The sequence below is a fragment of the Puntigrus tetrazona genome, chromosome 3 (assembly GCF_018831695.1).
Source record: "Puntigrus tetrazona isolate hp1 chromosome 3, ASM1883169v1, whole genome shotgun sequence".
Lineage (NCBI taxonomy): Eukaryota > Metazoa > Chordata > Actinopteri > Cypriniformes > Cyprinidae > Puntigrus > Puntigrus tetrazona.
In genome coordinates, this window is record NC_056701.1 from 17,091,089 (window position 1) to 17,235,267 (window position 144,179).

The following is a 144,179-nucleotide window of genomic DNA, read 5'->3' on the forward strand; positions in this document are numbered from 1 at the left end:
ATATATATATATATATATTAGTTTTAAGTTTCAATAAATGTCATTAAAGACATTCAGTGAAGTTTTTCCAGTTAGACTATCTGAAAACAGTCTATTGTTGAGGTAAATCTGGGTCAGGCGCATCTCGTGTTTTTAATTTTCTCCATCAGTCAATGAATTATCCTGCATGACTAATGGGAGAAACAAATTCAAATGTCATGGTGGACTCATGTTAACCTCACGGTCACCCCACACAAAACTCAATTTAACCACATAAGGATGGCTTCTCATAAGATCTTAAATAAGGTTCATCTATGTGTCTAAAGATTCGGTGCAATATTAACCGTCTTATTAAGAGTGACATAGTAGTTCACATATGAACTTTATTTCTGTATGTGCAGCAAGTATCTATTATAATAGTTTTACTTTCTAAAAACATGAATTTTTATGAATGTACATTTACTACTTCAGGTATTTCTTAAAGTGTTTTACCTTTATTTGTCAAGCTAAAGGGCTACTTAGGTCAACAGCAAAAAAGTTTGCTTATTTCTTTCTTTCTTTTCAGCAAACAGTGGTGAAAAGCTTGAACAGCACTAACTTCACCGGAAGTGGGTATCACAGGTAAGATATAATAAGATGTCATTGTGAAAGAATGTGACCGTATGCACCAGTTTAATGGTTTAATTAGTTTAATTAGTTCACAGTGCAATATGAATAAGAGAAATCGAGGCTAAAAAGTGATATCACATTATTTAATGCCAGAAATCGAAGGTGCTGCAATATAAATTGTAGGTGTAGATATGAAATCGAATATAGTTTTTTTTTTCTTTTCACAGCCTTGGAATAATATATGGAGTTTTTTCATTCTTCAATGTGTTAGCTCCCACTATCGTTGCAATAATTGGACCACAGCTTACGATGTTCCTGAGCGGAGTTCTTTACAGGCAAGTATCCCAGATGTCTTTGTGACTGCTCATCTTGTAGTCATCACGTTGTCTGTATTGTTCACCTCTGTGTGTTTTTCAGTGGTTATATAGCTGTATTCATCATTCCATCGACATGGTCCTTTTATTTCACATCAGTAATAATTGGCATTGGAGCGGCCAGTAAGTAGATACTTAAAACACACAAACGCATTCATAGTGGGTTTAAGTTCATGGAATATTTCATCACCTGCAAGCTAATAATTGAGCGAGCAAGCTATTATTTTAACCACATAATTAAGTATATGTTTTTTCTGCAACATTTTCTCTGTCAGTGCGGTTAGTCTTTTGTGTAAAGTACACACTTCTACAGAAGTAGGTGTTTCACATTCTCAAATTCCTTCACCCACTTCAAAGATAGGCTAGAGGCAGGTTCTAGTTGCACTGTAGTGTAGTTACATTGTTTGGTTACACAGAGGAAACTGTCATAGTCAGTAAATATGAATTGCAGGCAATAATTCGAATAACAGTTAAAGGTTATTTATAGTTATAAATACACTGAGAAATACAAATCAATTAACAACTATTAGTGCATTAATAAATAAATAAATGCACTCTATTTCCTTTTTTTTCTCTTCACAGTGCTCTGGACAGCTCAAGGGCACTTTTTAGTGGAGAACTCCGATGCTTCCACCATCAACAGGAACACAGGGTTGTTTTGGGCTTTACTGCAGTGCAGGTCAGGAAGAGACAGCAGCAGACATTTACAAAGACTATAAGAATTATAATCTGTCAATCACTTTAATATATTAACCTTAATCATCTGTGACAATCAACGGTAAACTAATATGGAATGTAGGAGTTAAAGCAATAGATTATCAGCAGCATCCAGATGAATAACGCCTTTTCTCAAAGCCATAGTTCATCTAAACATATTAGATATCGTTTCAAACAATGGTATGTGCTTTATTCTGTGAACACACACACACACACACGAGATATTAAACAGAATGTCTAATGTCTCGTCCATTGAAAATGAAATTTAAACGGCCAAAATTTACTCTATATTTCCATGTATGTTTCAGTGTCATTTATTTAGTCATTATTAATATTTATAATTTATTTAAAATTTTAATTTTAGTTATAGTAATCTTTTGTGTGTATTTGGTAGTTTTTTAAATATAAGTCTATAATTTCTTTTTGTATTTTAGTCTTCAGGAGTTATGCAAACTTACTAACCAAATCATTACATTTCTCATCAACGGCTATGTTTTAAACACCTAAAGCTGTCCATGATTCCTGTATGAAAAGTTGTATTTGTGTTTTCTTTCCAGTATGTTGTTTGGAAATCTATACGTTTATTTTGATTGGAAAGGCAAAACTGAATTTTCAGGTAACATGATAGTTTGAAAATCGTTTTTGATGAAAGCTTGATTGTGTTTGGTCTTTTATTTAACTTAAGTTAATCAGCACTTATTTAATCACCTACCCTAATCTATACTAACTCTCAAATGACAAATATTGCAAAATGTAAGCATACATTTAGATTTTTGTTTTTCGTTCACTTTTTTTTTTTTTTTCCCTCTACAGATAGAGACAGAAAGATTATGTTTATTGCGCTGCTGGTCATCTCAGTGCTCGGGACGCTGAGTTTTCTTGCCCTGAGGAAGGTCTGTCAGGAGGAAGATGTTCTCTCTGAAGAGGAGGGCCGCTCACTTTTATCCACGAGACTGAAGTAAATCCACTCATTCTTTTAGTGAATCGTGATGGAGAATGAGAGTTTCCACAAAAAAGTTTTACATTTTCCTTCACAGATTCAACAACAAGGTTGTTCTTCTCAATCTGGCCAAAGATTCAGATTAATACAAGTCCCACCGATATTTTTAATGTACCAGCACAGAAAACAAATTTCGTGTGTGATTATATGTTCTTCATTTTAACATTAAAAACAAGAAAATATAAATATAACAAATCATTTTAATAATGTCCAATAATTACTTCAAATGATAACCCCAAGTATAAATTGGGGGGGTTGGAAATCAATGGTGATTGCTACTTAATGTTTTCCTTTCTCATCGGCAGCTAATGTGATTTGTTGTGTAATGCTATTTTAGATATAAACAGAGAGCAACATCTGCTGTGATGGAAGCTAAAACAGAGTTTAGTAAGTTCACATGGCTCGTTTTCCTTTTCTTTCTTTTTTTAAATCAAACTATTTAATCAAGGATGTAATAAAATAATTATTATAGAAAATGCCAAGTTGGACATCAATCCCAGCGCTTTTTTAGTTATTTTTTTTACTCAACTTTTTTTTTTTTTTTACTTTTTTTCCATTTAGAGACGATGTTGGAAATCTTCAAAACAAAAACCATATTGTTATTAAGTTTCTGCATGGCATACAGCGGTAAGGTCCACACTAAAGGAAACCTGAGCATTTGCGCGTGATGAGCGTGTTTTGATGGCTGCTGTCTCATTGGAAGGTTTGGAGCTGTCATTTTACAGTGGCGTTTATGGAACCTGTATTGGAGCTACGACGCATTTTGGCGATGCAGCGAGAGGCTTAATCGGCATCTCGGGCATTGTGCTGGGAATCGGAGAAATAGTTGGTCAGTGCACTTTCAGGGCGCAGAAGCATCTGCCTTGATTACTCTTGGTATACTCTTGAATAGGATCAGAGTGTAATTAGACATTGTCTCTTGTTTGCAGGGGGAGGATTGTTTGGCATTGTACTGAAGAATAACCGTTTCAGGCGCACATCAGTTGTCTTTTTAGGGATGGTTGTGCACTTTGTGGCCTTCTACTTGATATTCCTCAACATACCAGATGATGCACCTGTGGTTTTCCAAACAAGCTCACAGCATAAGCCGTATCTGATACCAAGGTAATGAAACGAATTTAAAACGAAACACAAAAACGGGCAGGTAGTGCTTTAACTGATAAATACGAATCCAGTATAAGCTGTTTCCTAAAGAGTGCAGTGTTGAGTTGTTGATATTTCTGTGCTCATGTATTAACTCTTGCAGCGTGTCCATCGCCCTGCTGTGCAGCTTCCTGCTGGGTCTTGGGGACAGCTGTTTCAACACTCAACTCTACAGCATTCTGGGCCGGGCGTTTGCTGAGCAGAGCGCACCAGCCTTCGCTATATTCAAATTCATACAGGTAACCTCAGTCAGAACTGTATTTTACTTGAGATCAACTGCTGTGCTATAGAATCAAAGAAGACATAATACATAATAATGTGTCGTAAAATATTTGGGCTAAAGACACTGTGTCAGAAAGATAAATTTTTATTATTATTTAATATTTTTATTTGATCAAGGCTTTGATTAAAAGTGACAGTAAAGGCAGTTTTAATGTAACAAAAGAGTTCTGTTTCAAATCAGTTTTGTTTATTTGTTCATTCATCATAGATCCCTGAAGACCCATAAAATATTACACATCATAGCTTTATTCAGCACTGATAATAATAAGAAACTGAGCAGCAAATCAGCATATTAGAATGATTTCTGAAGGATCATGTGACACTGAAGACGAAAATTGATGCTGAAAATTCAGCTTTGACATCCAAGGAATAAATTACATTTTAAAATCTACTGCAATAAAAATAGTTACTTTAATTGTGATAATATTCATATATTCATCCATTTTTGTAAGTAGTGTAAGTAGAGGTACATAATACTTAATAAGAAAAAATTATGACAATTCGATGACGTCTCAGTAACATATATATATGTATTAAAATGTGCCATTTTTGATGTGTGATGCTGCTTTAGTGAGCACAAGAAACTTCACGTTCATGTTTTAGTGTTATATAATAAATAAATGACACAAATGAATAATCATTAAAAAAACAAGATGTGTGTGCATTTGTGTATCTCTGCGGATCTAATCAGTAGACTAATGCATAGCCGACGTTCTTACACCACAGACTACTTGCATGAATGTTGGTATTTTGAGAATCTGAAAACTGCTGCTTTACGTCAGTAGAACATATGACCATTATCTATAGATTAAGAAAGTAAAAAAAAAAAATTCTGTGCTTCCTTAAAAGCTGTTTGTTTGTTTTTTTCTTAAGTCTGGCAGACACATATACCCATAAGCTTAATGAATAAAATGCATTTAAAGTTCCAGTGGCCTATAGATGAGGTGACGTGTAATCGATATGAATTCGATTCAGTGTGCCAATAAAAAGCCCCCTCTCTCAGTCTATTTTTGCAGCTGTGGCGTTCTTCTACAGCGGTTATATTTTGCTGAGCTGGCAGCTCCTCGTGATGGTCATCATGGGATTTACGGGAACGCTGTGCTTTTTCATGGTGGAGAGGATGCAGAACATGTCAGCTGACACGCAGGAGTATTAGGTCGGAGTCTTTCTCAGGACACGTTTCAGTAAGTGTACGACTTGCACTATTTGATGTAGGATGACGTTGTTCGTATAAAACACTACACGTGACTTTCGTGAAAGTGCCTTTGTTTTTGTTGTCTTATACAGATGGGATTACAATGATTATTTTTTATTTACATTCTAAGATAGAAAACCGTTAGTTGGAGCTGCATTATAATTTTCCATCTTTAATGGAATTGTATTACATTTAATTTGATATATCAAATATAGATATATCTCACATATATTACTTGGTTTGGTTATGTTATGCTGTGCTGACTGACGTGGCAGTTGTCTTATACTGACACCTCGTGGCGTACTTACAGCATCATGCAAAAGCCAAAGTGGAATTTCCCTCCACTTATTTATTCCATGAGCTAAAGATGAATCTCTTGATTATCTGGTCATGTGATTTCATGATTGCACCTGCTCCATGTAAAATATAACAGCTTTTATTATGCCGCTGATATGACTGGAGCATTATTCTCGTGTGAGACTTCAACCTCTTCCTGTGTATTATGTGCTATGCAAATACTTAATAAGTAAAAATACTGAGCGGAACGATGTTAGTGACAATCAGAGGACGTCTCTAATTAACACCTAAACTAAATTATATGTACCCCACTATACACCATACGACTTACACTCAAAGTTTGGAATCATTTAGATGTTTTATATTTTGCAAATATACATATACGGCATATACTAAAACGCAGCGGAGCTGTAACATTTCAGTCAAGAAAGCATTTCTCTCAGGGCATAGTTGTATGATTTTTATAGGATGGTTAACTCACAAAGGCTAATGACATGCCAATTCACTTTCTTATGTCTTTTCTAAAAGGATACTTCATATACACTCGGTGTTCTTTATTATGAACCATTTTAAAGTTGTTAAAACCGTACCAGTTGAACTGGTTCAGATACTGAAAGTATTAGATAGCCAGACAGTAATGTCATGAGAACTTTGTCACGAGACCGGTTTAAATAACGTGTACACAAAGGTCGTCTTCACGACAAATGTCTTGAAGTCACAAGCCTTCTTGGCTAAAGTGCTGTTTATCGTAAACCAATGTGTGTCTGAAGCAACAGCTCTTTAAGTATGAAGTTACATGAGATTATTTGTTCAGGAACCAGTTTAGTAATTCTGACTTTTTTATAATTCAGTTGCCTATAATAAAGAAGCAAAAAAATAATTGAGGTTTTTACATTACATTTTACGCTGCATAAAATGTGCATTACACATAAACCTTGTGATACATAGTAGTTGGATCTGCATTTTGTATGTTTTAATGTGTAATTTAAATGCATTGTGTCTTTTTACATTTGTACTACACGCTATGTTATCATTTATGTGTCATATTGTAAATATTTGTGTTTAGATTTAAGCCTCTTTGGGACAAAATTATTTTCATTTTTAATTGACAATCAGTATGAAATGTTCTAACCTTCTGGGTTTGATTTGATGTTTTAATGCATTTCAATATTCAAGGACTATTGTTATTGTTGTTATTATTATTATTATTATTATAATGTGTACATGTCTGCCTGTAAATTAAATGAAATTGTTCATGTCAGGTTGAAAAATTAATATTTGTCCACATTAAATTTCAATTTCAAAAACTTTATTGTCTGTCCCCAGTGGGGTAGAAAATGATCATCCGCAAAAAATTCTCAATGCACAAACAGCATAAATAGTCCTCATAACGACAAACTACATTACACCACAAAAACACTCATTTTAACTCAACACACAAAAAGTTCATTTTAGGATATATAAAATACCAGTAACACTTTACAACAATTTAACTGATTAACATTAGTTAGCAACATTAGTTAACATGAACTAAGAATGAGCAATACTTCTACGGAAGTTATTCATCTTATTTAATGCTAATTTACTAACGCATTATTTAAGTCCCAAGTTGTTTTTGTGAACATTAGTTAATGCCCTGTGAACTAAAATGAACAAACAATGCTAGTATTTTTATTAACTAATGTTAACAAAGATGAATAAATTCTATAATAAATGTACTGTTCATTGCGCAGCTAATACATTAACAAATGACTCTTTATTGTAAAGTGTTACTAAAATTATAATTGCAGTAGGAATAAACGTCTTCCGCTAGGCACTTTATACCCACCGCTGGATGGAAGTGTGTGGTATAGAAGAATAATGCAGAGGATGAGAAGAGTCTCCCACAATAATAGAGGCTTTCCTTTTTACTGTCAGAGTGAAGAGATCAGTGAGAGGTGTTTGTCTCTCACCAATTATTTTACTTGAACAAGGACACAATATTAGAGCTTTATATACAACAATCAGAATATCATTTTCAGTGTTAAAAGCAGTTTTATTGCTTGGCTTAGTGTGAAAAGGAAGACCTTTATAAAGAAAATCAATCAAGACTATCAGTAAAATCATGGGATTTCCAGTATTTTCTTTTCTTTTGCTGACTTACATGAATGTTTACTATTGTTTATCAGGAATATTGCAGCTATCAATTTTTTTTATCATAGCAATTAAATGACACTGAGGCTTTTCTAGAAAAACTTATATATCAAATAATGCCATCCAAATGCTTAATATATATTGTATTTTTATTTATTTATTTTTTTGTAGAAAATAAAACGGTGGAAAAGCACAAGACTGACACAAAAATAATAGTAATATTAATTTTACACTAACTCTTAATGTGCATCAGACAATAAAAGTATAAAGGCTCTTGTCAAAGTAGTAAAATATGATCTCTTTAAAGGCTTACACCACACCAAAATGAAAATGTTGTCATTAATGAAAGGTAATAAAAAAACATAAAAGCTTTGATCATTATTGGATCATGATTAATAATAAATGACACTGTCAAGGCCCACAAAAAGTATGAAAGACTTAGGATGAAAGAATATTCCACCTGACATCAATGGTTCGACCATATCAGTACGAAGCTGCAAGAATACTTTTTGTACAGAAAGAAAACTAAAATAATGACTTTATTCAACATTTCAGCACCACAACGTCACTGTAGCGCTATTTTGGACTGTATCCGCTGGACGCAAATAGCTTATGCAGTTCTGTGGCAGCTGTGCTACATGGATATTAAAAATGAAAAGGTATTTCCCGGTCATAAAGTTCAGGCTGAATCATTGATAGCAGATGGACTGGACTTTCATACTTTTCTGGACCATGACAGTGTTCATTGCTTGGCAGTCAACGGGACAGCATCAAGCCACCTGGTTGTCATCAAACAATATCTTAAATTACGGGAACTCTTTAAGCATAAGATCCCATACAACCTCTCACTGTGCAAAGTGTAATTTTTGGAGCTTAAGAAAGTATCAGCATTTAAAAGATGGCTCTAAAACATTTAACTTGAAATGGAACAGCTGTAGATTGCCAAAAAATATGTGTATTTGTATTTAGAGGTAACCGCATTTGTATTTGGTTAAACGCAGTGATATGAACTGTCCATTTGAATAACGGGTGAGAAATGCAAAGAAGTGGCCCGAGAACTTTGCTGCACAGATGTGGGATCTTGGCCCGTGCTCTGGAGGAATTTCAAAGTTCCATACTGACGCTCTTGCTCCACTGTTCTTCTGTTCTCATTGTTAAGTCTTGAAAAACCTGATCACTGCATTAAAGGAAAGAGTGGATTTGTGCAGGTGATAAGATTCTTCATGACACACTTCTCCTCAGCACCAGCATCACCTCTCTTTCTCGAAGCGATGCTGAAGCACTGATATAACTTCTTATCCTCTTCAAAGTCTAGTGTTGGGATCTCTACATGTATTGGAGAGAACGTCATAAAAGATGGGGGTAAAATATAACCCTGTTAAACATAAAAGAAAAATAAGGGATGCATTTTGAGCCACACGGTGAATTCTTAATATTATTGATGGTTATTGCAGGATCTCTCTCACACTTTCTCTTGTCCAAGATTGGCACATACATGGAACTTTCAAGATTTAAAGACATTTCTGTGGAAGGCATACACCTGAGGAATGCATATGATTAGTTTCTCCATACAGGAGGCGTCTTGAATATATCATTACCAACAAAGGCTTTTGTACAAAGTATTAAATACATTTAGTAAGCGTGTTCAATACTTTTTACTTGTGTCATTCCATTTTATTACACATTACACGTATTACAATTTTTTAAACTCGTTTTGCTTTCTTTGTATTGTGATGAGTCAGCTGCCCCTCCCCATATTATCACCATCACCCCGTCCTATATTTTGCGCCCTTCACCAGGCTCCTGATGGGAGTGGGTGTGTGTGAGAGGAGGGGAGCGGGATTGGACAGCTCTGGTGGTGTGTGACGAGACACACCTGAAGTGTCGAGCCTCGTCACCGCTGCTGTTAAATGCCGAGCATGTCTCTCCTCGACAGACTGGTCTCTTCCCCTGTGCATGCATGCTGGTGTCCTCGTGTTATTTTTCTTCCCCTTGGACACTCCCGTCACAGTATGTATGGATTATTTGAGTTTCATGAAAATTTCATGTCAGCATCAACTTTAAAAATATATATATACTAAGAAAAAGTAATGTTTTCGATACTTATTTTACCTGCTGTATATCAATCATGCAATATTGATATATACAAACAAATATGGATAGTGAGGCCCAGCCAACCACCTCCCGATTTTCTGCAAGGGTCACACCATTTATAATTAACTACCCATTTAGTAAGCCTTTGCTTTGTAACTAGAAGTCTTCTGACGCAGATACAGCACATAAAAAGCTGTTCCGACTGTCTGAAGTTGGTGAAGAGCTCTGCATAGGCTTTCAGTGCCCTGACTGGGCAGAGAGGGTTCAGTCCCTGGTCTCCATCTGTGGGGGGTTGTGCAGCTAAAAACACCACCTGCACTCTGAATGGCGTAGAGGGCACCTTAGGCACATAGGCATGCCTTGGTTTAAGTCATTAGGCCCAATTCCAGGCAAGCTGGGCTCACAGAGGGCATTTGCAGATCTCCTATGCATTTTACTGATGCTAGCAGCAGAGCAGTTTTAAGGACAGGGATTTCAAGCTGCCTGCCCGCAGATGTTTGAAATGAGAGCTCTTCATGGCTCTTAAGACAGGTAGGTCCCACGTAGGGATGGTAAGGGGGCCTGGAGGTTTCAACTACCTAGTTCCCCTCATGAAACGGAGAACAAGACTGTCTTTTCCTACTGACTGTCCTGCAATAGGATCATGTGAGGCTGCTATGGTCATCACATAGATCTTGAGCGTGGATGGGGGGAAAATCCCTTATTCAGCAGCTCTTGCAGGAAGGACAGTATCAGACTTTCACCTTGGTTTAGAGTGAAAAATACTGACAATTTAAGGCATAGATGTATCTTGTCGACGGGGCTATAACCTGAGAAATTGATTTTTAGGACTCGCTCGGGGAGGCGAATAGGCCCCCGTCGAGTGGCCATATGTGTTGGCGTCACAGCTTTGGCTGGGGGTGCCATATCGTGCCCTTGGCCTGCGATTAGAGGTCTCAAGGTGCCCGGAACGTGTGTTGCTTTTATCAAACGCAGACTGATCTGGGCCCATTTTTAAGAGGCGCATTGCCAACCAAAAAAGAACCTGAGCCTTTACCAAATTGGGGACCACTCCGCTGAACTCTGGGAGTTGAAGGGAGTAACCATACTTTATTATCCCCATGACCAATCTGATACCTCGGGGATGGCCTCCCAGGCTTCGGCCCATGTGACAAAATGTTGGATTGGTTGAGGGGGCAGTTCAACCTTGTCACTTGCAAGAAATAAAAGAATGTTTTGTTTTTCTTGCTATAAAAGCAATCAGTTGTGTGGGAAGTTTTGAATGGTCCAATATTCACAACAGTTCACAAATACATTGCCGTTGGCACCTGAAACTGAATAGGATGCTTTGAGGCATAACAGCGGTTGTTTGGGGGCAGTACACTAAATGCTCTCATGTCCAGAATCCAAAGCTGTCAAGGATTAAAATTAAGGACAGCGCTTCCTATTAATTTGCATAAACTCATTAGAAGAGGGGTACTGATGATCATTGCGTTTAAACCCACCGGCTGATCAAAAACGCTGAGCACTTTCTTGCAGGGTTGTGTGTCGGCGTAAAATGCAAATTCACACTTTCTACCTCCAAGAAACTGGGCGGTGGAGAAACATGATTGTGTGAGAGGGCCTGTGAGCAAAGCATGAACAGACTGGGGCTTTTCAAATTAAAGCAGCCTGTCTGAGCTTCAGACAGCTTCAGCACCATACACCCAATGTGAAGCTGAAGCTGAAGGAGGCTAAAGCCGCTCGATGTAACGAGGGGCACTGACCCTCGTGTAAAACACTTGCGGATCAAAGAGCAGTGGGGAAGGCGGGAATGCTGGCTCTATGCCGGTGTGCTACTTCTCAAACCTGGTTGCTCAGCCCTATGGCTCTGCTGATTCAATCTCCGACTTTTACTGAGAGAGGAACAAGAAAGCAGGGCTGCCTTTACATGTAACGAATCTACAATATATGCGTTTCAATTGTTTTTAAAAATTAAATCTTTTTCACAACATTTCTAATTTGAGATTGTATATTTGGCCCTGGTATACAAAACCATAAGTGAAAAGTTGCACTGCTATATTTGTAATAGCCAACACTACACTGTATGGGTCAAAATGACTGACTGAAAAATCATAAACATTTACATTTCTTAAAAAGCTAATTTTAGAAATAAAAAGTATGTGAATTCTACTAATGCCATTAAAAAGGTTCAACAATAACTTGCAGACAATATTTATACCCACTGAAGTCTTGAATTTTTGTTTAATAAAACATTTGTTCCTTCCAGAAGTGTGGTATTGAAGATCTCATTTACAACAAACCTTTGCACTTTGGCACTCAGTACAGTTGTTACTGTACTGACTTATATCGAAGATGCATGTATACTTTTAACCTGCAATTTAAGAGAGATTCGTGTCAACTGATTGCTAAATAAACAGCAAACACATTTAGTTAGAGAGGAACTACAGGCCTGTACAAACACTCACTGAATACTGTAGGAGTGATGTTAAGCTTGTATATGCAGAGCAGCTTTGAGATGGTCGGTAGAGAGACTGCATTTCATTTCTGTCTCATAGTCATTAAAACTGGGCTCTACAGAGAATGGCAAATAAAAGACCGGTGAGATCAATCACAAACGACCACAAGCAGAAGTTGCTTTGCAAAAGTAAAAAATGATTTAATAATAAAAAAAAAAGTCTTTAAAAAGCACATAGCATTAATTTAAGGAGAGCAAGTAACAATTTATGCGATTTATGCTATATCGATGATATGCTATCTCAATCGTCTGTTTTTCTTGTTTAATTTATTATAAAACATTTCACAACATTTGGTTCCACAAACATGAGGCTACACGTAACGGCATACAAAGTTCCATCAGGCACAACTGTGAGATGCATACATACACATGATATGTTTTAGTTTAGTTTAGACACTGTTTTATCCTATGTAATGTTATTTGTTCTACACAAAAGTGTGAAGCGTCCCAAAACAAAATGGCTAGCAGAAGAACAATGGAAAACATTGTGGCTGAGCTTTTTCGAAGAAATGTCCGTCATACTCCCCGTAGGCCTATCTGACAGTTTGTTGCTCCGTGAACCGTTTACAACTAAAAGGATTTTCAAATGAAGCGTATGGTTTCACTCACGAGAATCCATAAATTGCCCAATTAAACCCTACTGACGAGAGTCTACAGTCGACTACCTTAACTCCAGAGGCATCATTAAATTTGGAATTCAGCGTTATGTCTGGACAAACTTCGGTGTTGCAATAATGACGAATGACATGTTGGCGCTTCTTCCCACATTTAGTTTTAGGCTATATAAGGAATAACTTTTAAAGGCAATTATGGGACGTACTCAACTACGATGAGTCATATTGGGTTCACTTATGCTGCATTCTAGGCAACCTGTAACCCGTGAAAGTGCACTGGAAAACCGGTGACTTCCCACCCGAGAACTTGTACTAGATGGGCAGTTGTGGCCTAATGGCTAGGGAGTCTAACCTGTAATCTGAAGGTCGCGGGTTCAAGTCTCAGGTCCAGCAGGGATTGTAGTTGGGGGGAGTGAATAACCTTCAATTCCCTGACTGTTGAGCTGCTGTACGCTGCTCCAGGTCTGTGTTCACGGTGTGTGTTGGCGTTTGCAGCAGGGCAGTGGTGCCCCAGCTTGCAATGCAGTGTGACATAGATTCACATTTTATATTGCACGCGATGTAAATAGCATTGAACAATAGCTCTGATGTAATTATCATGAATAAATGAAAATAATTCTTTTTTTTTTTTTTTTTTTATCCATACCACAGCTAGCAGTATGTGTCCATTAACTGATGTTAATACAAATATTTTAGCATCTCTGATAATCCCGGGTTGCTATGGTCACGCAGGTTTGTTTACGCAGAAATGGATGTTGTTTCCTCAACATAGCATCTCGAGGCCACGATATAAGGATGTCGTTGCCTCGAAAAAACATTATCGCGTTCCCCTGAGTTAATATGTCGTCTCCATGACAAAATGAAGTGAACTGAAGACGACCCCTCCCTCGGTCACCGTACAAAACAGACATTGTGACCTAGACGTGTTACATGTCTAGTTTGTGGTGAAAAAAACAACAACTACATTTTCTACATGAATGTGTACAGTATAATTGTGATGCTGAAAAACAGTAGAAATATTTGATGAAAGAGCGTGTTTTTAAATTTCACGTAAATGCCCTGCAGATGGCGCTGCTATCATCCAGATGACTATCGATTTGAACATTTTATGCCAAAATTGTGTTTTCTATAATTACATATGAGCTTTCACAGCCTGTTGTTATATAGCTAGTCTTCATACTGTTGAAAGTACCACTTTCTAGAGAACAACTGTGTACCTTGCACAGAAATATTTATGTAAAGTGTCAACATGCGCTTCAGTTTATATGTGCCTTCCATGGAATTATTTTGTTTCCTGGTTCAAAGCAGGCAGAACAAAAGCCCTCTGAAAACCTGCTCAAATTCCCCTGAAAGGCTCAAACTCTATTTCAACATTCTGATGTTTTATTTTAGAAAAGCAGGAACAAAGGCATGTATTTTACATCGCTCTTATAGAGAAGTGCTGTCGTTTTTGTTTCAATGCCACTGTGTAGGTGGAACAGTTAGAGATTACATACAAAAATAATTGTTTCACACACATACCAATCATCTGTTTGACGGTAAAGTAACGGACACAAACTGTCTATGAACTGACTAAGATGTGAGAGTTTTTGAAGCCATTGTCTTGTTGATGATAAAAACAAGCATTACAATGTCATCTTCATCAAAATGCATTGCATATACAAATATGTATTTTGTTGAAACATTCTACAGAAAAAAATACAAGTTTAATTTACAGACTGAGACAGCAAGTACAGAACCTGTAATGAAGCCATAGACCTCTTAATAATGCCATTAGCAAATGCTGTATAATAAAAATATGAATGCCAAGAAATAATACATGACTAGTAATAATGCATAATACATCCTAGAATATTTAAGTTGCTGTATAACCTGTACTGTAGGATAAGCGAATCTTCCATTGTTTCTTATAACTGTTCACTGCAGCTGTAGAGATCAAAATGTAAACAGCTATTATTTGTTTTTACAGCATAGTTGAACAGAATAAGAACTGTCTTGTTATCATGCCTTTAAAATTTGCATTTGCAAATGATCAGTTTAACATTTGACATTATATGTAATATAATAAGAGTAATAAAGAAGTATGACTAACGAGCAGTTGCCGTACGTGATCCCTTTTAAAATGAAATTTATTCTCTCATCAGTCACTAAGATAAACTTATATAAACTCACTGAGATGGATTATTCCTGTAAAATGCTTTGTGTTTTACAGTAAAAAAAATAAAGATACTTTTAATGGGTGGCGTATCCTTTTAAGTCACTTTTCAACATCTTACTGTAGAAATTCAAGGCTTTGGCTCCGAGTCCAAACAAATAATGGACAAAGTTTGAATCATTACTGGTCATGCTATCAAACGAATGATTCCTTGTAACTGTTGACATTACATACAAAAAATGAATTCGGGCATGCACTTATCAGTTGTATTTAGAGCACAGTTAAACGCAGTGATATGAACTGTCCATTTGAATAACTGGTGAGAAATGCAAAGAAGTGGCTTGAGAACTGTGCTGCACAGATGTGGGATCTTGGCCCGTGCTCTGGAGGAATTTCAAAGCTCCACATGCATTAAGCGCTTGTTCAGTACTGACGCCTTTGCTCCACTGTCCTTCTGTTCTCACTGTTAAGCCTCGAAAAGCCTGATGTCCTTCATCGCTTGCATCATGCAGAATCAGAGGATAGAGTGGATTTGGGCTGGTGATGAGATTTTTCATGCACTTCGCATCCGCACCAAAATCATCTGAAAGATTCACACAAACATCTGCATCGTTTCCCTTTCCCGAAACACTGTTGAAGCACTGATATCCATCTTCCAAAGTAACATTAGCGGGAGAGTTAAACTGGCTATCTCCTGCATCCGAGTCTGCAACTTCCCTCCTGCCAGACTGACGTTCATGATTACTGCTCAGCCGCTCCAGGAACGAAGAATCACCCGTGGATGATCCAGAATATGACATGTTGCTGAAAACCGATGAGCCAGAGCAATTGCCTGAATCGCGGTTTGCACGGATGTGTTCTCTTGAGGAACCGATACCGTTAACACTCTTGTCTGACCTGCTCATAGTAACTTGGCTGTGGGAGGATGGCGGCGATGGGTTACTTGTGAATGCAGGAAAATTTAACGATTCTTTCAAGGCCTGTTGGACAAGGGGTGTGATGTTATCGGAGCTGGTTTTCTTTTCGGAGCTACTAGAGTGAGCCTGGCCATAATCCACCGAGGACGACTCAACGCTGTGGAAACCTTTCTCATCATTTGTATCTATTGATGATGCTGAGATCCTGTAAAGAGACAAACAAGTTGAGGCATTATTGTTCAGAATTAGAATGATGAACAAACAAACAAAGGAACTTACAAATTCTTATCCTCCTGAAGGTCCATTGTTGGGATCTCTACATGGATCGGAAAGAACGTTATGACAGATGGAGGCAAAATATGACCCTGTTAAACATGAGAGAAAACATAAGATATGCAATTTGATCACCATTAAGTAACATGATTGTTGGATTTATTGTTTGTTTTTTTGGTTTTTTTCCCACCTTCTCATGTCCAAGATTGGCAGCTATTTTTGGCTTTGAGATTTTGTCCCACCAATTAATCTTCATTCTGTAAGGACCGAGTAAAGTGCAAATTGAATTAGTCAAGGATGAGTTAAGGAATATCAAAAATCTAAAAAGTTTTGTTTTCGAATGATGGAAAAACACGAAACAGAACTCACCTCAAAATGCAGAAGAAGACAGTAAAAATGATGATGATTAAACCAATACAGAGAGGTGGAATCACCATTTTGGCTATTTCAGTTGGGGATGAGGCTGTAAATCATATATACATTTAGTCATTTACTAAAATCTTTATCCGAGGTGAGTTACAAACGAGGACAATAGAAGCTATACATAGTTGTTTGATCAGGATCATAAGACTATTAAGACAGATGTAGTAATGTCTTTAAGACAAACATAGGTAGACTTACATGTGGTGAACTCAACTGGTGCGCTCTGGTCACTAGATATATTATGACCATTATAGGCTGTGCTCATTGTTGCTGTCAAAATGTAGATGGTATTTGACTGGAGATTTTTTCCCGCAATTTCTGAGAATCCCAAAGTGTTCTCTAACGTCTTGGATATCTGTATGAAGAATTTTGTTTTTAGTTCTTTATTTTAAATATATACGTGAATATATGATCTATTTATCATATATTATCTGTCTCACATTTTTAAGATCTCCTTTGATGCCGTAGGTCAGATGTATACTCAAGTCTTCCAAAAAACCCTTCGTTATTAATACACTTTTTTCATACTGGCTATGCCAAGTTACATTAAAGTTTCCATTTTCATTCTTCTGCACTGATAAGATTGGAGATTTCGGTTTGACTACAGAAAATGACAAACGTGTGAGATAAGGACAGATCAATCAAACATATTTTTACATGTCTTAAAATTTGAATTTTAGAATTAAAAAGCATGCAAATTCTACAAAAAGTTCAACAATAACTTGTAGACAGTATTTATACTCACTGAAGTCTTTAGTCATGATTGTTTTGCTTAATAAAACACGTGTTCCTTCCAGAAGGGTAGTATTGAAGATCTCGGTTACAACAAACCCTTGTATTTTAATTTTGCACTCACAGTTATCACTGAGATGACTTCTCTCAAAGACACATGGATACATTTGTTTCCTGCAATTTAAGAGATATTCATGTCAACTGATTGCGAAATAAACAGCAACACATTTAGTTAGAGGAACTACAGGCCTGTACAAACACTCACGTATTAAGTGCATTATGTGTGATGTTAAGCTTGTATCCAGAGCAGCTTTTGAGATGGTCAGTAGAGAGACTGCATTTAATTTCTGTCTCATAGTCATTAAAACACTCCAAGTCCTTCTCTGTGGGCTCTATAGTGATTTAAAAGATTTAAAATAAAAAGTGAAAATATTACTACACAGGAACAAAGTAAACAGTTGTTTTGTAAAAAAAAAAAATATATAAAGTAGTTCCGTACACCATGAATGTCAAAAGTAAAAGTTATATATATATATATATTACTTTTACTTTCATGTCTTTTTTTGTGTTTTTATATAAATCAGTTTATATATATATATATATATATATATATATATATATATATATATATATATATATATATATATATAAATCAGCTTTTTTATCAACATGTTTTAAACAAAAAAAGGAATGAATGAAAAAAATTATAAATAACATAGTTAATAAAGTTTGTAACACTTTTCACGGTAAGCTTCTTCTACTGCAGCTACAAAAAACATTGCACAGAGCTACATCTGACAAGGAGGCAATATAAATATGGAGATTTTATATCTAAGTGTACATAGAGGGGGAAAACAGCATTGAAACAAACACTTACCGTAACAAAATGCATAGCAGATGATTGTGAGGATGATCTGGCACTTGAGGAATTTGGAAAACATCCTGTACGTCCTAATAAAACACAAATATCCCCTCATACAACTTACAACAATTACACGTTACAAACGTAAACATATACATAAACATATTATATATGTATATATATATATAAACGATTATTCACAAAATACGACCTAAATGTTACGTCTTCCTACCTTTTGACCGTTTTTGCAAGTAAAAATAAAAGAAACCGAGTTTACGAACCACTCAGCGGGCAAATTAAACCCGGTTAAATACGGTTTCAGACAAACAAATACAGGTAGGCTCCCGCTACCAAACGCTTCCCTGTTCGCTATATGGAAGTAGATAAAAGGGCGTATCGAAGTTTCCTGGAACACACGCCACGGTTCTACTCGCCCCCTCCCCGGGCAGAGGCGCCGCGCGCAGGCTCGAGTCCTGCTCGAACACAGCGGAATTCCACGGAAACACACGTCAGAGATAAACGTGCAAGATCACTGCCTGTACGAGACGCTCGGGCTCATTTTGCAAGGACCACAGAAGGAAGCGCAGCAATTAGATGATGTACTTTCTCATGCAGTTTCAGTTCCTCCACAGATTCATTTCGACACCTACAAAAGCCAGCCTTTCACCGACTTTGAGCGAAAACTGTTGCAATTTTATGTTATTTATTTTTACGTTTCTCCGGCACGTTTTCAGTGGGGCAGACAGACAGGTTTGTTTAAAAAAAAATGTTATACGCGTATGGGCTGTTTGTGTGTGTGTAAAAAAAAAACTACGTTAAAGGTAACTTCAAACTTCCATTTCGCTCGGGTTCCGCTTGGCGACGCCTTGTGGTTAAAAACTGGATGGCTTTATTGATCGCTATAGGTCTACTAAAAATAGCTACGTGTCATAACGTATAAAGTCGCATAACTAGTTTCGCAGTACAGCGCGGCTTCCAGGCAATATCCCAGCAAACACAAAATAACTGACAAGCAATGAGAGAAAAACAGCTGACGAAAACAACAGTCCATCTTGTGAAGTTAAAAGAAAAACAAAACAAACGAAAACAAATACATGCATACATCAAGAAATGTTTAACTTTAAATTGCTGCTTTAAGCTATATAGCCTATAAGTGATTTTTCTATAATTTTGCATAATAAATTGCTCAAAATCTGGTCCAAGTAACAAACAAAATAATCTACAACATAGACAACTTGGGTGATTAAAGTTTCAGCAAACGTTCATTTTTGGGTGGGCTATTCATTTTCTGAAATGTGTGCTTCGCTTTCTGTTTGTTTCTGTTTTAGATTTTAGGCCTACTACAGTACCTATAATTACTGGTCTACTGGTGCTTTTTGAAATGTTGTGACATTTTTTGAATAAAATGAAAATTAAAAGACGTTCAAATCATGAGCCAATATTTTATTCACAATAAAACAGAGTACGTACATGTTTAAATGGATAAATGTTACACTTTTATCCACTAATTGAGCTCATTTCAAATTTGCACAGGGGCTGATATAAAGATTCAGCTGGGACAACATATACTGTAGTAACTAGTTAGGTTAATTGGCATCAGGTCTGTGACATGATTAGCTATAAAAGGGATGTATTAGAGAGGCATAGTCCCTCTAAATACGGGTCTCTTCAATATATGAAAAAGGTTTTAATACTTCAAAAACAAGGTTTCTTGACATCAAACCGCAACGGCTTTGCAAATTTTATAATCTACTGTGCATAACATCATCAAATGATTCAGAAAATCTGGAGAAATATATCTGTGCATAAGGGACAAGGCCGAAGACCTTTGTTGAATGCCTACGGTCTTCGGGTCCTCAGACGGCGATAAACCTCTCATCGGAATGATATTATAATTGATAGTGATAAATGATCCCATAGAAACCACTGTGAGAGTCCACCTACACATGTGAGTCACATACACAAGAAAAGTGTGGACCTGTTTCTGATACTGCACACTGCACTATTACACCAGCGTGACAGTCCAGATCTTTCACCTATTGTCACACCCCTGGACTGTTTTTGTGTGTGTTTTCGTTCCCCGTGTGCTCTATGCGACCTAGTTTCTGTCCTTTGTTAATCAGTTCATTATGTTCAGGTGTGTATCGTCATTTAATGTCATTGCCTTCCCTTTGTTTGACTCTGTTCGGCATAAGTTTGTCCAGTCTGTCGATGTGTACGTGTGGTTGCTACTCTTCTGTCGGAAATTGCCTTGTGGATTTATTAAAAGTCTGTGACTTGTTATCTGACATTTCGTGCTCTCCTTCCCACACCACACTACAACACCTATAGAGAACCTTTGGCGCATCATTAAACAAAAAATACATTAAAGACAACCACAAACTCATCAGCAGCTGAAAGACGCACATAACCTCGATTCCCAGATGTTGAGACTTGTTGTGTTCAAATTTGAAATGAGCTCATTTTGTGCATATTTAAAATTTAAACATTTTAAAAAACATTATGTCATGCTTAGTTTTTTTTTTAAATTCATATAATCATGTAATAAATGAATTGTTTAAATAACTGTTGCAGTGCTGCAAAACTATTAACTTTTTACTACAGCAATCATTGCAATGCACAGTGAAAGAATTTCATGATATATTAGTCATTATCTACTTTCAGAAATTAATGCAATCTTGTTTTAAAAATATTTTGATGAAATTTTTTTAATCTTTTAGTCTGCATTTCTTGAACATCTGTTTTTAAAAATGTTTTCACCCATTTGAATGTTTCCCCATGAGGGATATGTCACACCCAATACTGTGCTGCTTGAAGGCTATGACTGTTAATAGCACAAATATATATATATATATATATATATATATATATATATATATATATATATATATATTTGAATTATTAACATATTATACTAGGCACAGAAAGTGTGCAAATAGCCCTTAGTTCACAAACACTAAAAGGTGTTACTTTCGTTCATTGTAATCTCACAAAGTTCCTTTATAATCAAGAAATTTCTTACATCATGTTACAGTGAGAGGATTTGCAAAGGTGCAAGAAAAATATCAGGTGAGTGAATGCAATTGCCAATTAGCAAAGGTGTTTAAGAAATAAACACCTATGTCTTTGATTGGCTAAGCTGCGCAGCGCTACAAAAACAGAGTGCAAACACAAATACGCTACAAACCGGAGTCTTAAATCTCTTCTGACAATTTACAGATTTAACTGAAGGTGCTTTTGACTGCGTGTGAAAATGGATGTGTGGCGTGAGAAAAGTGTCAATTGCATCTGTGTTTTGAAGCAGGCAGTGAAAACTCTGTTTGTGAAACCGGGCCTAGATGGCTAGTTTATGTTGTATTTTAATTGAACTAAATATGTCCTTCTGTTGTCACACATACAATAAGGTTCTTTACACTAAACGATAATGTATTTTATATTTCATGAAGGAAACATTGAAAATATCAATTGTGATTAAGCAGCCTAATATGTTTATTTACATAATCCATTTTATATACATTAATAGCATATATTCTGGATATATAGCCTAGAAATAGAGTAAAAATACAGTAAAAACATAACTACACAGATAAGTGTTATCTGTCGTATTTTTATCAAATCTTGTGAACGAGTTTTATTAAGCGAAGTCAGATTTCGAGATATCCTGCTTCTGAATGGACCAGACCACGTGACCGGAAGTGCTGTTTCAAGAGGGAAGTGACAGCTCGGCGCTATATTGAAAGCAGGTATGTAAGAAGCAGCACTTTGCAACAATTTGTGTTTAATACAAACCTATTTCTACCAGGCTACGATGTCGGACTTTGACTGCTCGGACAAACGCACGTTATTTTGATGTAATGTGTCGCATTGAGGATGTTGTGCAAGCTCGCGGCTTGCAGTATTTTTTGTACATTTGTCCGGTAATACAAGCGCAAGATTGAACGTACGCTGCAAAACATCGAGGGTGATTTACTTGAAAGAAGCCGGGAAACAGTTTTCGCCCAGAAGAGTTCTAGTGAAGTTCACAAAAGGTCAAAAAGAAGCAGCAAAGTGACACCGAATTAAACGTGAAACGTTGAAATAGAAAAGCCAAACGTAAAACCTAATCCAATAATTGTTTATTTACAACTACGATATTTTGCAGTTTATATGATCTTATCCCAATCATAAACGAATTCAACCAACTTAAACACCGGTTAAAGTCAACCAGATCTTAAAAAGCAACTACCTGTGCTTCATTCTGGTGGAAACATCGTCCCTTGATAAACACCCCATTAGTGGAGGATAGCACTTGATGCTACTAAAACCGTTGTTTAAGCTGAACTTATATCGTATTGGTAATGCATCGGGGTTCTCGTACGGTTATTTTCAGTCATGTCACCGTTTGCCTGCTTGGTATCGGCAAATTTTGAGAAGGCTTTGTTATGAAATGTCTTCTCCAGCTCGAAAGGACTCTAAGCAGCATGTCCAGACCAATGGGGGACAGTCACAAGCGCTTCTTGCAGACCATAATGAGCAACGGCATCATCAGTGCATCTCAGGCTGTAGCATTACACAAACACTGCTGTGAGACCCATGGAGGTATGAAAGAAAATCCACTGACTGCAATTTAGCCATATTATGTTGAATCGTGTGTTTATGTAGTTATTTTGCATTCAAGGCCAAATGTGAGGCCAAACCATTCTTTATTCTTTCTTTAGATTTGTTGCTTGTATATCAGTTGTATATAGGTGTCTTATTTGAATTCTGCATCTATCTTGCCTTTCTAGCACATTATACAGACAGGTTGGATGATTTCATTAATGTCATCAACACCCAACTTCAGCCCCTTTTCATGCACATCAGGAAAGGCATGTCTGAAGAGGATGGTCTTGAGTATTACGCCTTGGTTAGTTGGAGTCTGTTTTTATATATTATTATTACTATTTGTTGATAGTAATGTTTGTATTATGTTTACATGCGTGGTGTGATATTTTTTTAATCCAAAAAAGAAATGACAAATGCATCTGTTATTCAGGTAAATGTGACAGAGACGGACATAACAAGAATGACATCTGATTACGCAGATAATGAACTGGAGTTATTCAGAAAAACGGTAAAATAATAATGTCAGAATACATTTTATTGTGTTATAAATCGGTAACAAATTTTACTAACAACTGGGCAAAACCTAGGATAGTGGTGAATTTAAAAATTAAAAAAATTAGAAATGTAAAACTAGAACTAATTAGTGTTTGTGGTTAAAGTTCTTCATCTTTTAATGTGTAATAAATTGACTTTTATTGCAAATATGCCTGACAAGATAGTTACGCAAAATTATATTTTAGAGGGTAAATGTAGAAAAATGGGGGAAAAAAAGGAAAATGTATATTTGTTTTTGACTCACAAAAACAAAATTGCATGTAATTTAAACAGAAAACTTTTTAATTTTGTGGAGGTGGATGGGTTATTGTGTATGGAGAACAACTTCAATTTAAAGCTGTATTACACTAATTGTTTTTATGGATAAAGCCTTTTTTGTCTTTGACAAAATATACGTATTATATATAATGTATATGTGTATGTGTGTGAATATATATATATGTGTGTGTGTGTGTGTGTGTGTGTGTGTGTGTATATTGTATGTTTTTTATGCCTTTATTGAACACCGCACATTAAACATTCATAGTAGTAGAAAATTTGAAAATGAACATATCTCTGGTTTGTCCTGAGCATATGAGTATTAAAATGGGAATCTAAAAAAATTTTTTATAGGCAAACCATGTTTTGTTTTCATAATATCTCTGAACATTTTGTCTCTATGTTCAGATGGATCTGATTGTAGACTCTGAGAGCGGCACTGCCTCCTCCACCGATATATTAAATTCTGCCGACAGCCTACGGACAAAGAAGCTGAAGAAAAAAGAAACGGAGCTTGTCTTGAACAAATTTGTCCAGGACAAATGGTTAAAGGAGGTAGGCTATTCATTTTAAAATTGGTCTTTTTCCGTATATTGGACAAAGTTATTTCCAACTTGCTCACTAGTTGCTACCGCCAAAAGCAATTATACAGTATATAATTTCTTCTTTATAGAAAGATGGTGAATACACTCTAAGCGTGCGTTGCATTGTGGAGATGGAGCAGTATATGCGCACAATCTACCAAGACCTCATCAAAGTGTGTCATGTGTGCCGCAACATTGCCCTGCAGGTAAAGACATGAGCACAGTTTTATTTATTGAAGAAATCCAGACTTTAGATCTCCGTCATTTAACTTGAACTGCAAGAAGCAATTTTAAAGGAATTTAGTTTGCCACTTTTGTTACATAGTGTTTTTTTTTATCTATGGGGATTGACTTGGCGTTAACGGCATTTTCAAACAAGAGCTTTTCTTTTACATTCAGTGCCAGATGTGTGAAACCCCAGCCTGTGGAATCAAGATGCACCTCCCGTGTGTCGCTCGATATTTTCGAGCACGCAGTGATCCTCGCTGTCCGGCATGCAGTGATTTCTGGCCTCACGAGATTCCAGGTGAGCTGCTTTTCCTTAAAATCCCTCCACTGATTCATGATTTTAATTTGAACTGTGTACTTCTAAAGGTTTTAGATTATTTAGATTTTTTTTTATTTGCAGAAATGCCGCATACCCAGTCACAGAGTTCACAAAATCTGCCTTCATCATCCAAAGAGAACACCGCTCCCACGCAGTCACGCCGCTCAAGAAGGCTGTGATCTCAAAGCCTGCTGATTCATCGCTGCAGCTGACCTTTTGACCATTAATGAGTTGGTTTTTTTAGTTCATTCTCTTAGAAGTTTAAAAGTTTTTTTACATATATTTTCTTAAAAAATAACTGTTGTTTCTCAAATGCGCATTATGTTTGTTGGAATTCTGATTTATGATCCAAAAATGAACATTTTGTAGTTGCTCAGATAAAAATACAAAATAAAAATTGAGACGCACACTGTTTAAATATCCTTTCAAAGAAAATCTTTAAAAAAAAAGTATATTTCCTCAAGTTATTAGCAATGGTCAAAGTGTTGCAACTGAATGTGGCTAACTATGTAGTCTCCTACATACTACATAGATGAGCAGATAGAAAATGAACAAAGACCACAAATTCAGATTGTATAAAGAAATACATACCGTTCAATATATTTTAAAATGTATAGCGTGAATACATTGCTGCTTCAGAAAAATATCTAAACAGACATTAAAAAAGGTTAATACTTTTTGCCATGTTAAGATTTACATATTACTTTAGCAGACGTATTTAGTTGAATTGACTTCTAACTTACAATTTAATGTAATAAAACTAATTATTTAAATACAAGAAAAAGGGTATGATGTTAAGAAATTGTATTTACATTTCAATTGTAACAAAAGAAAAGATGTCAAATGCACATTTAATATGAATACTGAATAATAATGCCATCATCCTACAGTAAGCAATACATTTATAAATATGTGCTTAAGAGTCTAATAAATTTGTGCAAATAAAGATAATACAAGACTTGACAACACAAGTTTTATTCTGTACAAATCAGGACCACCAAAAACTGACAGAGAAGCTGAGCTCTAGAGAGCGCACATAATGCCAGTGCTGTCGAGGGATGAAGAGGACATCTCTGGGACGGAGAACACACTCCTGATATGAGGCTTTGGAGAAGTCTGGGAACGTCACAAGATCTGGATTCTCCACCTCCACCTGGTGGTGGTCAAACAATTGTGTGCGTGTTTTTTTGTTTACTTCCATAAGACATAAAACAGATTGTGTGATTATTTCCAAACGCTTTCAGAGCAAGAAACGGTCATCACTGAGGGGTTTACCTGACTGGTGTTGTGCAGTAGCTGTGACCCATGTGGATAGAGATATTTGGTTTCATCTGGGCTGTAGAGCCTGATGTATTTCCTTCCAACCACCTGATGTCCAAAAACAAAACCAGAATGCCATGAAATGGGGAAAACAAAAGCCTTGCCTTTCAAATGCCAAATGAACCATTTGTCTCTTGTTTACTTGTGCCAAAAAATTCTGTTGAGGATCCTGGTGGAGAGGAGACACGGTCCCTCCAGGCCCAAACCAGGCATTAATTGTAATGTCATCCTCATCTCCCTCTCCAAGACAACAATAGTCTGGGATGCGAATATCTTCTTTCAGCTCTGGAACCTATCAGGATGAATAACAGCTAGAGTGACTGCTTTTGGTTTTGCATGATGCCACCTTCATGAGTGTTATTTCAAATCTAAGAAGACCGCTGTAGCAAATTACTGAGCGCACTTTTAACAGGACAGTGAAAAAATGAAAACAATAGTGCAGCCGTAAATGAAAACTTGTGGAAGGCTGATTTCGTTTGATTCTTCTATGGATGTTTCCATCACTTGCTCACTGCTGGATCCTCTGCAGTGAATGGGTGCCGTCAGAATGAGAGTGTAAACAGCTGGTAAAAACAATCACAATAACACACAAGCAATGCAATCAAAGGGTTCACTTAAAACGGTCACCTCTGGCTAAAATTGACCAATCCATAATATTGATTGATTGATGATAATGATTTCTTCAGTGAAACGTGGTTTTGTCTGAATGAGGTGTGAAATATGCAAAGAATAAGTGGTGTTACAACAAGTGAAAAACAATCTAAAACAGTGCTTAAAAATATGTTGGTGAATTTTGACGTGAAAGGACAGCAGTGGGCGGACTATTTCACTAGTGTTATTAGCAGTGTTATAATTATTCAAAAACAATGGTGAAAAAGTAAAACTAAATGTGATTTTGAAAAAACAAACATTGATTTGTTTCTTACAAACGCAGCTTTTGACTTCATGAGGTTTTAACTGATATGCTGGAGTCGGACTCTCATTGTGACGGCACCCATTTGTGGCAGAGGTCCCACGGGTGAGCAAGTGATGTTATGCTAAATTGAACAAAAATACATTTCAATGAAGTAACAAACTCATCGACACCTTGGATGACCTTTGGATGAGTACATTTCAATCAGTACATTTTAATTTCATGGAGAACTATTCCTTTAAAAGGTAAAGTATGCACATTCTGATCCTCTAGTAGCACCAAAAAAAAAATGCACCTGACCTGATCAAACAACTGATGCTGAGCCAGATATCCCACTCCATTCTCTGCCTATAAGAAAATACCCCCAAATAACATAGAAAATGTCATTATAATTTCATTTCCATTATACAAAATCCTAAAAATCTAAAAATACCATATCTTACAACGAAATAAAAATGATTCTTACTGTTCCTATAATGTAGCGATCTACGAAGTCATCAACTGTGATGAGTTTTTGTGACCACTCTTCATCGGTGTACTTGGATCCCACTTCAATAGGTACCGTCCGGCAGCCAGCGGTAGTTCGCAAGTACTCTATGCTTAAAGAGAGTGTACAGTATGGGAGTGTACAGATGTTTCAGAAGGTAAAATTTAATAATGCATGTTTTTCAGTACCTCCATGGATGCTGTGTAAAGGCCGGCCAGTGGTCAGTTATTCCCTCTATAATCACAGGTTTCTTAGGATCCAGGAAATCTGACCTAAAGCGCTCCAGGGATGGACAATGAATCCTAGGCACTGCTTGTGCAGGGTTTATTACTGGCTCAGACACACAGTCCAGTTTCATTTTCTGCTTCAGAGAAGCTTTATAAGTGAATAATGTACAACCAAATGTTTTCAAATCAACAATTAATATTAAACAAGCACAGGCCAAACCTCATCCATAAATAAATAAATTAAAATTAAAATCACATTTTTACTTTCCCTGCAAACATTGCCATTGCCACTGCTCCCAAACATAAAAAAATTGTTTCAGAATTGGAAATAATAACTCAATATAAATATACATTTGTAAATGCATACTTTTTATATTAAGAATTAATCTTTTTAATTAAATAAATTCACACACAATTTGACAAATGATCTTAATTGCAACAATATATATAACAATAATTATGCTGAAGTATTAAAATAAAAAATTGAAAAAATAGAAATTAGCAAATAGAAAAAACTATAGGCAGACCTTAAATGAAATTCACAAAAAATAAAATACAAAAAGTAAAAATAAAAGCTACTTTGAAAAATGTATCTATAAATCATTCATGCTCTTGCCTTTATAAGAGATGACTTCACCTTTGAACAGGGTTCTCCGCTCCTTCCTGTTTTGTTTGGACTCTCCATTTTCAATTTATTTCTTAAGACACCAACAAGCCTTTGCAGAATGTTGTCCATGATGCCTGCTCCCATCAACAAACCCATGTCACATGTTTTAATGGCCTCTTGGGTGTCGCATTGAGAGGGGTTTCCATGACATAAACTTAAGACTTTGAATAAGCAGCCATAAGAGTAAACTCTCCTCCACTCCTTGTCCACATCTCTCCATGTCCCAGTGTTGAGCTTCTCCCAGGAATAATCGATAATAACCTGAGCTCTCTGAGCAGAAGCCGGGCAATCTGCTTCACTGTACAGCTGATCTCTAGCCAGCTCAAGAAGCTTCAGCACACTCAATTCAATCTTCTCGCTGAAGTGAAGGGGGAATTCAGACACCGTCGAGGGCAAAACAGCTCGAACATCAGCACAGACTGAGGCCATGAGCAGAAGAAACTTTTGCAGATCACCTGCAATTGATTTCTGATGGATGGTCTAGTGAGAAGTGAGCACAGAGATGATCTAAAGTTACTTGCTTGCGGAGAAACACAGCTGCTGCTCATGGTATTGAGATACCGAACTGGTGAGCAATAAAAGTTATATTTGTTACAATGTATAATAAACACCGTTTAATGCAAAGGCAAACAGCTGGCGACATTTAAGAAATAAGCAACTAAAGTAAAAACAAAAGTAATAAAAAAAGAAAACCAGCGGTACGAACAGTTGAATATAGCACCCGATTTTAATGTCCGGCTGGAAACACCGAATATAAACAACGTTCCGCTTCGGAACGCATTCATTTGTTGTTAGATTTCAAACAATATGAAATAATGTCTTCTGAAAATATTTTATGCCGAAATAGAAAAATATGTTTTATTTGTGTATATGTGTTTTACGGATTATGTTAAACGTCATTTTAAAAGGTGATTTATATATTAAAGGAATAGTTCATTCAAAAAATGTAAATTACCACATATTTTACTCACTCCGAAGCCATCCTAGGTGTATATGACTTTCTTCTTTCCGATGAACACAGTCTGAGATTTTTAAAAATGCATTCTGGCTCCTCCAGGCTTGCAAATGCTGGTGGATAGCGGCTATTATTTTGAAGCTCCGTAAATCGGACATATCCTCAGGTTCTCCGACGTTAAACTAACCTATACGCCTTCTGGGGTTATCACATGTCCCCTAAAGCAGATGGGGTTTTTGTAACAGAAATATTTTGAACATTTTAACACAGTGTTCACGATTTTACATCACCGATGGCTTATACAAAAGTTCCTAAAATCATCAGCAAGACTGAGGAAACAAGACCTAAAAACGACTCGACAGGTAAAAACAGTATGGTTTGAGAAAGACATACAAAGACTGGCCTTTCAACAGATACAGTTCTGTAGGCCTAACTTTCATATCTTTACATTTTATACATTCTGTACATTCTGAACAGTTTATCAGTTGATCAGTTTCTGTTTGGAAGCACCAGTGAATAAACTGATCCCAATGTGCCCCAAATTAGAAGGAAACCTCTGGGCTTTATTGTTTACTTCCTAGGCCTCCAGCCTCCAGACAGTAACTTTGTCTCATGAATATTAATGATTGATAGATAAAAGTAATTATATTGTCCATTTTAGTCCCGATTGCAATTCCTTACAGCCAAGGTTGTTTAAAGTACGTCGTCTTCAGCACATGTAATGGGGCATTTTTGCCACCGATATTTTCTGTAAGAGCTATTGTTTATTTATCTGAGGCCTATTTTCCATATGTATCACAGGTGTGACCTTTTGTCAACCCTGTGATGTATTATGTAAAAGACAAAAAAGCTACTAAATAATTCATCCCTAGTTACAGATTCTTTCATGAGGAGCGCAGTGAAGGGCTAAACAATGATCTGAAACCATAAGCCTCAAGAAATATTTAAATTTCCCAAGAAAAAACGATGCAGCCCGATATAATGAAAACAGTGATTATCTCTGTGTTCCGCTGATGTGTTCATAACCCTCTGCTGCTGAGTCAACAAACCTGTTTACAAACTAGGCCACTTGATTGGATGCTGCACATGTAACGAAGCTGTGTCTTTTAGGGCAGCGTCCCGGCAGAAGTGTTAGAGGAGATAATATGAAGCAAATATTGACCGCTGGAATTGGGAAGGACACTCTTTGATGCGTTAATCTGTTGTGTGTGTTACCTAAATGACAGCGTTTGTTTGGTTTTTAATTTACCCTTGATTTCTCCCATGGCCATTGAGCAGACTGCTCGGTGGAAAAGAGCCAGCTGTTGAAGAATCAGATGTTTGTGCAGCTAGATGATCTGTGAAGGAGTGTGTTTAGGGGGGGCACGGTGAGGTTTTTACATGAGATTTTAATGGCGGTGAACGCTGCAGTTATTACCTTGTGTTTGTGTGTGCGTGAGTTGTGTGTACACTGATTAAATTAATATATTTCTGCCAACAAAACTAAACTTTAATGACATGCCAGTATTGGATAAAAATGGCAAATGGTGCGTTTAAGGATAATGATATCAATATTTCAGATATTTCGTATGAGAAATGCAAGTAAATAACCTTTAGATTTTATGTGACCAGAACACTTTACATTTATATATATGTTTATTAATTTAGCAAAAATTTTGTGACTTAAAATGAGGAATACAACAGGCTTTGTTGTCGTAAATGGGCAATAAATACAAAGCTTTGTTCAGAAAAGTACAAGCTAGAACAGGAGTTAAGAAAAAGTGAAAGCACGGAGGAACTGTTTTTCAGCTGGCATTTCAGATAAGGGTGGGAAGAATGTTCTACCAGCTAGGAACAGTGAGTGAAAACGTTCTGGAATGTGATTTTGTGCATTTCTGGGATTGTATCACGAGGCGTTGCTCACGTTCCGCACTCCGACTTCTGGAGGTAATGTAAACTAGTTAGACAGTGAAAGTAGTAGAGATGAGCATGTGATTCTTTTGTGCATCAGAGTCTTGAACTTTATGTGATCCTCGGCCTAGTTTCAGCCTCAGATGTCACGCATATGGACTGTTGGCTGAAAGTCTGATACACATAGCTCACTAATCTGGAAACACTTCAGGACTTTCTAAGTCATTGTCGGTGACTGTATTTGCAGTCTGGTCTTTGAAGGTCAGCCGGTTTTCAAAGATTACTCCAAGATTTCTGAGCAAACTTGATGGGATTATTGTTTATGAATTCAGCTGGATGGTGAAATTGTGTTGCGCAGTCAGTCAGAGTGGTGTGGAAGATGGGAAGCTCTGTTTTGGTTTATGTAGAATTATTATTATTATTGTTATTTTTTGGTTATAGTCACTGACGCTGCTTATTTTGCTGATGCCACCATTGATTTTTAAATATACAATTTAGATTTCTAATAATTAATTTTTTCTGATAATTTTTAAACATTCTGTTCTTATGCAAATTTTCAGTTGCTTAAATATACTAATACTGCTTCGCTTATAAATGGGCCTGGTTATATTAACTTGGTAAAGTGGCAATTCTGTTCACCAAGGTAGCACTTAGTTAAGCAAAACTATACCCATTAAAAATTGTCATAATAAAGTATGAATTATTCAGAATTATTATTACTATTTGGAATAACTTTTATTTATGCAATTCTGTTCATGTATTTTAAAATTCTAATTTTGACTGTGATAGCAAAACCCCGTCATCTTCGGCATCCATTACTCCAGGTTACTAAAAAACCTTTTCACTCTAATCATTCTAATATGCTAATTTGTTCTGGAGAAACCTTTTTTTTTTATTATTAGCACAGTCGAAAATGTGGCTTAATGAAGCATGCAAATTGCAGTACAATGCATTTTTTCAGCTGCTGAAGTATTGAGTTTCTTGCGAGTCACTTGCAAGTCACATTTTGGTTTTAAAATGACTAGAAGCACATTTCTTTAGAAACTCATCAGTGTGTTGTTCTGCTGAGAGATGAAGGCTGTTCCGTACAAAAGAGGAACGCAATCTTGATCTAACCGGCACAGAAATAAATATGGTCGGCCTGGATGCACAACAAGAGAACGAGTATATAAGAATGTGTAGTTTGAAAGACGGACCGCTCACTGGGGCTCAGCTGGAAGCTGCATTGAACAGCACACACTAAACACCAGCTCCATCCGCATCAGAGAAGGCTCTCGCAACACTGGCCCTTTAGACGGAGTTTCAAAGAAAAAGCCACATCTGACTCTCAAAGATGAAAAGAAAGGGGAAGATGGAAAAATTACTAACTTAAAAAGAGTGTTATGGATGGAAGAATCCATATTTAAGGTGTCGTTAGGAAAATCGATTGTAGAGTCAGGCTGGTGAAAGTGCTGCTGTGTCAAAATATTATGTTTTATGTAAAAAAAAAAATTACCCTTCTACTTCTTTCGAAAACAATAGCTTTTTTTTGAATGGCAGCACATGTTCTAACACATGCTGTCAACCTGGTATCGCGTAATCGGCTAACTTGCATAATTAATAATAAATGTAGGCTGCGTATTTCCGTGGCTGCAGTTTCTTGCGACAAAAGTACCGACCCAAAGCACCGCATGTGGAAGAAGGTCCCATTGCACACGTAAGCCACTGTTTGCTTTTTGAAACGCTTCAAAAATGTAAAATAGCAGGGAGGAGGCCTTAGGCCAGGCTGCAGAAGTGCTTTTGTGGTCATTGTGTCCTTTTGTAAGACAGAAAGCCTTTGCTTCTGTGTAAGAGCTACACAGCTTGAGCTCAGTCCTAGCACTTATGAAGTTCAAATACTGGATATAAGGTGAGCTTCGGAGAAAGTGACTGAGTCATCGCATCACATGATCATGGCTTTCTCTTCTTAGCTATTTTGGTGACCTTGTGTGCACTTTTGTGTTGAAATAATTTCAGTTCAAATATATAGGCTTATGGATTGTTTTTCATCTTATGCGCTAATTAAGTGCTTGTCTAAACCTGAACAATTCATGCAGCATTAATAGAGCTCAAACAGCCTTGATAAGGTTTGTTTCTTGAAGATCGATTCTGTGATTATAAACAAGGTCAGCATGTGGCGTGAATTACGTGTGATAATATATACTAAAATGTAAAAGAGAATAAATTATTGATCGTTGGTTTAATGCTGCTGTGTAATACATAATATTTGGTTTGAGGCGTGGTGATTTATGGATGATGTTTTTATGCTTTGTTCAAAGGCATTTGTTACACTCAAGATAAAGTGTACAATGCATGTCAGACTTCTCATCTTCTTAGAGACGCTTTTTATAAATACTGAAAGCTATTTGATGCTTTTGTAGCATTTCGTTGCATTTTATTACTTCTCCTTTTAGAGGAATTTTATTTACATGCTTACATTTAATATTTATTGAAAAAAACCTTTTTTTTTGTATCAAGGTTGCATATATGGTATTTTAAATATACAGAAAACAGAGTGACTTTCAGCAAAAAAATAAAATCGAAAAAACCCTGTTTCTGTTCTTTTTTTTTCTCCCTGTAATTTGCAAAGTGCATTCTAAGATCACACGGCCTTTCCAGACCTGTTTTGCAGGTTTTGTGTAGCATAGTCAATGCTTTACGTGTCTGCCTTTTTGTTCTAGTCATTCTTAACGTTAGTGTCAACCACTTGTGCAACTAGTTTTTATTTCTATTGTATGTATGAGTATGTACGATTGCAAAAATAATTTTACCATATTCGGTCTGTAAAAGGAAGTGTGCAGCATTTGGCAATGGCAAGTGATGAAATCCTCATGGTCGACATTACTGAGAAAGATGCATTTGCTGACACGCGTGAACTCGTTTGTGCTTGGTGTTGGGGTCTGTAGTAAACATGAATGGTACCGTGGAGCAGGCACCGTACTTGTTTAGCCCTGGTTAGGAGGAGGTTGGATTGTCGCTGCTGGAGAGGAGGATGTATTATTCAAATGCGCTGCACACTGTGGGGAGGAAGGGGAACGGGGAACGGGGTGTTGTGTTGAAGGTCGAGGGCCTGATGATGATGATGATGCCCGTCCGTAGGCTGTCAACGCTCATATCACCTGCTGGCTGTTTTCCCGAGCACACTTCAGCACTTCACCTTCCTCTGCTTCAGCCTCATCCAGCAGGGCAGGCCAGAGTTCGGCCTCCTGGAGTGGTGAGGTTGGCACCACGTTTTTGCTGAAGATGAACATCTTTCATAAAAATAGATTTTTTGCAATGAGTTTGAAGAGGTTATTAATGGAATGGGTGCCGCAGACATTATTAACCAATTGCCGCTTCATATGCAGCATGCGGTGCAATGTGTGCTGTTATAAATTCAAGGCTTTTGTTATGTTGTAATTCATCATTTGTATATATGAAATATTGCTGCAATGAATTTTGGAGATATGCATGTATGAGGTACACAAGCAATCAAAAGCATACGGGGATTGCATCTTATAATGTATTTGTATTGCACCTAATCTTAACCTCAGTCATAACGGCATCAAAAATGTATTATTCTTTGAGGGGAAAAATACTTGCTAGCTGGCGAATGTTGGGTATTGCATTGGGGGTAGTTGCAGGGAACAAAGGAAGACTAAAAGAAGAACTGAAAAGAGGAAAATAGTCCTATGTATAAAAAGATATTGAATTTTCTGTGTTGTAGCTAAGGGCTTATATGGATCAGGGTTGGGTGATGTATCATAATATTTGTGATATTACTATAAAACAGCATTGTGAGCATGCAGTTTTTTTTTATTTGACCTCCTGAAAACTGCATCATTAAAGATTTTTTAGTTTCTATTCAAACTTTTTAATAACAAATCACCAGGAAATACGCAGGGATAAAAAAAATGGTATGGAATTTACTCTGAAAAATATTAACTAAACTGAAATATTATTTTCTTGTAAAACATACATCGGTAATATTTGTTTTATTTGCAACCTTTTTAATAAATTAGCGCATATAAGTGAGAGTTATTCATTATTTACTTGTGTGACCTGTTTAGTAAAAATCATACTTTTTTTTCGCTTACATTAGTTTATTTCTTGTTTTAAACATTACCAATCAAATCGGGTCTTTTTAATCACTTACCCCTCATCCTTGAATAATAATAGCGTGCATTGACCATAAATGGGTGTAGATGTGTTAAACGATTAAAGGAAGAATTGTTGAAAAACCTTACCCTGATTTTTCTAAGAGATTTGACTCATGGGTTGTGAAATGAACTGTGTCCTAAGCATGTCAGTCAGCCAGCAGATGATCTTTGTGCTGGTAATCAATTTAAGGTTAATCCCAGCATGACACCTAGTTGGCCTCGGCAGTGCCAATGCAGCAGCCGACAGCATTAGCAGCATTAGCACTGCTGTCAGGCTCTTTTCCAGGGCATCAGGGCAATGTGAAGTGTGACCATAAACAGCACCTTCCCAGGGGCTCACAATACCAAGTCACCAAACCACCAGAGGGGGGGAAGTAATCACCTCCATTATGCTCTAGGTGCTCTGGAAAAAAGCAAAAAGGGGAAAAAAAAGGCAAAGAGCCCTGCAGTTGTGTTGCCGCGGATCAGAATCCAATTAAACACTGTTTAGTTCTACATAAGCCGCCAGTCATAGCCTGTTGACTCATGAAATTAATGCATTATTGTGGCACAAAAGAAACCAGTGCACTAGAATGCACAGCATTTCCTCAGGCTGCGTTTCAGACAAATTGACATAGCGTACATACCTGGCAGATGTTAACACCAAAGTGCATACTCAATGACAAAACAACACCAGGGCATCGATAATCCTAATCACGTGCTAGAATCGACTTTTTTATTTTTTTGTGTAGTCCTCTACAAAAGAAGGTCAATATGCTTACAGGGTGTTTTTTTTGAGATGTTTGATGGAATCCATTCCACTATGTTGGGATGCATCCTGGTGCTTCTTCCACGCTGCGGCCTGTCAATGTAAATAATGACCACTGCAGTGCCCCTGTGCATCTTGAAGGCAATTTATGAATGCGTAAAAACTATTAAAGGTTAAGGGTTGCAAACTTCTAGCGTAGTTTCTAATGGACATGGGAGATGCCCTGCGGAGGTGACAAATGAAGGTCCTAAAGTTAAACGCACTGTGAAATCACAAAAAGGAAAGCTTTAAATGAGTAAATAGTAGCATTCATGAACCTAGTACTCTACTTAACACTAGCAGATAAACCTGCAATCTAATGCCTATATTTTAGGAAAATCACAGATGCTACAAAACCAAAATGAAAACAGTATTTATAGAGCATTACATTTTTTTTTTTTTACTCTGAAGATATTTTTTTGTTATCCATTCTATCTGTCATGTAAACACCTCAGTGAATCCAAATGACATTATAACACTGACATTCACTGTTCTTTAATGTGGTTTTATTTGGAATGAAAGTAATGCATGTAAAGGAAAAGTTTAATTTACTACTCTTAAGGCAAGCTGCTCCAAACATTTATGAACATTTATTATGCTAAATGCAAAAGATGATATTTTTAAGAATGCTGGCAACCAAACGGTTACCAGTCTCCACTAACTTGCATATATGTATATAAAACACTACGAAAGTCAGTGGGAACCAGAATCTTTTCAGTAGAAGAACAAAATTCATACAGGTTTGGAATAACTTGAAGGTGAGCAAATGATGGCAAAATGTTAATTTTGGCTGAACTATCTTTTTAACATTTCTAATATCTTGTTTGTAATGGCAGTGAACAAATACCACAAAGGTGTCCTGTTGCTCATCTTTTGCAACTATTATTGAGATGAATAGAAATGTTAGCTTCCACTGAGATAAATGAATGATAGCTCTCTCCAGACCTACTTGGTATAAACAGGTTTCTCTTCCCCCATACACGGCTAAACAGAGTCCCAGTGGTCAGTGTTAGGATAGAGTTCCTTTTTGCTGTTGCATGGGGTACTTTTGCATCTCCAGCTAAGCAGGTGCTCGTTTTCAGTAGCCTAATATGTGTTGAGTGTCTGAGTGCCACACCAGAGCACAGGCAGCTCTGTCTGAACCACTTTGGATCAAATTAATTCAACCAGGTGTGCCCCCACACTGCTGGGGTGCAGGTGACACCTGCTACATTCCTTTAATTAGAGGTAAAACAGATGTTTCTGGATATTCCTATAAACCCCCTCTGCCTACACTCCCATCGGAGCATCTCCTTTGAATCAAGATGCAACGAGTACGAGCGACTTTTGACTCTCAGGGCCATTGTCAGAAGGACATAATGCAGGATGCATAAAGAGGAAAGATCTAGAACATTTCCACGAGGTAAAGCTTTTCATCGTTTAATAGGCTAAATATTGTCTCGGTCAAAGACAATGATTCAGACGCTTAGACTCCGGATAAGCATGTGAAGTTAAAATTGAAAGCGATTGTTTCTTAGTATGTGCTTGTGGCAGTTGCTCACTGCATAGAGAAAGTCATGAATTGCCCACAGATTTAGACTGACTGGACTGTGGCCAGTCCTAATGGCAGAGCAGCAGGGGGATTTCATTCACACTCAGAGTAACAGCAGGGAAAATCCCTTGAGACACTGGGGGGAAGGAACGGTTTAAGAGAGCTTTGATGGTGCTTCACAGTGACAGAGTGCTCTCTGTATGGAGTCCAGGTCCCTCATGTTGGGTCAGCAAGCTTTAATAGGTGACTTAAGGGCTGTTCTCACCAAGACCCATGTTTGGGGTAAAAAAATCAGGATGATAAACGTTTTGACTGCATCTGAAATCTCACACTTCCCTTCTAGGTGAAAAACAGCATGTGAACAGTATGTTCGAATTCACAGTATTCATAAAATGGTAAGCAAAAGGAGCCCAGATGACCTGCAGTTTCTGGGGAGATTTTGAAGTGCACTTCCAGTGAACACTTTACAATCCCATAAGGCCATGGGAGAGGATTTGAAAGGCACTGACGTCGACATTGGTAGGTGACATGATAATAACATCACCAATGTTGGATTACACCTGGGTAGCAGTCACACTACACGCATTCATATTGAATTGAATATGTTTTTAACAATTTATTCTAGCTGTTTTGGAAGCAAGCTTTTATTTGTTAATAAATGTTTAGGTTGTCAATACACCGATGTTCTAATTTATTTTTCATCATACTGTGAATAAAGCTGGTAAACATTCAGTCACATTTCCAGAGGCGCTGCTGTTACATAAAAGTATTACTTGGTGGCATTTCTGAATACTGTTAAGTGGCAATAGTTTATCAGAGGAAGTGGTTCTCGTCTCTGTACTCTTGTATACAAAATTGCAAACGCACTTGGACTTTCTGAAAACAAATTTAACCTTTGACAGTAGGTGGCGCTTCAAAGCATAAACACCACTGTATTTAAAAACATGTAAGCACTGTTTGTCTTCTTTCTCTTTTTCAAGTGTCACAAATGAAAGTGCAGTGTTTCCTGTAAGCGCCACCTTCTGTCAGGGAGTGAGATTGCATTTTCATTCAACCCATCTGCTGTTTTTTGCTCATCGGTCTGAATAATCTCATGCAAAATCTAAATTCCTGTCAGACATTTGCATTGATGTGAACAAGCGTACTGACTGCAGAGCTGAGTATGTGTCAGAACTGAACTCTTATTTGTCCTTATTGTGGTTAGAATAAGTTTTCAGCCTTTGATAATTTTTATTGTATCAATAATAGAAACCTGCCAGAGTTGGGGGTACAAACCAAATAAATGCACTCCCTCAAAATTAATTGTCTTCAGCAGCACAGCTACACAGTGAGTTATTACAATATAGTTTGTTTCTAATAAGTCAGTTCTTTCTCCTGTTTTCAATTTTGCTGGAAATGTAATGATCCGCTTTCATTTTCATTGTGGTAAATGGACTGATTCTTTGGTACGGAATGCAAGATGGTATCAATAATGAGAAACAAAAACAAAGCTGCTCTGATGTTTTTTTGGGTTTTTTTTTTCCAAAGGGTGGATTTAGGACAAAACTGTTAATGGAATTTGGTGCAGCTGTTAGCATGATACATATACGTGACCAGCAGAGGGCAGTAGTATGGCAGCAATGTCATGGCTCAGCACTGCATTGGCAAATGTGAGCAGAATAGAAAAAGATCTCCCATTTTACCCACATGTTCATGGCTGATGGCTCCTTATCATCTTCATGTGTGAAGTCAGTTTTTTTTCCATTTTCTGTCATACTGAATCCAGTGACACTGAACAACACCCTCTGATTTATAATAGCTCTAAGAGCAAATACAAAATGGTATATGAAGTTGAAAGTATTCAATAAGCCTCATTCAGACATACAGTGAAATTCAGAAAGAGCGTAGCGAAATAAAATGTGTAGTGATCTGAAAAAATTATAATCTACATTGCCGGTTGGATGTCTTAACATCTACGAAAGTCAGTAGGTTACTGTTAATGTCGCTCCATGTATTTCCATGATGACAGTGACTTATCGTAAAGGTTGCATATAGTGCACAACACATATCATGGAACTAAATTCTGTACTGTTGCGTCTATCTGCATTGTGAGCACAAACTTCTGTCTATCTGGGTCCACATGCGACGCAATTTCAGTCACGTTTTTCCATCTGTGTGATCAGAACATTTACACGATGAGATCACATGATCTCCACTCTCTTCCCTCCAAGTTGATCCACATTTGCTTAATATTTTAATATTTGCATAAACGTTGCCCTCTTTAAAAATGATTGTGTTTAGGTCATTCTTTAAAGTTGTAATCTGGGCTAGACGTAACGTTGTTAAACATTGTAAAAACCACACACATGAGACCCATTCACACCAATGATAACTATAACGCCAGCTACCAAACAACACGCGATAACATAGCGTTTATTCTAAGCAAGCAATGCAGTTATGTTGAGGATTCCTATTGTCTTTTTTATCAACTGGAAATAAATAATTCCAAAATTGAATTGAAATAGAATGATTGAATTTTCTTTAAAACAATGTTGTAGCTCTCCTGTGAACAGGCCTTAACGCCGAGCGTTATTAATGCGTCAGAGCGAGAGCGATAACAGCGTAGTGCGTCACGCCGTTGTTCCACTTCAGTTCAACAGAATTCACAAATAACGCCAACATTCATTATACGCGCGCATGTCCCACAAGACTTTGTTATGTAACTCCGACTGAGCCAGCAGTTGCCTACATTCCCTCCCGGAGAACTCCCTTTCTAGTACACACCTGGCATAAGGACTGCAAAAGATGGCTTGTGGCAGTTTGCGAACAAACAAAACCTTTTGGGTGTGTGGGCGTATGACCTTGGGACACATGCCCATTTTCCAACTGGGTCAGCAGTTACCTTCACAGAGCCTGCGCTCTTCTCCAGCGCGAGAATCTCATGCCCGGGGTGGGTGCCTTTCCCGTCTTCAGGCTGCACGTGGGAGGGGAAGCGTTTGTGCTTGTTTGCCGTGGGAGTGAGAGATTGATAATTCTTCTGGCACCTGTGACCTGCCTCGCTTTCTGCCGCTGCCAGCTGCCTGGTCACATCACGGCCACATGAGGAAGATGCCCTGTGACAGAACAGCCAAGTTTTACAGCAAACACTGTTCTAGGCCACTTATTCTACTCAGTGTTTCTGAAAAGCTCCTCAGCCGTGCGACGTTATTGTGTACGTAGGTGCAATTCCGGCTGTCAAGAGTTCTGTCGGATGAAGCCAAGTCTCGTTTGGACCCCGAGCGCAGTTGAATCTTATTAGTTGTGCTTGACTCGTGTGTCAGTAGACTGCTGGAGTAATGGCGTCGAATCCACCAATCATTTAAACGCAGCACCTAGTGTTATACGTTCAAGTAGACCTCTCCAGGTGTCATGTTCTCATGTTCGCTTAAGCGTTTATAATTATGTAGCTGTATTTGGGATGCAGCTGGACAAGATACGTTATAAGAGAGTATAAGTAATGAATATTGGTTGGTTGGTTGGTTGACTGAGTGCACGCAGTGATCCAAGTAGTTTGAATCATGCAGTTTTGTATTGTGGAGAATTTTAGTGTTTAACTTTTACGCCAATGTTTGATAACACTTTAGAATAGGTAACGCTTGGTGATTATTAACTATGGCTTTTCCCTTAATAAATTCCTATTTCCTGCTTATTTATAGTTAATAAGGTAGTTGTTACGTTTAGGTATTGGTTAGGATTAAGGATGTGGAATAAGATCATGTAGAGTAGACATGTCCTTAATTAGTGCTAATAAATGGCCTATACCGTAGTAATATGCATGCTAATAAGTAACTAGGTTTATCCGTAAAATAAAGCGTTACTAAACATTTAAGTTGGGTGTACTTGCTCTATAATTGTTGTAGTTATTTTTAGAAGGGTGAAGCTTGCACTATACTGTAAAACAAATTTTTGATGTAAAATTAATCAATTACTGGAGTGTGGTTTATAAAAAAGTTAACCTTTTTATTAGAAAATTTCATGTTTTATTCAATATGTTATTTGTATTAAAAAAAAATTCCTGATGAAGCAAATTTTTTTTGGGTTACGACCATGTCGCACCAAGAACTAACTTTTATGATAATTATATTAATGTCCACACTAACAAATGATAACGCTATTACAAGAGCTGGCTGCAGCTTTGTCATCTGCTATTTTTAAAGTTGCATGGATATGATTGGTTTTAAATGGTTTTTATTGTTCATCAGCTGAAAAATTGTCTGAAAGTGATTCCTTTCTATGTAAAGTTGCAAACAGGACTTCAGCTTTAGGGTGTTGCAATATACAAATAGTGTCTTTATTTAACAAGTAAACTGCGTATTATTCATGAACTGACAAACAGCTGCGGTTTTGATTGGTTAAATTAAATTAACATTAAATGCTAGATAAATCATTTCCGGGGCAGGTTTTGAACAAAATCGCTTGCATTCTGGAAGAGAGTAGATAAATAAAAAAACTCAGCCCTCCTAAGGCTGAAATCGCTATGCATACAGCTTCCAGAAGTTTGTTTATTGAATGCGTATCTCTTAATTCAAAAATATGAACGCGGAGTTGCATTATCTTCAATGTTCCCTGTATTAGCTGCCTGTAGCTTGCACATTACCTGAGGAAGATATACCTCTGTGATGATTTTAGAAGTCGTAAGCCACCAATAATTAGTGATCAACGAGAAAAGAATAAGGTAACAAAATCTGTCGAAAATAACAAATAGCTGGATAGATTTAAGATGGGAATAATAAACAACGGGAGTAAAAGACAGTGAGATATTTTGATTGTAGTTCAGCTTTGATGAACATCATTCATTTAGAGATACGTCTTGAATTTGAAAATCTTTTCTTCTTCATCAAAGTGGATGACTTGTACCCTTATGGTGAGCTAATTCTAGTAAACAAATCACTTTGATAACTTCGGATAGATTTAGTGTACAGATTTCTAATGTTAGAGGGCTTTTTCTGTATCGGTGCATATAAAAAATAATTATTCAGTGTTCAGTTTTGCATTTGTTTGTTCTCACATTACATTTAGGAGACTTCTTTACACACTAAGCGACATATTGCAGATACAAGATAATGAATAAATCTGTTTTTATAATTATTATTTTTCACCTTAAGGTGAAATTTTGAATAGTAATTAGAATAGTCATAAAACAAAAAAAAAAAAATGGGGTCAGTAGATTATCTAAACGAGTCTGAAGGTGCAAGTTGTTAATTATGATGATGTTAGTCAATGATTATTATAATAACTTTTTGTGTATTTAGATGTGTGCTTTTAATTTTATGTTAATTATATGCTAATGTATGCCTTAGATGTTAATAATGTAAGCCCTGCACACCGACAGACGCTTACATTTGACACTTATTTTAACAACCAGCTACTTTAGGAATAAGCAAATTTTGAATCGCACCAGCATAATGCCGATAATGAATTCTGAACTATAACATTCCTGCACACGAGACGTCTTGTTTGAAGTCCATAGCAAGCAGTCAAACCGTTCTACCTCTATATCCACGAGGCTTACGGATACCATTGTGTTTGAAGGTTATTCTGATTCTGAATGGGAATAAGGGAAAGTCAGAAATGAAGCTCAAGAACTATAAGTGAAGTGGCTGAAGGATCACATTTTCCCATAAGCTCCTTATACTACCTCCAACCTCACAGCTCGGCTATTTAATTGTTTTCTATTATCTGCTGAGGAACGATCCCATGGGCACTGTGTGCTGTCAGTCTATGCAATAGTTTAGCTGATTGATTCTTTGACACCAGTGGAGCGACAGATTTGTACTTTCTTGCATCTTAATAGTTTGTTTTATGATCTAAAATGATGGCATTGCTCAAGTTTTAGCTATTTTGGAAGTGATATTTTAAAAATGTCAAATTTTCACTGGCTGCGCAAACCTGGAAACACTAGAGCGGTGTTAAATGTCTTCTAATGTTTCAGACCACTTTAGAATCTGCGTGTGATCTCAGTAAGTAGCTGTATGTGGTTCTAGCACATGCATTTTCATCTGAAACACATATACTATTAAGATGTTGTTGGTTTCTGAAAAGTAATCATTTTAAAGTTTACTAGGTATTTTATTTGGCTAATTAATAGTTATGAGATAATTGATGAGATAATTTAAATAAGGCCAATAGCATGTAAGCAGTTAAAGTTATTTTACATTTATATATATATTTTTTATTCTTTTCTGTTTGTTAATTAATATATATATATATTTATTTTTATAAATTGAAGTATAATAGAATTGATTAAGTTTTTACATTGCCTGCTAATAATTTCTTTAACTTTTTCAAAAGCTGTTAGTGTGTCCATATTTTACATTATAGCAAATGTATGCATGTCTATTTTGTACATTAAGTTATACATACATAATGGTTATACAAACATAATGGTAAACATTATTCTCGTATAATCAGTGCATGATTTCAGATCTGGGTTATTAATGGTAACTAAAACTAAAACCATAAAAATATTTTTCTTCCTTGAAATAAAATTTCAGCTAGTTGACAAAGCAAGACTTATAGTTTGTGTTTAGTTTAAACTGAAAGTATAATAACTTAAAACTAAATCAACTAAAAGCGTAAACTATTTTATGTAGGCATATTAAAAACAAGTGACAAAACTGCACAACAAAATCTTATCCAAATATTAACAAAAACTACACAATAAATATATCAGTGATGCTAAAATAATACTGATAGAAACAACATCAACTACAATGTCATCTCAGGTGATCCTATTTTTGATTATGCATAAATTTGATAATTTCTTCCATTGTCAATATATGTTTTAAGCTTAAGGAACACAGGCCTGAAAACTGTCATGATCAAACACCTCCAGCTATTCTAAATGCAGACAATGTCTTTTCTTTCAGACACACAAAATAAAGCCTCCTTGTTTTGCAATGCTCGACTTGGACAGTTTGCCATCACTTAAATCTGCAGTGGCCATCTCAGTACGTGCCAGAGACTATTGTCTTTAAACCTCGACGACAGCACATCTCAAAAAGCAACATGACTCCATTCTGTCTTCGCAAGCACATCAAAGACTCTTATCAAAGGAGCTCTCGTACACCTTCTCAGAGAAACAATGGAAATTAGGCAACAGGCACCATGAGAATTACAGCGATTGCTTAAGAATCTGTGTCAGTGATTTTTTTATTTTATTATTTTTCCCAAAAAAATAGAAGAGGAAGCAATTAAATCGCAAATGACTGCATCTTCTTTTGTTGCTGTAACATCAATCCAGCTCCCTCAAAGGCACAAGTAATGGTATATCATAGATGTATTAATAACTCCTGTTCGCGGTGAAGTGAATTTGGCTTGTCGAATGTTTTTTCTGTACAGTAATGCTGCATTAAACAGATTCAATTCCACAGTGGAAGAACTCCGCGTTCCTATTTCACACCCTGTTTGACGGTTTTAACTGAACTTTGTGTACCATCGCAGCCCGTCTTCAGCCTCAGGCATCAGAAATGCCGTCACACACTCAGGGGCGCGATAACCGCCCTATACCTGAGCAATAGAGACGCTTCCTTAGTGGCTGACGCTCCCCTCTTGCCTTCATTAAAGCACAGTCATACATCTTCCACGCGCATCTGTGGTGTACAGGGAGCTATGCCTTCATCCAGAGAAGCTCTCTGACATACACACTGTATCATCTGTGGCAACCTATCAGCACTGGGCTAACCTTTCTAATGCTGATTTAGAGGGAGATCTAATGGGCCGGGGAAAGGTGCGGATGATGCGCCCCCCTCCCGCTGAACAAAAGAGCCCGTTGAGATCTCTTGTTCTCCGTGAGATGCACTGTGAACCGGCAACGACAGGACTCCCGCATCCTCCCTGCTCTGTTGCTATAAGAAACCCAGCAGCTAAGGGCCTTGATCAATTAGTCAATTTCTCAACTGTGGCCTGCAATTAGTGGCATGACTCTTTGTGTCGCCATTAACTATCAGGATATACTTGATGATTTAAAAAGGAATAAATAGTTTGGTTTTGGTCTTAAGCAGCACCACACGCACGCGCGCACACACACACACACACACACACACACACACACACACACACACACACACACACACACACAGAATAAATGAATACATTTTAAAGGTTTACTCCACTCCAAGTTTTGTCATTAATCATTTACTTTCAAACCTGTAAAAGCTTTTTAAGATAACGTAATTTAATTATTTTTTTTTGGATGAAAACCGAGAGGCTTGTGATTGTCCCTTTGACTGCCAAGTTATGAAAACTGTCAAGGTCCTAAAAAGTATGAAGTGACAAAGTGTTCATTTTGGGGTGAAATAACTCTTTAAGGTAAGTAGTTGCAATCAGTTTATTTCAGCTCCATTGAAGCAAACAAATTTAGCCGACTGACTTTCAGCATTTTTTAAAATGTAGCTAAAATAAATGGTTTGCATTCACATACCTCACGTAGACTAGCTTAACAATGTCCTAGCTACCTTTCTGGGCCTTGAGCGTGTCAGTTGTAAAATAATAAAATAAAATAAACAATAAAAATGAGCTTACTGGTTTAAAATGAGATGAGGGTCAGTAATTAATTGAATACGTACTTGAGGTGTTTAAAGTTGAATGCACTGTTATTTTATTTAAAAATGTCCAGCTAATTTTATTCAATTATTTTGAATGCAAAGTATTATATTCTGAAACACAAACTATAGACAGACTTACTTTTTTTTATTATTAGAAATATTTTGATAATTCATGATTCATGAAATTTGATCTATACCTAAATATACATCCATGATCATTATATACAGCCACAGCTCTACAAGCCACTGTACAGGGATAAAAATTCAAGCATCTATTCCATGCTTATAAGTTGAAAATGAGAGAAAAATTGTATCTAGTTTAGAAGTACGCGCTCACAAGTGATTTCGCTTTACGTTTAGAGAGCAAGTGAAAACCACACAAATCTGTGCTTATGGACAGACGTTTGATCTAAAGAAAATCTGAGACTATTGGGGGATGCTAGTTCGGAGAGATCTCTGGGTTCAAACAGAATATAGATTGGTGTAGGAAAGCGTTGGCCCCCAGTGCTCTGGTGCCACATGTTGCTTCCCAAATCCCTTTCTAGCGCGTGGATGCAGTCGGTGTCGGGGGGACTTTGGTACGTGAGGATTGTGGTAATTGAAACAATCTGTTCCCACGGCCTGCAGTGGAAGGAGGTTCCAAGGCCAGCCGGTGTGTTTGAGGTCAGAGCCCAGGTAAGATGTCTTCTGTTTCTTTGAGCCCTATTAGGGATCTGCAGTCCTCCGTCTGATGAGCTGAAGCCATCGTCTGGTCGACTCTTGGCCTACTTGTCTGAGTGGGTCCTTTGGAGATACCACTGCTATCATTTGCGATCTCTCTTGAACTGACGGTGCTCCTTCAGCATTACTTCAACTTAGAGAACCAAACCTCTTTGTCAGTGGTTGAATTATTTTCTAGCAATGCCATGTCATTAAAGCAAAGCCGTCCTGATGCAGGAAAATGTCACCGTTTTTTCCAAGAACGTATCATTTGAGATCCAGGTGACTGTTTAGTTCATCGTAGTTCAACGTTTTTGCATTGCCAACAGAGACTCTTTTTTTTGTGCCACATCTCTAAACATAGGGGAAGAAAACAACAATTAAATGTATTATTCTGCTTTGCTTGGCTTATAAATTATCGTTTGCTTGACTAAAAAAGTCATTTTTGTGAAAAGTGATGTTTTCATTGTTAAACTGCTGTAAAAAACCCCCCTTTTCTTTATTTTCTTTCAGCTTTGTTTTGTTTTCTGAACGCATAAGGAAGCCACTTTGAGGTTTTGCCAGTAGAAGTTTCTTTTTTATTTCCTGTATATTTTCAATGTTACAAAAATGGCTAAATATCTATAAACACTAATGTTAACATTAGTTTACTTCATTAACTTGTCGTTAACAATATTTTGCAAAGAAAGTTTAATAAATTGGACATTGTTAGTTCATGATAGTTGTTGCTGTAACTAATGTGATATGTTATGTTATTATATATGTTTGAAATATTTAAATTGCACAGAAGAATATCTGTTCTGCATTTTGAATGCACAACAAGGGTAATTGGACATTTTAACCAAATGTCTATTGCAACATGGTGTTCTTGAAGAAAAATTATTACTAGCAATATTACTTATTACTTCTTAAATGTGTATTTTTAAATTGTTGCAATAAATGTTAAATATTACTTCTACAGATCAACTGTTTTCTTTTTTAAATTACATTGACATGTCTAACATAACACGGCCTTGTACATTTATTTTTAAACTTATTGATTTTTTTTTTTTTTTTTGCTTAAGTTTGTAATGTTGCAGTTCACCTCGTAGCTAGTTGGGGTTTGATTCATGGCTTCTAATTCTTTTAAAAGAAAAATCCCATTAATTTTTCTTTTTTTTTTTTTTTTTTGCATAAAATTGTTTGCAATAAATGTTAAATATTGTTTCTATATCGACTATTTTATTTTTGTAATTTTTTATTTTAGTTTTTAGGTAAGGTCCTATTTTTGTCTGATTTTTTAACTTTATTTTTTGCTTCAAATCAAGGTTAATAATGTTGTAATTCACCTTGTATCTGATTGGTTTGGTTCATGGGTTGTAATTCTTTAACAAAGACTTTCTTTTCAAAGAAATTCTTATTCTTAAACAAAACAAAGCAAAACAAAACAAAAAAGAAACTTCCTGAACCAAAGCAACTAATAAATGGAGGGCACTGTTGCACTGTAGCCCATCAGTTATACCAATATAGTTTTATAATATAATGATAAATCCTATTTTTTTTCTTTATGACTGTTTCATAATTTAAAATCTATACCTATTGTCACGAGCAGGAGGAGAATGTCAGTGAGCTGTAGATTTGGACTAAACCTTGACCTTGAAGCCCAGTTAAACCCTTCCGCTCTTTAGCAAACAGTGAAGTTGAACTTGCTCTGTCTCTCATCCTGATCATATTTAATTCATGCTTTTATTCGAGGTGCTTCCCCTATTTAAAATCTAATTTTATATGTCCAGAATTTTCATATACAATTACAATAGCTGAACGAAACTACCTCGTTAAACTTCTTTCAAATGTTTTCACCTAAAAGATATTACTTGCTTAAAGCACCCCTCTGCTCAGGGTTTAAGTGTCTTTTTATCACCCGTATTAGAATATGGTGTTAGCGTAAGGCCTTCCTGCACTGCATCGTCTGATAATCCTTAACCTGCCAGTGTCTATCTGATTTAAATTGCCATGGATAATGTGATCATCTTGTCAGGGAGAAATCAGGCATTCAGCACACTCCAGAGCAGAGGAGTAGGAGGGAGAGAGCGAGAGCGAGCGCGGGGGATGGGAAAACGTCAGGCAGGTCTCAGGTGATCTCTGCAGAAGTGTTAACTCATGTAATAGAACAGGGCCATGCTCCTTCAGCCGTAACGCAGCATACATAAATGGCCACATAAATCCTACATTCATATCAGAGTCAATGGACTCCCATCAAAGAGGCTTGGGCAGGTGCATTACATTTTCCGGCTCATTTAAACGTTTTGCTCTGTCTCTCTTTTTTTTTTTGCTTTCTGAATTAGACATGCTTTGTTGCCGAAGACACGTCCACAGAGGAGGACTAAGTGTGATGGGTCTAATTCGAGCTGCTGAGATAGGTGTGATCATGTTGTGAAACAGTCCATCTGTCTCCCTCTGTACTCATTGATTGTTTCGGGGGCGAGGTGCTTCTTTATTGTGTTGTGGTTAATGCTGTCCATGAGTTTAGTAAGAAAAAAAAAAAGATTAAATAATAATAATCGTGCCCCCTCCTCCCAAAAAAACTTCGGTTTAAGACACCGTTAAATATGATTTGCCCCTGCTTGCCATAAATGAATAGCTGAGCCATAAACAGAAATCCAAACCATTATCTTCCTTCAATGACAGTTGAAGGAGGCTTCCTCATCAAAGCTTTTTAATTGGATCAAATTACAGGCAGCGAGAGCCTGAGCCCTTCTTGAGTTCATGAAGCCTAACTTTCAAATCACTTCTAATAAGACCTCCGTAATGCCTGACAAAAGAAAAATGCAGTAATTTTGACAACACTGGAACCAAAAAAAAAAAAAAAAAAACAAGATTTGTTGTTAAGTTTCATGCCAGGTTTTATCCGAATCTGAACATAGTGGATTGAAAGCAAATAGCTGACTGGACCTTGCCATCAGTTGCTCATGAAGTTTCTTCATCATTCAGTTTTCTTTCCTTGCGCTCAAAATCCATTGTGTTCTACTGTGGAGATGTTGAAATGAACAGAAGTAGCAACATATTTTTTTCTTCCATATTGTGACATATATACAAGTGTAGTGGAATATCAGAGAAAATGTAGGGCATAGGCTTGCTTCTTTCCATCAGTTGTTGACTGGATTTCAAGATGTGGGCGTTTCATTTAAACAAGTGTGAGCTTGCAGTCTATTGTGAATTGGCGAGGTTTAAAGTTACTGTGAAATTAAAATTAGTTTGACAATTCCTATTTTTTTTATTATGTCTTTTTTTTAAATACATTTGTCCTCATATTTAATCAAAAGCTAGATTGACTTCTCTTTTCTCATGATGTATGGTCCAGCGCAAGACCAGGACAATAATGTTTTTCCTTCAGCTACCAATCATGTCACTCACACATGTTTGCAGCAGTTAGCGAATGACAACGAACTTTGATTCAACCAATTTCAGATAGACGAAGTCAAGTGTCGCTCCCTACCTTTTTCTAGTTCAAGAAGCAATTTAACCTGGATATACACCACAAGAGAAAAAAAAAGACTCCATTTCATGCCGGCTTTAAGCGGACTGGAGAAGTCTAGCATGCATCACTAGAGAGAAGTTGTTTCAGCCAAAGTTTGGAGACAAAAACAAACATATGCATAGATTAGCTAGTTCATAAAATAGTTCACTAACATGCCTTTACAAAATGTACATATTATGCCATTGGTGAAATACAGTAAAAGACATATAGACTTTGGTGTGCTTGGCCCATGTCAAGTTCTAAACTTCCACATATGGGTAACAACGGGAGTACTGCTGCAGATGGTGGAGTGCTTTGTCGTTCTGAATAAAAATCGCACGTGTGGCGGCATGCTGTCATTGGATCTGTGTGCTGCTTTTGTGGTGAGCAATGGTATGGGGAGTTGAAAAGGAAGCCAGCATCCAAATGAGGCCAGTCCTCTGGTATCTCAGAGCTCAGCGAAGGGGACAGAGCCAGGGGTGAAGGAGATGTTCCTAAGCCGAGCGCCGCTGTGGTCATCATTCACACTTACCCTGCTGACAGTACACCATGGCAGGGCTACTTATCTCGTCCTTGCCACAGAGAGAAAGCGAGCTCTGCTAATGTCCTGCACAATTATCACATGCCGAAGTATTAAGGGTGCACTTTTCTCTCCAGTCCTTTGGGTGTAATTGCGGTTTAAACCAGCAGTCACGTATGTGTTTGTGCAAAAGTGCCTTAAATGTGCCGGCTTTTTTCTTCATTTAAGGGGCTGCTTTAGAGATAATGATAAGGAAGTAAGCTGTCTATGCAAAACTGCAAGGAAGACCCATGCTGAGGTTGCTTCAAAAACCTTGCCAGTGGATCTGTGGAAAGGGATGGAGCCCTCCATCTGTACTGGGAAGATATATCTGGAGTGACATTAGGCCTCTCCCAGAAAACCCTGGGATGCCTTCTTAACTGAATTGCCTGGTGCTACTCAACTCACTTGACGCAGCGTGTCTTGTAATGAAAGCCAAGACACTGTGCTTCCCATCTTGGGTAATGAAATTCAAAGGTTTTCTTGGTTCTGTCTGGTGCTTTTCAATACGCTCCTACGACTTAATCCACATCACTCTGAGAGCATTTACGTAAGCCTCTGAAATATTTATTTCTGATATATCTTTAATGATAATTATTGGATAAAGATGGCAAATGGGAACAAGACTTTTCGGACTTGCTTGCAGAAGCGGTGAAGAGAGGGCAGCGCAGTCTGCCACTGTATATTCGGTCTCTGTGGGATCTGAAGACAATCGAGGAGAGCTGGAAGATTGGCTTCATTGTGATATTAATGAAAACCCTCTCACCCATAGACAGTGAGCTGTCATCAATTATAAATCATCGGGCTCATTCGACTTGGTGGTTTGGAGAGGCGGAGTTAGGAGAAATGAAAGAGAATGCACTTAATCATTTCTTCCCCAGCCCATTACATAGCATGAGCGCATTGCCGAAAGTTATTAGTGCACTGACACAAAGATACGCTCTGTTTATGGAAGACGAGTCACAGCGTTTTATTTCATAAAGCCCATTCTCCCAGCTGTGCCGTGGAACTGAGTGCTTCAAAATGCTCATCTAGCATGAAGGGTCATTCCAGCAATATTAGAAGAAAGCTTATTACATTCCCACTGTTTCTGAGCCATACAAATATAATTGTTAGATCAATCAAGAAGGGGAAAGTTGTGGCCCATGCATACAATTTTACAGCCTACATAGCTAGCGTGACTTGAATTAATTCTTTAATTGAAATGATTTTTTTCCCCGGAAACACTATATTCCTCTTCGAATACAATCTCTTATTCTGCTGAACACATCAGCAGCAATTTCACCATGTATATTTACTTTCTGTGAGGAAAAACCAACGGAGTGAAATTGGATATTTAACCTCCCTTTATTTCAGCTGCTCAGAGGAAGCTGCCTGTGGCGTTTTCTCTCGGCCACTCAGTCATTCGATAATAGTTGATCAAACAGCAGGTTTGAAATTCAGAGACTAAAGTATACTTACAGTATTTGGTGAGAACAGATGATGTGTGCAGCTAGTGTGACCTTTAAAATCTGTTTCATTAGTGCTAACAAGACATTGGAGCAGTCAAGGGTAAGCTGGGTAATCTGCTTGGCCCTTTTCAGCCACCTCTGCTCTGAATCTTCGGAGTTTGTTCGAATGAACTCTTGATTTCCCGTAGTCAGAATGTGACTGTGAAAATACATTTGCATTCATGCCAGTCATCTATAAGCAGAGTTTGTCAGCTTTGTTCAAAGAAAAGCTGTTATTTCGCCGGCAAAGAGCTCTGAAACAAAAGAGTAACAGCGGGCTGGTGAGAACTACTGGTGTTCAACCATGAAATGAACAGACCACGTTGGGTTCTGCTGCCTAAATTCAACCTGTTAGTGTGATCCTTGATCCTTCGGTGCCATAAGCGCATTGGAGTGCCACTGTTGTCCATTCATGTGCAGTAACTGTTATCCCATTGACAAAATAAGTAGAGCCAGTTAGTCACAGGGAAAAAAACATAACACACAAAAGCACGGTCTGTAATTTCTTTAAAATAGAAGAGGGAACAATACACATAATGCACACCATTACATACAGCAAATGAACCCGTGCTGAGCATGCTCTTTTTAAAGTTTTGCATCAATTAAGAAAAAATAAAACTGAATATTCTGCAAAAAAGGGTAAGAATCCCAATAATTAGCGTTTGCAACAATTGTTCTTTTTCTCCACCAACCCCCCAACCCCCCCGAACAAAACCTCTGCAATACAAATATAGAGCTCTTGTAAGCTTTTTGTTGTGTTGCAGTTAAAAGAGAAGCAGGCGAAATTCAAATGAACTCTTTAGGGGATGGGGGGCTGTGTACTGAGACTTTCAGCGGCTTTGAAGTTGCAAAGCAAAGCTCACATGTTTACTGTTGACACTCACCGCAAAGCAGTTCTGTGCAGTAGCTACAGGTCATGCGTCTACCCAAACAACAAGCATGAATAATAACGCAGAGCACCATCTGGGGCACTTCAAAGCATGCTTTTTAGATAGACGTTAACAATGGAGGTGTTTTGGGGTCACTTGGTGACGTTTTGACTCTGTAAATTAACTGCCATCTTTCCAGTGGTGGATTTGGGCTTTTGAGTGAAGGAAACCTGTGTGGAGTGTGTGGAGGCACCGATATGTCATCTTAGTGTGATTTGCACCAGAGGAGTTATTCTGTTATCCTCTTTGTATGCTGCAGACGAGTATTGCTTTGCACCCTCGGAGGAATGAGAGGACATTGGGTGGCTTGCATTAGTATGATCTAGGCACTGACACATTCTGTTTCCACCTGCATGACTCTACCTGGGGGCCGACGCTCTCCTAGAGGCGAGCGTGTGACTGGTAAGCTCTCCAGTTGAAGTCGCCCCGTCTTGTAAAAGCACAAAGTATCCCTGAAAAACCACCTTGCTTGCTGCTGCTGCTGCTGCTTCAGGGAAAGGCAGACTTTGGAGGTAGCTGTTTTTACAAGTGCAGACAAGTGCTGCCTTTCTGAGTCGCGGTGTCCTTGAGAGCAAGGTTTGTTCTGCTGCCTTTATTGGCATGAAGAGAGAATATAGAAATATGGAAAAAGCATAAGTAGGATTTTAAGTCAAAAATATGGTTCTGAATATTCTGTATATTGCCTCTTGCTTTATCAGAGTTGACATGCATCATTTTTTTACTGTAGCAAAATGTTGTGGGACAATATTACTTTGTATATTAATGCATTAAAATATTTTGTAACTCATTATAAATGGTAATTGATTATAATACATTTGTTTAATGTAAAGTTATCTCTGTGTGTGTTTTTTCCTAATGCCACTTGTATTTTTCTTGTTTTAAGCATGAACCTCAGCAGACTTTGCTAGGTTTATCCTTAAAGCCAGAAAATACCAAATGTGTTAGAAAAATGCATTTCCCATTTGACTTTTATTTAAGATTGTTTATACAAGAAGCACAAACCTCAACATTCTGAGTTTGACAAAAATAGAATTAAACAAAATTTGCTTCTGTTTCCCCACTAAAGATATATTTTCATCTCCAGCAGTATCATGTGACCTGTTATAAATAGTAATTATAATTATATTACATCATTTTGTTTTTACTTTTTCCTAACTTGTCTTAGTTTGTATTTTCTCTCATTTTTTGGGAACCCACCCCCACCCCCAAAATTAATTCTATTTAATTTTTTCTCTCTCTTTTCATTTACATCACAAACATTCCTAGAAAAGCATTGCTTTTTTGCTGTTCATGTAGAGTATGTCTACGGAAGTCACAATTGCACATGTATCAAATACCTGAATGTTTCAATTATGACAGAAATAGACTTCAACGGCAAGGAAAGTACAGCTAGATTCCACTGAATCGCTTTGATTTATTTTCATCACCACCATAAATCTCGAGGCATGAAGGGATAGTTCACCCAAAAATTGAAAATGAATGTCATCATTTATTGATGCTCATGTCTTTCTAAACCTGTATGACTTTCTTCTGCAGGGCAAAAAAAAGTTAGTCTTGCTCTATACATTGAGACGTGTGATGCACACTCCCTGGAGCTACTATACCCATCATGCACATAAATATTCCCAGCAGGAAAGGGGACAGACACTACAACATACTTAATATATTTTCCATAATGCACACTGGGGAACAGCAAGTGCACTATTCTGGAACAGACATGGCAAAAACAAAAATATCAAAGTAGTTTTATGGTCAATGAATGTCAAACATTTTCAGTTTCAGGTCACGCTATTGAACACGACTTGACCTTTTCCGTCTAGTTTTCTTCACATCAACCATTTTTTGCTGGATTTATTTAAAGTGGCTGTTTTTTTCCAGGATGAAAAGGGTCAGATGAATAAAAAAAAAAAAATCAGAGTGTGCCATTATGCAGAAGGGGATTTGGTCCATGCATTGGCTGTGCTTGCAGAGGACAGACTAGTGTTGAAGCAAAACTGCTGTCGGGAGAGAATAATGCAAACTTAATTACCGCCAGCTAATAACTTCAGGCAATCAAAACCTACTCAGCTCTGAGACTCCATCTAATTGTCATGACAACTAAAACCTTTTGTCTTCCATTTAGTCTGAGGCTAAGCAGGACCTCCAGCCCTGTAAATTTCTCCTAACTGGTGTGACTCGTGTGATAAGAGTGGCTGTGATGACTGTGGCTCAGTGGCTTTATTCTGCTGCCTGTCTGTTCAGAATGACTAATTGCGGTGGAATGTGAACACGCTGGAGATGAAATGTGTATGGCTAATCCAATCATTTCCAGTAAAGCTGCAAGAAAATGAGGACTGAAGCGACACTCGGGCACCGGAAAAAGAAGGCGAGTGTGTGCCTTGGATCATTTCTTATAGAAAACCCCATTTTTTATCATTAGACTTACCTACTCATTTGCAAGGCATAAGTCTGCTCTTTAAATGCTCAGCTGGTATGACTCATCTCGTACTGCAGTCATTTAATGATGCCTTTGCTGGACCACAGACATTACATCACTGGGCATTTATGGCTCACTGATCAACTTCCTGCTCTATTTTTTTAATGTTGAGATTTAGTGCATTTTAGAAAGTGCTCTTTATACTTCCCACCTTATGGGTCAAGTTTTGGTAGTCAGTCTTTACTGGTTTTTGAACTACATTATACAGAAGAAAAAAATCTCAATTGGAAATTGAGAAAAATATCAACTGATGCTGGATTTAGCTGATTTTAAACAAATAAAATGAGTCCTGTTTTTAAACATGTAAAGTCTGGCATATGGAATAAATGTCAGAAATGTTAAATGTTGAATATGCTATGATTCATCAGGTTTTTATGACTCACATCTACTGACTAATCAAAATGCTTATAAATATCACTATATTGCCTAATGACTTCTTAGTAATATGATATTTCTATATTTTAAGTGTGAGGAGCAAAATGTATAATTCAATGCAATACAGTAATGATTGAGAGATTTATAAATAATCAGTCATCAATAGCCTGATGTATTATATTTGATACATTTGAAAATGATTTTTTTATAAAAAAAGTATGTATTATCAAGTAAACCTAAGTTACTTCAGTGTTCATATTGAATATTATTAATATAGAAGTTATTCTTATGTTTACTGTGTTTTATAATGTCATTAAAGATTTCTCAGCAAAAATATACATGAACCATGACCTGAAAATTGACATTTGACTATAAAGAAATTTGGAATTTAATTTTAATAATGCCTGTATTGTCAATCAGAAAACATTCATATTTTGATCCTATTAATCATTTGGAGGAATTATGATTTTGCAGCGTCAATTGTGATATAGTATGCTGTATAGGGTTAAATGACTCATTTTTATTCAGTGTATTTTAGATGTTTTATTAGTGACAATTTTTCGGAGCTTCTTAAAAGTGTGACGCGTTCTAATATAATGTATAAGTATTATTCCATGGTCTTTCTGAATACTCGATTCTGATTGGCTGGCAGGTATGCAGTAAAAACTTTTAATGCACAGGTAGTTCAGTCTGTCAGTTTATTCACTGTTCCATATTAATGCGCTGCTTTAATTGATGCACACTAGCCCACACACACACATGCACACAAACAAACTTGTCAGCAATCTCCCGTCACTGCTATTAATAAAATAGCCTAGATATTGTCTATAACAAATGACCATGGAATAAGCGGTATAATCAATGGCTAGCTGTGCATTAAATGATTTTAAATGCACTTTGCAAGGCAACCTTAACATCCATGTAATGAAAATAACTGCACACCTTGTTTGTATGTTTGTCAACCAATCAGATTCAAGCATTCAACATCCCTGGATAATGTAATGTAATGTAATATAATAAAATATAACAAATTTACCCTGTTTCCTGCCTTTGACGTCAGAGATCAGTATGATCAGTAGTGAAGGGTTTGTGGTTCCAAAGTACATTTTAACAATTTTAACCTTTCTTTATGTTTTCATAAAAGGGGTTGACCTCTTCATTCCTCTTAACGAATAACGATAGATGTTTGGACACAATCAATGAATCATCTGCTGTTGGAAGCATCTGTTAAAGGTGTGGAATTCTACATGGGCACTTTGTTTTGCCATTGCAGACATGTCAGACTCTACCTAGAAAAAAAGTTCAAAGCATTTGGCAGTTTTTGAAAGCTTTGAGACATGAGGCTCTAAAGACAAAAGGGGATCAGAAACCACTTTAAAAAATGATGTCAGGAAAAAAAAATCAATACTTAGTGCAAAGAAACACAATGTTGCTACATAGCAAAATGAATGACTGCATAACCCTCTATTCACTTCAAACCAATACAAAGTGACCCAATTTCATCATTAACTGTGACCATATGTTTTGAAGGACGTTCCCAATTTGAAGCATAAGGCAAAATGTATTGCCAATTTATTTACAAAAGAAAAGATTTAATTTGCCCTGGAAAATATTATATATGATAGTCTGTGCTCATTTTACATTCTAATAAAGCTTAATCACGGCAGATTAGATGTGGTGTAGTAGCAAATTAAATTTGTTCTCATCAACATTCATATCTGTGATAATATAATCAGCTGAATTAGATATTACTGTGAATACTCATTAATGCTTTATAATAAGGTGGGCTGGTTTGATGTTTCTTTACGATCAGAGTCTGTAATTACTGGCAGTGATAATACTAGTAGAAATGCCTTCAGACATCCGTGAACTAATATCTTTGTTTTTTTTAAATTGTGCAATATCAAACAGAAACATACACTTCTTGTCTCTGTTTTAATGGGTCCAAATCACTCTGTATCCACAATTACAGCTTGTGCTTTTAACTACATCATTATATGTCCTACATGCACAGTATGTGGACAAAAGTCTCCTCAGTATTGAACATCCAGGTTTTAAGTTCTATTTTTGATGAAGATATAACACATTTATTTTTAATACTCTGCATTACAGATCTGCTCTGGAGTCAAAATCTGTTTGTGTCAAAAGTGGGTTTAAGTCATTTACTCTAGTGGGATAATGGGGAGAATAATATAATTGATATCAGTTAATGTTCACCAACAAAATGAACATGCAGAGTCATGTACAGAACCCAATTGTTGTTTCATGGTGTTCAGAGGTTGCAATGTCTTTCTGATTTGTGAACAAAATCTCATTCATTTCAGTGGATCTGTTAAACCACATTAGAAAAACAGAATGAATTGTTCACCAATCAGACTTATTCAACTCGGTTTAGCTCACTGGAAAGATTGATTATGAGTAAATAATGAATGTTTAACATAATTTCAGCCATGCAAGGCTGTATATCATGGATGTATTTCATAATTCAAATAGACTGATTTTATTATGTTTTAGTATCCAGATGGAAAAGAGCAGCCGGCACATCATTAAAAATTTCTCCTTTTGTGCACCACCGAAATGGAAAAAATCATACGAGTTTGGAATAACGTGAACAATTTTGTGTGTGTGTGTGTGTGTGTTTGTGCGTGAACTGTTCCCATAACCTGGCAACCTGACCTCATCTAAAGTCATTATATCTTCAGTCGAGTTTGTTGATGCACCGAGCACTAGATGCACATCCCATTATCGGCCGTACCATCACCCTACAGGACGATCCCTTTATTGATAAAGAAAGCTACACTCAGTATTTCATCAGCACAACCTCCATCACTGAACTCCATTTAGGTGCGGTGTGAGATGATTGGGTCGCCCTGATGGGAGGTCACTGCTCTCTGTATAGCTGCACTACGGAGAACTTACACAGTGGGGGGAAAAAATATATAGTGGCGCCATTTATTTGCCATCCCCAGAAAAGGGCACCAGCGATCTGTGAAATCACTTTGTTCGTTTGAGATGGTTGCACATTCTGTCCATTTAGGTCTGATAATGACTTAGATTATATGCCTCCCTCTCTGCCTGCCTCTTTTTGGCATCTGCAGTTATTCAGACTGGAGCATCTCCACACCCTCCCATCTACATTTAATTCAGCTCCTGCCAAAAACCCTAACAGCCTCTGCCCCATACTAATCAAGAGAATGCATTCAAGATGGAAGTCAAGGCATTCATTTGGTTGCGAAAGCGGCCGTTTGTTTTCCGTGATCCATGTGGTAATCTACCTGTCGAGATGTCGTTCCTTTGATTTGCATTTGACTTCTGTTTTAACACGGATGTTGTTGTCTTCTGCCTCTGTGTTTTGTGGGAAGTCTCGGATTCTGTGGTATGCTTCTCATTCGTGGTTCGTCAGTCTAATGAGGGATTCCTAAGGCTTGAATAATTATCACCGTGCTATCACCAGAATATCTCTCACTCTTGTATTCCCTTTTGATTTTAAACACGTATGCTTAACGGTGCCAGTACCTCGAGGTAAAAAGAGCAAAGCTTCTATAAGGAGATGTTTTTAGGTTGTCTGTGTGGAATGTCATTTGGAGCCACCTTTTTGAGTGGTTTTTGCAAGAAGCATGTTATAATATAAACAAATTATCGATGCAATTCGTACACAATGGCTTGAATATAGATATTTTTGATAAAAATAAAATTAAGGTGATACAACAATCTTAAAATCATAATCAGTAATGTGTGAATTTCTTGAAAATTGGCAAAATATTATTACTATTATATACATTATATTATTAATATAATTTTTTTATAAATGTTTCAAAAACGTTTGATCGCTAGTGAAAAGTAAATCATGTTAAAGCTGCTTTTTAAAAGTAATACTATATATTTTGTATTTATATTGAGTGTGTGTTTGTGTATGTATGCGTTGCATGTAAGAAAATTTAATTTTTTCCAAAAAACAACCCATCTAAATTAAATTAAACCAGCATGAGCACAAACTTTTTTCTTCCTTTTTTTTAAAACAAGGTTTTCCTTTGTCATGATTGGGCTAATCTTATTTTTAAATCGTCTGCAGTAATAAGGTTTTGACTCAACTGGTCTAAAAGTCAGCATGAAATGAAAATTCACCGTTTCTATTTTCAAAATAATTTAATTTGCTTAAACCCACCCCTGCAAGCTTGTTCATCTGCCTCCATTTTTGAGTTCACATTGCAAAATCCATTTAACAACCAAAGCACAGAACCAAGTCTCACATCACATTTCTTGTTCTTGCACAAATTGTTCATCACAATACAGAAGAAAATTCAGTTGCTACTTACCTTTTTCTTCTTTAAAGCAATAAACTGAGCACCTAAATTGTACACACATTTATAAGTCATTAATAAAGTGCAAGATGTAAAGTAGTCATGTGTATTGATAAGTGATCAGTGGAATTACATTATTTCCTCAATATCAGCATATCATTGTTTGCTGCAATTATAGCAATATTAAAAATAAACTCATTTTAGCTTTAATTGCCTTTTTGTGAGGGCTACCAGGTGTAAATTCTTGTTAGATTACCAGGTTGCTGAATGAAGAGTAAAATATGAATGAAGTGTCAGTGTGGGTACACGGAAGCTGATGTACAATTTCCCGTAATACGAGCCATCCTTGCAAAGAGATAAATCTGGATTTCAATAGCTCGAAGTCAGACTTGAGACATGATTATTTCAGACTATATGCTTTGAAATAATTTTGAGAGATTACTAATGTTTGTGAAGTGCTGTAAGCAGATGCTTTCCTGAGTTCACCACGTTTCAGGCATCAGCACACCAAACTGTTTATTATTCCACCAATAGTGTGAAATGTTTCTTTTTATTTCTGCCCATCCACCTGTTCCTGCATTAGACTGTTTGTGGTGGGAAATAACTTCAGATTGATGGTCCATGTACGGTACTGTAGATGCTTTTCCATCAAATGATGGTAATTTGTAGGGCTGGGTCACATGGATGACTGTGCTTAAACTAGTTCCTAGAAGCACTTCTAGATAGACTCCCAGACAGCTGTAAAATTTTGCAACAACAGGACCAGGGATAGGCTGATACTTTGAAATCTTCTTGTAAAAACTTTAAGACATTACTCTGTTGGCTTCTAAAGTGGCATTCCTTAAGGGTCTGTGCTCGACTAAGCCCCTGCTTCTGTGTACTCACACAGAGAAATAATGAAGTCCAAAAATGGTCAAGAGGGCCTTCAACAAGCAGCCCTACTCTCAGGGTTGAGTATCTGACACCGCTTTGAACCTACATGGAATATTAAAGCATGCATCTGGAACTGACAAATACACATTTGAATTCCACACTTGGATAACAACTTCAGCTCACAATAAGGGGATTTTTCCTGCTCCCTCTCTGTTCTCTTTGGCAAAAGCTGAGACGAACCCAATTAACCCGAGTTAGAGTGAGAGCAATACTACCAGCAATGCCCTTATCCAACACTCAGGAGATCAGTCTTTACTATTAGACTGAATACACTAGGATGCCTCACGCTTTCCTAATTGAAACCTTTGGGAATGGCTTTTTAAGTCTTGAGAAAACCATGTATAACTGTGAGCACTGAGCATGTACAATCAAAGGTTTCCTTCGACTTGAAACACACAAGCAAAAAGGAGCTTTTTCTCTTGTTATGTAAAGGGCAAGTTACGTCAAGAGCCAAACAACATGTTTAGCTTCTCTTTATTAACTCAGCTTCCTTTTTTTCCGATGTAGATTGTAAAGTACCTTCAACACATTGTGTTTTTAACCTGTGATGTTTAATGTGGTCTGCTTTAGTTTGTGTATTTTTGTATAAGATTTTATAGGATGAGGACAATGCATAAGCTAATAATAATTGAAATGTGGTCAGTGATAGTGAACACTTAACTAATCACAAAAGAGGCTATTTCAAATAAATGTTCTTTTAAATTTCATTAAAGAAAATTTGAGGGAAAAAGTTTTTACAAAAATATTTAACAGCACAGAGCAATGTTAAAATGATAAAAAAAACTATAGATATCAACATACTACTACTATTTATCATAATGAAAATTCAGTGCTTTTTAAAAAGATACTCTTGACTTTCAAGGAACTGCGTCCCACACTTGTGATCTGTACACCCACGGCTATGAAACTTCTGCTGTATATTAATATGAGAAACAGGTGTGCTTAAGGTGCCGGTGCTTCTTTGTTCCGTGAATCCAAGATGATCCAAGAAGAGTGTAGGTTTGGTTTGAAAGACGTTAGAGACATATTGCAAGGAGGCAGAAGATTATAATTTTTAGTGATTAAATCAGTGAGTCACAGGACCTTGATGATCATATGCAAAATGCTGGTGTTAAGAAAATGTCATTGCACGGAAAGCTGGTAATATAGACAAAATCACAAGTCTCATTTTATATGCCATTTTCTGCCCCACCATATTAAATACAACCCTTGTTTTTTTTAGCTTATATCGAACTGATCATATGCAAAGCTGTCCATTTTTTTGCCATAAAAGAACCATTTTGGGTTCCTTAAAGAACCTTTCAGTGAAGTTTGAAGAGCCTTTTAATAAACTAAAGAACACCTTTTTCACTCCAAAGAACCATTTGTGCGATGAAAATGGTTCCATGGATATTTAATATTCTTAATGGAACCCAGCAGGGACATAATATCATGGCTTAATATTTTGGGTTGCGACGTCAGTGTCAATTCAACTTGTAATCTAAATGTTAATTTGATGTCCAATACCAATGTACAGCTGACATTCATATTTATTGTTTTTAGGTTATGTAACCAAAAATCCAACATTAAGTCAACCTCAGATTGCCTTCAAAAACTGACGTCAACCTGATTTTCATTCTCAACCAAAATGCAATGTCTATCAAACATCATGTACAACATCAACCTGACATTATATTGATTTCCTGTGCCTGCTGGAGAGCAATTAATGCCAATAAAGAAATTTTGTTTATCAGGCTCTTGTGGCAGAATCTTTATGAACCTCAATCTGCTTTAATACCATGAGTTGAATGCAAATCTTTACAATGGCACAAACTGCATAAAGGTCCTAGAGATCATATAATCTTCACAAATTTTAATACTGTTCTATGGAGTTCCTGACTAATGAAAGTTGTTTTTTCTTTTCTTGGCAGGTCGAAAAAACCCTGGTATTTATTTACTTCTCTTAAAACTCAAATGTGGTGCCTCCTGACTAATGTTTTGTTTCGGACTTTTTCGATTTTCTGAAGTTGGCTGTGTTTTGATTGTGCCCATGATTATGCCCATAGCAGTAAAATGAGGGGCTAGCAAATTTTGGGAAGTTTGGGTGGATCGATGGCCCAACTCATTAAGAACGCAGCACACTTTAAGGAAAGACCCCCACAAATCCATTAAAGCACTGTGGGATTAAGAGAAAGAACATTTGTCAAATTAAGTGCAACCTGTGCTATTGATTCCTGCTAACCAAGGTAAATGAAAGGGAATTAATTAAAGCGGATTAACGGATAAATGAGGGCATGGCAGAGGCATTTCCTTAGGCGCTTTTAATGACCCACAGGGCAGATGAAAGGACTTTTGGTACACTTTATTTGTGTCTGCTGGATAATACCCCACAGAAAGTGTTTCATTATTGTTATGTATGACGGGCCGATGGAAAGTTGGCATGAAAAGAATAGCGAGTGGAGAGCAATGACTGCATTTTTAAATTCAGGTCAAGTGTTTTAGGTGAGAAGAGTTGTGGTCGGTGCAGCAGTAATTGCACTTCTCTGGGGCCAGGGTCATTTGTCCACTGACAGTGGATTACTGGTCTTACTGTTTGTGATTAAGCCTACAAAAAGCCATGCGATTTCCGCATGGGGCTCCAGGCTTCAACCTCCTGAGAGGAAACAGCTGTTCGGTCCTTCTGTCTTCAGGAGGAAGATGAATCATTGTATCCCTTAGCAAGTTTCCTTTGTCACTTTAGCTACCATAAATGATTTTTTTAAACACAGGTACTCCAGAGTCCATGTGTTCAGGTGTTGACTGTCAGCATCAGTCAGAGCATACGCATGACTGCTAATTACAGGTAAGGCAGAGCGAGGAAAGATGTGTGCATTATTAATTAGGATGCTTTGGACCCAAAACCAGGAAACATTGTGACATTGATCACACTGAACTTTTTGAAATTGCATTCATAAAAAAATGTGAGAGGGCATTATATATATAACAATTAGTATTTAGTGTTACAAGATGATAAGATAACCATAAATGTATATTTGTTGACTGAACTATCAGGACTGGTGGTGGTGCTTAGGATATCGTTTGTCATTTAGCGTTTCTATTTAAAAAATAGCCTAATTGTGATAAAATTGTGATGCTACGAACTCTACTACTGATATAAAACGCACTAGGGTTAATGTGCTGCTGGGTTTATGAACATTAATCACGTTGTATGCGTTCGCTCAAATAGATTCGCAAAAATCAAAACAGTGATAACAAGAAATGAGCACCAGCCAATAAGATTGTCGGAACATTATTTCCGCATATTACCAGAGAAACCAGCAGGTCTTAAAAGCTGAATTCTAAAGGATCTCCATTATTTTGACTCTGTGATCCAATAAAGAATATCGTTTACATGTAGCGCCAATTCTGCGTTTTAAGTAAGAGATCTAGCTCTGCATCTTTCTTTGCGTGTGCGAGTCAAAGCCATTGGCGACATGTGCCCCTTCACACTAGAGTTTACCCCAAATACAGGTACATTACACTGCACATCCATTAAGATGAACCGAGCCTATAATAAATTATAGTAACGGTGCATTTTATTGTCAGTTACCAGGAACGGTGTTGTAACGGGGAAACAGTAATTTGTTTGATTACTTGTTACTGGAAAAAATAACGCCGTTACTTATGCCGTTTATTTATAACGCTGTTATTCCCGTTGTATTCAACAAGAACATATTCAACATTTGTCAACTTTCTGTTCATCTAATTATCTTGAAATGTTTCTTGAACATTTCTTCAATTCATATTTGAAAGATTTCATATGTGAAGTCTGCAGTGATGATGGTGAAAATTCAGCTTTGAATCACAGTAACAAATTGCATTTTAAAATGTACTGAAATACAGTTATTTTAAATTGTAATAATATTTTATAATGTTACTGTTTAACAGCATTTTGATCAAATAAATGCAGCTTCTGTCAACATCAAAGACTAAGTATATCTGTATTTGTATCTCTATTTCGTTTATTTTTGACTGAAGTATAACTTCGGTAAACAGTGTCTTGGCTCTCCACTGCTGTCAAAACTGTGAATAACTGTTGAGCTTAAGGTCTACAACAAGGTGTAACATTCACCGGTCTGGCAGTCTGAAATGGGAGTACCAGCAATGTTTTATTACTATACAGGTTCACTCCCTTTTCAGTACAGCACGTGTTGCTTAAATGTGCACTAGAGAGACAACACAATGGCCCAATAAAGCTTTCAGTAGCAGAAACACTAGTGCGACTCCTTGAAAAACAATATCTAAACTCCTTTTTTAAAGCAACTGAAGTGTCCACAAATCATTTCCCAATGTGTGGAGCAAAAAAATCAATGAAGAGTTCTGCAAATTGAGTTTGCAGCCTGCTTGACAAACTTCATGCTCGGGATCCATTGGAGCAAAAAATCTAAATCAAGTTGTCAACAGGCGTTCTATCATGGCGGGACGCAGATTTGAAAGCCTTTTAAAAATTCCCAGTAATCGCTCCTAACGCGCACCAGATGTGATGAAACGGGTATGGACATGAGCTTAAAATCTTCTCCCAGCTATAGGAAATAGTCCATATTCCGCTTTATAGTGCCAGAAGCATCAAGGCACCCCGGAGAGACAGACAGAGTGTATTCTCCTTCATAAATACCATTTTTATTGCACGTTGACGGAAAGCTATCGGCCTGCTGAGGGAAAACACAGCCTGTTGTATTGGCTGTCATCTGAGATCTCGAAATTAAACTCAGAGGAGCAAAAAAAATATGGTTTTATAGGTTTTATAGGGAATTAAGCAGCCTGAGAGAGTCTGTGCAGATTAACTGTCTTATTTGGCAGTAAGAAACATGGTTCCTGGGCATTCCCCCCTTTTCAATTTGTCAAACCCAATGCAGGATGTTCCTCCAGAGCTTGTTGTATCTCCATAAATTTGCAACTCATTTGCACTTGCCGATTTTGACAGAGACCCCTGGACAGCGGCACTTAAACCGGTCATTATTTATTTGATCTCATTTGGTGTGATTTAAGAGCAGACCTGGCCGGTAATTAAGCTGTGTCAGCGTGGAGACGTGTAGCCGGTATGGGTGCTTATTGATTTACAGTAGATTACCATCTTTAGGGGAGGAGCGCGGGAGAGGCATGATTCACTCGCACATTCTCTTTCCGTTCAGGCAATAGCGACGGCTGACCCTTTCTCTTTGTCAGCCGCTCTTTATTGGACACGTTCACAGTGCCGTCCACGTATCGGTGTGTTGCAGCGTCCTATTTGCATAACTCATTTCCAGGAATGCGGGTGTCTGTTGCTGCGCTTGACAAAAAGGCAATATGAAAGAAGGGCGGCCACTACCTGACAAAATATTAATAAAGTAGACGAGGCAAACTACACTGTGGCAGAAGTCAAGTGTCATTTAACGATGAACAATGACATATTCTCTGGCTTGCTGCTCCGAAGAGAATAACAAAACATTACTGAATGTACTCCTGAGCACGGGGATGGGGAGGGTGAAGGGAGGAGAACTCATGCGATGAGAGTCAAAAATTACACGGCGCTCTAGTCTGCAAGTCAGTCGGGTCTTGTGTATCTTGAATCTTAAAACAGTTCTCACAGGAAAGTTAGATATGTAATAGTGCTGTCAAACTAAAATCCAAAATAAAAGTTTTGTGTTAGATTATAGTTTATAGGTATGTAAATGTATATATGCATACATACATATATATATATATATATATATATATATATATATATATATATGTGTGTGTGTGTATGTGTGTGTGTTAATGAAAAACTAATAATGAATTAAAACATAAAAATGTACAATTAAAATAAATAATTCTTAAATACTATCAAAATAAAACACTTACAAAAAAATTATATGTTCACCTGCATGAACATGCAAATGTAAAATATATTCGCAAAAACACTGTTTTGAATTGAAATTCCAAAATAATAGCATTTATTTAAAAATATAAATATTTTAGTCATATTTTAAATGTTTTAACTGATTTAAAGGAATAGTTCACCCAAAGATTTACTAACCCTCGAGTAGTTTCAAATCTGTATAAATCTTTTTTGTTCTAACGACCACAAAGGAATATATATATTTTTAAAGTTTGTTACCAGACATATAAATAAAAATATATATTTTCCATTAAAATACCTTCAAAATGATATATGTAACTTGTTGGAATCCGAATGAAAAATTTGGAAAATTTACACCTGTTTGAAGTCGACAAAGTCAGAAAAGTAACTTCTGGGAAAATCAAGTCTGATGGTTCCAAAGCAAAAAATCACCAGCAATGTTTCCTGTACTTTCTTTCTTAACATTGATAAATATATTACTAATCACATTATAGCCTTTTTTTATTTTATCTTTGTTATTAAGAACAAATGCAAAATCAACAACAACAATAGAACAAAAATAAGAAAAAAATAAAGGGTTCATTACTTTCCTTTAAAGAAAAACAAATAATTAAATGTAAAAATCACTTGTGTGTTCATTACAAATAAATAGATTATTAAAACTAAAAAAAGCAGTTAAGTCAAAAGCTAACTAGACTAACATTAATTAGACAAAATGGCCTATAAAGTCCTACTGTAATGTACGGATCTAAAGCTACACATCAGATGTACCTATAGAATAGTACTGCATCCTTCATATATCCAAAAATTCTTTAGTTTTATCATATTTGTAAAAGAAAGTTTTACGATAGCTTTACGATACAAAAAAAGGCACGCTCCTGGAGGCGTAAGGCGTGGGCGGAGCTAAAGTTTAATGAGCACTTGCACCAATTGCCGACATAACACAGACATTTGATGCCTTTTCACTTAACGTCTGCAGTTCTGAGTCATGACTGGTCTTTTTGTATCAAATAATGTGCAAATACAACATCGAACTGGGCCTTGTTTATAAAACGTTTGTAAACAACTAATAATACGTGTTTGTACATTGCCATGAAGTTAAAAACAGGAAGATATTCTCTTTTTGTAAATAAAAGGTCTAAAACTGACTACACAAACAATGGGGTTTCTAGCATTACATCCCTAATAATTACCCAGTTGTTGTTGTTGTGAAAATAATGGTTTGAGATACGGAGCGGCCATTTTGTATGCTCTGCATGAGTGCATTTGTTTATCTTCTCAGTCATTTGGAGACTCGTCAATTGCTCTGCTATTTGTAGCTTTCGCTGATTTAATAGTGTTGGCCGCCAACGCCCGTGCACCACACAAAGACGTCAATACATCGATAAATGGTGGATCTGCTGAAAAAGTTCACAGATGCAGTCGTTTCTCTCCTTGTGCCCATCTCTGCCTCCTCCGAGGTGTTTTGCACAGAGTCCAACCCCTGCTCCCTCTGCTCCGACGCCTGCCAAAACACTGTTTGCACCAAGTTTCATGCTTATGGTCTGCCGCTCCCCGCCTGCTGCAGCTTGCTCTAGGGTGGTTCATTCTTTTTATGTGTCTAATATCTGTCCCCTCCATCCCTGTTAATGTGGTTGCAGTCCAAGACATTTTTATTTGCTGGGAGTGAGTCTCGGAGACGAGGCAGCAGCACCCGGAGGGAGGGGGTGGCCTCGGTTCTCCAGAGGCCCGTTGATGATGTTTGTGTTGTCTCGTCGGTTGCTGTCTCTTCTTTTCCCCTCGAGCTGTACGATGTAAGAATATAGCTTTTATCTGAGTTATTTGAGCAAAAACATGTCGCAAATCACATGCGCAAATGTGCATCGTAACGTGTATGATTAACCGGTCCTCCGTATGGCCTCGTTTTACAGCCAATAAAACCTTAGTCTGAGTTACTGGTTTGGGATTCCCATTGGTTACGAGCTGGATATTACCCAGAACCAATGGGATTTGTTTTGCATCTAGGTTTAGTAGAAGAATTGAACGCAGTTCCATCTGTAGCTGCATTATTTATTAGTTTATTTGAAACAGCTTTGTCTTTAATTAACTCAATGTTCACATGGGTTAAATTGATAGGAGAGAGCTGGTTAAATGAAAAACACTATTGACAGCTGTAATTATATTTTAGCATCAGACTTGAGTTACTTTCTTGAATTTGTCGACTACAAACAGGTGTAACTCACAAATTTTTTTCATTTGAATTCCAACAAGTAACATATATCATATTGGAGGTCTTTTAATTGAGAATATATATGAATACAAGTATATAAAATATAAAATAAAAGTTTTAAAACCAATAAAAAGTTACTGTTTGGGATTCCCATTGGTAACATGCTGGATATTACTTTGATGGAGAGATTTGTTTTGCATCTAGGTTTGGCACAACACTGATCGACCGGGGAGGATTTATTTAGTTAATAATGTGGCAGCAGATATAAACTCCCGAGTGAAATGAGTTCCTTAATGGTCACTTTGGTTGAGTTTAACAACTCATCGTAAAGGCACTCTTTCCGATGACACCTGTCTCCTATTACCGCCCATAGAAATGGCCAGACTGCTTCGGTTTCCCAGACAGCATTTCAAGAAGCCTTTGCTGAATCTGCACCGGTCCTGTGAGCAGGCGGCTTTAAGCTTTCGTCATGCCACCAGACAAGTGTCGGGGATGCTATGATAGCTGGCAGGTTGTCTATGAGGCTTGAGTGAATGTGCATCTCATTCGGCTATATGGCTTTTCAGCCCTTTCTCTTCTCAAACCCGTAAATCCATCAAGGCGCACAATCCAGTAAACACTGTTCTCCCCTCTGCCTCCACGCTCTCTCAACGATTCACCCCGGGGAATTGTCTTCAGATTTGTGTCAATCACTCTGTCTGCCTAAGCTGGCCAGTTAATCCTAACGCTTTACGACAACAAAATCCATTCTTCAGAGTCTCCACAATTATGATTTACTTCTCTCTCACGTGCAGTTAGACTAGACCCATGAAGCAGAGATGTTGTTGTTTCGTCCAAAAAACTGTATGAATTCTTTGAATTAATTTCCGTACAAAATCTGATTCTTTGTATATCCATGTCAGTTGTTGTAATAGAGTGCCTCATCACTGATCCTGAAATTTACGGTTGAATGCAAATACTTTTTTTTTTTTAATTTCTCAAACTGGATCATTTCAATTGACATTGAAGAAATAACGTATCCTAAATAAATTCAATGATGCATATTAGATGGAAAATGTTTATATATTTATTTGTATGTGTGCATTTAAAGCTGTCAATTTAATTTCAGCTGTCTTCACTTTATGTCCAAACATATATTTATTTGCAAAAATAACAATTTCTGCTTAATTCACTTAATTCAATAGAAAAATACCTGGTGGAATTCAAAATATTATTTCATCAAATTAATGCAATTTACTACTGTATATATGTCACTTTATGTATACTACTTTGGAATAAAGATATGTGCATTAAATTAATTAGTGCAAATAGATAGGACTGCCATGTGACAAACTCTAGCCCAAACAAAAGTTCTATCCCAAAATTTGAAGTTTGAGGAAGTTTACATATATTCTTACTTGACATTTGTGATATATTTTTGCAATATGGATTTTTGAGCAGCATTTCATGATCGGCTATTTACAATCTTAGATTGCTCATTAAATGTGAGAGTGTGTCAGGATATGATTAATTATGCCACAACACAAGACTTCTGTTTGTGTCAAGTTGATGTATACTCTGTTTTTCTTCCCTAATGAACAAGGGAAGCACCAGCTTTGCTCACACCCGCACAAACTCTGCACGAGCATTACTGTTTTTAATCTGGCATCAAGCCCTTTCCAAATAAAACCACTAAACTGTCTGATTCTCGGAATGCATGTCTGGAGAAAAAACAATTGTTGCCCACGCGACGACAATAGAGTTTATTAACACTCATGGAAAACTTAATACCCACAGATCAGCCTAGCCAATACTGAAAGCCTCTGACGAATATACATGCTTTTGCATGTTCTCCCAAGCTGTTAAGGTTATGTCATGTGTGAGTTATACTGCGCTGTTTATTACAGTAAATCCCAGTGAAATGAGGGAGCTGTATATAGTATTTTGTTGTAGCTGTAAAGGTAACTCCTTTCTCGAAGGGGAGAGACAGAGAGAGAAAACTATTTTGTGGCCGTTCTATCAGCACACACCTGCCTGTGCTCTTATTTGTCTGATGGACAGTGCAGCAGATTTCTCTGACCATCTTTAACTTCTGCAACTGTACTGTAAATAAAGCGATGGCTTTAAAAATTGCTGTTTCGACCCTAGAGGAATGAAAGCGCTACTCTGGGAAGAGCACATAGTGCTTCTATTTTTCAAGCCTTGCCATCAAACTGTCACAGCAAAATAGCCCATTTTTACCCCCCAAAATCTCTCAAATCTGTATTCATCTAATGTTGCTTTAAATGCAAGGCCTGATTTACATTGAGTACACAAGAGTATATGACTACACTAGAGCTATGTCTTTATAAAAACAAGTTGTACCTTACTGCAATTCATGCTGGGTTCACAATTCTGTTGTTAAAGGCTGGGACACACCAAGCCGGCAGTAGGCCGCTGGTTCTCGTCGGGCCGATGGCGAGCGGTTTTGTTCCACTCGTTGACTCACGTCGGCACGATTCAGCACGTTGAATCGCTTGAGAGTCATTGAGCAAACAGAGTAAAAATAAATACATTTTATAAAAACATGAAAGTGTTTTTTGACCTTGCGTGCATGTCAAACTGTTGTTGGGGTATCTCAAAATCAAAATATCGTAAGCCATAATTGGAGCACTTTAAAAACCAGATCTCAGATATGCATCTATTAACTAGCATACATGTTACTTATTAAGGACATATTAATGCCTTATTCTGCATGACCATATTTTAGATCACTTAATTGTACTTGCTAATCAGTTGCAGGTGATAAAAGGGTGAGGGATTTTATCTAGAAAGCCTTTGATTGCTCAGAAATTTACAGAGCAGGATGAGTCATCGTTTTTGTCTGTCATTTTATAGATAGCTTTGCTAACTTTACACTAGAATATATATCACTTCAAAGATACATTATGACACGCCGACTACTTACAGCTTATTATTTTAAAATTCACAGTTCACATTCCCTATTTCCTCACAACCAGAGCACAGTTCCTCAGTGTCCTCATGTATAAAAAGGTCACAGATTAGTTCACTGCCTTTTGGATCCAAACTATGTAGACAGTTTTCAGATTCGAAGAAGAGTACAAGTGAATGAAAGTGAAAGAGGAGGAGGGAGAGCAAGGCCAAAAAGTACATTTTTCTCTCATGAGGCCTGTGATATTGTAGTTGACCATGTTGTTGTCTTTTTCTATAGAAAGCTGAATATATGGTAGATGACACAAATCTACATGAACAGGAAAATCTTCTTGAAGTGGACTTGTGAGGATGTTACCTTGGAGAGTTGTGAAGTTTAAAAGGGGACAAGATGGTGATTCTGAGGTAATGTAATTTCACGTTCTTTAACCATCTTCACATACGAGTGGTTGTGGCTTTTTGTAACTTGAATGTGCAAGGCTTCCAGCGTGTTTTGCTTTCAGTTTAGCCGTACAAAACAGTCTTTTATGCTGATTGATATTGCAGAACTACCATTTCTTATCATGCTATGTTCATTCATCATAATTGTGAATGCACTGATGTGCAGCACAAAGAGTTTTACCATTTACTTTGTTATTCTTCCAGTTATTTACCTACTGTGGCTAATGAATTGGAAGTCCCCGAATGAGCATTTTCTCTTTCTGTATTTTGTTGAACATTTGGGATTTTTTTTATACCGTATTTTTATTTCATGTTTCATGTTGTTCATTCACATCCAAGCTCATTGTTTTCCCTAGTAGTGAAGTTACTTTTCTCCTAATGACTCTCTTTCTTCTCAGGCACAAAACTCTTCAGCACAAAACCAAAATTGTACAATTTGTACAGGATTTATTGTGTCACTTTTACCCGCATACTGTAATTTATGTAGATTACAGTAGTGTTATGTCACAAAGTCGCAGAAGTTCCTCCAGTAGAGCACATTATTGCAGTAAGCAGTCATAGTCATACTGCGTTTAATAAATCTCCCAGTGTGTATTTGATGTCTTTGTGAGTGGTTTGTTGACAAAATCTGAAGCAGATCAAATAGAATCTAGTTTTAAATAGAGTGTCTGGTTTTGTGTTGAACGCTTGAAGTTTGCAGTTTTGGTTTTGCTGTTGTTGTTGAGAAATGTGTTTTGGGTTTCGGGAAATGATACAGACACACATGGAGCCGTGACTGTGGAGTTTGACCATGGCGATGGGGGATAATGATGTCAGATGGAGCAATAAAGGGTCAGTGTAATCATGAGCAGCCGTGCTCAGTAAGCAGCCACTTCTGTCAGGCTCATTACCTTCAATGAGTGCCGTCCAAAGGGGATATCAACTTTTTGTTATTCCACCGTTGCAAAGAGATGTCTGGAGATGAATATATATATATATATGTGTGTAATATATATATTACACACACACACAGTGGTTTGAAAAAGGGCTGTGCTCCCTTTCCTGTTTTTTTTAATGCATATTTGTCACACTTTAATATTTCAGATCAAGAAAGGGGGCTGACACTTTTTCACACCACATATATGTGTGTATGTGTGTGTGTATATGTGTTTGTGCTGATGGTAATACTTGATTATATTTCAGTTATCAGTGCTCTGAATTTGACCAACCTTGTGTGTTTAATGTGAGGAAAATTACAGCTCTAATCAGCAGTGGTTGACATTGAAAGCTTGGTAGTCTTTTTATGTCGACACAAACCTTTTATTAAACAACTGAATTATTGCAAAACATCAAAGAGAAAAAAAATACATTTCAGCATTTTTCATACCTTGTTCCTGATTTCGGCCCCTGGCACATTTTTCTTCATATATAATGCATGGCTGAAATATATACAAGGCATATTTCATCTTTTAGAATCCTAACACGGTGAATCAAACTAAGCTGAACAAATGGAATGGATTTCACTGATAATGTAAGCACAGGGGGCAACAACTAATAGTAATGGTGGGAAACTAGGCTATTTGTCCTACCATCCCTGTTGACAGCAGCCTAATATTTGCACAAGAACTCCAGTGAGAGAGAAAAACACAGGGCATATTGTTTTGGTATTTGTCTGCATCGGGGTACAGCTCTTTCCTTTCATTAGTGCTTGACGTCATGGTTTAAAACCAGGAAATCTGGACGTTTTAGACACTAATTGTCAGTTTTGTCTGTATAAACAATTAAGCGAACTGTTATGTGAGACTTAAATTTCATTTTAGTTGGCATTTGTTTCACTTTAAACTATGATCTTTAATAAACTACTGTAGCTTTATATCCAGTAGCTAAATCAGCCATAACTCTATTAAGGCAGTGCACAAAAGGCAAAAACTATTTTTCATTCATTTTTGAGACATGTCATAAAATGGCTTTTTAAAATAAGTCATTTTAAATGGCTCTTTATCTGTTTGTTTGTTTTTCAAGATGTTTTATTTCTAATACAGTAAGCCAGAAATCTAAGACAGCAATCTGAAGGTATTACAGAGGGTTTCTTGATATAATATTGCCTAATTTTATATACATTTTATTTGTAACATTAAATGTATATTAAAAAAAACCCAAAACATTAACAATCAACAACTAGCAACAATATCAACAATTCATTTTGTAAAAGCAAATATTCTAATATATCAGCCAATGAATATAAGATGTATTTGCATGTTCATATTCATATAATTTTTTATATATGAATATATTTAAAATACATTGCTTTTTTGTATATATGTTATGCAGGTGTTTGTATTCATATTAAATATAAACAGTAAAAACATTATATTTAAAAAAAAAAAAACGTATTTTGAATGCAATTAATCATTTGACAGCACTAATAACAAAAAAAAAAGAAAAGAAAAAAGTTTGAAATTCATTATATTATCAATTACCTGGGAATGTATGTTAATGTTCACTATTATTTTCACCCCATTTACCTGGGGTGTTTTGCCTTTAATAATTATATGAATCAAAACAGCTCAATTAGACTTTGTGCTAAAAGTAGACTATTTCTGTGAGGCACATACTCCTATCTGACCCAAAATCTGGCCAACATCAGCACCCGAATCTGTGCTACATCACTGAGCAAGAAAAATGTTGGGTGACACAGGGTCAGGGTCTGACAGTTCCATTCGCTGGTTTACAGGTACCTAAACAACAAGGCGGCCGAGCCACAATAACACACCACAATATATTTTCCTGACATTCGGTCGCAACACATTTCCCAAGACTACGAGTATATGAGAGGAAACGGCACGCAAACACATCCTCAGAGCTGTTCCCTCTCCGTTTGCTTCCTTGTAAATATACGAGAGGCAGATTGTATGCCTCTTATGCAGAAATGGACAAAAAAGCCAACCAGGCGTTCAGAGGGGTATTGACATGAGGAGAAATGAGAGAGTGACTGCGGACGCGGAGCATCATTTAACAGAGCCTGGGGCGCTGGCTTGTCTCGCTTCTTCCCGTGGAAGGCCTCTGCCACTGCTCTGGATGCTTGCTGTTTCATTACGATGAGGCTATGGGCTAAACGTAGCCAAGCATATCAAATATCCTCGAAGCACGTACTAAATAAATCATTTTATTCATTCCATTACTGGTGGATGTGTTCGGCCAGTAAAGCACCATGGGACAGAAGCAAACAAGGGGATTTGGCGCTTTTCTTGAAAGACCTCCCATGCTAAGACCGGACGGAGAAGCAAAGCTTCGGTCCAGCCCCTGGGAGATCTTCTATCTCAAGTGATGCAATCATTTCCATGTAACACAGCTGGTAATTACATATTCAGATAATAACAGACTAAGTACAAAGCAGGGTTATTATAGTTAAATGAGTAGTTCACCCAAAAGTAAGATTTTGTTGAAAATTTATTCACCCTTAGGTCATCCGAGATGTTTCTTAATCGGAGCAGATTTGGAGAAATTATGCATTACATGACTTGCTCACTAATGGGTTCTCTGCAGTGAACGGTTGCCGTCAGAATGAGTCCAAACAGCTGATAAAAACATCACAATCCTCAAGTAATCCACACGACTCTAGTCTATCAGTTAACATATTGTCAAATGAAAAGCTGCGTGAAAGGCATTTTAACTGTAAAAATACTAGTCCTTGATCCACATTAGCACTTCCTCCAGTCTTTCCAAGTCGAGCTTCTGTTGTCGTCTAATATCAGTTATCACAATCCATCTCGATATATGTTTAGAACTGTTTTTGATTGCGAATGGTGCTTGTATTCAGTATTCAGACTAGATGACTTTTTTTTTTCACCAGAGAAAACAACATAATTGATAGGGAACTATATATACTGTATATTAATCAGATTAAAATATCTTAATGTTTCCTACAAACATGCAGATTTTTGTTTTACAAGATGTTAATTGATGTAATAGAGTTGTGTGGGTTACTTACTGTTTTTTATCATCCTGTTCGGTTCTGACGGCACCCATTCACCGCGGTGAGTATCTAGCGGTGAGCAAGTCATGTAATGCTACATTTTCCCAAATCTGTTCTGTTGAAGAAACAAACTCTTCAGCATCTCTGATGGGCCCGAACTATTCCTTTAACTAAAAGTAATACCACAAAACAAACAAACAGCACATCAAAGAATCAACACTGATACTTTCCCCCTCTGTATATTTTCAGCTATTTTTATCTATGTGAGCCTTAGACAGCCATCATGATTATTATTATTAGCACAATCGTACTGATTTGTAACTTTCCCGCTAAGATAATTCTAGCAAATAAGATATCATCAGATCACAGAGTGATAGAGGAAGCCATTATGATCTCTCTTTTGACGACTTGCGGCTAAATTTACTGGAGCTCAGGTGGTTTGTCAGAGTACTCCACTGTATTTTTTGAACCTGCAGTAATGTGGGACTTGCCTGGTGAATTTCTACTTTGGAACAACTATACTTCCCTTGCCCACATATTTTTTCTTATGCTATTTTAGAGATTTTTATCAATACCCCCAACACGCCCAGGGAGAGCGATTCTTTTCCAGGAGTCTCTGAAATCATTTGAGTCTCATTCGGAAGAAAATCTCTCCAGAACGTGAACCCGTGTCACATAAGCAGCTGGTATTTTAACAGATTTCACAAACTCGTGGGCGTGATGTGGTTTGTTAGCGGGCTAAGGGTGTATTTACCTGACAGCATCAGACTTTCTGGCTAGAACAATCCGAAAGATGATTGTCTTCTCAGGGAAATCTGGAGAGGGAGAGGAAAAGCGCTGGGAGACTCGCAGGGCTCGTCTCTGGGACTGACAGCTTGAATCAGTGTCTGCTAAGGGAAAATATCACAGGGCTCTTTTCTCGAAAGATAATTTGCTTTTGTTGAGGAACTAAACCCATCTTACTACCCCTGTGTGTTCGGTGGTGAAAATTGAATAGTTTTATTTTCCTTCTGAGCAAAACAACAAAGCTCCGCTTGGGCCGATGACGACATGCGATGGCAATTGCTTTCTCAGTTTACGTTGTGTATCCTTATGCTTTCTCTGGAGATTATGAGAGGAGCCCTCTTAAGTAAAGATTGTCTCTCTCTCGCCTAAAAGATTACCTTCTTTTCCACTTACAGTACAAAAAAAAAACATTTCTAAGGGAAATCAATAGTAACAATCAAACCGGACTGCTTAGTCGTTTATCTTCATTTTCGAATCAATTTACACTCCGCTGAGACGACACCCAACTGTGAGACTCTGCATCAGGCACGTTTTGAGGTCAATAATGCTTTAAACAAGGAAAAGTAGAATTACTTAGGGTTATTACGGCTGGCGATATTAGTTGATATTAGAGTTAATTAGCTGATTAATTTACACCTCGTAATAGGAGTTTTTAGTACATTTGTAAATACAGGTTGAGGTGCTTATACACCTGGAAATGTCACTGCAATTTAATGGGTCTCTGATGATGTTTCCACATCTGCGACATCAGAGCAAGTGTCTGAACATATCAGGATTTGGCATGCCTGAGCTTTGACTAATCAGTCCAGGCTTTTGTTTTTATGGTGTGTTGGCAAGCAATTCCCACCCAACGAGAAGAAAATCGTTTCACCATTATGCTTCAGCCTTTGCATAAATATTGCACAGGGACTTTGTACAAATAGTTTATAAATACCAGGGCTTTTTTTTGATTAGTGAAAGTGGGTTCTGAATCTGTAGAAAATGTTTATTATTAATTATTAATAATCTATTATTGAACAAATGTGAAATGAAAAATGTTGTTGCTCTTACAGTTTTAAACGTTCCGGAAATTGTTTAAAATCGTGATTTAGCTTTTTCAGCAATGAACATTAAAAAGATAAAAATAACCCAATGTTTTTCATCACTTACAATGATTTAAATTCAGAACAACTGAATATCAACATTTTAAACTAACCCAATACTACCAAACTACCAATCTACATTTGTTTTACTAATTTGTTTATACTACAGGCTTTAAATTACAACATTACATTAATTAATCGCCACCTCGCAAATTAATCACACATCAAATTTGTCACAATCATCACTTTGGGGTGGGTGAACTATACCTTTAATTAATTATTTTATTAATTTTAATAGTACTACTATGGAAATAATAAAATATTTCTTTAGTAAAATTATACTCTAAATAATAAACTGCAAGTAGGTGGTGGTAAATCTGTTAATGATTAAGTCATCAAGTTATATATTTGATTTGTTTAAATGGCAGATTCCAGGGGCGGTTCTAGACTCATCCCCCCTAAAAATATAATCAATTCTCTGAAGGATTGGGTCAGTACTGCTTCCTCAACAAAGTTCATCATTCTCGCTTGTTTTTTCAGTCTTTTGAGCCACTACACGGGCCGCACAACAGACTGGTCTCATTAAAATACGTTTCAATGGCACGATTTTCTGTTTCCATTTGGTGTGCTTATCATACGCACCTTCACCACACCTCTAAACGGATCTTAATCATCAGACCGATCGGTGGGTGACATCAAAGTACCGCGAGAGTGATCAGAGAGCTGATGGCCTCCTTATGCTTTTGAGTCGCTCATGCGGTACTTTAATGTCATACATCGGCCACTGTGTGTTGCTCAGGGGGGTGAGCAGTTCTGCCTTGTCTTCATATTCTCATTGGCAAAATTGATCAAAACAAACAACACAACACAATATTCTTCTTACTTACTGAACTGTTGTTCAGAGCATTATGTGTGATATTGGTCTTCTTTAATTATATGATGTGAATATGAGACAAAAACTGAGGCATTTTACCCCATATCTTGACATCTTTATCATTCTTACTGTGTTCTCTGGGCTCCATCATGCAGCGAGTTGTGAAATTATTAGATAGGTCTGGGGCAGGGCAAGTGCTTTAAATGCGTGACAAATTTTAATGTGTTATTTTTCACCAATAATGAATTAATCTAATTAACGTGTGAAATTACCAGCCCTATATATATATATATATATATATATATATATATATATATATATATATCCATTTTAACTGAATGAAAGAGGGACACTAAAATTATTTAAAGGTATACTTCAAAAATGAAAATGCACTCTTACTAAATTGCCTGGATTACTAATGGATTATTGTAATGTTTTTTTTTCAGATGTTTGGACTGCAGAGGACCCATTGGTGAACAAAAGATTTAAATTTCTCCAAATCTAATCTAAAAAAGAAAGAAACTCAACTACACCTTGGATGGCCTGAGGGTGAGTGCATTTTTTCCTTTTTTTGGCTGAACTTTTCTTTTAATTGTAAACACTTACTGGTGAGCTACTAACAAAATCTTAGTAACCTCACCAAGAGATCTGCCTTGAATTTTATGCCCTGATGAGCTTACTCTTTGACATGAGCCTTAAAATATGCATCATAAGAAGACTAATGCTTCAGCTAGTTTTTTTGTCAACATCCCATGCCTGCTTTGCTTGCTCACATTAACATGAAATGCCAGGAGAAGGTTGAATCTGAGCCTCCAGAGTCGAAAACCTCGATGCTGTTCCGTACATTATTTACACAGCCAACAACAGGTGATTACTGTCTACCAGCAGTTAACGGAGTCAAAGATAAAAGCAAACAAGAGCTAAATCCGGTTTCATTAGTTGCACACCATCGCATCTCAACCTATAATGTGCTACAGAGAGTTAACATAATCTGTGGGACCTCTCTGATGGATAACCTGCTGTTCTCCTCAGCCTTAGGCATCTGCATTACAGTGTCAGCGGGGAGGCCGACATGAGCTACGCCGTTCTCCCACTGTATATTACCAACCAGCTGGTGGTAGTCTTAGAGAGAATAGTATAGCGATTACCGTTTTCCACATAGTCTTAAGAGTTCGATACAAACTCATGTCGAGCTTTCACACTCAGCTGAGAGCCACATATCCTACTTGACACATACAGACAACTCATCAATCTAGTTTTATTTTAAGGCCGTAATTGCTTCATAGTTGCCTCTTTCTTTTTGCGATCTCCAGAGAGATGGCGCTTTTTTAGCGACTTCTCGGGTTTCGTATCGGCTGGTGTTCGGAAGATGTGCCGCTGTCACACCAGATGTGTCTGATATGACTTGCCTACACCCAGGTGTCATGCGGCTCGCAGAGCTAACGCAAATATAGCTCAGTGCAAGCGCTGAAAGCCACCGCCATAAATATCGGAAAGCAGACCTTGCGGGTCATGAGTGGGTGGATGCAGTTGCCTGCATTTTGTTGACAGCATTAATGCTTTATAATTTAATAGCCGACATTACAGACTAAACAAAAATTTCACACTCGTGTGTGTGCTGACCACTTGACCGTTCTCCACACACTGTATATTTTTCAGCTAGAAATGATTGATTGTTTTGTGTTTGGATGTGGTGAAGCCGAACACACAACCGTAGTAAAGTATCGGTCAGGGATGCGGGAAGGCAGTGCTGAGCTGGAAACCATGGCAACTCTCCGTGCCGTGTTGCTCAGCTCCCCCGGCCCTGCCCGAGAGGAGAAGAGAGGAGACAGATACCTGTAGAAGCCTAATCCCATTCAACACCTGCATACAAAGAAGCACCTCGCTTTCGACGTGATATGAAAATACACAGGGGATTGACAAGATACATTTTTGATGGACTGCTGTTTTCCTGCAGTGCCATATCACATGCTGCACACACCAGAAATAACAAACAGTACTGGCTACCGTCCGTCTGATTCTGCTGGTAAAACATTTGAGCGAGGAAATTTGAATTAGCCTTCCTTCTCTTTATTTCCTGCTCCTCAGCTCGAATGCCACTTGGCAGATGATTGATAGAAGCTGTCAGGGCTGTAATCGCTTGTTTAGTTTGGCTTCAGTCATGGGTTTTGCATACGGGCACTTGAGGTGATGATCTAAAGGAAGAACGTGAGAGATGCCTTGCAGGTCTTTTTGACATTGGATAGCAATGGCTGAGTATAATTTCCCTTGATGTTATATGCATTTACATTTAAATTATACATGATTCATGCAGCGCTGCATCTAACTGTCTGTCTTTCTTGTGACATATCCACCTTATTTTTCAATGCAGAAGTAAGTCATTTTCTCCGAATGTGCGAGACTTCTGGTTCATTAGCTGCTGTAGAGAAATAATAAGAAGAACAACTGCAGTAAGTGGTAAAATAGTTTGCATTACAACCAAGAGTGTTCATAATTAAGATAATGCATTAAAATAATGTGGTAAGAAACACCAGTTGGCTATATCAAGCGGTAAAATGAGATTATTTTTGTACACCCAAAAATAGCTGGAAGCGAATGACACCAGAAGCCAGACATATTATATTTACAAATGGCTATGCTCACTCTTACGGGAAGATTAAGGTGAGTAGACAAAAATAAGACGTGAAAAAGAAAAATTTAAATTGTATACATTTTATTTTAGTGATTTTATGAAGTGGTGTTAAGCATTAATTTATGTGTGTATTTTTTTATTTTTTATTGTTTTAAGGTTTCACCATGTGAGGCTTTGTAAGGAGTTTCTGTTTATTGTGAAATGGGGGCTTGGTAGTAGTATAAAAAAAAGTCAGATGAGTGGGTTGATGATAATAATTTTCCTGCTTAAAGCAAATGATTGGTGGAAGGTGTGACTGACCAAATGTGACATGTGAATGTGTGATTTTTGTCACGTACACTCAACTGACCTACTTAACCTAAATTAACTGTATCTTAACATTTGATTTCAAAAATTAATAGATATTTGACTTATTGTCTTCAATAGAACACTAAATTAGATGTTAGACAGGATGTTTACACTTCTCAAAGTAAATATGAATGGTGACCTGAATATTTTATTTTATGCTTTAAATGCACTTGCATCATCATTTCAAATGTAAAATGACAAATATATTTAAAGTTATTACAAATGTGTTGGTAGAAATTACATTTAAGATCACCATAAGTTGTTGTCAACAATTTGGCATATGTTGCAAATCTCAAAGACAATTTTTAAGATTTACTTAAAGGGTTAGTTCTCCCAAGGGTGTATCCTGGGTGTATATGAACTTGAAAATTTTAAATTAGAACACCATGCATGAATTTGCTACAGGAGGCCTTTATTTATCTCTCAGAGCCGTTGTTTAATTATGGATACACACACTTTATTTTCCATGTTTTGGACTGTTGAACAGAAACCACTGATAGAGCTTAGAAGTGCCAGAACAAATTTTAATATGGATTCGTTTGAAAGAAGAAAGTCATATACACCTAGGATGGCTTGAGGGTGAGTAAATAACAGGCTAATTTTGCTTTTTGGGTAAACTATCCCTTTAAAGTCCTATATTACAGTTACATAAGATGTACAATAGTTAGCGAAAGATTACTGTTTGGAAAGTTTGAAAATGTTCTTACAAAAATGCATCAGTTCACTTCAGAAGGTCTTAGTTCACTCCGCTGGACCTGTGTGGTGCACTTTATGATGGATGAATGTAGTTTTTTGTGCTACAAAATCTTAAATCTCATTTTCTGCCATTATAAAACTTGGAAGACCCAGGACATTTTTTATATATAAAGAAATCTGAAAGAATAAATTCATATGCACCAAAGATGGCTTGAGAGTAAATAAATCATGGGTTAATGCCTTTAATATATATTTAAAAAAATAATATTTTATTTAATAAAAAATTACATGCAGTTAAGTGTCCAAAAACATTACATTCAATTTACACAAAAGTATATTTAAATATATATATATATATATATATATATATATGTGTATATATATATATATATATATATATATATATATATATATATATGTGTGTTTTTTTCACAGCTAGAGCATGTGGGGTAGCCTAGCCTTCCACTTAGCCGTTAATCTTCGAGCAGTGGTCATACTTTTGCTGTGAAACCCTGCGTTTTTCACCGCACTGGTGTAGTGTCTAACAGTGGGGATCTCAGGTTATGTTGAGGTAGATGTCAGTTCATGTCACTCTCCCTCCATACTACACAGTGCCGAACGTTTGAGTGAATGTACCTCTCGGCCGAAGCTTTCATCACACACATTCATGGAATAATATGCCCATTTTTAGCCATTAGAGGAGGTTTTATGATTCACCGACTGAAAGAAATGGCGGCCATTTTATGTATAGTGCTCTCTTTGCCTGTTGGTGTTGCGTGTAGCACAGACCGCATGTTCTGAGAGAGTCTATCAATTCCAGGTGCTGTATTCATAGAGCGTTGCAACTGAGGGCCATCGTGCATTAGGTATGCTGTGTGCGTATGTTCGCGCGTGGGTATGTCTGTGCGAGCATGTGCGTGTCTGTGTATGCGAGCTGCATTCTCATTTTTTTTCCCCTCCATTTGAATTTTAATTTGATTTTGATAACAGCACCATTTTGGAGTAATTATTTATCACTGATGTAATTTTACAGTCTGTCAAGTTATCCACTAACACACCTTGAATAATATAAGATGAAACAGAATCAAGGACAGAAACTCATATTTTCTTTCTTTCTGATATAACTTTTGTTTTTTTTCATCCTTCACAGACAATAATTAACAAGTGAAACATGCTCAGACATATTTAATTATATGCTGTGTCATTTTTTGCATAATTTATGACTGTTTTTGCTGAAAATACGAGGTTCATAATAAATCATCATCCTGTTATGCAGGTGCAACATTTATTTACACTTTCTGAAGGAGAGACTAAGAAAATAATGTTTACATGTAGTGTTTGTGTATATGTATATATATATATATATATATATATATATATATATATATATATATATATATATATATATAAAACTTTGCCATTGATTTTCTACTTGTTGTCTGTAAGAATTAAAATGCTTCAGAAAATGTGTCTTATTCAGAAGAAAATACTGGGAAAAAAATTGATGAAATCAAAATTCCATGAACTGTTTTCACATTCAACAAAAGAAATGTCAGAGCTTATCTTTGACATCTTAAACTCTCTGCTCTCCAAATCATACCATCTTTGAACCTGCAGCAGATTTATTTGGAGTTATCTTCATAAAATAAATAGCAAGAAGTCAGTAGCACATGAAGCAAGAACCGTTTTTCCCCAGTTCTGCAGGAAACAAGTGAAACGGCAAATCTGATTAACATCTTTCGCAATGCTATTCTCAACGTGGTCGCTGGGCAAAGAGCTAGTGCCTGTAAATATCGCCAAAGTGCCAAAACATTAATTTACGATTTAGCAGGAGTTCAATCTGTGTCCCAAATCTCACACGTCACCATGCCACCAGAGATTGACAGGACAGAAGAGGCACCACTTCAGAAATGTAATTGTTTATGTGCAAGAAGAGGCATTGAATAAAAATAACCAAGAAACAGTAGAAAAAAAATAAAGAGTGCCAATTAAAATGACACGTTAAAGCAGAGGCTTGGGGCTATGAGGAGCAGGAATGCCGGCTAACTTTAATGGTGAAGCCAAAACAAAGAGGAGTGCTTTAATGAGCGTCTCTTTCAAAGGAACGCATTGTCGGTTGCTCTCTCGCTCCCGTGGCTGGCTCACGCAATTCGTTACGCCAGGCTTGTTTGAACTTGAACACTCGAGTGGCAACCGGTCGCTGATCCTGGGTGTAAATCACAGGACCTAATAGCACAAACATCAGTAGATAACCATAAACACATTAGCCATGCTAAGTGTGACATTTGCCGCTGAGCCACAAATGCAAATCATCAGAATGCTAGTGCAGTATGGGCGTTACCTTGTACTGCACACACAGTGCCGGGGACAGTGTTGCCTGATAATAAAAGAGATAATGGTATCTTTTACTGTTTTCACACAAAACTCTATTGATTAGGTCTGCAGTGTAGCGACTGCTTGCGTACCTGATAAAATCCCAAAAGTGAATTGCTGTTTCCAAGCCATTTTACTTCAGTAATGTGACATTAGCAAGCGCTAAAATATGTTTAATTAAAAAAATGTAGATAGAGCCTGAAAGAATGCACCTTTGCTAAAAAAATACCTGGCTTTTTGCTACTTGGTTATCGGCCAGCATTATCCAGTAGTCCACACAGTCTGCTGTAAGTGATATTGAAAGAGAATGAAAGTCGTTAAAGAGGAAATGCAAGATTTAGTTTCTGTAGTTATTTTAAAACATTATGTTATTCCTTTAAAATGCAAGGGATTAATCAAGGTAAAGCCTTCTACCACACAGACTGAAAGTTATTTCATTTAAATTCCAGTAAAAAGCAGTTTGAGAGATTAGATCAAATGTGGCATATGCAGAGTTTTTGGATCTTATTTGAGAATTGGAATCTTTTAATTATTATAATTGTTGTGGCTACACCATATGCAACCCCTTACAGAAAATGAATCATGGTTTAATTAAACATGTAGTACCAAGTGTACAATATTTTTTTTCTTTTCTTTTTTTTTGTTGTTTTGATTACCATTAGTATAACCGAAGTTTTACTTCAAATACCATGGTTAAACTATGGTTACCCTAATAAAAAAAACACATTTAAAAATATGTTTTTATACGTAGTTCTGTTAAAACATTTATTGACATATCACTGTGACTGAGACTGAAACAAAAATCTTAAAAAAAACAACAACAACAACTTTATTTGGAGTACTACTAGTGCAGAGAAACAGAATATTAAATGAAGAAAATGAAGGGCGTGGCTTGTTTATCCTATTACAGATTGATTGGATGTAGTAAAGTAGGCGTTTCTTTCAGAAATAAACACTGACATTTGGATGGGCGTGGTTAATGATGTCATGCTCATGCCCAAGCTGTCAAACTGATGTCATCAGAGAAGGCCTGTCGTTTTAGATTGGAGGAGCATTTTCAGATTTGGATAAATAATTACAAAAACAAATGCAGTATTTAACGCAAAAATAGCAAATGTAAGTTAATATAGTATATATAGTTGATTTTGATTTGACACAGACATTTAAGAAAATAAAGCAATAATCTCCAAGAAGCCTTGTTTAGAGTGAATTTACAAAAGCAAAGCTGCTTTGTTAGGCACAATGTGTAAACCATGCGTTTAGCCCACCCATTAAGTGAAAATCTGACATTCTGAAACAATTAGTGCAGTAATACTGATGTAATGAGGTCACAGGTGTATGTTTCCAGATCAATTTACGGCTTTAAATGTAGCTCAACTAATTGTAATCAAAGACTGGAACTATCCAGTGATTTCTAATTTAATGCTAACTTTAACAGAGTAGTACACTGAATGTCCTTTTTTTATGTAAAATTGCACTGTTGTCAGTGTGATGCATCTAATATTAAGTAGTTGTGGCCTAGTGGTGTTTTTTTACGTGTATGTGTTCTGTTGTATCAAAATACGATACAATGGTTTTAATAAACCAAAATCACAGCTATACCGATACATAGAGTGGACTGGTCCAGGCACATTTATGTTTTGTTGTGCCACTGGAACAGGTTGGGAACTGGGAATGACATGGATCTTGATTCTGAAAGCTGGGGAACATTGCCTCTGTTGCTTTCCGACACTGTTCACAACCGCAGCTACCACTCAATAAAACATTAAAAATTACAAATCCCAGCACTGGATCAGTAACAAACTCAACGAAATGAAAAATCCTCCTCAACAACCTCTATTAGACACACACCTGCTTCAACTATAGCATTAATTGGACGAGAAAGAAACTGGTGGTTTGTTCTAAGCACACATTTTTGCTCTCTTAGTGTTTGTCTGAGGTGCGGATCACGTCTGCAGCCTTTTTTTATCTGCCCTTTCCAACAAGGTCTTCACAAGACAGTCCTTCACAACCCAAGGGCATGAGAAGAATGAAGCTCTCACCAGCTTCTGCCCAAGTTTGCTGCTGCAACTAACTTCCACAATTTTCTCAAGATTTTCTTCATTATGAAAATAGGCATTGTTTAAATCTTTCATTTAGTTTCACACTCAGCACTGTTCATTGACTGTGCACGGCACATAGTGAATCAATACTGTTTATTATTAATGGCTGTCTTCACAATGCTGCTGAGGATTATTTCATATGAAGCGGTTTCCTGGAGTCTTCTGCTCAATAATTCAGGGCTTGATTCTAATGGGTGGTCAGCTCAAACGTCAGTGTAACACACGCACGCGCACACACACACACACACAACACACACACACACACACACACACACTTGCACACAGCTTCGAGATGCATCTATGGCGTGTTCATTAGGCCCCACTCTAAACTAAAAAGGACTGCACATGTTCAAGCAGACATCAAAACCAAATGTCTCTGATCTCTAATGAAACATCCTGTGGTTAAATCTCCAGCACGGATATTCGTCACTGCCTAATCTTCGGAGATGGAGAGCCTGACCTCAGCTAGTGGACGACTCGTGGTTGATAGTCATGGATAAAAGCCTGGCCATTGTAAAACGCTGTTGATCTGTTTGAAATGCAATTAGAGCTTCAGAGTCTTTTCTTATATTTAACCACAGCACATTATCTGTGGGGAAATTAAGAGGGCCACTTTTTAATTGCCTTTTCTTTCTAGTTTGTTCCTCTAACTAACCAATTAATGCTTGTAATCATTCTCATTAACCCTAAAATGCATACGACCAGTTTTTGTGTTTTGTTTGTTTTTCTCCACATGAAGTGATCCTTTCATCTAACTTTCCACAAATTCCTCAAGGTGTCTTTAATAACATTAACCGATTTGTTGTACGTTCAGTTTTTATTTTATTTTATTTTATTTATTGTAACTAACAATGAAAAAAATATTTTCATATTCATCTTCCTTACGATAAGTTAATACTATGCTAATATTTTAATGTTAATAGATACACCATTTCATTTCAGAGAGGTTTTAGCAAATGTTAAACATTGAGCTTCTTTATGACTGATAAATGCTCTATAGTCTAGAATTGTTGTTCATTGCATGTTAAGTAAAATAGTTAACTACGGAGGACCAAGGGTGCCAATTGAAAATAACACGAAGAATCAATTCGCTGGTTAAATCATTCAAACATGATTCAATCCTGGTCGTCCATAGTTAACTAGTGTTCAAAAATGCTAAATCAAATAATGATCAAATATACAGTATTATAATACAGTAATTAGAATACATAAAATTGTAGATATAATATAAATTGCAGTTTTGATGTTATGATTTTATATTTTATTTCTACTTTTGCATCCATAAAATGAAATATTGTTTTTTGATGGCTGCAGTTAGTTTTAATTTTACATTGAAAAAGGGAGTGGTTTGTCTTCATTTATAAATAAACAAGTAAATGTGTCTAACCTCAGGTTACTCCAGTGGGAGTGTCGCTGTAGAAGTGCTCTGTAAATGGCTTTAGATAAAAGCATCTGCTAAATGACAGCTTGCTATTTACTTTCTTACTAAATGGAAATCCGAACATGATCACAGTATTTACCATTGCCTTTATAATTACATATAGAGACAGCTGATGACTCTTATTATGTTAGGTTATGTATAAAATGTTACCTTCTTCTTTAAAATTTTCCATTAACTCCTGTTGTCTTTTTACTATGCATCTTTTATACTGTTTATACTCTTTCTGCCTCTCAACGGAACCCTTGCCCGAGCCTTTTTTGCATTTTTAGATTTAAATAGGTTTAGAAATAAATAATTTAGCGTGGTTATTATGCTTTTTTAACTCATGTGGACTGTGGGCTAGATCCCACAATGAAGGCAAAACCTGAAATATCACCCACCCACACTCATCTAAATGATCCCTGTTAATTTTCATTGACAAAACAAGATGTTTTATAATAAAAATGCATCTAATTGCGTCTCTCGCATATGCATTCTGGGGGGTAAATGCAGCGATGTGTTGCTGGGTTAAGTATCCTATTAAAAGGCTTTATTCTGAATTCTTTTGAAAAGTACACAGGAGAGCACTTGGTATCAGCTACAATTACAGTAGGTTCATTTTCCCCGGCATGGAACGCCTCAAAGGAAACCTGTTAAATAGTGCAGCACATACTAATTCTCTTTAATAGACACACCCTGCACAAAACAAATGAGAGAAGATTGCTTTTGTGAATATGCGATATTCTGAGTGCAGCGTGTTTTCAGCTTGAATGCTTCAGCGGTACCCTGTCGCAGATCCTGTTCGTATACAGCAAAAGCGAAAAACATGTTAGAATAACCTAAACATTGCCATAGTGCTGTTTTATCATTCAGAAGTGCCATGAAAAGAGCTAGATAATATACCTTTTTACAGCCTGTGATATTATTTCCCCACACATAGGCTACAGGATGATTGTTTTTTTACATAGACATTTTTTTTTTAACTTCATGTTAGTTATGTTTTTTTTGCTCTTTTTGCAGTGTGACAAAGAACTGTTGACATACACTGAAAATGCTCGCGTGATCACATGATCTCAGGTTGAGTGGGGGAGTATTGGTCATCAGCACAGTAGATCTAAAGCGGAACAACAGAGCTTTTCATTGATTGCTTCAGAGCTGTATAATTTCATTAGCTTGGTAAAATCAATGGTGGGTGCTTCAGATTGTTTAGGTGCTAAGATAAAATAAATACGTGGTCATGGAGCCATTTCGGAGTTGACTCTTGTCAGACTGGTTGAACTGGACTCCAGCAGTGAATCGCTTAGGAGCAGCTGCTGATCATTTTATTTATTTATTAATTTTTTTTTTTTTTTTTTTACAGCAGTGTGCTAAGTCACATTTGTCATTGATTTGTTGTTTTGAACATGTGCCAGACTGGACTGGCAGTGTTCAGTGCTTGCCAATGGCTAGAGGGAAAAAGGAAGGTATCAAAAAAAGGAAGGTCAAATCCTGGTGAATATTTTACTAAAGGTTTAATTACAGTGGATCAAACATATCAACAAATAGACACAAACACACATGCTAATAAGAATGAATATAGCAAGCATATTAAGCCCTGGTTCAAAGATGTCCTCGCTAAAGAGGTAATCCGCCTAAAAAAGACAATTCTTATTAATTACTGTAAGACCTTCGTTCATCTTCTGAACACAAATTAATACATTTCTGATGAAATCCAAGAGCTTTCTGACCCTGTACAAACAGCAACGCAGATCAACAATTTCTTTTCTTCCATGTTAGTCATGTGAGTGGTGGAGACTGGCACAAAAGAGAAGAAATTGTTGAATAAAGTTGTTATTTTTGTTTTCTTTGTGCACAAAAATGATTCTCTTAGCTTCATAACATTACAGTTGAACCACTAATGTCTCAGGCTATTTTAATTTCGTCCTTAATATCTTTCTGGATCTTGAATATAGTAGTAATCTTGCTGTCGATGGAAGGTCAGAAAGTTTTAGCAAAAATCTTAATTTGTGAAGATGAACGATGGTCTTGGACAGCATTTTAATATTTAGGTGAACTCTGCTTTTGCTCCCTCATTGAAATAGTCCATAACTAGAATAATAGTCAATAAATAGTGAATAAACTCAGTCAAAGTGTGTCTACTGATGTTATGAACAAAACAGTGTTATTAAGTTTGATTTAAAGCATTATCCCTCACTTTCAACTCAGGAAGTCCCTAGTTGACATATAATCAACACCCAGGTTCAGTCATGTGACAATGTTTGCAATTTTTGATTTCTTGAGCAAAATGATATAAAAGAAGTTACAGAGATATCGGGCTGTTAACATTATAACAGTATGCAGAATTTTTGCTGCTCATTTCAAAACCTATTTTAACAAATCTATATGCATATTTAACAAAGTCCAAATCTGTGTGTTAAGTAAATATTACTAAATGGTTGTTTTGTAAGTGATTTTTTTGAAATGCTATACAAAACAGTACAAAGCACATTTTAGCTATTTAATTCATGCAATTGTGATAAAAAGGCAAAATAAAACCATGTTTGGTATTTGGCTTTTGGTCTAGTGTTTTATTTTTTTGGATTCTGCCAAGAAGTTGTTAAATCAAGACTCTCACACAGTTTTTCTAGCAATAGATGGATAGATATAATAATGATTCAAAAAAGTATTTAAAAAATTGATAAAGAGTTTTAGTATTACTGATAGCATTTTACAGCTTCAGTTGCCTGCAGGCTTAATCGGTTTATATAATTTGCTTCTGATTTTGTTTTAATGTGAAAAGCACATAGTTGTTTTCTATTTGCTTGCTGGTGGTGAAAAAGGCATAGTGAGCACATCTTCATGATGAGGTCCCAACTTCAAGAGGCACAAATCAATTTGTGTTCTGACAGTTTGAAGAATAGCAGCTGGCTGTGACCTTAAAATTACCTCAGGTCTTCTTCTTCTGCAATCGATCTGCAGTTATCTGTGTAGAATATTTAATTGGCTATGCACATTCCCAGCAGAGAGCAGCATGTGTATAATCCTTAATTTTAAGAGAGGTTCAAGCCATGAGATCATTAAACACCATGGAGGCTTGTTTTGATGGACGGTACTGATAACTGACAGCTGTGTGCATACATATTATTAATTCAGTGTGAGAATAATGGTTCGGTATTTACTGACCTCTTGTATAAAACCAATACCTTTTTGTGCCAATCGTGCACTGCTCTAATTTTGCTTTGGGGTTTCGTGTAAGCACCTGAATAATTTAGATGCAAAACCATTTGATGAAGTGCCATAGGTCATTATAGCACATGGTGCAATGGCACTCAGGACTGGAGCAAACAAATGGGGAAACAATATGAACTGACTCTTGAATATTCAGCTGGTTAGAACACACTGTTTTGACATCTGTCCACTACGTCCCACAATGCATCACTGCTTAGGCCTACGTTATGTGTCTGTAAAGTACTGTGGGGTCTAAAAGTCAGAGACCACTAAAAAATCTTGGATTTTTTTATCTCTTTGTGACATTTGTAATTTGTTGAGCATTTGTTCTGAATGTTAATTTAATTGGAAAAAAAATTATTTTAATAGCAGCACCCTAACTGAACCTTACGTATTTACTCTTGATTTTATGATCCATTAACAGGTTTAAACTAGAACCTGTTACATCAATTACTTCAGTTTCTTAGTCATTCATGAGTCTCTTAACTGAATGATCCGGTAACCAACACTTAATACTTAAACATATCTGCAAAGTCTGCTTTTGGCCACTTTCTGACTGAGCTTGGAGGAGTTAGTAAGCACAGCTTCGGTACATGACACTGCTGTCATATCTTGATCTTGAATGAACAACAGGGAGGAAGACTAAACTAGAAGTTGACATTATCATTCATAGTTAGACCATAGCAATCCATCACAACAAAATTGCTGAAAATGATTGCAATAGAATTTTTTACCAACAAGCACTGATATTGAAAGAGTTATGAAGGAGAGAGTTTTGCTAAAACCTGACTTCATAAATCAAGCATATGACATTTTGTGCTGATGTCGGGAAGGATATTTTCGATATGCTGTCAAAAATAATAGGTAACAATTTAGCATAGGGACCAGTTCTCATTATTAACTAATTACTTATTATCATTAACATATTAGTCGTTTATTGGAATTTATACATCACATATTCTAAATATTCTATACATATTCTATACATGACCATATTCTAAATCCTTAATCCTACCCAATGCCGAAACTTAAAAGGTCACCCCCCCCTAAAATTTACATTTTGTCATTAATCACATTACGCTCCAAACCTGTAAAAGCTTTGTTCATCTTCAAATCACAGACAGCCACCAGTGGCTAAAAAATAGCTTTTGTTCTTAAATGTCTAATAACTTTTTAACTGCTAATCCTATCTGAATGCTTTGTTCTTAACATGAAGCAGAGATTATTTTCAGATATATATAAATTGGATATTTAGAGGCTCCGTAGCGTACGTGATTAATTTATCACATTTTGACAGCATTGATTCGTCAGAAGAATCCAATGCATTCCGTTCCTCTGGACCAAACAGGAACGATTATTAATGCTTAGTCCAACCCCCGTGCACCGGTTGGTCCAAACTATCAAACTATAAGCAAAATAACAGAAAAATAACAGAAAACAAGTTTATTTTGATTATCCCATTGGCAGATTATTTGGCTTATTTTAAGTTGTAAAAATCACTTCATTTTGATTTTGAAATTATTCTGAAACAAAGACAACAATTGTTTTTGTCTCAAAAATTGTTCTTGATTTAAGAATATCTAGATATTTTAGATGAAAACAAGACAAAGCAAATCTAGAAATGCATTTATTTGGAGCAGACACAAAAAAAAAAAAAAAAAAAAACATGCACAGGCAAATCCAAATTAAACCCAGCAGTTGTGATGATATATTAATGTCACAAAACAATCGGTTTGTTCAAGAAACAAAATGGTATTTATATATATATATTTTCCCTCTGATACACCACAACGACTCACTCTCAACATCCGGCTCATGACGCATCACTCTCTGGCACATAGATATTTATGGCATACATATTTAGTTAAAAGTTTTTCATTTCTTTGTTTTATTGTTGTGATTAATTTCCTTTTTATGTAGAGCCGTTTGAATTGCCATTGCATATGAAATGCGCTATATAATAATCTTGCCTTGCCTTGACATATATTCCAGACCTTTAGCCGTCAATCTGAAGGTCTGGCTACACGAGACTACCCAATATATAATTTAATCATAACGATAAAATTCCCAATGCCTCTAGAATCTGCATATTTACAAAGGTTTCTTATTTAAAGGACTCTGTATGTTGAAAAATTCCGCTAAAGGGTCTTCATGCATCAATATGTGACGAGCTGGGAGTGAAAATGTGTTTAATAAAATATCTGCCATAACAAAAAACCTTAAAAAAAATAAAAAAATCAAGCACATTATGTTCGGTGCTGCTGTGGTTGATGGCGCTTTGATATGGTGCTGAAACAGAGCATCACTCTTTGTGAACTGCATAGAATTAAAAAAAAAAAGTGGACACTGAATTCATAAAATGCACTCAAGTAATCAGTTGTGTGATCATGCCAAAGTTAAATGTAGTTCAAGAGGATGAAAGCAGAAGACAGCATCTATTCAGAGCGTCTGAGAAAAGAAGTAGCAGCACTGATGTTTTAGAATAATTAAATGTCAGAACAGATCTGCACTGGAGAAAGAATGTATATTCAAGATGAAATTCTGTCTGTCATCCATTTGCCACAGTGAAAGTAGTAACGTAAAACACACTCGGTACAGTGCAATAAAAACTGCTCAAGGCAGTCTCGGATCTGTATGTATTTTCCTCATTCTTTTTTCTCTACCATATCAGCTTAGACAGTTATGTAATAAATCGCAACATTTGTAAAGTCTGGGTTTAAGTTAAACGTACTAGAAAAGTCACTGTTGCACACTCTCAGAAATAAAGGTACAAAAGTTATCACTGGGGCGATACCTTTTTAAAAAATGTTTGTACCCAAAGGGTCCTTTAATTTTGGTACGTTAAAGGTACATGTTAGTACTTAAAATGTACGTATTTGAACCTAATATGTACAAAGGTGTATCTTTTTAAAAAGGGCCACAAGTCTATCTCTCTGTGAACAAAATGAAATAAAAAAGGGATTTTTACTGCTTTTATGATGAATATAATCCATGCTTTTAAAAAGCTTTTTAGTGTACAGTTATTGTTCTCAGAGCTTTGGCTAGCATTCTGATAAGGTTTTCTTAAAGTTATGAACAAGTATTCTTTAAATAACATGAAATGCTTGTTCAGAGCTATCTGACCTTTAACAATGTTCTCACAACTTTACCACAAAAATGTGCTTCATGTACATCATTCAACATTAACATTCCCATTTGCGAAATAAAATAAAAATAATAATAATAATAAAAATAAATAAAATAAATAAATAATGTTCTTTTTTTATATTTAAAAACTGTGCATTTTGAATGATTATGTAAACAATGCTTTTCTAACTTAAGGGGTATTTTAGCTAAACATTCTCTTTTTGTTAGTCATTTTTATGCTGAATGTTGGCTTTGACATATTGCATCTAATTTAAACCTGTTTTTTCTTTTGCTGTTATAACATCGCATTATTATTTCTAGTATTAAACATACATAGCACAGTATAAGCTGCAGCATAAATCTAGTCCAGTCAGACGTGAAAGGAATTGCGCCAGTGTTCCTTTAGGAGCCATTTAAGCACTGACTAATTGCACAGCATTTGTCTAGCAATGGTACACAATTTGTTCGACGCTACAACAGAAATCTTTACTAATACAGACAAATGCAGAGGAGAAAAAAAAAAAGCATGCAGCGGACCACTAAAATGACAGCAGCAGAGCGGGGGAAAAAAAAAAGCCTCATGCCATTAAAAAAACACTCGGATGTCCCTCCCAGCGGATGCTGGTGCTATCAGCTGTAATGACATGGCCTGTACTGAGGCGGACACTGGGAATATTCAATCTGAAGGCCATAAAAGACTATTGTCAACTCCGTTAACAGCCAGCTCCTAAAAGCAATGTCTGGTAACATGTTAAGAGTTAGCGGGTGGAAAAGCTTGCTCTGTGCACTCCATCTACCCCAAGGAGATTTAGTGTGAAGATAATGTGGCGGGAAAAATGTCATAAATAGTCAGAACCCTGGGTTTTTGCCCTGCTCTCCCGCTGCAGTCTCTCTGTCTCTCTCTCGAGGCACCTTTACAAGGTGTAGTGATGAGTTGGCGTGAGATGTAATACACACAGACTCAAGGCTTCTGCCGCACATTGTTTCAGAACAAAATGTATTGTAGGGACACAAGAGTTTCATGGCGCATTAAAAGGGCAAGGTGAAGGAGAGAGAAAGAGTGCAGCTGGCTGCTGACTGGTTCTTTCCCTATATACCTACAACGTCTTGTCTGCCGTATTCCTGGGAAGCAAAGATAGACTTTGATTTATAATGATGGAATGGGTTTAGAGGTCTTTATCTGGCTGGATGACCCAACTTCTCAAATTTTGGAATTCTAGAATTCTTCTGTTGGTGCTTTCCGTGGATGGGGAATGCTTTGGTGTCTTGTTCATATGTGCATCAGAGACACATATCAGATGTTGTTGTTTTTCAGAACCGTTGTTTTTATAAGCTGTTATGTAACTGCTCTTGACCTTCTTAGATTTAGTTATCAGCTACAATATCTTTATTTTAACAAACTATTACATTTATTTTGAATTAATATGAAGTATTTTAACTTTTAGTTAAAATGCAATTTTTACAATTTATAGCTTTTGCGCTATATTATTTATTTATACATATATCTGTGTGTACTGTGTATATTTACTGTGTATATATAAATACACATGTACACTATACAATTGAAAAATATTCAAGTGTATATCTATATTCATATAATTTAGATTATAAATATATTTAAAATATAAACGTAACATTTTTCTCAGTTGCTTGCATGGGTGTGTATTTATAAATAATTTTATATGACCACATTTGACACAGGACTGAGACTAAATAAAAAATGGCTTACAAAATTAACACTAAATGTAAAATATGTTTAAAACAGGAAACAGGTTTCAGTTATATTTTTACTGTATTTTTGATCAAATAAATGTAACCTTGGTGAGCTTGAGATACTTTTAAAACAAACTGATTTAAATAAGTTGACTATTTGTTGGGGCAAAAAATGGGCTTTCAATCCATATTTATTAATCCATTTAGTACATACATAATGTTTGCACCTTTACATTATGTTTGCACATATCAAGTTATTTTTTTCTTGTGACATAGGAACCGACGTGTTTCAAATGAATTGCTGATTGCCCTTTTGTATCATTTTAATGAAACGTGATTTTGTAACATTGCCGTGCTGCCGGTATTTCACGTCCGCAATTTCAATCCTCAAGTGGTGTTTTCATGCAATCACTAATGATTAAAAGAAAACAAACAAATTCAACATCCTTTCATTTTTCATTTGATTTGTTTTGTACAGCGCTGTGACTCCAGCGCAGAGAAATTGTCCTGAAGCAGTAGTTTCTAACAATGTGGTAACAGTTTATGTTCCCTCCGTAAGTCACCCCCTTGACCTTGGTTGAGTGAGCCTGGTAAAAAGCCATAAGTGGAGACTGAAATGTACTTTTCTTGACAGGGTTATTTCATGAGGTCACCGGGGAAATGTGGATGTCAGCACTCTGTTGTCAAGCAAAAATGTAAACAGATATTTTACATGCTGTCAGACGGGGCTAACGCCACTAACCCACTGGAGAGCGGTGGCAGCTGCCTCGGGATCACAAGTGCTCTAATATTAGATGCAGAACAGAAGCAGCTCAACTCTGAGGACTAGAGACCTGTCACTGAACGCAAGAGCTCGAATCAGACCCCCTGACTTCATCGCAGGGTCACAAACCAGCATTTGATGCTAACAAATTACATAATGACAGGATCTGATGTGTTGACGTCCCTTTTTTTCGATGGATTGACAGCACGCATACTCGAGTTATTAGAGACATTGCAGCTCATTCTGTCCAGCATGCTGCTGTTCTTACATGCCGTTTAAGGGAAAGTTTTGCAAAAGTGGATTATGCCCTATAATGGGTCGTAATGGGGAAAAAAGCTAATTCAAATAATGGGCGCAGCGGTGTCTGCAAAAGTAAGATGTGGTTCTTGCCAGTCGTAGTGCTTCAGTAGCAGGGAGCAGGCCGCTCTCAGTGGAATGCCCACTTCTGAAGCCCAGTTGGTTGGTATCCAGCAAGTTGTTCTGTGAAAGGAATGTGGAAAGTCGATTGAAGCCTTACTACAGTAGGTTACCGTGGGTGGTCTGTGGGCGAGCTGTCTGAGGCTGAGACCAGAGAGATATTGGTTTTAGATATTGGCACTAAAAATAAAACAAATGAACGGAATAATTTTAAAAAACCTGTCTTTGTTGTTCAGAGATCTGTATTTAGATCTCAAAGCCAGATGATTATAACGTGAGACAGAATAAGTGTGGTAATTTCATTTCCCAGACGCTTCATGCCTTTAAAGCCATAACTCGGATTCTTGCTCACTTTGCTATAGAAACCAATTATGGGAACAAAGGATTTGGAGATATTGAAGTAGTACTGAGGATGTAGCTGAGTCATACGCGGTAATGTACTCCTTTAGCTCTTTCCATATGAAGGTGAGATAATTGCGGGATAAAGTTTAAAATAAGAAATTGTCGGGCGCCACTGAGATGTACAATTATGAGAAATACAGACATCGTTTTGGAAACTAACATTTCAATTATGAGAAATAATGAGCTATACAATTACAAGCTAAAAATGTGAGATAAATGTGGAATTAGAACAAAGACATATATAAAAAAAACCCCAACAAAATTAGTTTAAACTTATTAGATGAAGATAAATCGGATGTAATTGTGAACAGATTTTAGCTCTGAACTGAGTCTGTTCAGGTCACGTTCTTTTTGTGTACATGATTACCCACAGACTTTAATAAGGACACAATAATGGACAATGTAACACTCCCATCCGTGCGCATCCATGAACTTTGTTTACAATTTTCATACACTGCTTGAATTTCAAGACCGACAGTCTTTTTTTTTTGAGCTCAGATTCAGACTCCAGGGGTTAAGTGGTACCCATGGCTCTTTTTAATCATTCAGTCCATGTTCCAAGCACAAGAGTGTGCATGCAAGAGCATCTTCTCTTGTTTATATCTCTGGATGTTGTATCTCACTGGCCACAAATTAAGAATTCCAATAGACTGCCCTGTTGTGCTCCACTGTGACGTGTTGCGAGTACTAAATTTGACGGTGTGCCCTGGCTGCCCCTCGCTCTTGTTCCCAGGCTTTATAACTTTCACAACTGTCACAGTACCTGACTGTTTTAAATGGAATAAGTGTATAAATAGTTTTATTTTTTATTATCTTGCTAAACAAGTGACTTTGGCCAACCAATGCGCTTCTTTCTTTCTTCAGGGAGGAGGTTATTGTGAAGCACTCTGCTTTGGCTGATATGAGGTGGAATGGATGAAAAGTGAAAGTGTCAGACACTAGATAACTCCAAAATTTATCTTTGACAAACAAGAAGAAAACTCAAAGCACTAGCACAAAATCATACCTTTTTTAAACTTTGACAGACCTTAAATCATTTGATTTATTGGTGTTTCTGTAAAGCATGAACTGAGCATGAACGAAAAAACAAACAAACATTGGGTCCACAAAATGCATTTATTCTGCAGAAATATTTGGAAAAATATTTTTGCAAAATAAATAAACTAATACATTTGAACATGGAAATAAATACATTAATTAATGCCATGTTTAATAGTACATTAATAAATTATGTATCTCTTTCTTTTAAAGGTCTGTTTCACCCATGTGTTGGAAAAATGTTTGTTTCTTCATCAGAACAGATAAGGAAACATTTTGCATTACATTTGCTCACCAATGAATCCTTTGCAGTGAATGGGTGCCGTCAGAATGAGAGTCCAAACTGCTGTTAAAAGCATCACAGTAATCCACAAATAATTGACACGGCTTTTAAGAAGAAGAAAACATCTTTTGGCTAAAATATTGGTCCATAACAGTTTTAAACAAATGTGGATTTTGAGAGGGGATGGACATTGCTATTCCATTTCCAATTCCATTTTTATTTTAGAGTGAACCCTTCCTTAATTTAAAAGCATTACAAAAATAACTCAGTTGATTAGCTCATGTTCTGAAAGCGACTTTTACTTTTACACTTCTTGTTTTTATTTTCAAATAAGGAGAAAATTGCCAAGCTGCTTGCTATCTCATACATACAACCACTTCAGGTTAATGAGCTTTAAAATAATGTTTCCAGGGCAATGCGAAAATAACAACGACTTTGATGAATGCCGCAACATGCACAATCCAATCAATCAAAATGAAATTTCCATTAGAATTGGGGGCTCAATACTTTAATTTCCTGGAAGTAAGAGGAAGTATTTCCAAGCTCAAGCAAAAATGTCAGCAGAGAAATGAAGATCTATGCACTGGAGGAGTCCTGTATCATCTCTGCTCTGTAGCATCACCAAACATCCCTCCATAGACCACTACCTTAACTAACCTCATAAGAGGCACAAAAAGTACACGTTTCTTTTCATTTTTAATGTCTCCTCCTTGCCAAATATTAATTTATGTAAGTGTGTATGAGAAAGTCTATTCAGCCTTTTTTTTTAGTTAATTATATGATGCTAGCAAGGGCACCTGTGTGGCTCATATTAAAAATGATTGTAAATATGTTATTTATGTTTAATCACTTTAAGCAAATGCAGTGGACCATTGTGTGAATGCATGGATGCTACTGGTAGCCTGGGCAGTTTTTCCTTCCAGTAGGTTGTTAAGTCTGCATAGGACAACTTTACAAGCTTGTTAAATCGCAGCTCGACCTGATCTCTCAAAATTCATAGTGCAATGGATGTGGCATTGGGGAAATCCTTAAAAATTGTTTTAAAAATCACCTTTTTCTTGCTTGCAGCATGAGGTAGAATAAACACTTGATAAAATAAATTGTTAGGTGCACAGACAATCAAATCTGATTTTGTGGTAATGTACCATGTGACTTGTGTATCAATCTACTGTTGTAAGCAACACTCTGGTTTCAATCTCCTGGGTCTATCTGCTTTATTAGTTACACGACAGTTGAAAACACCTGACTTAGACGTGACAAATGCTCAGCAATTTCTCTTAAAGCAGATAATGAATATTTTAGTTCAGTGGCTGGATACCTCTCACAGTTCTTATAAACAATATAGGTTTTCGCAGTTTGATGAGGGAACCTTGACGTTTTCTATGACGAGCGAATGTAACAAGAAAAAGAAAGTTTGTAAAGCCAAACTTTGAACACTTACAAAGATTTATCTAATAATAATCCTTGAAGTTTGAAGGTTAAATAGTCCTTATGTACTTTAAATACATGCTCTCAAAACAAAGATTTGAAGGTTGGAAGAGATAAATAAATAGATGAGAGTTAGATGGACAGACAGACACACACTAGCAGCTCTTGAAAACACTAGATAAGCATGATAAAAAAAGCCATCTAACTAGCTGTCTTGCCTGAGATGTGAAGATCTTGAGCTTACATATGCAAATGTAAAGGATTTATGAATTTTCTACAGTTTCCCACCCACACATTCATGCAGCACTCAATGTTCAGCCATAACAACAGACGACTGAAGAGCATTTTTCTCCAGTACTTCAAACCTATGGAGAGGCACACAGTAAACACTTTCGTATGAAAGGTACCTGCGGTTTTGTATAACTTCTTATCCTCTATGGCAACGGCGCACAATTTGTGTACAGAAATTAATGCAGAGGACCCTCCTCATGAATGCTGATCATTTTAACTATTCTCTCTCTCAAAAATGAGCTGTATGACCTGATAATATCTGCGCTGCTGGGCATCTTGTTTACCGCTTTAAACAAATCAACATGGTTTCCAACTGAACTTAACCAAACCACTGATTAAACCATCTCTTTTGTGATCTGAATGTTTTCAAGTCAAGTCATACCCTCTTTTGAAGAGGAAAACATTATTCAGATCAGAGCTCTTTCAGGAACCACTCTGAAGACTCCTGCTCCTAGTAGAGAGACTAGACCATTGCTGCATACAAATAAACCAAAGTAAAGAGCATTGACTAAAACAGGTGATATATATATATATATATATATATTGTGACGAGCGTCCCGAGGACGGATCAGCGTTGCCCTGGGAACAAACCAGGAACACCTTCACCAGCCACTCAACGAAGGATTCGCCACACCTGGAGCTCATCAGCCGCGGGCCAGATAAGCCCGGCCAGGCGACGGCTTCAGTGAGCCACGAGACTCCGGGTTGCACACTAACTTGTTGTCTTTCTCTTTATCTCCCAGAAGCCTCACCGTGACGAGCCTACCTGAGCTAATTCCCCGATTGCCTCACCGTGGACTCCCTCACCACTCCGAGCACTGGAAAGCACTGAAGACAACGCTCCGCTGCACTCACCGGACTCACCGCTACACTTCCCCCGGACGCACCGCTGCATTCCCCGCACGCCTCGAACTCACCGCGCACCTTCTGTGTATTATCTAATAAATACACCCTCCGGGGGTTTCACTGCACCTGTTTCTCTTGTGCTTCCTCTGCCTCGCCACAAGTGGTGGAGAATGCGCGCAGTTTTAAAGCGCAAGAGAACAGAGAAAACAAAGAGAAAAAGGAAGAACGCTGTCGCCGCCTTTATTAAAGGTCCCCCACAACATCAACTTCTCTCTTTGCTTTTCCCCCAGGAAAGCGCTCGCTTCCGGCGAAGATGGAGGAGTTCCTCCAACGCCTCTCAGAGGTTTCTATTCGCCAGCAACAGATCGTCGAGCATTTGGCCACCCGCCAGAATGAGACCGAGCAGGAGCTCGCTGCCCTCCGCGCCGCCACTCGACCACGCCCCGCCGTGCCTGATCCCCGGATGCAAGCCACACAGCTGATACCCAAGATGTCCGCCAGCGACGACCCCGAAATCTATCTTGAGATGTTCGAGAGAGCGTCGCAACCACTGAGGATGGGACCGGCGGGATTGGGCGTGGCGTTGGCCCGCTGCTGTCAGGAGAGCCCCAGCGCGCCTACTTCAGCATGCCGGCCGACCTGGCGAATGGATATGATAACCTGAAGAAGGAAATCTTGGGCAGGGTCGGTCTGTCACCGGTCTGCGCAGCCCAAGCCTTCCAAGAGTGGGTCTTCCAGTCTCGCCAGCCGGCAGGACCCAGGCCGCCGAACTTACTCGGCTGGCGCAACACTGGCTCCTGGACGGGACACCAACCCCGCAATCATTGTGGAAAGAGTGGTGATAGACCGGCTCCTGCGGGCTCTTCCCGAAAGTATCGCCAGGCGGTCGGTATGAGAAACCCCAAGAACGTTGCGGAGTTGGTGGAGGCGGTCGAGCTGGCGGAAGCCGCCCAGCGTCGAGGCCGGGAGCGGGCGCCATCTTTTCCCGGAGGGTGTCCCAGGAGCGGCGCGCGCGGAGGGCACCCGGCGACCGATGGAGAGGCGGCGGTCCCGACCGCGAGAGATGAGCCAATGCCAACCGAAGAGGCCTCAAACCCCTAGGCGTGGCTGGCAGGCTGCAGCCTCCACCGGGAGCTTCCCACGCCGCACCGAAAATCCCCATCGGCCTGAATGGACAGAAGTTCAGCGCCCTCCTTGACTCTGGCAGTACCATTAGCCTGGTTCAGTCCCGCCTCCTACCCCCGCGCATGGAACCACGGAAACAGCTGCCACTGACCTGCGTCCACGGGGACACCAGGAAAGTTTCCACCCGCCTCATCACCGTGACGACGGCCGGAGGAAGCTGGCCCCTGGAGGTGGGTCTCGTACGGGATCTGCCGGTACCAATCATCCTTGGCGGGACTGGCGGGCTTCGAGGAGGCGCTACACACCGCGACACAGCCTGTCAGCCCCCGAAACCCTCGCCGGAAGAGGCGAGAAGGGAGAGGAAACCGCCGCCCTGCCGTTCTCCTAGCATCGGACAGCGGAAGAGATGGTGAGTCCCCTCCTCCTACAACTAATGTTTTCTTTGATGTGTTCCAACAGGTAGTCGGAGGGGGCTCGTTCGGCCGGGCTCAGCGGGAGGATGACCGGCTCAAGAATTGCTGGAACCAGGTACATTTCATGGATGGAGAGGAGACGCGGCCCGGCCCCCATCCTCTTCCCCACTTTATTGTGGAGAACGGCCTGCTCTATTGTGTCGCCCGGCGGAGGGGGGAGGAGAAACGGCTCCTGGTGGTGCCCCGAGGGAAAGTGGACACCATTTTGGAGCTCGCCCACGCCCACCCGCTGGCCGGACACCTCGGGGCCGCCAACACTATCAAGAGGATCCGGGACCGTTTCCACTGGCCGGGGCTCGACGGAGACGTGAAACTTTTCTGCCAGGCCTGCCCAGAGTGCCAGAAGACCTCGCCCCGGCCACCTCCCCCTAGTCCACTTATCCCGCTGCCCATAATCGAGGTGCCCTTCGAGCGCATCGGGATGGATCTGGTGGGCCGCTGCGAGGTCTGCCCGCGCCACGAACACATCCTGGTGATCGTGGACTCGCCACCCGGTACCCGAAGCCATCCCACTCCGCCAAAGCCACCGCCAAGGCGTCGCCCAGGAGCTCTTCACCCTGTCCACCAGAGTGGGGATACCCGGGAGATACTGACCGACCAAGGCACCCGTTCATGTCCCGGGTGATGGCCGACCTCTGCCGGTTGCTACGGATCCAGCAGCTGCGCACCTCAGTGTACCACCCCAGACGGACGGACTTGTGGAGCGGTTCAACCAGACACTGAAGCAAATGTTGAGAAGGGTTGTCTCCGAGGACAAACGCGACTGGGACCAGATGCTCCCCTCACGTCCTCTTCGAGGCGCGTGAGGTGCCCCAGGCCTCCACCGGCTTTACCCCATTCGAGTTGCTGTTCGGTCGACAGCGCGAGGCCTGCTGGACGTGGCAAAAGAGGCCTGGGAGCAGCAGCAGCAGCCGGATGCCCAGAGGTCGGTCGTGGAACATGTTCAAGCCATGCGGGACCGGATTGAGCGGTGATGCCCCTCGTGCGGGGAGCACATGGCGCAGGCCCAGCAGCAACAACAACGGCACTATAACCGCCCTGCACAACCCGGGAATTCCAGGTCGGCGACCGGGTCATGGTACTGGTCCCCACCAATGCATGCAAATTCCTGGCCACCTGGCAGGGCCCATATACCGTCCTGGAAAAGATCGGCCCGGTTACCTACCGAGTCCGCCAACCAGACCGTCGGCGTGCCGAACAAATATACCACATTAACTTGTTGAAGAAGTGGGTGGGGACTAGGGAACACCTATCCGCACTCACCGTTCAGGAGAGCCGGTCGTCGACACCAATGCCCTGCTCGCTCCGCACAGAAGGCGGAACTCCAACATCTGGTCGGTCAGTTCTCGGATGTGTTCTCGCCCACGCCGGGCAGACTAACCTCCTCCAGCACGAGATCCGGACCCCTCCGGCGTCATCGTCCGGCAGCGGCCCTACCGGATCCCTGAGGCTCGTCGGCGAGCTATTGAGGAGGAGGTAAATCAGATGCTGAAGTTGGGGGTGATTGAACCATCGACGAGCCCGTGGTCCAGCCCCATCGTCCTGGTTCCAAAACCTGACGGCACCCTCCGCTTCTGCAATGACTACCGGCGACTCAACCAGGTCTCCGAGTTTGACGGATATCCCATGCCCGTGTAGACGAACTGCTGGAGCGTCTTGGAAGGGCCGGTATATCTCCACCTCGATCTCACCAAAGGATACTGGCAGGTCCCGCTGTCAGAGGAAGCCAAGCCAAAAACGGCTTTCTCCACCCCCGGCGGCCACTGGCAATACCGGTCCCTTCCCTTCGGTCTACACGGGGCACCAGCCACCTTCCAGCGACTAATGGACGTCTTACTACGACCCCACCAACAACAGTACGCCGCAGCCTATCTTGGCGACCTTGTGATCCACTCGGAGACCTGGGAGGACCATCTGGAGCGCCTGCGGAGGGTGCTTCGCGATCTTCGACGGGCTGGACTCACCGCCAACCCCAAGAAATGTCACCTGGCGCTCTTGGAAGCGAAGTACCTGGGTTACCGAGTTGGGAGAGGACTGATCCGGCCACAGGAGAGCAAAATCGCCGCGGTCCAGGAGACCCCGAGGCCCACCAACAAAACCCAGGTACGCGCCTTCTTGGGGTTGGCAGGGTATTACCGTTGTTTCATCCCCGACTTCTCCTCCATAGCCGCCCCTCTGACAGACCTGACCAGGAAGGGGCAGCCTGAACGGGTTCTGTGGAACCCTGACGCAGAGGAGGCGTTCCGGAGGATTAAGGCCGCACTCACCTCGGACCCTGTCCTGAGAGCCCCGGACTTCGGCTGCCCCTTCCTGCTACAGACGGATGCTTCTGATGTGGGTCTGGGAGCCGTACTGTCCCAGATCCAGGAGGGTGAGGAGCATCCGGTCCTATATATCAGTAGGAAGCTGACCCCCGCCGAGAAGAACTACGCCGCGGTAGAGAAGGAGGCCCTAGCCGTCAAGTGGGCAGTCCTGGAACTGCGGTACTACCTCCTGGGCCGGCGGTTCACCCTACTTACCGACCACGCACCCCTACAGTGGATGGCCAGGGCTAAGGACACGAACGCCAGGGTGACCCGCTGGTTCCTCGCGCTCCAGGACTTCCACTTTGACGTGCAACACCGCGCTGGGACAGCCAACGCCAACGCCGACGGCCTATCACGGATGTGGTCGGCTTTTGCAGGTCTGTCAGGGGTCACTCCCCACCCACCCCAAATTTCCCCGTTACTACGTTCTGCTTTATCCACCAGGACCAGGACAGCGCTTGGGGGGGGGAGTGTGACGAGCGTCCCGAGGACGGATCAGCGTTGCCCTGGGAACAAACCAGGAACACCTTCACCAGCCACTCAACGAAGGATTCGCCACACCTGGAGCTCATCAGCCGCGGGCCAGATAAGCCCGGCCAGGCGGCGGCTTCAGTGAGCCACGAGACTCCGGGTTGCACACTAACTTGTTGTCTTTCTCTTTATCTCCCAGAAGCCTCACCGTGACGAGCCTACCTGAGCTAATTCCCCAATTGCCTCACCGTGGACTCCCTCACCACTCCGAGCACTGGAAAGCACTGAAGACAACGCTCCGCTGCACTCACCGGACTCACCGCTACACTTCCCCGGACGCACCGCTGCATTCCCGCACGCCTCGAACTCACCGCGCACCTTCTGTGTATTATCTAATAAATACACCCTCCGGGGTTTCACTGCACCTGTTTCTCTTGTGCTTCCTCTGCCTAATATATATATATATATATATATATATATATATATATATATATATATATATATATATATATATATATATATATATATATATATATATATATATATATATATATATATATATATATATATATATATATATATATATATATATATATATATATATATATATATATATATATATACACTCACTAAAATGTTACATCCAAACATGGGTGATTAATTTTTATTCTTACATTCATTCTTTATGACTGTGTGCTTTATATATGTCATTGTGTTTTTATTTATGACAACGTAAATGTACCATGGGTGATGGAGGCAGTGAAGCACTACAGTGTGCGCTTCTACCATATAATGGCATTTAGACCATATAATCTAGGAATGTACAGAATACCCAGACCATGTGAAAGAATGCTTATTAACATTACTCCCTTATAATTTGAGGTGGGGTTACATAATCACATTCGTATTGTTACTGTACATGAATTAGGTGAGCGGTTCCATAAAAGATTTGGTACCTATTCTTTGTACTGCTTTGACTCATTATTATTGTTTCGTGATCATTGGTTTGTGGGCATGTGGGTGATTCTATGCACAAGAAAAGCTGCCCGCGATTTGTTTTTTCAAGTGAAGCTAAATTGGCTGCTAGATCTACAGAAAATAAATGCAGAGCTAATGCAACTAAATCAGTTAGACTAATAACAATAAATTAAAAAAAATAGCAACTGTATCTTAAATATACATACATGTGTTGTTATTTATAGATACATAATAAATCTTTTGGATGTGATTAATCACGATTATCGTTTGACAACACTAATATAGCCACATCAGAACCAATTATTGTATCTTTGTGCAGCACACAGTATTTCGTCCTTGAATGAATCAGTGTTTTTGAGTGAATCAGTTTAGAGAACAATTCAGTGACTTAAATGACTAAAATGGCACTTGTTCCTTTCCTAAACAAATCAGTTAAATAAATGTTCAGTGCTTCAAAAAATCAGTTTTGTTTGGCATGTTATTTTAGAAGTATTATATAAGGATTGTAGTACTGCATGTTAATGGTCCCTTGCATATACTGAACAGCACTGGCTCACATCCCATTACACCCCCGAATGCAGGGTGGCAACTGTAGCTTACATGTACTGTATAACTCCTCCGTGTCCAATGTTTACTTTGTGATTTAATAATTCATGCATGAGAGTATACTCTAATCATGCAGCTTCTTGAACTGTATATAATATTTATGATGCACAAACAACAGGTGACTTGAAAACATTAGAGGAATCTCACACCATAGTAATTACCTGTCACACCTTAGAAATGACAATAGCAAGTTCACTTGAATTAACATAAGATATAAATGGATTTACACCGTGAATGAAATTGGATGACTGGAACATGTGCATTGTGCTTTTCCTGAGTCCATGTTGGGTAACCTAATTGCATAGATTTAAATAAAATTAGTTGTTGTTATTATTATTATTATTATTATTATTATTATTATTATTATTATTATTATTATAATTACTACATTGAATTAGCCTCCTCTCCAAAACTTCTTACTAAGCACCGTACAATAAATTAGCAGAGTATTGTTATGTACACTATAAAAAGCCATGCACTTTTTATTTTTATTTTTATTTATTTATTAATTTTTTTTTTTTATTTGCATTACAAAAGCTGAATTTTTGGTTACAGTTAACTGGAACTTGTATTCACTCTCTCTGTGTTTAATATCACAATCATGTTTATTGTTGGGAACAAACAACAAAGTGGCAGACGTATTTGCATCAGCTTTTGAAGTCAACAGAAAAAGATATGGGAAGTGTTATTTTGTTTTAGGCTTTTTAGTTGCTATACAAACCATGCATAATTATGCGGTTATTTGCATATAATTCTTTGCATTTTAGCATTGTATTTTGTGACGTGTGACCTGTCAGAACAGACCTGCGACCCACCGGTTGAGAATCACTGCATTAGAGAAACAGTCCGAACTCACTAAAAGCACACTTACATTTATTCACTTGAGAGAAGCCTTTATCCATGCGTTCAAGGTATACATTTGATGCCACTATAGCATTGTTAGCTATAATACGATTTTGTTGTAATTGCTGCATTCAGTACACTTTTCCAAATAATTAGTACTTTCTTAACTTGAATTGATGGATGAATACAGCTATTTCAGCTGCAGTGATACTAAGTTTAACTCTATGGGGAATTCTCTTCTTGCTTTCGTGGCTGACACATTTTCCATTGTTTTCACCCATTCAGATGTGCTATCCTTATGTTCAATCTGCTACCTACAAAATCTGATAATGAGAAGTGCTTTTATGCTGAAGCTATGTAAATTTGTCAGAAATAAACCTGTCGGTTTTGAATAATTATTTAGTTGTTTGCTAAATGATGTCATTTTTAACAACAGCCAACTTGGAAAAAAGAGAGTTTTCACATTTAAAAACTGGATTTTTAGTGAAAACAATGCTATGAAATGGATCCCAAAACAACGTCTGATGCACATATGAGTACATGTTCATGTGCATCGGAAAAACTATAAGTAATAAGCTGATGTAAGACCAACCAACTACTCATTTCATTTGACCTGTTCCTAGATAGAAGTGCTTTTTCCTTCGAGAAGTGATGCTTGGTAATACAGTATTTCAGGTGTTCTATTATTAATCTCCAAATATAATGCCTCATACCTTGATGTCTCATTAATCATTCAATTTTGTCTCATGAAACATAAACAGCGATTGTATTTAATGAATTATTAATCTTATTAATGGCCCACACAAAGAGCCAAACCGACACTCTGCAACTGCGAGTTAACAATTTGACAACAGCAATGCATCTCATCTGTGTAATCACGAACTCTGCCGCAAAGCATCGTACATAAACGGTTACACATATCAGTCATGAGCAGCGTCGACTGTGGCCATTTAACTACCCGATGAAGGCATATCAGGTGACTCACACCAAGAATCTTAATAAGTATGCTAATTAGGCTCATGTATGTCTTTAATTTATCATATCCTAGAATTCCTAATTAGTTTAGAAATATAGGAGTAAATATTTAATTGCTAAATAAATCATGTCTCATTGGTCTAGTCCAGTAGGAGATGGATATAAGATAGCATTTTTGAAATCTAAACATAGTCTAGAAATAACTAGCTAATTAGGGTGGATTGGGATGTATTATGAAGTGGTGCCAAATAGGTTTAAAGAGACATTTAACCAAAATAAGAAGTTATTTAGAATATCCAAGCTGCTCGCAGAAATGTCCACCTGAAGTAGAAAAAAAAGAATAATTGAAATATAAGACTTTTAACTTTTATGCCTACATTTCTTAACACGTATATTAATTATTAAGTACTTAAGGCCACCTATCTATCTATCTATCTATCTATCTATCTATCTATCTATCTATCTATCTATCTATCTATCTATCTATCTATCTATCTATCTATCTATCTATCTATCTTCCAAGTATCTTTCATTTATTTTTTTCTTTAGTTCCCATTCACTTTCAATGAATTCAAAAAGTGCAGCTTGCATGTTCGACTAAATACATCCTTTTTTGTTTCACAGTAGAAAGAAAATCGGATGGACTCAGAATGACATAAGGAACAAAAAATACTAATGTTTAAATTTCTATTTTTGTGTGAACCGACCTTGTAAGTGTCCGTGAATCAGACTGTCACACGCTGAACAGCAGGAATTCCTTTGTGCCCGGCTGAAGGAGAGGTGTCAAACATCCTTGACCTCAGTGTAGGAGTGTAGGGGGAGAGTGATGATGGCCTGCTCAGGCTTGAGTGAAGGCCTTGTTAAACAGGCCGGCGTCGAGGGTAACACAGACGCCACTGGAGGATGGAGGCCACGTCAGTCCCACACCATTCCCCACATCTCTCAGGGCAATCAGATACCTGATGCAAAGCAATCAGAAACAAAATGAAACCCCGTTTGTGTGTATTTTCATCAATTTAAATCAGCAGATTCATTTTCCTTTCCTATTTGCTGAACACGCGTGATTGAAAGGCAGCGGTCTTCCCCTCCCACCACGTGAGGTTAAACAGATTTCGAGACAGTTGTCTGCTAGACTGGCTTTCTGGGTATGTTTGTATTCGATTTGCCGGATCCAGAGCTCTGCATGTAGCTGCTGCAGTATCTAAGACGGCCTTAACCTCTTTCCTCACCCTTTCTCTATTATGCAAATTTGTCCGGACCCTCTATGGATACGGAGTCTGATCAAGCAGTCATTTTCTCTGGCCCTCTCTATCTACTGTTTTCATTGAAACAAATAGCCATTGCTGGCGTAATGGAAAAACCGGCAGTTGCATAATGCTGTTAGAGATGCATTGCTCACAATATCATATGTCAAGGGTTGTGAGGTTGTTTTTTTCTGTTTTATGCTACAAGACGGTGTATGAAATGCTTAACCCTCTGTCATTGTCTTAAATGGTTTCCTATCTGCTCTGTAAGCACAATACGGATGTATGAAGCACTCGGTCACAGGCACATGGATGCGCGATGACAAACACGCTAGGCACACAAGACAACGCTCGCTTTAATAAAGTTAACAAAGCGTACTGTAACACTGACAAAGGGAATAGGGCAGCGGAATGACAAGAACACAAGAAAGCGGCAAAGACAGGGGCTTGATGTTTAATCTGGTGGATTTTCACATGACTGAAAATGCAAAAAGGCATTAGAGCATTCTGCAAGGTTGAAGAAAACAACTGTTGTCACGGACCCAGGGTTGCACATCTTTTCCCGGGAGCGAAAGCGGCGAGCGGAGATTTACCTGAAAGGCAATAAGAGAGAAGCTCATTTTATTCTGGTTAGGATCTTTCAACCACAATCAATTTGGCCTGTCACCATAAATAATGGGGGTCATGGGGAGCTGTGAGGTGCGTTGTGTACACTGTTGACAGTGCGGTTTTGCCAACATTCGCCAGCCAACTTATTTTTGCATTTGACATGCGCGTACGTCAGGTTTTGCCCATAGTCATTTTTCAAATCATCCACTTTGATAAGCATTATTGGAGGACGGTTGTGTGTAATTAGATTAAAAGTACATCACCTAGAGGCTGTGCTGTGGTTCGTGTTGATGTGCTAAGCTCCTTTCACTGGCTGGTCATCAGATATGTCACCTATTGCTCAGGGGTACAGTTTTGCCAATGGCTCTACACATTGATGTTAGTGATACAGTCATGCCGTTCTCACACAGGCTCTCTCAAGAGACCTTGATTTTATTCTTAAATGACATGGTGTATGATTGAGCAGAAGAATATCAATATTTGATGCTGTTTATTTGTGAATATTGCATTTTATTGGATACTATTCTTTTAGCACTACATGTATGTTTGCTGGGTTTATAGCACACAACCAACACATGATAAAGAAGCCTACTGTATGCTAGGTTACAGTTGAGGTTCAGGGCAGACTAGCATAGAAACAAATAAATGTAATTATTACGAAATACTTATGAATACTTATGTAATACTTATGAAAACCCTTTTTTTATTTTGAAAATGAATTAAAATGATGAGCTAACAAAGTATAAATTCAAAGTATAGTTCACAAGTTCAAAAAAGGTATAAATAAATAAAACATCAATAAAGTCTGAAGCAGTAATATTTGTACTTTTGTATATCTTAAATAATTTATCATATATATTGTATATATTAAAAGTGAGCTTTAGCATGACCTGGTTAGTATGACCTGGACACCAAATTGCAGAAGTATTATAGTTTAATATACTATATTATATATATTTACATATATACTATATACTCAAAGAAGTATTCATAGTTTAATTTTATGTTAAATGCCATTATTATAACTTATATAAGGGATCAATTTAAGCAAGTTTAGGTACATCTTTATATGCATCAAATTTACTGCTATTGTCTATGAAATTTATTTTAATTTAATTGTACTGCTTCAAGTATTGACAGGCTTTCATGGTAAATTGAAATTGATATTTGAAAACTTAATTGAATTTCAATTGAAACTTGTCTGTCATGTAAATATATTTGTAATTACACTTTTGTATGTAGCAATTTAGTAATATTAAAAAAGTAAATAACACTACAGTTCAAATATAAATGATAATCAATTACTTTACAAGTGCTTTAAAATGCACTTTTTTAAATTGACATTTTAACATATAGTATATATAGTGCACTCTTATGTATGTCACGAAAGGCCTTTTTTAATTCATATATATTGAAACAATTTTTTTTTTTTTTTTTGCTAATTTGTGTTTATTCATACTTAGTAGTATTCATACAAGGTAGTTGAAGTATTGAGTAGGATTAGGCATGTAGAATGTGGTTATGCACAATATGTGCTTTATACTGATAAACAGCAAACATGTTAGTAATAGGCACGCAAATAAGCCACTAGTGAGGCTAAAGTGTTATGGATTTCTGTAACCAATTTCTGAAGTTTTGCCAACTTTGGCCATTTCCATTTACCACCTCATCTCCCCAATACCCTGCCATCCAAAGACATGTCAGCAAACACAAATGTACAGAGTCACTGACAGACAATGTGTCAGATGGTCTAAAAACACTGGTTTACTGAGCCCAGGTTTGATGCAGAACCAGCTTAAAAAAAAGCCATCTGTCAGGTAACGGCGACATTTTATGTGTGACATTTTCAAGAAATCAATTGAAGCACCTAAGTTCATTAGTAAATACCAAATGCCATAAACTAATAATTGGACAATTAGATACAATTAACAAAATATGTCAGCAATAATTCATAACAGAGATAAGTAATCCAATTATTGCAAGCAGTGGTGTTGAAAAGCAATGTGCATCGTGTGGCTCCAAAATTGGCAGGAAACATTTACTTTGAGAAGGTATTTGCAGTTTGCCACCCTGGAAATCATACAGCTACAGCAACGCTAAACTAGCTGCTAAGCTAATCTGCAAAGCTAGCTAATATACTGTTGGATATTTGAACATAAATTGTGGACTTTGTATTTGTACCTTCTGTTTTACCTTCTGTTATTTGACTTAGTAGCTATGCAAAGATTAGCTTGACATTTGTTGCAAGAATCCTCTGGATTGCTTCATTTCTCAATACTATGAGATACGTGATTCGACTAAAAAAAGAAAACGGCTGATTTGCTCTTCATAGCTAGTTTATGCTGATCTTAGCTTGTTTTAGATGGTCTCCTAGCGTTAAGAAAAGACAGTCTGATCAAGCAACAAACCAATAGACCTACTTAGTCTGGTTTAAGAAGTATTTTTAGCAAGAAAGTGCATTAGCGCATTAAGGGAAATGTGATTTAATATATGTGTGCATTGATTCTGTTGAAATGACATACAACTGAAGATGGTGAGGGTTGGCTTTCATACAGACAAAATACAAAAAAAAAATACACAGATGTATACAAATATAATTAGAGCAGAGCTCAAGGACAAATGACAGGCACGGTCTTAAGTTGTAAGGTGAGAATTGTGCACTGATATTTTAAGCAAATAGCATACATGATGTGCACCAAATGTATTCTTTTTCTTTGTCTGGAAAAATAGAAAAGCGCTATCTACTGTCTCCCATGCTCCCAGACACACACACACACACACACACACACACACACACAAACCACTCTTCTCTTTTTCCCTGCCCTGAACACAACAGAGAATAAAGTATACATTTCCATTGAAAACTCTTTCTCACTAGAAAGCTTACTGTTTGACATACTCATCTTCCAGCACAAAGTATGCGTGAAGTACAAACAGTAAAAGGGGCGAAGCTCTGTAACTTTACAGTTGAAAGAGCCTGGCTTTTTTTTTAGAGAATTGTGGTAAGGTTTCGAGCTTTCCGTTACTACCCCAGCTTGTAAAAAAGGGCCAGTGACACTTTATAAAAACGTTCAGTTGCAAGGCATTCATAATGAACTAATCATTTACAAAACATTCATAAGCAATTAATAAGTGATATGCTAACCTTTTATGTCTGATTTGTTAATTTTAAGTCGTTAGTTAATGATAAAGTAATCGTTGACGAAAAATGACTGTGTGTTCACAAGCGCTTCATTACGTTTTCACAAATCTGTCATAAGGTATTAAAAAAATTAGCATATCATATAATAATCAAACATATCCTTGGTAAATGGTTATTATTATGGTAATATATTAATCATTTATAAATCATTGAAATGTCAACATTGTACTATCTAATAGCGTTAAAAATACAACGTAAAGTTGAAGTAAATGTTTTACAAACCTGCCGATTAGAGGTTGTGTGTGTGCGTACACACTGGGGAGAAAGATCTACCAATGATGAGCAAAGCAACTGATGAGTAGTTTACGCTTTTCGATATGCAGAAAGTGTAAATGATTTGTTAATGCGTTTACACAACAGGTTTTGAATACTTTGTAGTGTGTACTGCAGTGTAAAGGCTGACTGGTGAGGGTTTATTCTCTGACACAGATGGAGTATTTTTAACGCTATGAGATAATAGTACAATGCTGACCTTTCAATGATTTATAAATGATCAACATATATATATATATATATATATATATATATATATATATATATATATATATATATATATATATATATATTACAAAATCATTTGTGAACATATATTCAGGTTTTGTAAATGATTAGTTTATATAATATGCCTTACAACTGGACGTTATTATAAAGTGTATATCCATACAGCAACTTTCAGTCTTGATATAAATGATATAAATAATCTACTGTGTCAAACTGTCTGTCTAGCTTTATTTGATTGTTGCTAATCATATCTGTCACGTTAACAGGTATTGCACTTTCTAGCACCACAGCATTGCAGACTGGTCCGTGGAGATTGAGAGTTCCCTTATCACTGTCAGGAAGGCTCATGTTTTAATACAAGGCTAAATGAATGTTAGAGTGGCTCAAGAACAAAAGTGTCCAAAAGATGTCCAACAATGATCCGGTCCAAGGTGTGTTCTGGATGAAGTCTATAATCTGTGCCAGTAATGGTGCTTTAGTATCCTCTGAATAATGTAAAAGACATGGGCAAAGTTTGCATACGCTTAGGTCAAAACTGCATTTTATATTATACTAAAAGACTGAATTTATATCGTTAAAGGTTCATTCAACCAATTTTTCAGTAATTTCAAAAGGAATTTACACAATCTGAAATTTGAGGTGAGGGTGAAATATAAGTTGGTTATGCATAATCACCATATATGATCAAAATACCACAGTGTGCAAGCTTCGGTTTCCTGTTAAAGGAATAGTGTAAACTAATATTTGTTAAAAATGTACTCATTCACAGGCCGCCCAGGATGTAGATTAGTTTGTTTCTTAATAAATTGTAAAAATGTTTTTACTTAATAAATTAAGCATGCAAGATGTGTCCTTTGAATTGAGATAATGGTAAAACAATGAAATGGAGACAGAGGTTCGACTGGTTAGCGTGGTTCATTCAGACTTGATGCCATAACTACACCCTTGTGCATACAAAAATATCCACCTCCATTGACAGCCATTGAAAAATAGCTGTGTATTCTGACGAAATAACATTTTTAGCAAGCAAAGTAGATGTTTTACCAGTGAGAGATATTTTGGAGGGCTCTCAAAGCATGAAATGGTCTTTTTATTTTGTGCTGTGTGCATGCACCGACAGGATAGTTGGTCGTGAGGCTTTGCTTTACTTTTTTGTTCTAGCACATATTTCACAAGAACAATACATTTAGTGCTTGCTTTCCTCGCTACTTTAATACCTTTGGTGAAAGTTTACTCTGTTATTGATGTTTATGTTTTTTTTTTTTTTTTCCTCTGGAGTAGGCGTCTCTCTTGCTGCAGTGAGGGTAAACGTAGTTCACAAAACCACTAGGTAAATCACGAATCCAGGCTTGCTTTACCTACAGTGCACAGATTCTAAGCCATGTTGATAATACAGATGTTCAGAATCCTTGTCAATGACAGTAGGGTTAAATATATAGGTTTCGGTTATGAACATGTAGAAATATTTATGCAGCAATTCCGGTGAGGCAGCAATGTTGACAATCAATGGGCAGACAAATCTTACCACACATAGCATTTAATAGCTTCTTGTCAACCGGCATAATTATAGTGGAAGGAAAAAGGATTGCATGCTGCACGGATACATTTGAATTATCCTGAAAGTGTGGTGTTTTATAGGTCAGGTGTTTTCCCTCTGTGACTCTAATTCAATTAAAGTGAGACTGGTTCAATTACCCATGCTGTTATAAATGCAGGAAGATCTCATTATAGTGCAAAGATTGACCTGAGCCACTTCTCAAGATAACCCTAACAAATACAAATGGCATTGTTTATTCATTGAAGCTCACGCATTTCCTTTTAAGGCACATTTTGGAAATGTTGTATAATTGTATGTTAAACATGGACGCGCAACACTGCACTAGTCATTGTCAAAGTTGCTATAGCAAGTTAACACTTGGATAGTTAGAGTGGATTAGTTGCTTAAAGAATAGCAAGTCATAGTATTTCATCCAGATAACGTTTTCCCATTTCACGTTTGAAATCCCAAGGCTGCTGCAGAAGATTAGCGATTTCTTTGGTATTTTTCCAGCTGAGCACAGATAACTTCACATACTGAACGTTTTCAACCACTTGCAGTTAATGCAACTAGCAGACTGTTAATAGTAGAAAACAATAGTGATACACGTAATGGCTCTCTGCCATCATTTTCAAAACAATGACGTTGATTTATGTTTGCTTTTAACTTTTTACGAATTTTTGTTACAGAAAAAAATTATATTAATAGTAAAAGATATATGTGTGTGTGTATGTGTGTGTGAACTGAATGTTATAATTTCAGACAATTAAGTAAATGTGTGATGTAGAATATAAATACATCGCTATATGTAATTTACTTGATGTAATTGCTTCTATTGTTTTTGAAATATAGTTGAAGTGTAGTGATGAATGTACTGTCAAACATTTATGGAACTGGAACTTGGTTGTTGTATTTAAAGATCTTTGTACTTGTACTTTTGTTTTGAACATTTGTTCAACATTCAACATTTGTTAAAGTTACATTTTAATTCTTAAAAAATAGATTTACTTACATATATTAAATATCAAATCACATTTAAATTAATAATAAAGCACTTAGTAGTGTGTTAGTCAACACAACATACTTAAGTACACTTTAAAAAGTGAAATTTAAATCATCTACAATGTAAACTTTTTTTAATTTGTACTTAGACAAAGATAGACTATATATATATATATATATATATATATATATATATATATATATATATATATATATATATATATATATATATATATATATATATGTGTGTGTGTGTGTGTGTGTGTGTGTGTGTGTGTGTGTATATGTATTAGTCCATCTATATATATATATAGATATATAGACAATGGGTTTTATAGCCTTACTGGTGATCACTGTCAAACATGTCAGCCATAGTGTCTGTTTTAAAATACCCTTGATACATGTTTCCATGGAAGAGCAGAGAGTATGTCCAACAGCGTCCAGCTATCTGTAGTCATTCTTGAAGGCCAGAGTCACACATCCAGATTGATTGTGGATAGCGCTATCATCTCCGTCCATCTAGAACTCAGGGGAAATCACAGCTTGTTCTATCAATCAGAGTGAGGAACCGTTTCAACTTGTTCTGTGCCTCAGAGGTATTTTAGGTCAGATCTTTCACTAGTTGCCGTCTATGCAGAGATTGGGCTGGAAGAGAAGTGCACCACATGTCCATTTCAAACAAACCTGACATTTGTCAAGTCTCAGACAATCTGATTCCCTTAAATGCAAATTCTGTCACTTAACTTGATTTTTTTGCTAGCTGTAAGCCTATTAATGCTTCTCTTTGGATCCTAAGGGTTGTTTGTTAGATTGTGAAGGATGATAGAGATCAAACGGCACTATTTACTTTAGTGAGGGGCAAACAAAAAGCAACACTGGAGTTATCCCAGCAAATCCGGTCCATTAGTCCTGGACATGCAGCAGGGAATCTTTTGTGTCATGCATTAAAGGGGCAATTAGCTTGTGGTACTCAATGTTCAGATAGCTTTTTTGACGTTTTTTTCCAGCAATGGATGAAATCCAATTTAATGACAGGAACTAACTCTCTGGGTTTTTATGAACCGCCTACATGCTCTTTGATGCATAAGCACATTGTTACAATGGAAGCCTGATTACAGGAAAATACATCACATTGTGCGCTGGGGAAAAGCAGGAGCCTAAATGACTAATACTGTGCGCAAAACCATCCTAAAAATTAACTGCAGTAGGTAATGAATGTTTTACTTAGTGAAGTATATTAATACCTTGACTGGAAGACAACAGATTGATTTTTGTTTTTGTGATGGGGAAAGGATTGCATTAGTCTGCACCTTAAAAAACAAATCTGTGGCATCTATCTATCTATCTATCTATCTATCTATCTATCTATCTATCTATCTATCTATCTATCTATCTATCTATCTATCTATCTATCTATCTATCTATCTATCTATCTATCTGTTTATCTGTCTATCTGTCTGTGATCTATCTATCTATCTATCTATCTATCTATCTATCTATCTATCTATCTATCTATCTATCTATCTATCTATCTATCTATCTATCTGTCTATCTGTCTATCTGTCTGTCTGTCTGTCCGTCTGTCTATATATATTACGGGCTTTATTGAAGTCTAGGGTCACGTAACAGAATAAGATGGTGTTTTATTTGTGTGTGTTGGCAGGGAAGATAAATACCTGTTCTCTAAGGCATAATTTAACCAAAAAGAAAAACCCAATTCACAATGGGTTTGAAGAAAAATATAACAATTTTATTAAAAATAAGCAGAAGAAAAGGGTTAAACGACTTTGAGAGGGAGCTCAGGGCCAAACAACAAACATAATACCTCTAACTGATTCACAGAAAACTGAATAACCTGTCAGAAAAGAAAAAGAAACAAGTACAATATCTTACACTTCTTTGCTTATGTAAACAGGAGAAAACATGTTGAAAATGGCACCCTATCTCTTAAAAACCCCATCCTAAACTAAGAAGATCTGAAACCGATACATAAACAGGCTTAAAGGTTGTTGAGATAGTAATTCAACATTCAGAGGTTTCACTCAAAAATCCCTGAATCAAATGAGTCAACAGAACTATAATCTCTCCGTCTGTCTGTCTGTCTATCTATCTGTCTCCGTCTGTCTTTCATTGAATACAGTATTTTTAATAGACTGATTTTAGTACTTTTTTCCTTGAACTTTTTGTGATAACAGTGAAATTTCTTTTGTGCCCCCGGTACTTTTATAATTGAAAACAGAGAAGCCAAGTCTGTCAGTCCAACAATTTTATGAAAATTATATATAGTATTTTTTGTTAAAATCATTTTTATAGTCGTTAATGTAAACCAAATATGGTCTAATCGCCTGGGTTAAAGAATCAGTCAGGTTTGAGAACAGCGCTGCTTGTTATGTGCAGCAGGCTCTGATTATTAACGCCTACCTCCATGAAGTCGATACAGTGTAATGTGTGTACGTGCATCGTGATTGAGTTTGTTTCATCTACTTTGCTTAATCTTGTCACACAGGAATAGATTATCCTCGTTGAGGGGCACAAAGTGTTAATTTCCTATCAGAATCACTTAATTACCTTTGGCCTCTGCTCTCACTGTAAACTAAGGGCAGTTCAACTTAGACACAGCTGATTGGTTTCTTTGTGGAGGGAGTAAATCATAATGAAAAAGGGATCGATGCAAATGAAAGTGCAGGTTCTAAACATGCTATTGAATTCTATTAGCACTGCAAAATTGCTTCCAGGACAGTGCGTATTGAGCTTCCTCCGCTGCATAAAGCCCTTGCCACGCTTTCCCATGGGCTTGGATGATATTTGGTCAAAACTAAAGAAAACATTAATTTCAGGAGAGCTTGGCTATTGTGTTGTCAATCTTTTGAAAATGTCCAAGGCTGTGACGGACAGTCAAATCAAACTACTTGTGCTGCTAACAGGGTTATGAACTAGATGCTGTTTTTGTGCTATAAGTACTGTTATATTTTGTCTTTGTAATTATGAGTTGTTTAATTCATATAAAAAGAATACATTGATAAAATTAATTAACAGCCCTGCATCTTGAAAATAAAAAAGGCTTAATATTAGCTAATTAGATATTCCTGAGATCATAATTAGCAAACATGTTTTTTTAGTTTTTAGTTTTTGTATTTTTCAGCTTTTATTAAAATAACAGAAGTCAGAAGTCAAAATTGACAGAAGACGTCAGAAGTCAGAAGACAAAAAATTGTAAAATGCGATTTGAATACATTTAACTTACAATCTACAAAATAACGAAAAGATATATTCAAATCATCAATTCCATGAACGTATGTATGATTAGGTTCAACAAAGTTAAACAACCACAGATGTAGCAGAAAACATCTGGCTCATATTTGCACTTTCTTCTGTCACTGATCATACTTTGAGGCCAATATTAAAGTTTTTAGAAACATTCATAAATGAACATCAGCTGGGAACTGAACACAGTTGTAACCTGGCTCAAATCATGTCTTTATGGCAGTTTTTTCTAGTGATTAAGTGATAAAAACAAGACTTCCTCACTTTACAAATGGTTGTTGAAAGCAAAAATGCTATGAATTTCACATCAGATGTGATGTAGAAAAACAGCACCCCAAAATGATTAAGAAAAAAGTTTCAGTGTTGTTAATCACACACATAAACGGTTGCTTAGAAAAGCTGCCAAATGAGCATAATTCAAAGACAAAAGCAATTAATAGATATTGCAAAAGTGGCTTTAAAAGTCAATACTGTTTGTTTTATGTATCTGTTCAACTTTCAAAGTGATTTTTAAATGAATGTTTTTACTCTGTTGCCTGTTAGTTGAGGATTTATGTAATATTAACATGATATTCACTAGCATTTGCATTTAATAAAAAAAGGTACAAAATCCATCACTGGGGAAGTAACTTTTCAAAAGGTAGACATTTTTAACTCCTTTACCCTAAAAAGGTACATATTATTTAAAGTGGCATATTACAATCAAAAGTGTGCTATTTTACCCTTAAATCACCCCAGTGATACACTTTTATACTTTTTTTTGCCTACTATAATAAAATATTAGCAATATACGCTTTCAAAAATATAGTAATATTTTCAATTATTACAATAAGTGTGATACTATTTTTTTCTTCAGTGTAATACATTTGTTTGCTCAGAGCATGCCATTGTGGTATTTACCAGCAAGGGCAAACTAGACCAGCCAAATTTTGGTCTTTTGGTAGTTGCAGGAACCCTTATTATGGGATTCACATGCGTGTCAGGGAGCACGGCTAAATGCTTTTTATTATTATGCCTAATCTCAATAAATTAACAAATTAAATGGACATCCCTAGTTTGAAAGTTCCCATTATTTGGAGATTATCTGTCTGGACAGGATTGTTGCCACATGCCGTTTAATTCAAAAGCAAATGACAAACAGGACTAAACGGCTTCTGCGATCATTCATGATAAGTAGTGTCATTTAACAGATGCCTTCTTATTACAACTACTTTTTCTTTCACAGCTCTTCCCCTGTTGAGAGGTAGACCACCATGTTGTCAGTGTTTCATGTTGAGCATGGTTCTTTCCCCTGTGTGAACTCTGATTTTCTTTTAAGTGGTTTTTCCAATCCTTTTATACCTCATCCCTCCTTACATGTCCCTCTAGATGGCTCTGAATTAAATAGTTCATTAGCATTTCATACATCGACGCAACCTGCCCCATGAGGACCCAAGGTAGTACATGGCAATATTACAACACAGGCTTTTATATTATTCTCTCATTGTTGATTGAGGGTTCATTAGAGAAAAACTAATTACTGGTTTTAATTATCATCTTTCCTTTATTAATGCTTGTCTGCTTTTTAAAATGCCTTTTTATAACATTTTGTTAATAGTATCATTGGTATTACACTATTACGCAACCCTTTTAACACACTTGGTTTATTTTTTTGTTGTTTTTCCTTATTGTGTATCTATATTTTCGCGTATTCATTCTTACTAATAAGCATCATTATAATCCGTTTATATGGTTCTCGTGCTATAAATGAATGAGTTGTTTGGTTATTTTCTAATTGTACCCTCAGGTGTGACTGATGCCGCGACATTATTGGCCATGCGTCTATTTAATATAGCATATATCCTGCCTGCAGCATGGTCAGGGACAAGAATATGTAAATCTGTTTGAAAATAAAGCCATTAATATTTCCAGGTAGGCCCAGCAGAGCGCCAATGACAAGTCATTAGTTCCTGTTTTTTAATTAACAGTTTTTGGTAAGGAACTTTAGCTTCACACTTCTGAATGCAATTTGTATTTTCATTGTGTTAATAAGATGTGCCTTTAATTACCTCATGGATGCATTCAGAGGCTTCGTCTCTGCTCTCGGGAGAAACTACAGCACTGTAATACTTTCCTCAGTGCATGAGAGACACTGTTTGATCCTCTTTGTTCGAACGTGATCAATCAGCCAATCGTGAAGGTGCGATCAGCCTTGTTCATTCGTGTCTATATATCCTATAGAGGATCTACACTTGTTCTGGAACTTCTGGTTATCACAGACACACGGCTGTGTTTTACTAAAAGTTCACTTTATTTAGCGCCTTAGGAGGAGAAATGCTAATCATTTTGTGCTTGCTCACATGTAAAACCAGGTACATTTATGAAATGCTACTCATAAGCTATGAAATATGAAACACGACAAGGGTAAAAACCAACAAGCTGATACATTTAATACAAAAATACCCTTTGTGTTAAAGAAGTGCATTTTAAGAAAAAGAGCACTTATTACAGATTTTATTATTGATGTTATTGTTGTCTTTGAAATATAGTTCAAATGTATATCTGAATGTACAGACAAGCATTTATGGTAAACAAAAAAATACTTTGATATAAATACTTTATTACTTTAATATCTGTGCATTTTTAGGCATTTATTCATTCATTCATTCATTCTGTATTATAATAAAAAAGCTTTTTTATCTTGTAATTTTAAGTGAACTCCAATGCCACTACAAAAAACAATGCATATCTTTGTTTATGTTTCTCAACATTATTTAGTTTTTTATTGCGTGTGTTCAAACGAACAGTTTGATTCACTTTGACCTTCTAAAAGCATGGGAAAACAATTGCGTTTAACCCATTTAAATCAGAGAATGAGCTTCACATGCGTTGCATGGTGAAGCATCTACAGCTTAAATGTTATCCTCCTTTAGAGGATTACAGAAATTTGGTAAATTGGTCAGGGTGGATTTGCAATTTTTGCTTGGTAATCAGTCCCATTTTCTCTGATGGCTTCTATGTCCCTTCTTGTTCATGTAAATGAAAATAGCTGTCGGAAGTTATCTATTTATGAAAGCGGTGGTTTTGTAATAACGGTGTTTGTTCTTTATGTTCCAGCGTGCCGCTCCTCTACAGACAGAGCGCTTTTGTCACTCCAGAAATGTACTCTGAGAGGAATAAAAGATAAAAGGTGAAATAAATGGTTCCTCACACAAGGGAAATGCAGACACAGTTGTATAATGGCACTGTGTGATAAAAAAAGAGAGAGAAAACGTTACCGGAAAGCTTTTCCAAACCCACAAAACAAAAGCACTTCAGAGGGTGTCATGTGAGTCAGTATGTTCACAGATAGTACCGTACCCATGCATATGTGTCACACTCTTGTGCGAATATACAGCCGTTTATTTACATGACTCACAGCGTTTTCTGTCTTTTGTAACGTTTCTTGTGTGCTTTGTACGGGTGTAGGAAATGCTTTATATTACATCACAAGAGAGATTATTAGAAAGTATTAGAAAACTGCACTTGACTCTACAATACTTGTTCAGTGACTAGGATCATTTTCATGCTTTTTTCAGCAGATGAAAATCAATTATTTGAACATATCCATGTAAAATGCATCGGGAAATGTGTTCGAGTGATTCCCAGTGTGTCAATGAATAAGTGCTGTACTATAACACATCTCTTTTTGTTATATATCATGTCAGTTATGACTTCGGTAGGAAAATGAGTTAACCTTCATTCTGTGGTTCTTCCATAATTGAATTCGTACTCTGAACTGAGACTACTGTTCGTTTGGGGTCAGTGAGAAATGTTTCTTTGTTTTTAGCAAATCAGCATATTAGAATGATTTCTGTAGGGTCATGTGACCCTGAAGACTGGCGTGATGATGCTGGCATTTTAAATTATTCTCAAATACAAAACAGCTATTTTAAATTGTAATGATATTTCACAATATTGCTGTTTTTCCTTTATTGCTTGTGAAATAAATGCAGCCTTGGTGAGCGTAAGATACTTAGTACCATAGTATGCTCTATACAAAATGTTATATATGCTATATATTGATAGGATAGGATTTCATTTGATAGACATGTTCTCAGGATTATGTCTGCCTGACTGAGCCATATTTGTTCATATGGTTCATATTTGTATTTGCCAACATTTTCACTGTTGCAACCACAAAAAAACCAATGTTTAGTGTGGATTATACCGATTCGCATCATATGAAACTTGGGAGTATATAACGAAACACAGCCTAAGTTATTGTTATTAGTCATTTAGCATTAGTGAAAGCGAAAGCCCATTTATTCCCCGAAGTGACCTGGCGCTAAGTGCTCTGCTCAAGGGCATGATGGCGATAGGGGATCCCACTGACTGTCAAGGTCACGCATGACTCATTCCTACTGGGGTCTGAGCAAGAAACCTTTGAATTACCAACCGCAGATCCACCAGACCCTCTGGTTCTCGCAAACAAAATGAGATCATGTAAGGATTAACATTTAAAGGCAACAGCCGATGTTGTCATGTGAAAAGCAGGGGCAACGACAGGCAAAAGAGACATTTCTCTCTTTTTTTTTTCTTATTAAAAGATCTTGTGCAGCCGTAGATGAATGTTGGAGTGCGGAAGCTGACAGCCCAGGGTCTGTATCTGTACAGCACTAGCTGAGGTGAAATATTTAATTGAACACCCCTTCCTGCTTCACTGATCACAGCTACTGCTCAAATTTAACTTGTCCTGATCATGCCTCCCTCACACTCGTCCTATTCCAACACCACGTGAAGGCTGGAATTTGAAAGCTGTCAGGATACGCTCTCTTCTTCATCTCTCTTGCTCTCTCTCATCATTTCCCCTCTCTCTCACTTCACTCTTTTATTCTTTGTCTGTTTTGAGAGATGAGAACACAGATTTTTAATGAACGGCAAAGCATTTAAATGAAGCACAGTTACTCAAAAGTGGAATCGGAGAATGAGGCTGGAGTATATAAACGCGGTTCATTTAAAGATGTGTTTATAATAGTTAGTATTTACATTTTTTTTTAGTTTAATTTCTTTTTAGTGTTTTAAGTTTAGGAATTTATGTTCTATCATTTACTTATGAAATGAGGAATTTCAAGCAATTACAATTTTCAATTACAACTTAAATTTTCAAACTTCAAAATGCAAAAGCACATTAAAAAAAGTATTATGAAAATAATTTATTTAATGAAAAGAATTTATGTTCAAGCTATATATATGTAAATGCACACATCCATGTATAAATTTCAAACAAAACTGTACATGTCTATATTTCTCATATCCATTTACTTTAATCCGATATACAACAATAAATAAAATAATACTTAAAAATTATTCAGTTAAATTTATTTATAATATACATGTGTAAAGTCAGTATTAAATGTGTGTTTTGGTGTTTGTCACACCACAGAAAGATGTGTTATTAATCACTCAAATTCGAATGCTAAAAAAATGAAAAGTAAATAAAATAAGGTATCAAAAAATAGACCATCTCAAGCAGCTTGATTTAAATGAGACCAAGCTCAGTTGTTTTGTAACTCAACAGTAACTCATGACTGAACGGACAAACCACTGATACTTATGTGCTCTAGTTACACCGCTCTCATAGTTTCGCAGGAGGGACGATGCTCAGAGGCTCCATTGCATCACCAGCTCCGATTTAGACCCGCCAAATAAATCCTGACCACAAAAATTTAGAAAAACTGTTTAACAGTATAACTCCACCATTAAGTATCATATAGTTCACAGTCTTTGTAAAAGGTTTCGGCAATGCATTTCTAACATTTATAATGTGTTTACAAACAATTATTGAAATTTACTTTACACAGACTTTAAATATAAGTCTAATGGTGTCTCAATTATAAAAAATGATACTACATATACTGCTTACCATGAATAGTAACAGATCAAGCAGATATGAAGATTTTCTTTTAACAATGGTGTAGATGGAACAATTGATATATAGTGCATGAGTCATATGGACCTTTTTATAGAAAAAAATTTAGGTGCTTTTTCTTGTAATTTTGGAGCTTGCCAGTCTCAGCCCTCATTCACTTTCATTATATTGAAAAGAGTGCTGGTGATATGTGTCATAAGTGTTTCGAAATCTGTTAGTCCTGGATTTTCTAGTGGATTCAGAGCTTAAAACGCATATTATATGTCACCATATTTCATTTAGATTTTATATGCAATTTGTGTGATTCATTTAATACAATGCGGAAAAATATAAGACGCAAATCAAAAGAAAAGAATGTTTCACCTCAGTTCTTCATTATAACCATTTGGCTCATTTCCTTTGAAATGGTAAGATGTAACTGAATCTATTAAAATCAATGTTCAGCGTTTTTCTATCAAGGCATTGGGTTTTGAATGTTATCAGATGGCTAATTCACTACACCCAAGGGTGCAGTCATTTCGTCATTTTGCTGATGCATTGTGCTTAAGGCTAATAAATTAACTATAAATGGATGTCACTTAGCCAAATGATGCCATAAATATGTCATAACTGTGCGGTCTTTGCTGGTCGAGCTGCAGGAGAGTTTTAACATTATGGAAAGGCCAAAGCACAAGAAATGCTCTTCATATATCATCCAATCAACACTCAGGGTAATGACCAGCCATTGAGACGAGAACTGCCGTTGAAGAGTGGCCACTGGGTACTTACACACAGTGTGTTAAATCAGTTTAAATAATTGCTTTTGGAGTTTATAGACTTTGTTACTTTTAATATCCTAGTTTTTTATCTTGATGTACCACCATCGTCTACGATTTCTGTTGACTTTGCGCTTTTCATTACAACGCTATTTTTAGCAATTTCATTGAAGGATTGCTTAACCGAAAACACACACGCGCACATTTACTGCACAAAACATTTACTGCAATTTTATGTTAAGATTTATCTTTTGATTCAATATCTCTGTTAGTTCTTCTTGTCAGCAATAACACGGAGAGCAAATGGAAACTTTAGGTTTTGCTTTAGTTCGTTTTCCCCAAAGACAAAGGCTGTAATACTCTCACATCTGTCTCCTTGAAGTGAGATGAGTGAAGTTACAAACTGTAATCACATTTGATGAAATTCCAGACTAAAATCACAATTCTGATATGATCTCAGTTTCTCATCAAATTCTTAATAGAACAAGTTATATATCTGCTGCACGCAAGAACTGTTTGATGCAACATCACTGAGAACTTCATTTCTGCAGCATCTAAGCAATGAAATGTCCCTCTATCTTTTGTTGTCACTCACTATATCACTGCAGTGTGAGCTCACTTTAGCAACCAAGATGCACCTGTTATGTGACAGAAGCCAACAGTCTGCAGCGTGCTCACAAATGGATCAAGAAGTTTTTGATCTCTTAATAATTTTAGGCAGTTCATGAAGGGTGCTTAACCCCGTAAAGACTGACATACGAAATAATAGTTAGAAAATAACAGAAGAATGTGTATTGAATTTTTAAAGAAATAAAAGAAACAAGCAATAAATACATTAACTTTTAATCAGATGTTTTTTTCCAAAGTCACTTAACAGAAAAGAAAAATAAAATAGAAAGTGTTAGTATTAGTATTAGTTATTTTGATTTACATTCTAATATAGGCAATTACAAATGCATATGAACATCAGTATTATAACATCGTTGGTGGCAAACATGCAAAGCAATATAAAAAAAAAAGATGCACGGATAATCAATTAAACCTAAGTTGCAAATCAATTAAACAGATTAAAAAAAACACATGCACCACAACCTGAAGGTGGACGATTTTAAAATGACACTAAAAGATGTTTACTTGCCAAAACAAACCTCTCTAAACTATCAGTTCAGTGGCATGTGGTAGATTACAGGTAAAGTTTTGATCACAGTGATTATTTAGAGGCATCAAATATGATGTAGTAGGCTTTAAAAGGTTAAAGTTTCCCATTTTTTCATTTGTTCTTTTTTTAAAGAAAACTTTTGAATACACTAAAATATAGTTTACAAAGCTTCCCTTTGATCTTTACACAATTACTCCATATAAGATACAGTATTCTTTGAAACACGCCGAAATGATGGACAGATTTCAGCATGCTGCCGTTTCAAACATAATTGGTAAATTACATGTCCTCTCTTTAGTAAGATGAGCCAAATTGCAGAGATTCCCTAGGTGGAGCAATTTAGAGTTTTTTTTTTTATTGGGTCTGTAGATACAATCTATTTTTTTTTTTTTCATGAGAAGTGACAAAAGGCGATGTTGACAAACGTTGTCATAATTGAGGGTTTCTAGTGCTCCAGCAATCATTTGAGACCATAAATGCTATTCATCTGTCAATCTGGTGTTCGTCAAGGAATAAAAATGGGAAAATGATGCAGAATAGACGTATTCGGCTGCATAAAAAGGCCTGTATTTCTCACATACACGTGTAATGGGGATGCTTTCAACTCTACTTTCGCATAATGAACGCTGACAGTTCATGATAGGATTATTGCAAGAGTGATATGCACAGCCATACCAAAAATAACCCAGCGCTTTTATAGCAGCAGTCATTACTATATGAATCAGTGGTATAATCTTCCTGAATTTCACCGAGCTGTCATCTTCTAACAAGTGGAACTTGTTTTGGCAGTGCTATTACAAAAACACATGATCTTCAATATTCCTCTTTGTCTCCTTCAATATCGTCCTGCCACTGGCCGTGTAAATGACACTGCCACCCCGCAACACAGGCTTCTACATTTCCAGGGTCTCTGCCACTGAGGCTGCTGCTACAGCTGAGCGTGTTAAAATGTAATGAATCACGAAAACAAAGACTTGTAGGAATTGCAGGCACAATCCAAGATCGCGGCCTTCAAGCGCTGGGACCTTTGACAGTGCACACAGTAGGGCTTGTATTCTGGCGTGTGATTCTGCATTCCCTGTCTCTCGCGGCCCAGACACCCACACTAAAGATTCAGCTACCTCCAGGCAGTAAGACGAGGTGTCAGTGCCACAAAATGAAAGCCTGAGAAAACTCCAAGGGCACACGCTCTCTCTGTTAATCTGAGTCTAGTGTTAGTTTCTAAAAGAAGCATGCAACGGAGCTGTTTTTTATGCATTTAATGTATTTTCGTTTTTTAAAACAGGTCAACATTTCCGCATGGTACTATTTAACCTTATTTGGTATGGTTTTGTAATATGGCAGCATATCGTATTTTGGTAGCACTATATTTTGGTCCTCATGTACATACTATGTACTTATTGTAGCAATAACAATCACTAGGTATTAACCATTTATTGTACCATAGAATATGTCTACTCTACATTTTCCACTGTAGATTTGGATTTTTGTTCATAAAATACAGTAAATAGACTTGATCTAAAAATACAGATAGAAAAATAAGTGTTATATTGTATTAAAGAATTCTGTGGCCTAATTTTTAAAGATCGGTGCCGCTGATCTTACTGTTAGTGTGTGTTTATATAAGTTAAGCAATAACGTACGAGAGGCCATGCTGTATCGTGAATAAATCATGGATTGTTAGGCACGTCGCCGAGCGGATTTTATAAAAAGGTCACCACACAATAAGAAATAATAAAACCGTAATATATGTATTCAAAAAAAAAAGCAAGTTCGTTAAATGTAGTCTTTCGCTAAAAAATAGTCCCTGACAGCAACATAAACAGCAAGAGAATGTCCCGAGCATGCCTTTCATCGAATGGAGCTTAGAAAATAGCAGAGAATAGCTTATAATCCCCTGCATCATTATTTTTTAAAATCACATATGACATTTTCTGACACACATCTGCTTATCTCTGAGCATGACAAAACTTCTGTTTTCCGTCTTTTAGTTTTAAAACGCATCGATTTGCGGCGCAGTGTGAGATTGCAAGCGTCATTAAAGTATAACCTGATGGACATATGGACATACAAAACCATACCTGAAACAGAAAATTAATAGATAAAGTATATTCCCTCCAGACGTCGGAAACTGCGTGGTTTCACAAAGACGTGCAGAGAAGCTTTTATTAGACCGGGAAGGGTGTGGGGTGTTGTTCAGTGATACCAAAGACACTGGTTATATCTGAAATCGCCCTCTATACCCTCATTCACTATTGCTTAGATTAGTCCACTCATTCAGATAATTTGAAGGAGTGAATAAAAAAAAACTCGGACACTGAGTGCACCAGAAGGACTGCCGCTTTTGAATAGATTGATTGCTCAAGTAATAAGATTACAGAAATGATTATTTAATTCTTTGACGGAAATTGTGTATAAACCATAGTTAAATGTTAAAATAATCAATGCACAATGAATTTCTACCTGTGTTGTACTGAGCTGTATTGGACCATGGACGAGTGCTTTGCAAAAAGAATGGATGGAAGATTCAGCTGAACACCGAAATTCATTCGGCTCGTGACACTCACACTGCATTATGGGGATATTCTAGATTTTGAGTGTACATCGGTTGTACTGTACATTTGTTTTTGCAGTGCATTGTGGGATTGAATGAGTGCACTCGAGAATGTCCACTATGATTTCGGACACCACTTAAAATGGCTGTCCTCTCAAATTTTGCCATATTTGAGGGTATAAGAGGCATTTTGAACATATGCATATACATTGAACAGAATGCAGTCATAGCACTGATCTGTAATAAAAATATATATTGTGTGTGTGTGTGTGTGTGTGTGTGTGTATATATATATATATATATATATATATGGAATTTTAAGAGGCATATTTGTAGATAATAAATAATGACTTTATAGTATAATATTTAATTCAATAAAATAAACATGCATTGAATTATTGGAGACATTGATACTAACTGTTTTTTAATTGTGGTACATTTTTATTGATTTATTTTTGTAGTAGAACTATTGTACCTCAAAACATGGCCAAAAAAAAAAAAGATAAACATATTCTTATGTTAGAAATGATGTAAATGTTTTTCAAATATAATGTGCCCCACAGGAAGAGTGAGAAGGCAGCGACAGGTGGAGGATTTCAATGCATTAATGAAGGCAATTCAATGCACATTGACTTGTTCATCAAAACACTGTATCTGTGCATTTATTGTACTTTTTGTCACCATAAATGTCATTTGCTATTATAGATATTTTTGAGATTGCACTGCTTGGTAAAAAGTACAATCTATAAACCTTTAGAACAGCTTGTACACCTCTGCTGCATTTGTATTCCAGGCACAGTTGTCAAATGCTGTGGAATGCAGGAAGCGCTCATTACCAGCTGTCATCATTTCCTGCATTAATACACACTATTCTGCTTCTTAAAGAGAGCTTTTATTTGCTGAATCATTTTTTTTTGTCAGTCTCAGGTTAGTCTAATCATCTCTGCCTAGAAGTTGCTGTCATTGTTGCTTTCAAGGCAGACTTCAAATAAAAATTCAAAGAAATCTAGCATAACATTTCAAAATAATTATATTACATAAAATAAAATATTTACAGTATATGCAAAACATACTTCAACCTTTCAAATAGTGACAGTATGTAATAATAATTTTTTAATTGTAACTAGCTATGGTGGGTCTAAAATAGCAGATGTATAGTATTATATTAATGAATTTAAATACTTAATTATATATACTTTAAATGTACTACTGTTAAAAAGTTTGGTTACACTTTATATTATGGTTACATCTATAAATTGCTTATTAGCATGCATATATTATTAGAATATTAGCCATTTATTAGTGCCTATTAAACACATATTAATGCCTTATTTTACGTAACCTTATTCTACATCCCTAATCCTACCTTGTTAACTAATAAGCAGCAAATTAGGAATTTATATTTATTCGTTTAAAAACATTAAAGCAGTAATATTGTGAAACATGACTACTGCAATTTAAAATGCCTTGTTTGAATACGTTTTTGAAAATGTAAATCATTCCAGCAACGCAAAGCTGAACTTTTAGGATCCTCGTAACATGTAAAGTATCACATATGAAGTATTAAACAAACAAACAAGCTCACCGACCTCAAACGTTTAAACGCTAGCATGCTTCACATTTTGTCTATGCATCCATCCATTCGTCCTGCTGTGAACTGGGACATTACATTTTAATTTTGACATTTTTAATGTGGGAGGGACAATGAAACAATTGCCTTCTTAACTTTAGCTTTGGCTAAGGGTGAGTTGATATTTAACGCGTTTTTTATGATTTTTTTTTTGTGTGTAGTTGGAGCTCAAACAATAATTGGGGACCCCTGCAGAACCGTTGTCTAAACAGCTGATCCGAACAATTGTTCAGACAACTGTGTAAAAAAAAAGTACAATTAGCTTTGTGCATCACCTCTTTTCATCTATTTCAGACTCACTAATTTCACAAGTGATAATTATCATATGCGTTGCTTTACAAACCCGACAACCTGGAATATAAAACAAGCTATTTGCAAACATCAAAAGGTTACTTGGTATTTTCTCTGCAGGGCTAATTATCCTGTTCCAGAGTCTTAATCAAGAATCCCACCATTTCAAGATGTTTGACTAGCAATCCAATGACTGAAGAAGGGCATGTTTGTTTTGCAGATACTGTAGCATAGTCGTTATGAGCAATCTACAGTGTCAGGCTGGATTAGCTGGAGCAAGATGAGCCTAAAAACAGAGACAGTTTTAAAGGAGTCGGGCTTCCTCCTCCTTCCACCGCACAGACTCAGTGTGACAGCGCCCCATCACAGATGTTTGTCTAGGTGCTGTGCCAGTGTTTTTGTGAGATTTGCATTCTCTTGTTGTGCCTCTGGCTATCCTGCTTTTCTCTAAACAGCTGCTTGTGTTCGACAGTAAGACTCTTGGCTCGAAGATGTTTGGAAGGATTGAAAGCCCCTGAAACAAACTGTCTTAGAGATGTATGGTTTTAACATAAATCACAGGAACTGGATTTTGGGAAAGTTTGCTTTTTTTTTTTTTGTTCCTTGGTTTATGTTATTTAAAATATATTCTTGTGTATATCATCTTGACAATGAGTGGGAGCCTCTTAAGGGGACGCTGAAAGAGAAATAAAATGACTAATGCTTGAAAAAAAACGTAATACGTATATAAAATATACGGCAGCGGCGTAACCAAATTTTGGTTTGTTGTTGGATGACTTTGACTAAATAGTACTGACCAGAAAAAAAAAAAACCTATTTATGCTGGTTGTCATTTATTTATGCGATTAGATATTGATTTCAGAATACATTTTTTTTTTTTTTTTTTTTTTTTTACAAGACAAGATTTAAGACTAATTAAAAATAAGAGACATTATTGCTACGTTCCTTTGTGAAACAAAACTTAATTGGAAATTTTAAACAAACACCAAAAGCAAATAAAAATAAATATTTTTCTATAAACAAACTAAGGGTTTATCTGTTCTCTTTACATTTAAAATGAGAGGCAACCACTGCATTTTAATCAGAGACTCTGTGTGAATGAATGACTGGCAAAGACACACAGTTTTGTTTCCTACATACACTGAAGCGTGTAACACTCGCCGTAATTTCAGCATCTTCCGTCTCAGTGAGGACATAAATACATAAACAACATCTCCAGAACTGCTCGGAGAGTCACTTTGTCGTACATTTGACCATTTCACTAAAACCAGCTTATACACACAGAAATGGTAACCCGTCAAAATAAAATTCGGGTTAGACATTGTGATAGAAATATATTACTATTGTTTAGAATAATTTATGTGATAGGATACTACTACTACTGTTTAAAAAGTGACTTTTTTTTTGTTTAGAAATAATTACATAATATTTCATTTTAAATCTCCTTAATTTAACAAAACATAAAATGTGTAAAATTAAATTTGAGTGAATGTTTACAGTTTTTCATACTTTTATAACTTTATATTACTTTAATATAAATTTTTGTAGTACAGAATGACGTGAATTTTTGTACATTTTTTTTGTTAAAAATAGTATGTTTGTTTAAATACCATTGTTTTTGTTTTTTGCTTTAGTATCAAAATTGATACCATGACAACACTAGTCTTAATAATGCATTTGTTTCTTAAAGATGTAAGCGAATTAGCTCAAGCAATCATTTAAGATTTTATAGGGAATCATTTAAGATTTAATAGGGAATTTGAACAGAATCGCTGTTTCACGGCGGATTACTGAGTCGGAAAGCGATTCGCTGAACGAGCCGTGTAGAGACGTTTCAAGCAAAACGATTAAAACTCATGCATACCAAACATGGATAATAAACTATTAACCATTCAATAGTTATTCAGAATACATGCGTACTTTTAATACATGAGTGTCACGTGATAGTTAAATGTGTGGGTTGTATATATAATATGCTGTTATGCAGTGAGTAGGTGCTCATAAAGCCTTTTAAGATGCATGAAAAGGGCAGTTTCTGTGCCAGTTTGTGGTTGTAGTTTATACTTTATAGATTATTGTGATATTTTATTTAGAATCTCATTCTAACGGCACCCATTCACTGCAGAGGATCTATTGGTGAGCGAGTGAATTGATGCTAAATTTCTTCAGATCAGTTCCGATGAGACAACAAACCCATCTCAACTCATCTTGAACAGCCTTTCTCAGCCTTTCACAGTGAATCTCAACTTTATGTAGAATTTTTGTCTTCATATTATTATGTATTATGCGCGGATGAGGATTCGTTTAGCTGAATGAAACAGTGAGTTTGAATTTGGAAAGGACAGCAGGTTTTATTTAAACATTCATGGTCAACTGAATACATGATTGTTTCCTCTGCATATAGATGAATTCTGATTTGTCTATTGCTGATAGCTTGGGCTTATTGATATAGATAGAAAAGAGGGCGCAGGCTCTGAAACTGCTTTACTTTCTGACCTTCCAAAACATTTTTTGAATACCTATGTGTTTCAAACCGTCGCTTTTTAAAGAAAAAAGGATTGCTTTGAATTCCTAACCCCTTAGTAATTTGTTTATAATTTAGACATTTTCATTCTTTGTAATTGCCTTCGTAAGTAAATGTACTTGTACGCTAGCGCCGCCATGAAAGCACATTTATCTAAAGTATTTAGAGTAATGCTGAGAATGAATGAACGTCCCCCCCATAGGGAATATAACTGCAGTAATCTTACTCAGATTACAGAATCGGAAGAGCTATACATTTAAAAGCAGAAGTTTATCATGCAAGTCCCTCCTTTGTGCTAACCTTAGTGTGGCATTTGTTCTAAATTGGCTTCGTTTGGGCTTTTTTTTGAGTAAGGGACAATTGGGTTCGTCTCATAAATATGCATTAGTACTGTGTGTGTTTCCTCAACTGAGAAGCAGGTGCCCGCAGAACCGTTTTATGATCATTTAAATGCAGGAAGCTTAGTATTGCAGTAAAAACATGAACTATTGCAGTACATCTGTTCAGAGTTGAGCATTGTGTGCATCTTTAACAGAACTTTTCATGGTTTTATTAGTGATAAATTGCTGCAGTGATGATGTATTTGCGTAGGCCAACCCAGAAGTTGGCACCACCCTGGTTCCCTCGACAAAAACCCAATAGGATTTTTCCATTGGCTTTCGGATTATTGCAGAAAATGAGCTCTGTGTCCAACAAACGTTTGATACCATTGAAGGCAACTTTCTGAAGCATGAAGCATAAGCATTCCTGTTTTTCGCGCACTTTATTTCATGCCAAAACAAACAAACGCAAAGGTTTGTTATTGATATTATTTTATGCCTCAGAATAAAACATGAAAATATCTTTAACAGAGAACGTAATTCAGCCATTTAACCAAAAAGGATTTTTAAGAAACCTGTTGACTTCAGGGTGATGGAACCGGAAGTGCTATAAGCTATAAGCTTTGGCGTACAAAAATATGTCATGCCTACAGCTCTCTAGCGTAATGTCATCTGACAGATCTGTGTCAGATTCATCAATAATAACTCCCTAATTTAGACAGCAGGTGAACGGTCCAGAAATGTTAATCACTAGTTTGAAGTTAGCCTTGATTTGTGAGTTCAGTAATGCTGCCAGGATGCTTTCTAATGCGCCTTCAAATCACCTTCACTTAAATACTCAAAAATGGACGATGCTGTGTAAAATGTAGTGTAGCGTGGTGCACAGACTGACGCAGGGTTAATTGTAACACACATGGTTTAACCCTCTGGGGTCCGAGGTAATTTTGGGGCCCTTGAAATGTTTTGACATGCCCTTACTTTTGTGCTTCTCTGCTACTTATAACGCACTATTGGCAAACGTAATTATTTTCTGTTCAACACAAATTGGGCTACAATAATATGTGAAAAAGATGTACATTATTTAGAAAAAAAATATGCGTGGTTTGTACGTTTCTGGAAAAAAACATGTAGCTGAAATAAGGCCATAAAACTCATACTGAATAGTTCTGCACAAGTCTTTGGAGTAACAAGTTGTGTAGCCTGGAATTTTTACTTTAAAATGATGTGAAAATTATTCCACTTACTCCTTCACAGAAAACAATATATTGATTAAAATTTTTAAAGACGTGTTTTGTGATTGAAAGCCTTTGTGCGGGGGAGTGACAATGGCCATTAATATTCCATATTTGCACACATGCTAGCAAAACCAAATTTATGATATTTACTAGTTGCCATATCAACACTACACACAGGAAAAAAGTTTGCCAAAATTCCCAAATCTTTTGAAGATGTTGTTGAATTAATTACCATTTAATACTAACTGGTAGTTGCATCGATAGAGAACGCTGTAACACTGCAATACATGCCCTGCTGTTAAACTATGCTATTCTATAACATTAATTTACTTCTTTTATTAATAAAACCAAAAGTAACAGGTAAATAATGATTGACAGTCAATGTTTAATGTTCTGAATGTATTATTTCAAGAATTGTAAAGCATTTTGGCTTATGTTTGTGTTTGTGTTGAGTGTGTAAGGATGGGAGTGAATGTATGTGATTTCTGAACTTTTGCTCACATACAGTGCATTGCATAGCCTATGCTACAATGTGTTCATTGTCAAACTCCGAAACAAGATTATTTTTAATTATTCAAAACACGTTATAATTGGATCAGATTACATGTATGCTGCCGTATGGTCATGTTACGATGTGTCCCTCACGTAATATTGTTTTGGGGTAAATAATGGAAAACATATACACTATATTTTTGTATTAGACAAGTGTGAGATTAATGTGGATAAAAAAATGTATACTCTGAACCCTACGTGGATTTACACAAACTGAGAAAATCCAAAGGTGTTAGGTTGTGCCCTGAATCCCCCGATACCAAAGTGTAACTTATGTTTATCTCTTTTAATGAGCAAACACTTCTTTTCTGAAGACAAAATTCAACTTTGTACAGTAGGTGAATTTTAATAAAGTCTGTAAAACAACACCCATCTTGTTATATCACTTGCTAGACAAACAGACTTATTTTTTTACCTCCATTCTGAAATGTGTTTTATACGAGGTGGTATTTTGTGAAGAGTTCAGAAAGCGCCTTTTCATCTATTTATGTCAATCAAGTATATACAGACTACATATTGTATGAAGTACCAAACTTGTGAAATACAGATAATTATACCCTTGCCTGAAAGACGAGAATGGTGTGAAGTAAGCTTAACAAAATATTTTCAACATTCATAGACAGATTTTTTTTTTTTGTTTTTTTTTTTTTTTTTTTTTTTTTTACAGTGCAACATGCACCTCAGGCACCATCAGTTCTGACTAGAATTGGTTGGTGAAGGGGATCATTACTGGATACCATTGCATTGGTCCTCTTTGCACTGTTTAAATCAGCAGAATGCCTCCTGACTAAATCTGGCATCTGTCAGCGCCCATCAGAGCCTTCATGTATGACTGTGCACTAACAACCACATCAGTGCCACGGTGTAGGTAGATCCACGGGGCCCTGAGAAGCTCATCACCTGAGTTTGGCTTTGCTTCAACTGAGACGATTCAAAGGCACTGCTAGCCGCTGATGAGAGGAGAGTTAAAAAATAGAGTTTTCCCTTGAAGGCATGCCTCCTCTAACCAGCTCAGGAATGTTACGTTCAATCCAAAACACCGGTTAGGAGCTACATGTACCTACATCATGTGGTGGATTGCTATTAATATGGACTTTCAAGGCATATTAGAGGCTTGGAGCTACCAGAAGACACCAATATTGAGAGAAACTAGCTGCTAGAAGATAGCAGATTTGCCTTTAACAGGTAGAAAATTAAACCAAAGCCCTCTTTCCTATCAATCTGAAGTAGCGGTTAATAGTTAGCTGCTGTTTGCTAGCTGGATACATATGTACCAAAATCTTGCTGATGAGCACCCTTCCATTACATTGGTTAAAGAAAAGTTGAAGGAATGAATTTAAATTAGTCTTATCACATTTTTTTGCTGTTTTATCATATAATACAATACATTCGCAACTCTATACATAACGCATACATTATCGTGTTAACATATGAATTGTATCCTGAATTTTTTGGAAATATACAGGAATGTAAACACCTCAATCGCCATATTGCTCCTCTGACCAAAGCGTGCATTTGCTGTGACATACATGAATGACGTGAAAAATACCTGTAATAATACAGAACACAACATGTAGAACACGACGGCAGAATAGGCAAGCTAAATACTATCACATTTCTATGGCTTCAAAGACGCATGGAATACAACCATACAGTGAGTGTTTTGCATGCGACGTAATCAGTTAAAACAGTGACCAGTAACGCAACTGCTCTTTCTGAGTCCATTATTTGTCTTGTGCAGTGAAAAAATAACAACTACAATTCTTAGCGAATAGTAGAATTAATGGAAATTGCATGCAAACGGGAGTATAGAGCTTTGCTCTTGCCATATTTACATGGACATCAGTAATCTAATTACTGAGTTGCTTTTAGAATATTTCTTTCATGTTCCTGTTTTATATGTTATAGTACATAGATAGATTAATGGCACACGTTGTTATTTCACCATTTGACACCATGCGTCTTCCCCTCCAGAATTTCACATATAAACATATAGTTGGTGCTTGTTATGATGCCATATACAGATTTGGGTGTTTCATTTTTAATTTACTGAAAGCTTCAAGTTCTGTTAATTATTTGTCATGCTGTGCAAACAGATGATGGCGTTGTAGAAGCCATGCTTTGAAACTTTGTCTGTATCGTAAAGGTGACTTGGCTTATTTTAAATCATTTAAGTCATCTTTAGTCTTGCTCTGAAGGATTTTTTAGGCCTCCTCTGTGACAACCGCTGACATAAAATGACAATTGAGACATCCTGTCCTGCTGTAGACTTCACGGACTATGAATCCACATCATTTATTTGGGACAGGGCCACAGAATCTATTGCTCCCGGTCAGCAGCTGTCTTACTGAAAGAGAACCATGTATGTATATTTTGTAATTGAGTATGTTAGGCTGGAGTGGAGTGCACAGCATGCGCCTTTGGAGAATTCACAGCCTGCTTTCTCTGCAAGACCTACAGCATACCGGGCATCAGGGGTGAACAGAGGAAATAAGACGTTAGACCCTTCATAGTGGCATAGTTAATAGAGTACTAGACGTCTGAGCAACTGAAGTCTGAGTTTTATATGCTGAGAGACATAATAAACACATACATATATAAATGTTTACATGACTTATTTTGTCACATAGATCACTGTTTGATATTAGAACAGCATCATTCAAAAGTGTGGTGTATGTATGATTAAAAAAACTCAATGTCATATATTAAAATTGTGACATTATTATTGTTTGTATTTATAATGCTGCCAAATGACTTTATTACTAAATCTTTTGAATGTTATTTTCTTATATTTGGTCTAGTCTAGTTTAGTTTTTAAATTCAAATTTTATATATTTTTTAAATATTTTTGCTAAGAGTGCATTTGCTCACAAATACAGTATGTGAAATAGTATTACAATATAGCATGTACAAATAGCAGAATAATCAAGAAAACTATAGTCCATGTCTGTCATAAACAACGAAGATAATACTATTTTATTTCCTTAAATTAAAGATACCATCTTGTGAAGAAAAAAAAAAGAAAAGTGAAAGTGAAAAGTGAAACATCCCTTTCAGTTGTGATTCTATAGAAACAGATTTTATATTTACATCACGAAGGCAAAATCACACAGATAACCACGCAAGGTCACTTGAGGATCATCTGTTAAAACAGGCCCGTGAAAATAGTTTTTAGAAAGTGTTTGCTGTTCAGGACCATCGGCAGACCATGAAGATTAGAGCTGGCCACATGAATAAGCATTTTGCTTATCTAAAAAAAGCCTGTTTTTTCCCTGTAGTGGCACAATAATAGTCAGCTGTTTCATCTATTCACATGGTATCTCTAGCTTCAAAGCACATGTCTTAGACAAAAATAATAGCTTTGCTGCTTTTCTGTTAATTATAGAAGCTCTGCAGCCTCAGCATCTTCACATATGCATGTCCTAATGCCGGCGGATCAGAGGACCTCTTTTTCTCTCCTGGATTTTCAATGGCTCTTTTCGTCATCCATAATATATGGTAAGTTCTTCAGTGTTCAGATGCAGGTTCTCACTACAACATGATCACAGTAAACTTGCACAATATTATTTCATAAATAATTTAGTTTGAAGCATAAAAGCAGGCTCAAGGATATAAACAACCGTCTCTCCCACATATAGATGTTATGCATATTGCAGTAGACATATACTAAAACTCTGACTGGCTCTCCTTTAGTAAAATACAGCAACGTGTATACCTCTAGTTATTGCTTTGTGTACTTGGCCCAGACGAACAAATACAAACACAGCAGCAAACGTTGCCATCAAATGTTCTAAAGGCTGATACGTGACATGTTTTAGCAAATAAGAGTCTTGCCGAAGCAGATATAAAACATGAGAAACCCGGAGCCCTCTCTGCGCTCGCTCACTGTAAAAATATTGGGGGTGTTAGATGCTGCTGCAAACACATCAGAGCCGTTTTTACAGTATTCAAACATACCAGATCTCACGCATGAGCGAGCAGCTGAGAAAGGCGAGAAGGGTAGTCATTTCTCTCCAAAACACCACATCTGGCAATATGGAATAATTGGTTGTTTGGGTTGGTTGTAAAGGGTCATTGGCAGATCAGAATGATAAGTTACACCTGCTGGGGAGAGCTGGCTGAAGTGTGGCTCACTTTACACTTGTCATTAACGTGTGCTTTGTAACCAAACGGTGTCTTTGTATTTGCATATTTAATCATGCAAAACACGCCAAACGGAAAACGGTAATTGTGTATGGGCAAACGTAATATTTCCCACCATTTGCCAGTGTTGATGGATAATTAAGAATGCTTTCTGGGATTTTAACAGATTTAAAAGTAAGGTACATCTGCTATATTGTGGTCAATTCTTGTCCAAGGGAGAGAAGTGAGCGAGCATTTGGGGAGAAAAACAAGAGATGCCAAGTGCAGTCCAGTGGAAAAATTCATAGGATTTTGTTTATAACATTGAATGACCAGATCACAAAACCACAGTGCTGCTGTTGTTGTTTTTTTTTCCTCGATGCTAGAGCGTAATACAAGGAACAGAAAAATCCAAGAACCTACAACACAGCAAGTGATACAAGACTTAAAAAGCTCTTAACCTTGAAGTTATCTTTTGAGGCTCATTGGGAATACATGTCTCTTTCTATTTCTGCGAAACTCTTTAAGTATATATCTATACATAATAATCACAGCAGTCGAAATGAACACTAAAACCCAACGACTGTTTCAACAAGCAAGATGATAACGGGCAGAATCAGATTAGCGATTAATAATAATATGCTATGAGCTCGAAGCACTTTTATTTGTAAAGTCATGTATCGTGGTGTTTACAACACATAACTGGTTCAACATCCTTTTCTTTTCTGACAAGATTGCACTTGTGATGTGTAGCGTTTGAGTACGAGTCCTGTGAAACATGGGTCATGACACTCCATACAAGAGCTCAGAGCGTCTTAGAAGGAAGCTAAAACACAATCATGGTTATTTCAGCAAATGCATTTTTTATCCCACATTTGATTTTGGTAAATATTATATTTCATAAATTGTGGATATTGAATTTGAGAACACATAAGGTAGCACGCAGTCTGTTCGTATGGTCTCATAAAAGTATGTACCTTTGTGCACTTTTTTGTGCAACAGTTTTTATGTGCCTTACTGCACCTTTCACCACAATTTCAAAGAGAAATATCCACTGAGGAACTTCAATACAGGAACCCTGGCACATTTTTATTACATTGATATAGGTACATTTTGCTTAGTTTTTATTACGTTACTTTAAGTATATAATGCGGCGGTTCAGTGGGACTGTCACTAAAAGTTAACGCTCTATCATATTGGAAATATGCTCTATAACGAATTCAACCCTAAATCTACCCTAAAGTATTAAC

General features: G+C 37.1%; 5 protein-coding genes across 11 annotated transcripts in view; 3 read left to right on the top strand and 2 right to left on the bottom strand.

Annotated features, from left to right (window-relative positions):
- The window catches only part of LOC122341850 (UNC93-like protein MFSD11), an 8,152-nt gene extending 1,275 nt beyond the window's left edge, over positions 1-6,877 (top strand). For 2 of the 3 annotated variants that reach the window (XM_043235519.1, XM_043235518.1), the window contains exons 3-14: positions 545-600; positions 816-923; positions 1,006-1,085; positions 1,545-1,641; positions 2,237-2,295; positions 2,493-2,637; positions 3,017-3,066; positions 3,241-3,306; positions 3,383-3,508; positions 3,609-3,783; positions 3,926-4,061; positions 5,108-6,877. In XM_043235519.1, the coding sequence (XP_043091454.1) occupies positions 545-600; positions 816-923; positions 1,006-1,085; positions 1,545-1,641; positions 2,237-2,295; positions 2,493-2,637; positions 3,017-3,066; positions 3,241-3,306; positions 3,383-3,508; positions 3,609-3,783; positions 3,926-4,061; positions 5,108-5,260 (1,251 nt within the window). In that variant the 3' untranslated portion in view covers positions 5,261-6,877. The remainder of the gene's footprint in view (positions 1-544; positions 601-815; positions 924-1,005; positions 1,086-1,544; positions 1,642-2,236; positions 2,296-2,492; positions 2,638-3,016; positions 3,067-3,240; positions 3,307-3,382; positions 3,509-3,608; positions 3,784-3,925; positions 4,062-5,107) is intronic. The other variant, XM_043235521.1, reaches the window with a different exon arrangement.
- A 7,422-nt stretch (positions 6,878-14,299) lies between these two features.
- LOC122341808 lies at positions 14,300-18,727 on the bottom strand. Its single transcript, XM_043235445.1, has 10 exons — positions 18,529-18,727; positions 18,312-18,385; positions 17,700-17,826; positions 17,448-17,608; positions 17,143-17,303; positions 16,901-17,057; positions 16,649-16,742; positions 16,470-16,536; positions 16,286-16,371; positions 14,300-16,211 (listed from the first exon to the last, which is right to left on the bottom strand). Exons 2-10 carry the CDS (start codon positions 18,373-18,375, stop codon positions 15,371-15,373), a joined length of 1,758 nt encoding a protein of 585 aa, XP_043091380.1. The 5' UTR covers positions 18,376-18,385; positions 18,529-18,727; the 3' UTR covers positions 14,300-15,370.
- Positions 18,728-21,959: 3,232 nt separating this feature from the next.
- nsmce1 (NSE1 homolog, SMC5-SMC6 complex component) lies at positions 21,960-25,953 on the top strand. Of its 3 annotated transcripts, XR_006250523.1 has the most exons (9): positions 22,064-22,324; positions 22,736-22,874; positions 23,063-23,181; positions 23,311-23,388; positions 24,102-24,248; positions 24,367-24,483; positions 24,677-24,803; positions 24,906-25,054; positions 25,817-25,953. XR_006250523.1 is itself a non-coding variant. In XM_043235913.1 (8 exons), exons 2-8 carry the CDS (start codon positions 22,757-22,759, stop codon positions 25,001-25,003), a joined length of 804 nt encoding a protein of 267 aa, XP_043091848.1. In that variant the 5' UTR covers positions 21,960-22,039; positions 22,736-22,756; the 3' UTR covers positions 25,004-25,231. The 3 variants fall into 3 exon arrangements, 2 of the variants coding, with proteins under 2 accessions (XP_043091848.1, XP_043091847.1); XM_043235913.1 differs by lacking the exons at positions 22,064-22,324; positions 25,817-25,953 and adding an exon at positions 21,960-22,039 and having other exon boundaries at positions 24,906-25,231; XM_043235912.1 differs by lacking the exon at positions 25,817-25,953 and having other exon boundaries at positions 24,906-25,231.
- Positions 25,390-29,196, bottom strand: kdm8 (lysine (K)-specific demethylase 8). 3 transcript variants are annotated; one of them, XM_043235910.1, is made up of 8 exons: positions 29,145-29,189; positions 28,388-28,918; positions 27,733-27,905; positions 27,524-27,656; positions 27,358-27,405; positions 26,287-26,436; positions 26,100-26,192; positions 25,390-25,977 (listed from the first exon to the last, which is right to left on the bottom strand). In XM_043235910.1, the coding sequence occupies exons 2-8, from the start codon at positions 28,865-28,867 to the stop codon at positions 25,813-25,815; spliced, it is 1,242 nt and encodes a 413-aa protein (XP_043091845.1). In that variant the 5' UTR covers positions 28,868-28,918; positions 29,145-29,189; the 3' UTR covers positions 25,390-25,812. The 3 variants fall into 3 exon arrangements, with proteins under 3 accessions (XP_043091845.1, XP_043091844.1, XP_043091846.1); XM_043235909.1 differs by having other exon boundaries at positions 28,388-29,196; XM_043235911.1 differs by having other exon boundaries at positions 28,409-29,195.
- A 17,645-nt stretch (positions 29,197-46,841) lies between these two features.
- On the top strand, positions 46,842-109,542 carry LOC122341316. Its single transcript, XM_043234677.1, has 5 exons — positions 46,842-46,997; positions 103,120-103,357; positions 103,863-104,295; positions 107,339-107,521; positions 109,518-109,542. The coding sequence occupies exons 1-5, from the start codon at positions 46,842-46,844 to the stop codon at positions 109,540-109,542; spliced, it is 1,035 nt and encodes a 344-aa protein (XP_043090612.1).
- The last annotated feature ends 34,637 nt before the right edge of the window (positions 109,543-144,179 follow it).

What these genes read in the sequence shown, in the direction of transcription:
- LOC122341808 (XM_043235445.1), bottom strand. Translation starts at nt 18,375, where the DNA reads ATGTTTTCCAAATTCCTCAAGTGCCAGATCATCCTCACAATCATCTGC. An exon ending in ACCAGTTGAGTTCACCACAT is followed by an intron (nt 16,743 to 16,900) that starts GTAAGTCTACCT and finishes TATGATTTACAG; the next exon opens with CCTCATCCCCAACTGAAATA. An exon ending in CTTCAGGAGGATAAGAATTT is followed by an intron (nt 16,212 to 16,285) that starts GTAAGTTCCTTT and finishes GTCTCTTTACAG; the next exon opens with GATCTCAGCATCATCAATAG.
- nsmce1 (XM_043235913.1), top strand. Translation starts at nt 22,757, where the DNA reads ATGTCCAGACCAATGGGGGACAGTCACAAGCGCTTCTTGCAGACCATA. An exon ending in GTCTTGAGTATTACGCCTTG is followed by an intron (nt 23,182 to 23,310) that starts GTTAGTTGGAGT and finishes TCTGTTATTCAG; the next exon opens with GTAAATGTGACAGAGACGGA. An exon ending in CTGGCCTCACGAGATTCCAG is followed by an intron (nt 24,804 to 24,905) that starts GTGAGCTGCTTT and finishes TTTTATTTGCAG; the next exon opens with AAATGCCGCATACCCAGTCA.
- kdm8 (XM_043235909.1), bottom strand. Translation starts at nt 28,867, where the DNA reads ATGGCCTCAGTCTGTGCTGATGTTCGAGCTGTTTTGCCCTCGACGGTG. An exon ending in AACAGAATTTTTTGGCACAA is followed by an intron (nt 26,193 to 26,286) that starts GTAAACAAGAGA and finishes TTTGGACATCAG; the next exon opens with GTGGTTGGAAGGAAATACAT. An exon ending in TACTGCACAACACCAGTCAG is followed by an intron (nt 25,978 to 26,099) that starts GTAAACCCCTCA and finishes GACCACCACCAG; the next exon opens with GTGGAGGTGGAGAATCCAGA.
- LOC122341316 (XM_043234677.1), top strand. Translation starts at nt 46,842, where the DNA reads ATGTTGCTTCCCAAATCCCTTTCTAGCGCGTGGATGCAGTCGGTGTCG. An exon ending in ATCGGACAGCGGAAGAGATG is followed by an intron (nt 104,296 to 107,338) that starts GTGAGTCCCCTC and finishes ATCTCCCAGAAG; the next exon opens with CCTCACCGTGACGAGCCTAC. An exon ending in ACTCACCGCGCACCTTCTGT is followed by an intron (nt 107,522 to 109,517) that starts GTATTATCTAAT and finishes GTGACCTGTCAG; the next exon opens with AACAGACCTGCGACCCACCG.